Below are 129,585 nucleotides of genomic sequence, written 5' to 3'. Positions count from 1 at the left end.
CATTCAAAACCGCGAGGATAACCCAGCATTATAACATATTGCATCAAATTTCACCGCCGTTGCTCAACTAATTGATAAATCGAGCGTCTCCGTAGATTTTTAAATGGAAAATGTAATTAAATTTCGTGTGCATCAATCCATTACTATAACATCGTCAATAACATTGAAAAAGATTTTCCGACTTTAATATTAATTTTACTGTAGTTATGAATTAAGTCAATGTCTCTATGTATTGATATCAATTAAATTATTGTGTTTTATTAATAATACATTGTATATATAAAATAAACTAGATTAAATCGCTTTATAAATATTCATTTTCGATTTTATGATTTACCAAAAACTACATTTAAAATGGAAACCCAAAAATAATTTGCTTAATTAAGTAGAATCGATAAAGAATTAGGTTATTGAAGTTATAGAAATGAAATTAGCGACTGACTGACTTGAATGGCTTTTGAATTACTTGTTATGTGATCGCGAGAGAAATGATCAAAGAAAATTAAATACATATAATCTATTAACAAACTTTATATTGATAGCACATAAGCTATAGTCTTGTTTCTAATATAGTAGATAGTTTACATAACATTTGTGTCTTATCATACTGCTGATTAATAATAAATATTAATGAATAACCTAAATTAGAATTATTATGACTTTATTCGGATATTCTAAGGGTCTGTTTCACAATGTATGGATAAAGTGCCAAATAGCTATGCAACACATAAATTATTCGAAAGATAAAAGTTCCAAATAAGATACTTCACATTTCATGACGTATAGCGTTATCTGACAGTCGTGAAACGCAAAAATACTATTTATCCTACCAATAAGTAATAAATAGCTTATTTGGAACTTATACGGACAGTTGCTGTGAAACAGGCCCTAAGTGTCGATTATCGAATCTATAGCGCTGTAATTGCTTTATTAAGAATAATGTATTGTTTCAGCTATGTGGAGTTACATAGTAGCCGCGTCACACGGCGACCCATCCGGCGGGTCGCGTCGTCCGTTTGGCGGATCGCCTCGTCTGTCCGTTATACCGTATCGTCGGCCCCGTTTACCGTATCGTCCACCCGTCCGGTTATCTCGTCCGCCCCGCAGATCGCCTCGTCCGCTCGGCCTGTCGTCTTGTCCGCCAGCCGCATCGTCTCGTCCGCTTGCCGCTTTTCCGGGACGTCCGCGTAGGGACTCACCAATGCCAAGAAGTCAACCGGTTTTCAGGTACGTTGAGGGTAGATAACAGTAGAAATTTATTTAAATTAGGTGACTTTTCAAAGGTATAGAACTTTTATGTGTACATTTATTTATTTACACTTTGTTGTAAATGTATACAAAAACAAAAAACAACATACATAAAAATTATATGGGACATCGGGCGGCATTATCTCTAACGAGCTATCTCTTCCAGGCAACACTAGTAAGGAAAGAAAAAAAAATATGATGGGTAAAGTATTAGAAGTGCATAACCAGATAGCTATCTATCAAACTAGTCAATAGTCGGTTGAGAGATTTTTATAGGGCAAAGCAACCCAAGCAGAATTTCAAAGTATTGAGATTGCATGAGATTGCATGATTACACAGCATTGCTAAAGTCAAGAAGAGTGAGACGAGTGAGCTGGGCATGTCACTCTTCTCCACCATCCATCCGTCAGCAGATGTCATCAGGAGCCTTAACTAATGCAGTAGTCGTGCTATGCCCCGGGTGAATTCCAGAATGAAGTTCTTATTCAGAAATCGTATAACGCGCTCTAGAGGTTTAGATGTTAATGGTAGAATATAAAAGTGGTAGAACTCTTCTGATTTCTACCAGTTTTATATAGTTAATAGGATCGAAACCGTTGGGAATATGAATAACTAACATAAACTATTCTTCCAAGAAGTAGAAAATCTACCAGTAGTAACTGAATAATAAGAACAGATAGAAAGATAAGTAAAATCATAGCGAGACTAACTTGGTTACCGAACGCAGCAGAGATTGTTGAGTGTCTTCCTAATAGAAGACTTATTATGCGCAGTAGAAGTGGTGAAATTAGAGACAAGGTTGTTTATATTAATTACAGAAGGAATAATATGAGATGTCTTTTGAGAAATTTAAGATATTTACATTGGATTCTGTCTGTCCATGATTGAGGTATAAAACCATAGTATACGTGCCAGTACTTTGTTATTGCCAATAGCGACCACGATCCTGACATCTATTTAATTGTGATTCGGTTAATTTTTAATTGAATATTATCAATAAAATAATAGTTTGCTTGTAATCACTGAAGCTTCTAGTACGAATTAAAAAACTCCTTGTTTGTATAATTTTTTAATTTATAGCTGTACCCTACCACGCTTCGCTATGGCACATTGTGAGTGAATGGTTGAGAAATAAGAAACAGAACAAAGTAAACATTTTATATAAGTTTAATTTTGCAATAGGTACTTGTGGATATAGAATAATTTTTGAAGTTATACTTCTTTAGGCACGTTATGAAAAATTGATGAGAGTGAAATTTTACGATGCGCGCGCGCCACACGACGCCACGACACAAAATTAACAGAATAAAGTTGCCCACTAAATCCCTCATTAAGTTGAGGAAAAAAATGCTACCAACAAAACAGAAATGGAACCTCTGTTAGTGGCGCATGTTGGTATATTTAATATTGAAAAAAAAAAAAAAAAATACAACTAATAAAACATTAATTGAAAAATTTGTAATAAAAAGTAAAATCGAACATCAAATTTAAATATTAACTTCTAATATTTATTATTAAATTGAATAAATAATATAAAAAAATAATTAATAATTATTATTATTCATATGCCAAAGAAGTATAAGTTCTAACGCGTGTACAAAAGTACACTCACTCTTTTAGTTTTTCCACTATCTGCGTAGATATAAAGACTGTCTAGTTTGCCGACTCGGAAACACGCAACAGATAGTTGTCCAAGTGAAAAGCAATCCGCGTCTAAATCTAAACCACAAGATTGAGCTTTATTGATTGTGATTGCAAATGCCAATCGAATTGGGAATTGCAATCTTTTAAATTGATAAGGTGTATCGGTCGAGGTCAAGGGTTTTCAAGGAATGGAGACATCTTCACCTTTGAAAGGCCCCGTTAAAATCGTTGTTTCCACTAAGTTATTTATTAATTTCTTAACTACAAGTAATTGGAAACTGTTTTCCTCGCTTTTAGCAGATGGCGCGTTGGTACACAGCTGATAAAAAAAAACAGTTTTTTCGCATTCGTAGATATATGACTGATACAAAAAATAGATAAAAACAATCCTTTAGGCGGATTATATATGATGCGAAATTCATCCCGATAGGTGCAGAACTTTTTAAGTTTTTTCAGCATACACAAACCTACATAAAATGTATATATTATATATATTGAGTTTTGTACCACGCGGAACTGCAGTGGCGACATCTGTAGACACTCTTACTGTAGTACTAAAAGTTCCTGTGATTAGCACGTTCAAACTATCATTTGATTTAATATTTATAAAAAAATAAATCTATCCAATCGCATCGTTTTAACCAAAATCAGTCCGTTTTCAAAGTGCAAGTACATTTTTTTAAAAAGTGCGATTCACCCTATGTATTTTTCCACAAATAATAGAAATTTATATAATATTGCTATATCTAGTAAGTTCGACAACGCTAGGCTATCGGGAATATAACATTACAGTACGAAAGTATTGTGCAGCTGTGGTGCCTATCTAAATATAGAAATATTAATATGCACTTTTCAAACAGATATAATGCAGCTTATATCGAGGCCAGACGGGGTCTGAAGTCGCGCCGGGAGCCTACAAATTTTGAGCTGGGAAGATCATCAAGCTTGCCGAGTAGCCCAACCTACCACCGCAGGCCACCAATCGATATACAAATGGTAATAATTATTTTAAGCTAATTACAGTTATCAATATTACTGTGTGATAGTGCTATTGATAGTGTGGTGGATGTGGTGTGTAAATTTAAATAATAAAATATAAGAATAGACTACACAACAACGAAATGAAATAGTGAAAGCTTTAAGCTCCTTTAAACTTCTTTCTACAACTTAAGGTTTTAAGTCTTTCCATCAGTAAGCTAACAAAGAAAATATATAGATATGCAGAAGTTTCGCGACTTATTTAATATAAAATTTCTTTTCCACGAAAAAGTTGTGTAAAGCTGATAACAATGGCACCCTTGAACTTGCGAAATATTAATATAAAGCAAAACAGACATTGTCAATACAGCTTTTACGCTTGAGTGAGTGTGAATTCAACTTGTACCAAATATATAAGATTCATAATCGCCTTTACACTTTCTAAAGAAATTTAGAAATAACAAATTACGTTAGAAAACAATCGTGTTTATGAAAACAATAATATATCAGTTTTTGAAAGCCGAACGCCGTCGCGGCTACCTGAGGTCCTCGCTTCGGATTTGTATCTGTTTTCAAAATAATTTTCCATTCGAGCCTTCGTAGGCTTGATTACATTTTTGTCTATTACTAATGACTAGCTGTCGATGTTTTAGTCTTAGAATAACAACATTTTGAATTAAACAAATTAAAAAATTCGATTGCTAAATCCGACATTTTTTTTAATCGTTGCATCCAACGTTGCTTCTTAGTAAAAAAACTTCAATCAGTTATGGCATCAGTCAAGTCATTACCTCCATTAAAAATTGTAACGGTCGGACACAAATCGTCGATTCTAAATAAAAATCACAGTTACAACGCACTGATCTAGCTTTAATAATAATAATATAAGTTTTTATTCAGACAAGATACAATTTTACTTATTTGTATGTAAGTTTAGTATTGAAAAACTCTTAAATATAATTGAATATTTCCATTCCTTTGACAACCTTGCCTGTTAGCCTTTTGTTGGCAAAGGCCTAGTCCAATTGCCACCATAAATTTCTGACCTGGGCAGTTGGAGTCCACCTGCCACGGCACTTATTTCATCAATTAGGAATGGTCTACCCCTTTTCCTCTTCATATGACCTGTGTACCAAGTCATTGGTATACGCAGCCCACTTCCATTTTAGTTTTTTAATCGTCATATTGACATCTTTTGTTTTTGCGTGATTTTTAATTGTTGAAATATTTAATCTGTCAGAAAGTTTTATCCCCATCATGTCTCAAGCTTTTGTTTATTAATGTCCAAGTTTGACAGACGTAAGTCAATAAAGGCAGAATGCTCGTGTTGTAGAGTTTCCCTTTTGATAACCATACAAATTTATTTATTTTTAAATATTTTCTTTAAACTCCAGAATCTTTTCCATGCATTTCCTATGCGTTTGTTACTAAATCTTTTATTCTGTATATGTCTTGCATCTTAGTCTTCTAATTTACTTATTTTTAACCCCTTGCTTTTAAGTGCTCGCCATAATGCCTATATCCTTATAATCTACAAAGCAGCAATAGGGGATAGTATTATATTCCTTGCTTTTTCATAAATTTGCTTGACTACATAAATGTGATCTAAGGTTGAACAACCATCCCGCAACAATGCCTGTTCCCTTGGTTGGTTTTTATCTAGTATCTTGGTTATACGGCTAAGTAACACTAGCAAAAACATTCTAGATATTTTATATATATTAGACCATTTAAAATTTTGGTTAAACTTTCCAATATGACCCGTCGATTTTTGAGGTTTTTTTGATGGGAGATGGAAGAGGGGATGGAGAAATACCCCCTGTGTCATTCCCAACCTGCGGAAACCCATAGTTACGGAGATATTCATGTTTAAAATTTTAAGGCTAGAATGGTAACAATTTAGAAATGTGTCCCTGAATTTGATAATACTCATTATGTAAGTGTCTCTTTACCTTTAATGGAACACCTCCAAGTTATTTTTTCTGCCGGAGTTCCGTCTAAATATTAATAAAGATTATTTAAACCTGTATAATGTATAGAAATTCGTAAATAAATCGTACATTTGCCATTGCTTATTTTTTTTTATTTTCAATTTATCCCTAATGGGAAAGGCAAAGGACTTTAGCCATACAGATTCCATTAGTTATTAGAGACGTGACATTTTGCATCAAAATCGTTTTTTTAATTTGTCGATAGTTTTTTTAGAATAAAAACTTGAATTTTATTCAAATATAATATAATAATATGATATAAATATTAGGTTTTTTTTTGTTTATTGATGATTTCAGAAACAGTTCTTAGAAAAAAGAAATTCATATACTAACCTAACCTAACCGAACTAGATAATAATTCGGTTTTTGAACGGCTCCGGCGCTACGGAAAACGCAGCCCCTCCACCCTTGCGTACCAAAGCACAGGCATTTCATGCCTGTGCTTTGGTACGGCGGGTGGGGGCTGCTCTTCCTCCGCGCCTCCGATTATTTATATACACTCTAGGGGTAGGGCAGACAAGACCACGTGGATAGTGGGGTGCTCTGATTCGATGTGGGTACTTTTAGGTTATTAAATAAAATGTTATTAAAAAAAAATATTCATATACTAACCTAACCTAACCGAACTAGATAATAATTAAGTTTTTTGATTACAAATAATTAATTTGATCATAAGTTATAAATAATCTATGGTCCATATTGGAAAGTTTAGTAGTATCGATACGTCAAATTTTTCGAACCCTTCACTAATCGATACGTGAAATGGTTGATGTTTGACATCAGTTATTTGTCAAATTCATTGTGTTATGGCGTGTTATGGAATGATATTTGTCCATTTGTATGGAAAGTATAAATAATTATATCTCATGAACCGTAAGTTTCCGCAACTTAATACTTTACAAAACGCTTTCTTATGGTGAGTACTATCTACAAAAAAAATTTGAGCATTCAAATCGACGGGTCATATTGGAAAGTTTATCCTAATTTTTGTGACCTCTAGGTGAATTGATGAGAAAACTTTTTGTTTGCATTTCTTCTTTGTTGGTGTTCATCTAGAGTTAGCATTGTTAGATCTAGCTTCAGTTTATCACAATCATTATGTAGCTAACGTCAATAATAAATGAAAATTTCTACTAATTACTAACACCATATTCTGGATTAGATTTGTTCTGAAAACATTATTATTATGAATATCTAACCAATTTAAGATTTTGCTTAGGGGTGATTTTGTACCTACTTTGTGTATTATAATTATTCCATCATTACTAATTTTTCTGTACCATAATAATGCAATTTGTTTCGGTACAGCAAAATTAAAATGATTATAAAAATAATGATTTGTCTGAGCCTAAAAGAAAATATCGCACTGAGATACGAGTCTGACACATCCCTTATCATACATAGCACTATGTCTAGACTTGAAATTTACAATTTATGTAATTGCTTAACAAGACGAAAACTGAGTTAGGTGTCAACTGTCATTCTTGTTTACCTGCTTTGAAATTTCCATTCCAACAACCAATATTTTCCGTTGACAGTTTGTGTTCAGTGAAGTCTATGAATATGCGTGTAGTTTAAAGCTTCTATTTTGTCAACACATTATAATTTGTGCCGCCATAATGTGCGTCACTAAAACTTAGATCACCGCTTACGGCGGATAATCATAAATAATTAAACGCTTCAATATTATTTTGATGAAGTGCATTCTATAGATCCAATGTTAATCTGATGTTGATGAACTATTAACACTTACACAAAAGACTGGCTGAAGTGTCGAAATAAATAATAGACATCTTTACTGTCACATTGAAAGCTAAATCGATATTACAGCCATAAGTAGATAAGAAGTCTTAACCAAACTACCGTCTTTCGTCGGTCGTTAGTCTTAACCTAACTAGTCGCCTCGAAGGGTAAATTTTGAAAGAAGTAAAATTTATGACAAAATGTGTAATTATTTTCTGTAAGTTACAAGGCTACGTACCCCAAAGATTTGATCTGCCCTCCTATGCCGTTTATAATAGAGCTGTTATAACATATACGTAACGAATCGGGTAAGATATTTTTTTTAATTAGGTATAGATGTTGACGCACCCGTATCGACTATAAAGGAATATTTTCTGTTATTACATTAAAATGATACGAACTGACCAGGTCCGTTACACACAAAAATATAATGATTAAAATCGAAAAAACTGCTTTTTAATTAAATTTTGAGAATTAACATTTTCTTTAGAATTTTGTGCATCTACCTCTTGGGGTTGGGCGATTTGCGTTAAAAAAAACGAAATTTGAGTAGATATTTGCGAATATCGACCAAATCGTTATATATTCTAGGTAATTAAATCATCGACCATAATCTAAAAATAATAAATAAAATACAATTGCATCATCATATCAACTAATAATTATTTTTCATTACAATCTCTAAAATCAATCTCAAATTTCAAACATACAACGTTCTTTCTCACGATCAAACAAAAAATCTACGCGACACCATCCCATGTACAGCGGATATCGTATACGGCAATTCGTCGTGCAAGATTTAATATGTTACATATTATTACAATAAAATCTTAACTAATTACTTACTTGTTATAACTAAAATATGCATATAAAAAACGTAAAATTACATTATATTTAGATTCCCTTTTAAGTTCTATAGCATTTGTAGAATACTAATACTAATGTGTATTTATCTCACTAAGCACTTTTGTCTTTAATATTAGTCTTTTGCGGCAATAAAATTACTTTTAAAGCCATTGTTAGGTTTTTAAGACTTTTTAAGAATGCGCTTCTTTTTTGGAAAAAAATACTAAATATGGAGGTGCGCGGCTGGAAATTATTTCCCACATTTAGTGATTTTACAATCCACTTTCGACATATTGACAGTGTTCGTGTGTATACAGAAACACACGAATACTGTTGAAATGCAGATTTAATTTCGAAATACCTGTTACATGTTGTTACCTGTCTACAAAAGATAAACGCTAGTTACATTTAAGTATTTCCGAACCAATTCGACTATTAGGATTATTAGGGTCCTTCAAGAAAAGAGCGTACAAATTCTTAAAAGGCCGGCAACGCACTCGCGAGCCTTCTAGCATCGAGAGTGTCCATGGGCGGCCGTATCACCTAACATCAGGTGAGCCTCCTGCCTGTTTGCCCCCTGTTCTATTAAAAAAAATACATTCAACGCGATATATTAAGGGTCTGTTTCACAATGTATGGATAAAGTACCAAATAGCTATGCAACACATAAATTATTTGGAAAATAAAAGTTCCGAATAAGAAACTTCGCGTTTCATGACGATTATCGTTATCTGACAGTCGTGAAACGCAACAAACACTAGTTTATCCCACCAATAACTAATAAATATATTATTTGGAACTTATCCGGACATTGTGAAACAGACCCAAAATGTTTGAATGTGCAGTATGAAGCTCTGATATTGTGTCTAAGCTTCAACAAAGTCAATATTAATGGACATAAATGCGTTATACAAAATCTACAGTTACCGCTCCAGCGGTTGTATTTGCTTACTAGAAATATGATGTAATTCAACCTGTTCGAATTTCGAATGCATGAGTATGTAGTTCTGAAATTTGACTATCTTAAATTCCTGTCCCGAGGTTTGTAGTTTGTCGGAACACGGACTATACAGTTGTGCTAGTAATATTATGTATCGATATTGATGTTGTTTTTAGCTGATGATGTAGTTATTACATTCTTGTGTACATCGAATCATGTCATTAATTCAATCTAATTCGTAGATAATAATAATTATTTATTTATTGCAAGAATATGGTAGAAAATGTTAAGATGGTACAAGCATAAATATTTCGCATATTCTGACACACACAAAGGCGAGCAAATTTATATTAATTTTCATTTTACATTATTAGTCAAAGTTAATTCATATATTATCTGTATCGTACATATCATACTTTATTAAATTTGTATCAATTTCAATGTCTCGCAAATAATCATTTATTGAATAGTAATTTTTTTCCAAAAGTAATGCACTAAGTCGTTTTTAAAGACTCTAGTCGGAAGATCTTTTAATTCTTTTGGTAATTTATTGTAAACCTGAATTGCCATACAAAAGGTGTTTTTCCGAAAAAGTTCTAGATTTCTTCCTGGCACAGAAAATTGCTCTCCATGTCTCTTCTTCGACTTCTACATTCGACTTAAAAATATGTATGTTTCTGTGCACGAATAAGGATATTTCTAAAATATGGAAGAGATAAAATTTTCTTTTCTTCTTAATTAAAGGTACGCAACTATCAATACAGTTTCCTCCACAAATTGCCCTAATACATTTCTTTTCATCCTTAAATACCCTATTCACTTCGACTGAATTTCCCCAAATTATAATTCCATATCTTATTATAGATGTAAAAATAGCACATATAATATTATTTATTACACTGTTTTTATAAATTATATATGCACTTATGTAAACCACCACAACCATCGTGAGCCAGAAAAAATACTGATTTCCATGTCATGGTTCCTTTTTCGCAAAGTAACAGGATAAAAATGCAGTGCCCAATATAAAAATGTCTATATCGGAAATTCCAGCAAATCCGTGTTAATAAAATCGATTGCTATCAAATTTTGTTAATACAATATTTCTATTCACTCCAAAAGCAATGTTTATTCTGTGATATATTTTTATCAATTCGCGTTCTTTTGCTCGGAAAGTTAAATATCCAAAGATAATAATAAAATGCAATTGCAAAATTGATTAATTAACTGCAATATTATTAATAAGTTTTTGTATTAATTTGAAGTGTATGCATCCAATTTGAACTTGTTTGTAATGTTTGTCGACTTAGCATTGTAAATCTCAGTTTAAATAAAGTGAATATACTGCTACGAGCATTGTTTGTTTAGTAGCTTGAGAGTGCGTCTGTGATCGTAAGTTTTTGAGGCGGGGAATTGTATGCCAGGTTTATAACCTTGAGGTCGTGCTTTTGAATCACGTCTGTGCACAAATGGTCTTTCGATGTGCACAGTTAATACTCGCTTGCATGTTGAAGACAGCGTGAAGTAATCGAAATGCCTTAGACATCTGTCAGGCACAGAATACAGAATGCAGAGGATTAAAAAACATAATAAGAAAAGTTACAGTTACAGATTTTTATAAATAGCAATTTTATAAATAGCAGATATATTTTATTAGAAATTTAAAGGATTTACGCTATGAAAAGGAAATCCAACCGATACGATTCTAAGAAACATCTTGCTTTGCAAGTACTACGAGAAACTAAATACTTAAAGGAAATGGTTCTTTGATATTAGTTCAGTTACTAAAGCCTTAGCTCCTATCAAGAACCACACAGCAACAAGTATTGTCGAGACCTCCCTACGAGAATTTCATACGAGATACGATATTATGATCCGATATAAAATATACCAAGAATTAATACTTTTATATTTTTACTAACAATATTCCCCCATATTTTGTATGCGTCAGAAATTGCTCGATATTTTCAACACAATTTATACTGATGTAACCGAATGAGTAGATTCTCGGTTGACTAAAAATTTGCAGCTCACTTCCATCAATGTGGTCGTTGGAATTTTGCAAAATAACATTATTTATTTTTGTATACTATATGATTATATGATTTATGTTATTGTTAAAACACTGGCTCACAAATATGACATTAGGTTTAAAACTCAATTTTTACAAAAAAAGGGCCTAGGACATTATCCTATATATAAAACAATATATATAAAGGTACTGTTTTTCTAGTGAAAAAAGTCCGCATATTTTAAGGGATACAGAATATATTTAATCGTTTAAAATCGGTTAATATAAAGTAGATGTAAACAGTAAACCTGTTTTATAATTATCAAATAAATATATAAATTTTTATATTATTAATCATTTTATTATGATTCTATATTTGTTAACAAAGCCCTTATGTAACAAATCAAATCAAAATATATTTATTCATAAAGGTAAACATATGAATGTCAAGAAAAACAAATTAACTTGTAGTGTACGGTCAGAAATCCCGATTTTGTTCCGCTATCGGACAGCGCTACGGATATTTAGAGGACTACAAGCAGAGATCGTAGTTTCCAGTAACTTAAACTAATTACTAACACGCTTGCCACATCATGATACAGCGAGGCTAGATCAATAATTCAATATCTTTTAACTACGTATAATAATTTAAAGAAGCAGTGATAATCATAAAATTTTAACATAGGATATAAAAAATAGAGAGAAACTGATTACAAATACGAAGGGAAGCTTAAAATAAAATAAGTATGAGCTGTTGAGTATCGTATTTGGAAGCAAATAATCAACATACAGAAAACTGGAAAGCAAAGGATTGTCAAATTTGGATCGAAATTGTAATAAACGTCCAGCCAACTTTAATGGTCCTTCACTTTAGCGAAGTCCAAAAACGATTTTGTCCACTTTTACGGCAGTATTAAGAGGCACACGAATGCTACAGGCCCCGGTATTGCATTAGCCTTCTTTACAAAACATACCCAGTTCCGAGTAAGGTTTTATAAACAGGAAAGCTTATAAATTTTTTTTTTAAGTTTTCTTTGAACTATCCAAAGGGCTTCTCTGTAAAACTAGCTGTTGTTATTAATACTGTTCGCATTTTTACTTCGTAATTTTAGTTTTAGTTAGTTTTACTTCAAAATAAGCATAACACGAAAAAGAGGTTTTTTAACACATAACACATACTTTTGTATTGTACATTGCACTATTTTAAAAGAGTGTACAGTTTCACAGTTAAACTAAATAAATACTAATAAGGTATTAAAATCTTATACTTGCTCGGTTTGTGGTTAATTTTGCTAATTAGAACCCAGAGTTAGTATGATGAAGACTGTAATTAATTGTTACGTCGATTTAAAGAGGCAAATGGGAACTATGTTTTAAACATAACCTTATTTACTTTAATACATGAGTTTAAGCCAAGAACAGAACAGAGTTTATTCGTACCAATTCTTAAAAGGCCGGCTACGCACTCGCGAGCCCTCTGGCATTGTGTCCATGGGTGGCGGTTAACATGAGGTGAGCCCGTTTGCCCCCTGTTCTATAAAAAAAAATGACAAGGCCCAGGTTAATTTCAAACCATTCCGGACTGAAAAACAAACAGAATCGGTGTAAAGCTAAACGGTTATATATCTTTAGCCATCATATATTTCGACGTAAAGTTGTCCAAGATTGGAAAAAAATACTTCGTAACTATTACTTTTAGGTCACTTTAGGTCGGTTTTCACAAAAACTTGTAAAAAATTAATCAGCTGAAACGTATCATAATTTATAGGATGTTGATCAATAGTGGTTGGTTTAAGGGGCAATTAGCCATATTGCCCGCCAGTGTTCGTCCAATTCGCGTTTACAACGGAAGGCAGAACGGGCATTACGTGACATGGGGAAGCGATCATAGCCTATTGTTTCATTCAATGCCTTGAACGCGCACCTTACAATTTCGGCATTCGCTCTTTGACCGTCGAAGGAGATGCTCCTTCAACGTCGGCGGTCCCGCAATTAATTAAACACGTTAACTAAATTTCTTTAATTGAAGCTGGTATCGTGCCATCTGACAATTAGATCACTATCGTTTTGCGACAAGTTTACATTTCTTTTGAGTGCTCGTATGTGAACATAAGGATGGTTAATAGAATAACAGTGTAGTTGTGTTTGTGATAATGAGTCCTGTTGTTACTATTCATCAAATTATGGGTAACAACACAGATGCGGTGAGTTTAATAAAAATAATATGAGTTTTGTCCTTTCCTAATATTCGTAGCAAATCTAGGAAATACGAATTCGTAGCGCTGTAGTGGAGCCAACTTGTTGCTTTTAAACTCGGTATCTACACATTGTTTCGTAGTTTCATGCTACAGGTACCATTTAATAAAAATAAACATGATAATCATCTATAATTATTTTTAATCTAAATGCGATCTATAACTTTGCTGAAAATCTATTCGTAAAACTCAATTTAATTTAGATATCGTTGAATAACAAAATATTTAGTCACATTTTTCCGGGTTTGCTAGTTAATTTTGAAACATACTCTTCGTCCAAAATATCTGAGTTTAACTTTTAAAAACATATGCTTAGTAAGTATGCGACGTTGGTTCAGTCAGCGGCAAAAACATAATTCGGGGCACCACAAAAACACTTTAATTTTCCTCGTTAAATTTTGTATATTATAATTTTTTGAAGCATAACTATAAGACAGAACATACTTTGCTGACCTCATGTAATTAATCATAATCAGAATGGCGCGTAGTCTTCGTACAATCAATATCCCAAGTTTCCTCGGGGCTACAACCCTCGCGAGAGGTTAATTATTGTGCCATTTAATGGCTTAACAAATGACTAGTTCGTGCCAAGCATTCATTGGACTGCATTTAAAACGAGGCGACAAGATCTGTGTATCTAAACTATGAAGCTATGGGGCGTTAAGATGGCTAATATAAAAAAAATAGATTATAGAAGATCAAGATATTGTTTGTGTTAGATATATGTATAACATCTCACCATGATTGAATTGACGGAAGCAATGCGCAAAGCAATAGCAAGCAAACACAAAGCTAAAGTTAATAAAATAATAAAGACTAGTTTACTTAATAAATAAATATTATTTATCGTATACTTCATAATTTAAAATTTCTAACACCAAGCGGTTCCTATAATTATAAATTCTTAGAAATTCTATCGAATGAAATCTGAAACAAGTTAAGCGCAGTTATTCACTTAGCGCTCTACAAAATTCTCCATGTTTAATCTGGTCCCTACCATCGTTTCTCACAACAATGTATATCATTAGAATCAGTTTTTTTTTTAATCTCAAAATTCAATTATATTAAGACGTTCATACAAAGATGTGGAAGATTCAACCCCCTTCAATTCGCTCATTAATTATGTATATATATTGAACGAATTATGAGGAAATTGACATGTCCTAGACCGAACAGAAAGCGACTTCTGCATGCCTAAAAAGTACAGTAGGAATTTAAAAATTATCACAATATTTCAAATAAAAAGAATTAGAGAACGTAATCAGTCGCTTTATTAATATTTTATTAATGCCTTTGCATAAAAAGTAGCGTTCTGTCGTCCTTTTATTTACCAAATCGAGGCCCGCTATCTCGAAACTTTTGAAATCACTAATGAAACTGTGGTAGAGGTGTAATAATACCACTCATAGGACTCACTCAATCCAAGCGATTCCAAACGTACGTACTAATTAACAACAAGGAATGGTTCGTTTCACTAATGAGACATTTCTAAACATAAAGCGTACTTTTGTCGTTAAATACATTGTCATAACTAATAAAAATGTCGATGCTTGAGCCTCTGATGTCATTAGAGTGTGTGTTTGAATTTTTATTACTTGTTTATAGACACAGTGACAAAAATGAACTAGTGTGTGAAAAGAGACTTGTGGTGCTAAAGATTTTTAGGTCTTGACCTCAGATTTATGAATGCGTATGGTATTCGTGTTCTGTTTTGTAAACTCCAACTTCAAAAGCAATGTGGAGGCACAATCAGAAATATATTTCGATGAAATGAAAACAGAAATGGTAAATAAACAACCTATTCCAGCAAAATACCGAGAAAGAAGAACCTCTGATCGAACAACAATATGAAAATAAAATTAGAAAACCCGGCGAAAAATATTGAACATTTGTTTAAAGGGATACTAATACATTTTGAATTGTTTTAAATACTACAAAAAAAATTATCAAAGCTGATTTGGGAATCGCACTGAAGTCCATTGATACTCTGATAATCCACCGCATAAGTTTTAATACAAAAATAAGATACTGGACCTTTGTCTGTCATGATTAAAACAAAAATAAGTATATATATTTTGTAATTTTTATTTAGTCGAATGGCGTACACATTTGTGCCTAGTAAATAACTGTGCACTGCACTGCACTGCACTATTATAACAGGTAGTTTTTAATTTTGACAAATGAGGAACATTTGGCACGCCTAATTAAAACATTAAAAATCATTATATTTAACTAACCCATAAAGTTAAATATCCAATGAAAGTATGCAAGCACAGAGCCTTCTAAACAGCAAGGTTACACACGTGGTTGTCAAAACGAATCGAAATTTTATTAATTCAAATAGGTAGCAAACATTTCGGAACGACAAAAAAATTGATGATATAAAATTTACTTTTGTAATCAGTTTCTAAATCAAGGGCGTATGTGTTAACCTTGATTTTTTAAATTTCTTCTCGAATTACCCTTTAAAAACAAGTAATAATTATAATTACCTTTGAATATCATATGCCTGATTTTATATATTAATATGAGCATAGGAAGGCCACAATAAAGAAAATATCGGACGGCTAATCTTAAATCAGACGCAAAACTGAAGTCCCATATTTTTTTTTTTTTTATAATGGAGCTGCGAACCCACCCCTGACTTTTGCTTATCAGGGTCTGAAGGTCTGAAGTCCCATATTGGAGTTACCAGCTCTGTATGAACACCGTATTCGCAACAAGTTAAGAGAAATTAATTGTTCACTCCGACTGGGAAAAGAACCCCAAATGGCACCGTTGCTTTACACGTTTACCACTATTATTTCTTTACGTATTGAAGTTAATAAAGATATAAGTAAATTAGTAACACGTTTAAGACCAATTTTGAAACAATATTTCAATATTTTTGAGAAACCATAATTTTCTAATAATTACGTCGTTATCATTTTTTCTATACTAGCACAGTGCTTCGTGCATTGAATAATGTTTAGCAAAGATAAGACAAAAATTACTAAAGTTTAATTAATTGTTGACAAATTTTAACGGTACTAAACCTTGTGTAGGATAAGGTGATTCGACCTTGTCTTCTAAATTTCATCGACAATCTTATTGTTATTCATAGCTCATAATCACGTAATATGGCACATACACGCTGTATACACTCCAATGCTATTCGATAACAATGGAAATCTCTTTCGAAATATCAAGGAAAATAATATAGCAAGGAACTATTTTTAAATTTGAACGCGGTCTGAATTTTTATGGAGTTTGAGCTTTGAATTCGATTAAATAAGGGTACGGATTTCTTTAACATTTTTAATGCTCTTATATTAATTTTATAAATATATTAATCATTAAATACGATTTTTTATCTTAATAGTATATAACAAGATAGCTCATAGTTCTAGTCTACAGAGTACAAGAGTTTTAGGAATATTTCATAATGAACTAAAAATAAAATTCAGCTCCTTGTATCGCCACAATTTTAAATAGACTACTTAATCAAAATTTATTATAGAATATGTTCTAATGTTATTGCATATAAATAAACTTTAACGAAATGATATGAGTTTAATATAAATCTTAACTCATTTATCTAATATCTTGAAATATATTATTTAAAAAATATTCTTAACATATTCATCCCTGTTACAATTTTTCTCGTTAGTTACCTACTGCGTTATGCAAATGCAAATCATGAAATTGGATTCCAACATGAATGCAACAAGTCTGTCCAATGAAATGTCAGATTTTATTTAATATTAAATAATGCAATATTTATTTGAACTTGAATAACTCAACAACAAAAGTGTACGCCTATTTGCATTACGGCAATTCTATTATTGAAAACATTGCAATTCGACTTAGGGTCCTTCTAGAAAAGAGCGTACCAATTCTTAAAAGCCCGGCAACGCACTCGCGAGCCTTCTGGCATTGAGAGTGTCCATGGGCGGCGGTATCACTTAACATCCTGTGTGTGAGCCTCCTGCCCGTTTGCCCCTGTTCTATAAAAAAATGCGAATGTTTTGTTTCTGGATGATTATACTTCAAGATTTTCCTGGATGATACACGAAAGATAGATATTAATTAGGTTTATAAACGTCACCATTTGTCCAAATCTCAAGAAAAAAAAATCGGTGTTGCTGTGATATAATTATCCAAATAATTTCATAATTTGAATTCGTTTTAAGTGATTTGAATAAGCAGTGGTTTATAATTCAATGTATTATTTCCAAAAAGCCTTATTAATAGGATAGGACTTGGTCGCAATAATAATACATCATTATACAATACAGCACACATACATACTTATTAATACAATATTAGTAATTTTTCAAGGGTTTTAAAGAATAGTCTAATTCAACAAGATTAATCTCTCTGTTTCCCCCATCAACATTTAGTTTAAAAAATCCTGTTTCTAGAATAGTCCTTTTTGTCAATCCGTTTTGGTATCCAAGTTTTAAGCATTCTCAATTGAGAATATAATTATTTTTTGTATTATTATGTACGGTATACAGAAGTTCCAGGTTTCTACGTACTGACAAAGGTTCTATATGTTGCAAGAAGTCAATCCTTTTTCCTGTTGTTATCTGAGTACTATACATCGTTGAGTTAGAGTTTTATTTATTTATTTAATTTATTAACACTTCGTTACATTACAATATAAAAATTTAACATAATTAAATGAAAAGGAGGGCAACCGGCGGTCTTATCGCTTTCCAGCGATTTCTTCCAGGCAACCACTAGTTGTGTAAGATTAACACTGAATTTTTCATGTTGCGATAAAACATTTTTTAAGATTTGAAAATAGAATAAGACCAATTTATAACCATTCCCGAAAATAATATGAACGATAGAAACATGCACTCATATGGTGGATGATATTTTCATTGCTGGATGATTAAATGGCAGCGCAATAGCAGTCGTAAACGTCGACAAACGGCTCGAACGCTCGAGTTTATGTCGGTCATGCTAACACAATACAACCTATATTGTTTTTCTAACCTCGTATCATTTTATTTTCGAACTATCCTATGAGTTTACCTATTAGTGATGATATGTTTCAGTGCAGAGAATGGTCAAATTTTCGAGCGCAAACTAGACTTTTTTCCGCCACTATTTGTACTGGCGTATTATTATCTTTATTAAGAATATTCATAGCGCAAAATCACCTACATCATGAGCACACCCCACATACACACCATCACGTACATACCCACACTTTTACATCATCACACAACACAACTAATTTAGGCTTATTAAATAAATTAAATCACAATTAATTAAATGTATTAAATACTTTTTGTTGTTTGTTCCCTTTTCTAAATCTTTTTCTAGTAAAATATATCATGTATTCCATCTTTGGCTATATTTTCAGTGTATTTCTTTGTAATTAAATATAATTTATGTTAGCTGTAGGATTACTAAATAAATAATCTTCATTTATTGGTTATATTCGTGAGAATCCTATATAAACCTGGATTCGTATTCTAGCAAGTGCGAAGGAAGTTGGAGCCCCAAACAAGCTGCTGGCGTCGCATCCGAAACAGAATCTGCGGGGCTCTTGGTCTGCCAATCAAGCGTGGGCCAACTAAGCCAACGGATTGGTTCTTGGATAAATTTTCCGGTGAAGAGATCTTCGATATTGACGAGTCGGAGGAGCAGAGCGGCGGTAGCTGGCTGTGCTGCTGCAAGCGTTCAGTGGATCCTACTCATTCGGTCCACTATCATGTAAGTAATACTTAAGTTGTATTTAGCGGGCGCTTCATATTGCACTTTGAAAATTTAAAATTAATTCAACTATAGGGAAACATCATTTGTACAGTATTTAACACGCAAAAGCCTGTAAAAAGTAGCTTTCATGTGAATAGATCATCAATGTGTTGAGTACCTTCTATTTACGAGTTACTTTATAGCAACCTTTAATTAGTTTTTGTCTAAGATCTTTTTAAACGTTTGTGGGGTACATGAATCTATGACCTCGAAAGATCTACAAGCGATAATTGCTCACTTATATACAGAACGATTTTATTGTGAAGTGAAAAATTTATTGAAGGGCAAAATAGATTGAAATTTCAAAACAAAATAAAAAGCTACGGTTTTTTACTTAAGACATATTCTGGTATTTAAACGTATATTTTTGTAATATAGTTAAGGTGTTTGAAAAGAAGTGTATATTTTACTTACGTTGGTTATTTAGCAGCTTTATAATTAAACTTTACTACGACGATTGCGATTGCCAGTGTACATTGGATTTTTCTTTGTTTAAGACGCAGAGAAAAATCCACCTCACCTTAAACTTTCACTTATTGTTAAATTTACTGTGTTTAATACAATTAAGCAGGTTGAGAAATCACTTTAGTGTCTCTAGGGGCTCGCTACTTCGTTATTTAGTGAATAAATATGAGTAAAATGAATCTACTTTTCCGGCTGTCAGATAATTAATTAACGTACGATCTACATAATATGTTCTACGCTATGTCAATGAGTAATCACTTAAGGGTTTTTAATTCTAACATAAAGGCATGTTAGAATTAAATAGCATGGTAAGCGAACCCCTATAAGAATTTAGCAAGGGACAATTTTTTCTATGCAGAAGAATAAAGAAGAGCCTGAGCGTCCTTGGTGGAAATTAAGGCGCAGCTCCTCCATAATTGTACTGTAGGTACGTATACTGGTGCGGCCAAATTATCGCCTGATGTATAAAATTACATAGGGGAACATACGGGCAGTCTTTGTATATTGGTAAGCTTGAAAAGATTTGAGTCCTAGGTGAATTATATAAAACATTAATGTTCTGATTCTATATAAAATATACTTCAGACATCATCGCAAATTAAATGCATATGAAGCCGGTGGTTGCTAGGCTAGGCTCTTTGGACAACCAGCTTATGGTTGTCCAATCTAAACTGATTAGTTCTGCAGTTCACGTTTTTAAACTTGAACTTAATAAGAGTGAGATGATCGTTATTATGGTTATATCTATCAATTAAGTCTAGCTGCAGCGTAACACCTAACCATAAATCTAAAATGACAAGGTAATAGAAAACGTCATTTAAATGTGATGTGAAACTAAGGCTGTGTTCTATGCCTAACTCAATATATTGCACCTAAAATTAGTTTATTTTTTGTACAGTAAAACACACAAAAAACACTTATTCTAAAATTAAGTGGGGACCATACTTGGGGGACCAATTTAAATATAGTAAAAAAATGGATATGTATACTTTTGTGTTAAAAAATCATATTATAAAAGCTTATGAAGTGATAACAGCCCTAATTTGTTTAGATCAGAATCCCGAGTGGTATTTAAATATGGAACACTTTTTGAAATAGGGATTACTTTTTGCAATATTAATACTATTTGCAAGTCTGCGCCTTAACGTGACTAACACGTCGCGGTATTCACTCTGATATGTTTCTAAGTTTTAAATACTATAAGAAACAACAAAGGCAGCCCGTACCATACATATGGGTACGTACCATCTCTTGGGCGATAATAGGGTTGCAGTTTAAATTAATACTGGTTTATACTTAATATCTGTATGTTTGATATCTCATAGTCAATGTTTTCAATTGTTTGAATTACTTTACTACTATTAGATTTCCTTTCGTATACCTCATACTATCTTTTTATCATATCATCGTATGGTATAATTTTTAATGATTGGCATGTTATTGCACAATTGACCTCAGTTTTTAATTTAAAATTGTTCATCGTAACTTTTAATGTGTCCTCATATTTGTGAGTCATTAGTTAGAATGTCCATTTGTGTTTGTTAAGCATCTGTTTCTCCTACGTGTACTTTTACATTCAATTAGGACAACAACAACTCCATAAAAATAGACCCGATTGCTTTTGTTGTTGCTATTTTTATGTTTATAAATAATAATATAGGTGATTAGTCTTCTTGGTACATTTTTGGCTTACATACTAGTATGTATTAAGTGTCAGGGACAATCTATAATAAACCCAAAGCTGGGATTTGACCGCACGATTTTAGCTTTATGAATCAAAATCCTTTGTGACAATAATTATATTATGTATAAATTATACAGTATACGAAAAAATCTGTTTTAAAGTTTTTTGAACGTTGATTTTTCCAGTTGATAAAAGTATATACCGGCCATGTGAAGACTTCTAACGAAAAATATACCGGTGAAGGAAATGAGTTCATAAAAATGAATCACAGATGCGGCCTATGAAACAAGATAAAGTTACTGGATAGTATAATTGGTGCAGTTTCAAGAAGCAAACATTCCTACTATAAATCCAATCTACGGAAATTGACGACAAAAAACAAATAAAACTTAATCAGTAATAATAATGCCTACAAAAAAAAACTAAATAAAATTACAGTATTAAAACAAAAAAACTCACTTAGCTATTAAAATACTTAATAGTTTTAACATATCATCATTATCTTTTATTGATTCTAATTGATCTGATTCTTTAAAATTGCAAATTCCTAAAAACATCATAAAAATAACATTAAGGAAGAATTAGAATAAGAAAAAAGTACAAAACTAAAATCCAACTTAAAACCTTTTTATTTCTCTAAAAATCACTACAATTAGTTGTCATTTCGTAGTTTCTATCAATTTGTGAAATTGTGTTTACAACTGTCTTTTGTTTTTATGTTATCTTTTGAAAACGAGGCTATATGATATGAGGTACTAAAGGCCCTGAAAAATTATAATATTCTAAGTTTTTCATACAGTGGCTTGCCGTGGTGTCCCTTGCCGTTCTCTATAATATGGTTTTCGTGATTGGTCGAGCCGTGTTCTGGGAGCTTGATAAGACTTCCACTTCCTGGTTCGCGCTTGATTACCTCTGTGACGCTATTTATTTGATTGACACCGCTATTCACATGCACGAAGGTGAGTAATTGTTTTTATTATGACAGACAAAATCATTTTGATTTAAAACAACATGCTGGAAATTGTTTAACTACGTTTCTCATGCCAGTAATTATTTATTTTACCACAATTATACTTTTATTGACGATATTCTACTTTGACAATTAATTTTCATTTTATTATGTATTATCATAGTGACGTTAATCTAAGTTGTTCAAAGCTTGCGTTTGACTTTTTAAATTCTAATAAAGCAGGCGTCGAGCCTCTAGAAACGTGTAAACTTAGAAGATAAGCGATGCACTCGGCTAATATGCGAATTAATACAATATAAGGACAATTAAGATGAAACATTTTAACAGTTTTATCTGTGTATTTTTCGACATGTTTATTATATGTTAAAATGACATACTGATTGCGAAAATTTTACTTAAATATAAGTAGAATTTCGTAATGAATGTATGTCATTTGCCTGTTTTCGGTTTTTAAACGCGTGGGATTTGTCGAAATAATTACAGTTGAGTCGAATATTTGAAGCGCATTTTACACACATCAGATTATAAACAGACAAGACCATAAATCAATGAATGGTTTTTGTATATACGGCAACATGTAATTCAAGATTTAGTGTTTGTAAATGTTTAATAACACAAAATTTAAACTGAACCTTCGACAGTATAGGCCGGAGTATTTTCTTCTCAGTTTTAACTAACATTTGATCTTAGAAAAGATTTTGAGTGAATTTCAAGAGTCTTCTCTACAAATATTTACCAACACACGAAACTGAAAAACACTAAGGATTTTAAGTAATAATATTTTTCCGTTAACAATATATTTTAAACATCACTGCTAAATTAAGATTGCCGACTGAAGACAATGAAAATTATTCCAAAAGTTACAATACTAGATTACCACCACTTTCCCGCATTCCACATTTCCCCATTATGCCTCAGTGTATCACAAATCAACAATTTGGCACCTATACGCGTCGTTCGCTGGGCGCGCCTTACGTCATCAAATTTAGCTAACGTGTAGGCAAACATTTCACCCAGACTGCTTTTTCTGCGTAAATATTGCACTCGTCGCACAAGAGTACGGAGCTGTGAAGAGGGTATATACTTGGAGTTTGGAACTTAATTATTAGGAAAGTTATTTTTTGAAGCATCACTTAGCTTTACTGCTTGGCGAGAATTACCTAGAGGTTGGAGACGTTTTCAGAACTTGCTATTGATGTGACTTATGTTGTACGTAGTTCGATTACAATTAATTTAATTTGTATATGTTATGGTGTAAATTGTGTTTGCTTGCGGTTTTTATTTAGATTAGTTTAGCTGGCGATGTATTATATGTGATTTCGACCTACATGTTAAAGTATTAATAAGACATTTTACTAATTTCAGGTTATTTGGAACAAGGGATTATGGTAAAGGACGCCAGGATGCTACGGCAGAATTACATGAAGTCCGATTGGTGGCCATATGATTTAATTTCATTAATTCCTACTGATATCGCATATTATTGGTGGCCGCCGGGAAATTGTGACTTTGTTAGTATTTTTTTAATGATCATTAATGACGAAGGTCTTAAGTTCTTTCAATACACTACAAATATCCATATCACGTAGAGTAACATTCCAACCAAATACATTCTTCACCTTAGTTATTACTATGTCAATATTGGTTTCAGGACAGTTTGCCGTGCCCCGTTATTGTCCGACTCAATCGTTTGTTTCGACTGCCCCGCATGTGGGAGTGGTTCGATCGTACCGAGACCGCTACAAGCTATCCGAATGCCTTCAGAATTTGCAAAGTATGTTTTTCAATTCATTATATATTAAACTAATAATATTATACATTTATTATATCTATGAATGACATGACAAATGGTGAATGTAACCTTTTTTTTATTACAGGTCGTCATGGCTATATTGGTACTTATTCATTGGAATGCATGTCTCTTTTTTGCTATCAGCTATGCTATTGGGTTCGGAACAGATAATTGGGTATACAATATAACGGGATCGCGCAATGAAACTTTGGCTCATCAATATATTTATAGTTTTTATTGGTCAACTTTGACCCTCACTACTATTGGTGAAACTCCCCAACCCGAAATTGATGTCGAATACATATTTGTCGTCTTAGACTTCTTGGCGGGAGTGTTGATTTTCGCAACAATCGTTGGTAATATTGGGTCAATGATTTCAAATATGAACGTTGCTAGAGTAGAATTTCAAAACAAAATGGATGGAGTAAAACAATATATGGCATTTAGAAAGGTCAGCGGTGAATTAGAGGCGAGAGTGATCCGATGGTTTGCTTACACATGGGCCGAAAGTGGGGCATTGGACGAGGAGCACGTTTTAGCGTCCCTGCCCGATAAACTGAAGGCCGAAATAGCGATTCGTGTACATCTGGATACATTACGAGAAGTTGAGATTTTCAAAGATTGCGAACCGGGATTGTTGGAGGCACTTGTTCTAAAGCTGAAACTTCAAGTGTTTAGTCCAGGTGATTACATCTGCAGGAAGGGTGACGTTGGCAAAGAAATGTATATCGTAAAGCGTGGACGATTGCAAGTTGTAGCAGATGATGGAACCACAGTGCTGGCGACTCTAGGTGCGGGTTCTGTATTTGGAGAAGTTAGTGTTCTGGATATTGCTGGAAATAGAACTGGGAATAGGCGAACAGCAAACGTGCGTGCACTGGGATACTCCGATCTATTTTGTCTTGCTAAACGCGATTTATGGGAAGCTCTAGCAGATTACCCAGAAGCCAGAGCAACTTTGACTAAGAGAGGTTGTCAGTTACTGCGAAAGGTTGGTATTCCTTTTCATAGACGTTTCTGTACACTCACAAGTTGCAAATATCTGCGGCACCTAAATCTGGCACTGCGTCACGATTTAAACGACACGCTATTTATCGCTAATAACCTCTAAATGATATAAAGTATAAGCCAATATAACGCATACATTTATAATGCTATTATGCTTAATACTGATGCTATTAATTATAGGATGGCTTGTTAGATGAAACTGTGTTTGAAAGTGCAAAAAGAACACAGTTCAGCTTAGAAGAAAATGTACGTAAATTGGAATCAACTGTTGATCTTTTGAATAATCGCTTACAAGGACTATTAGCTGATGTAGGACAAGAACAAGCTAAGCTAAAACAACGAATTAGCAAAATAGAGTGCAGGTATTTATGGGAAATATTTATAATTTATGTAGCACGCAAATTATTGCTTAGCGAATGTTTTTGCTATTTGTGAATAACTATAAGCAAATGTACACATACAATTTAATAAATGTTGTGTGAACAAATATTTACTATTTTTACGTCAAAAGCTTTTAAGGGTTTATTTCATTACAGATTCGATTCGGATGAAGAATTTGATTCGGACGACACATCGCCCGAGTTACACAATGAAATGAGAGCTACCAGCTGCATGGAATCACCGTCCTGTTCAACACAGTATGGATCAACAGTTGACGCCAGTCATCCGGTCCGAGAAAGAGGATATTCGCTCTGCGTGGACAGGTCACCGGGCCTCCTAGAAATTACACCAGAACCACGAAGTAAATCATTGAGATTAAAACGAAAGGAAATTCCAAATTGAAAATATTTCGACATCATTGTTGGAGTTTAAAAGTGTCAAGTATTGAGAAAGTAGTATTCATTTGATAATAATCAATACGGACTAGCTGTTTTAATCAACGTTTATGGACGCATATATCAATGTCCTTTTTAATATATTAAAAGCGTAATAACGCATATATTCAAATGTAGTTTAATATTCTATGTGTCAAGTAGTAGTTTTATATGTACATCGGGTGAATTTCCTAATTCAATTAAAGTTTCATTGACAAAATATTTCGTTTGCTTTGCTATCATATAATTGAATCAGGAATATTACTCGCTTTGTTGTGAAGTACGAGGCAATGATACAAGGTATAAATTTGTGATGTTATGGTTGGACATAATATATTTTGTTAGAATATATATTATGATGTTGCAGTAATTGTAGGTCAAAGATCTATGGACAGTGATTGAAGTGTCTTTTAAGGGTATGTATGTCAATACCTTATATTATTGTATCGGTGTAACAATCTTCATTCTGTATATTAATATAGATTGGCGTTTAAAACTCTTATGTCATATTCGATATACTCTATTTAATAGAATATTTACCGATATAGAAGACTAAACTTCTAAATACTTATCTTAAACAACTTATATTTTTATTTGTGAATAGATATTATCTGAGATTACAGGAAGATATATATATATATATATATAGTGAATATTTGATTTATTTTATATTCAATTAACATTTTTAAAAATTAATAACTTTTTAAGTTTTTATAGCGATTGGATTTTCGGTCAATTGGTATTTATTATATCATAATAATATTATGTCATTTGATAAAATAGAAAATAATGTTAAGAGTTACATAAATATTTTGAATACTGCATTTTGTATGTTAGAGTGATTGTGGGAATCTTCAATATTTTTCTAATCAAGGGAATATAGCAACAGAATTTTATAATATTTTTCTAAAACAAAAAATAATCACAAAAATCGTTTTATACATTTGGGAAGAAACGAATAGTAAGGAAATATTTTGGAAAATATACAAAACATACAAAATTATAAATGTTTAATACTTTTGTAAATTTTATATAATGACCAAGCGGTCTCCCTATTTTATTTAAACAAACTAAGCCAATTCATGTTGATTTTAAATAGTGTTTAAGTTAATAAATTAGTTAATTTTGTCGCTTAAATATATATGTATAAATTATCATAAGCTTCTTAAAATATATATGTATGCATGCTAATATGAAATCTTTAAGCTTGAAGCATTTTTATTTTTTTGTTATTTAGCGTTTTTTGGTTATTTAGCGAAAACTTAAATGTTTGGTACAAGTTGTATTCAGTTAGTAAAATAATTTATTATGGCTTTAACTTCGAGATTGTATGAACGTATGGAATTTCAACTCTTTTTCTTGAGACAATCGTACAGTAATGTATTCAAGAAATATATATTATAAGTCTATTGCTTAGATAATATTTAGCAAATTTCATATAATATGACATTAGTTAACTGTCACTATGTGTGTTAATGTTTCTGCTATATTTAAAAAAAAGCATGTTAGCAAATCCATAAATGTTTTAATGTCGAAATAAATAAATGAAAACAATTTTAACCTTTTATGATTTTTAGTCATATATTTATCAGATTTCCTAAAATAATATTTATTTTTTAAAACATCATCATATCATATACCTATCATCATATCTGTCGACTACTTAAGTACATATGATACTACGTAGCGAGAAGATTTAGTAAAAAGAGACGACTAAGTAATTTTGAGCAAATCAAATCGTAACAACAACAACATAGTAACACATAGGTACATTATGTACACTCATGAACATAAAAAAAAGAAATATACATTAAATGCTTCTAATTTTACATTTACTGCCAGTTCTCAAATCAGTTAAAGTAATATTGAATAATAAAATAAATTAAAAACAAAGATTTGTGTATCAAACTCAAACTCAAAAATATGTTTATTCATATAGGTAAACATGTACACTTATGAACGTCAAAAAACAAATTAAATTTATTGTAAATTTACATTTACTACCAGTTTGCAAGTCAAGGGCGTATCAGCAGGAGGCATGGTGAAATTGGAGCACGCGTTTACATACTCGTGAGAACAACACGCAGATACGTAGTAGAAACAACTAATATCACCGCATACACGAATTCAAGTACGACCAGTCACCACAAGTACCACCCGTTCACGAGTATGACGCATGGCCAGCCATCGGTCCCCTCGTCAAATTTTAGGGAGAGAGACAACCCGACGCATTGACGCCGCCAGAAGCAATAACATTTAAGTGAGTGACTGAAATAATTTGATATCACATGAATCACGGTTTGTTCCCACTTTACATTTTAAAAAGTCGTAGATGTCGACGATCGCCCCATAGTCTGAAAATGCAGCCCAGAGATTCAGCCTTTTTATATGTTAGTATGTTTTAATAGGGCCAAAGTAACCCGGTAAAAAATTGACAATCTCTCCTTGGCCTCTTTGGCAGAAACGTGATGGCCAGCCGAATAACAAAAGAAAGGGAGATGGAATGGTTCGTCAAAGCCTTATATCATATTAGCGATATTGTATTAGCCAAGTATTCCGCCTCGACTAAATAGCTCCATTTTGGTGAGGGGGCGGTATAGTTTACACCCCCAACCAATTTCAAGTACCAGAAACCGTTATTTAAATAAAAAAATTAAAACTAACCAAAACCATATCACCAAACATTAACCGGGCCCATCGTCAAAGTCATCCACATAAGCCGGTCTTTTACCAGTCATAGTTTACCAAGTTTCAAAAAAATGGTAGTAAAATAACGCATATTCACGAAAAATAAAAGAAATGTAAAAAAAACGGTTTTTAACCTTTAATCCGCACTGTATCACAGACTGTTCTGGCAAAATCCACATTCGAAATGGCGGTTTACGTTTATAAAATTAATAGAGATGTGAAATAATAATAGATTTTTTAAAAGTGTAAATCAATTTTTGAGCGCGATCTTAATATTAAAAATCATTGCAAATCCACCTTGCCACCTTCCGACCTGACATCTAATATTATGCGTGGTCTTTTATAACCCAGGCCTCGAACTGTTAAGATTTTTTGTTATACATCGATATTTACAATGCAATAAATCATACATACATCGAATAAATCCGATGCTTTGAAGAGGTATTGAAGTAACAGTAATTTAAAAAAATATTAATATACTAACCTAACCTAACCCAACAATATTCATTATAGGGTTTTTGAACAACTCCGGCGCTGCGGGAATGCAGCCCAGCGATTTTTTATATACACTCTAGGAGTAGGGCAGACAAGATCACGTGGGTAGTGAAGTGCTCTGATTCGGTTTTGGGTACTTTTTGAATATAACATTTTGGAAATAAAGCAAGTAAACACTTTATTGTAGTAAGAATTAGCTAATACATAAAAGAAAAATAAAATAAACGCAGAAGCAAGGAGTAAACTTACGTGAAATGACAAATTCACACACTGTTCTGGCAAAATCTACATTTGAAATGGCGGTTGGCGTTTACATATTTAATAGAGATTTCTCCTAAAATCTATCAACACGAAATTAAGTTTATTTCAATGTTGATTATTCTATGAGTTTAACATTAAAAAATGAGGAAATAATAGGTAAATAAATAAAAAAATAATTATTTTATTATCATCGAATTTCCATACTAAAAACAATCGATTAATTAAAAAACTGAATTTTTATGCAGAATGTCACATCTCTAGTAACCAATAAAAAAGTTGAAAATGGGCGGATTGTTTAGAAATTTCAATACATTACACGAAATATCTTCTTAGATGCAACTCCGGTAGCATAAATTACTCCAAATCACACGGAGGATTTTCCAATCAAAGTCCCCCGAAACTCCTACATACTCAGTATCATCGAATTCGGTTTGATTTATAAATCCAACCCAACATCAAGTCTCTGCTAACCGCCATTGGGTTCATCAGATCATTGTGTTATCCGGAGTACTGTGCTTTCTACGCGCCTTTCACGGGTTTTCGGGTTGTCGCCGTATTTGGCACTACTAGTCAGCAGATTAGAACGGGATGGGGTGTTTCTTTGCATCCTACCCTTGGAGGCCTAAGTACTTTTCTTCGGTAGTGTCCGTCGCTGCCGCAGTCACCTCCTGCAGACCTCTTTATTTCATTTTCTGCGCACCGATCGGTGGTAAGTCTAAGCCCTGGTCTAAAACACGCTGGCCCACACTGCGAAGGAGAACGCCAACCTTTTGGCCTTTGGCAGTTGTCGATGAGTACCGGAAGAAAAATCTTGTATCTAAAGTCGAAAGTCTACTATTTGGAGTCTCAGATTGGGGCAGACTAAACCTAGTCCAATTTAACCCCAAGAAGACACAAGTTGGCGCATTTTCCGCTAAAAAAATACCCTTTATCGCTACTCCCCTTTTTGAAAACACTCTTCTTAAAGCCACAGCTAACATTGAAAAAAATGGCGTTGACTTATCGAAGGACGTTTAGTTTCGCGGTCACTTGGAGGGAAAGGTTAAATAAGCACCCAAAAAGCTTGATTTGCTCAGCAAGGAGCGACGGTACTTCACTCCGGGCTATCATTTGCAACTATATAAAGCGCAAATTCGGCCCCACGTGGAGTCCTGTTCTCACCTCTGGACGGGAGCTCCCCAGTACAAGCTCCTTCCACTTGAACGTATTCAACTTTCGAATCGTCGACGACCAATCCCTATCTGAGCGACTTTATCCTTTGGCATTGCGTATAGATCACTCTGCATCTTCTTCATTTACCATGCAGAGTATTTAGAGGTTTGCTCAGATCTGCAGCTGAGTTCCACTGTCGGACGGCGAGTCAGAAATTCCACATGTATCTTTGACGTCCGCCGTTCCACAAATGCGCGTTATTCAAGGCAGTTTTTGCCGCGCATCACCATTTTGTGTTGAACCAGCTGCCCACTGAAGTATTTCCAAACCAATTCGACTAAGATTCCTTGAATAAAACAGCGTACCAATTCTTAAAATTATCTGGCATTCAAAGTGTCCAAGAGCGGCGGTAACACTTAACTTCAAGTGAGACTGTTGCACGTTTGCCCCCTGTTCTAAAAAAAACAGTCTGCAATTCAGCAGCAAGTATACATACTCTGAGCCTAGCGAGGCATTGCACGACGGGCATATGACGACGGTATTAATTTTCTCGCCTAGACTCGTCTCGTCTTGCCTTGCTAGTTATTTCTTTCTAGTTCTGGGCTACGGGTTTTATGTCTCAGACATGCGATTACACTTGGGTAAATTCTCCATTGTATATAAATTGTTAATTATTGTTATGCTTGGGGACACAATAAGGTTTTCATTCGTAATCATCTGCAAACCAATGGCGACTGAACATAGGTACTCAGCGAGGCATTGCTGGATGGGCATAGAGCGAGTGCCTAAATATTCTCGCCTACACCCGTCTCGTCTTGTCTAGCTAGTTCTTGGCTGCGGGTTTGTGTGTAAATAATGCGTTTTTACTTTGATACATTCTGTTTTGTACTGTCATTGTTAATTGTTGTAAAACACATATGACGATCTTTAGACTTCAAATATTACCTGCGATTCAAGGGCCGATGAAGATATTAACTCAGCGAGGCATTATTGGACGAGCATAGAGCGAGTGCCTTAATATTCTCGCTTATACCCGTCTTGTGAAGCCTAGCTAGTTCTTGGCTTCGGCTTTAGTGTCTAAGACATACAATTTCACGTGGCGTAATCCTCTATTGAATTGTAAATGTTGATTATTGTAATGTTTGAATACACAATATGGCGATCTGTAAACTTCAAACATTATCTGCAATTCAAAGGCGGCTGAACATATTAACTCAGCGAGGCATTACTGGACGAGCATAGAGCGAGTGCCTGAATATTTTCGCCTACACCCGTCTCGTCTTGTCTAGCTAGTTCTTGGCTCCGAGTTTTGTGTCTATGACATGCGATTCCACTCGACTAAATAATGATTTGTAATGTAAAAATTATTTATTGTAATGCTAGGACACAATAAGGCGAGCTGTGGACTATCGTCATCATCTGTAATTCAACGGCGGCTGAACATAGGTACTTAGCAAGGCTTTGCAGGACTGGCTTAGAGCGTTAATATTCACGCCTGGTCCAGTCTTGTTGAGCCTTGCTAGGTCTTAGCTGCGGGTTTTGTGACTAAGAAATGCAATTTCACTTGGCTACCACTTTTTCTACTGATAATGTTAATTATTGTTATGTTTGAAGGCACAATAAAGGCGAGCTGTAGATGTCCGTCACTATCTGCAATTCAACGGCGGCTAAACATTGTTACTCAGCGAGAGCGAGTGCCTGAATATTCTCGCCTACACCCGTCTCGTCTTGTCTAGCTAGTTCTTGGCTCCAAGTTTTGTGTCTATGACATCCGATTCCACTTGACTAAATAATTATTTGTAATGTAAAAAATATTTATTGTAATGCTTGGGGACACAATAAGGCGAGCTGTGGACTATCGTCATCATCTGCAATTCAACGGCGGCTGAACATAGGTACTTAGCAAGGCTTTGCAGGACTGGCTTAGAGCGTTAATATTCACGCCTGGTCCAGTCTTGTTGAGCCTTGCTAGGTCTTAGCTGCGGGTTTTGTGACTAAGAAATGCAATTTCACTTGGCTACCACTTTTTCTACTGATAATGTTAATTATTGTTATGTTTGAAGGCACAATAAAGGCGAGCTGTAGATGTCCGTCACTATCTGCAATTCAACGGCGGCTAAACATTGTTACTCAGCGAGAGCGAGTGCCTGAATATTCTCGCCTACACCCGTCTCGTCTTGTCTAGCTAGTTCTTGGCTCCAAGTTTTGTGTCTATGACATCCGATTCCACTTGACTAAATAATTATTTGTAATGTAAAAAATATTTATTGTAATGCTTGGGGACACAATAAGGCGAGCTGTGGACTATCGTCATCATCTGCAATTCAACGGCGGCTGAACATAGGTACTTAGCAAGGCTTTGCAGGACTGGCCTAGAGCGTTAATATTCACGCCTGGTCCAGTCTTGTTGAGCCTTGCTAGTACTTAGCTGCGGGTTTTGTGACTAAGAAATGCAATTTCACTTGGCTACCACTTTTTTCTACTGATAATGTTAATTATTGTTATGTTTGAAGGCACAATAAAGGCGAGCTATAGATGTCCGTCACTATCTGCAATTCAACGGCGGCTAAACATTGTTACTCAGCGAGAGCGAGTGCCTGAATATTCTCGCCTACACCCGTCTCGTCTTGTCTAGCTAGTTCTTGGCTCCAAGTTTTGTGTCTATGACATCCGATTCCACTTGACTAAATAATTATTTGTAATGTAAAAAATATTTATTGACACAATAAGGCGAGCTGTGGACTATCGTCATCATCTGCAATTCAACGGCGGCTGAACATAGGTACTTAGCAAGGCTTTGCAGGACTGGCCTAGAGCGTTAATATTCACGCCTGGTCCAGTCTTGTTCAGCCTTGCTAGGTCTTAGCTGCGGGTTTTGTGACTAAGAAATGCAATTTCACTTGGCTACCACTTTTTTCTACTGATAAAGTTAATTATTGTTATGTTTTAAGGCACAATAAAGGCGAGCTATAGATGTCCGTCACTATCTGCAATTCAACGGCGGCTAAACATTGTTACTCAGCGAGAGCGAGTGCCTGAATATTCTCGCCTACACCCGTCTCGTCTTGTCTAGCTAGTTCTTGGCTCCAAGTTTTGTGTCTATGACATCCGATTCCACTTGACTAAATAATTATTTGTAATGTAAAAAATATTTATTGTAATGCTTGGGGACACAATAAGGCGAGCTGTGGACTATCGTCATCATCTGCAATTCAACGGCGGCTGAACATAGGTACTTAGCAAGGCTTTGCAGGACTGGCCTAGAGCGTTAATATTCACGCCTGGTCCAGTCTTGTTGAGCCTTGCTAGGTCTTAGCTGCGGGTTTTGTGACTAAGAAATGCAATTTCACTTGGCTACCACTTTTTTCTACTGATAAAGTTAATTATTGTTATGTTTGAAGGCACAATAAAGGCGAGCTATAGATGTCCGTCACTATCTGCAATTCAACGGCGGCTAAACATTGTTACTCAGCGAGAGCGAGTGCCTGAATATTCTCGCCTACACCCGTCTCGTCTTGTCTAGCTAGTTCTTGGCACCAAGTTTTGTGTCTATGACATCCGATTCCACTTGACTAAATAATTATTTGTAATGTAAAAAATATTTATTGTAATGCTTGGGGACACAATAAGGCGAGCTGTGGACTATCGTCATCATCTGCAATTCAACGGCGGCTGAACATAGGTACTTAGCAAGACTTTGCAGGACTGGCCTAGAGCGTTAATATTCACGCTTAGTCAGTCTTGTACAGTGTTGCTAGTACTTAGCTGCGGGTTTTGTGACTAAGAAATGCAATTTACTTGGCTACCACTTTTTTCTACTGATAATGTTAATTATTGTTATGTTTGAAGGCACAATAAAGGCGAGCTATAGATGTCCGTCACTATCTGCAATTCAACGTCAGCTAAACATTGTTACTCAGCGAGGCATCACCTGACGGGCATAGAGCGAGTGCCTGAATATTCTCGCCTACACCCGTCTCGTCTTGTCTAGCTAGTTCTTGGCTCCAAGTTTTGTGTCTATGACATCCGATTCCACTTGACTAAAATAATGATTTGTAATGTAAAAGTTATTTATTGTAATGCTTGGGGACACAATAAAGCGAGCTGTGGACTATCGTCATCATCTGCAATTCAACGGCGGCTGAACATAGGTACTTAGCAAGACTTTGCAGGACTGGCCTAGAGCGTTAATATTCACGCTTGGTCAGTCTTGTAAAGTGTTGCTAGTACTTAGCTGCGGGTTTTGTGACTAAGAAATGCAATTTCACTTGGCTACCACTTTTTTCTACTGATAATGTTAATTATTGTTATGTTTGAAGGCACAATAAAGGCGAGCTATAGATGTCCGTCACTATCTGCAATTCAACGGCGGCTAAACATTGTTACTCAGCGAGAGCGAGTGCCTGAATATTCTCGCCTACACCCGTCTCGTCTTGTCTAGCTAGTTCTTGGCTCCGAGTTTTGTGTCTATGACATGCGATTCCACTCGACTAAATAATGATTTGTAATGTAAAAATTATTTATTGTAATGCTAGGACACAATAAGGCGAGCTGTGGACTATCGTCATCATCTGTAATTCAACGGCGGCTGAACATAGGTACTTAGCAAGGCTTTGCAGGACTGGCTTAGAGCGTTAATATTCACGCCTGGTCCAGTCTTGTTGAGCCTTGCTAGGTCTTAGCTGCGGGTTTTGTGACTAAGAAATGCAATTTCACTTGGCTACCACTTTTTCTACTGATAATGTTAATTATTGTTATGTTTGAAGGCACAATAAAGGCGAGCTGTAGATGTCCGTCACTATCTGCAATTCAACGGCGGCTAAACATTGTTACTCAGCGAGAGCGAGTGCCTGAATATTCTCGCCTACACCCGTCTCGTCTTGTCTAGCTAGTTCTTGGCTCCAAGTTTTGTGTCTATGACATCCGATTCCACTTGACTAAATAATTATTTGTAATGTAAAAAATATTTATTGTAATGCTTGGGGACACAATAAGGCGAGCTGTGGACTATCGTCATCATCTGCAATTCAACGGCGGCTGAACATAGGTACTTAGCAAGGCTTTGCAGGACTGGCTTAGAGCGTTAATATTCACGCCTGGTCCAGTCTTGTTGAGCCTTGCTAGGTCTTAGCTGCGGGTTTTGTGACTAAGAAATGCAATTTCACTTGGCTACCACTTTTTCTACTGATAATGTTAATTATTGTTATGTTTGAAGGCACAATAAAGGCGAGCTGTAGATGTCCGTCACTATCTGCAATTCAACGGCGGCTAAACATTGTTACTCAGCGAGAGCGAGTGCCTGAATATTCTCGCCTACACCCGTCTCGTCTTGTCTAGCTAGTTCTTGGCTCCAAGTTTTGTGTCTATGACATCCGATTCCACTTGACTAAATAATTATTTGTAATGTAAAAAATATTTATTGTAATGCTTGGGGACACAATAAGGCGAGCTGTGGACTATCGTCATCATCTGCAATTCAACGGCGGCTGAACATAGGTACTTAGCAAGGCTTTGCAGGACTGGCCTAGAGCGTTAATATTCACGACTGGTCCAGTCTTGTTGAGCCTTGCTAGTACTTAGCTGCGGGTTTTGTGACTAAGAAATGCAATTTCACTTGGCTACCACTTTTTTCTACTGATAATGTTAATTATTGTTATGTTTGAAGGCACAATAAAGGCGAGCTATAGATGTCCGTCACTATCTGCAATTCAACGGCGGCTAAACATTGTTACTCAGCGAGAGCGAGTGCCTGAATATTCTCGCCTACACCCGTCTCGTCTTGTCTAGCTAGTTCTTGGCTCCAAGTTTTGTGTCTATGACATCCGATTCCACTTGACTAAATAATTATTTGTAATGTAAAAAATATTTATTGTAATGCTTGGGGACACAATAAGGCGAGCTGTGGACTATCGTCATCATCTGCAATTCAACGGCGGCTGAACATAGGTACTTAGCAAGGCTTTGCAGGACTGGCCTAGAGCGTTAATATTCACGCCTGGTCCAGTCTTGTTCAGCCTTGCTAGGTCTTAGCTGCGGGTTTTGTGACTAAGAAATGCAATTTCACTTGGCTACCACTTTTTTCTACTGATAAAGTTAATTATTGAACTTATGTTTTAAGGCACAATAAAGGCGAGCTATAGATGTCCGTCACTATCTGCAATTCAACGGCGGCTAAACATTGTTACTCAGCGAGAGCGAGTGCCTGAATATTCTCGCCTACACCCGTCTCGTCTTGTCTAGCTAGTTCTTGGCTCCAAGTTTTGTGTCTATGACATCCGATTCCACTTGACTAAATAATTATTTGTAATGTAAAAAATATTTATTGTAATGCTTGGGGACACAATAAGGCGAGCTGTGGACTATCGTCATCATCTGCAATTCAACGGCGGCTGAACATAGGTACTTAGCAAGGCTTTGCAGGACTGGCCTAGAGCGTTAATATTCACGCCTGGTCCAGTCTTGTTGAGCCTTGCTAGGTCTTAGCTGCGGGTTTTGTGACTAAGAAATGCAATTTCACTTGGCTACCACTTTTTTCTACTGATAAAGTTAATTATTGTTATGTTTGAAGGCACAATAAAGGCGAGCTATAGATGTCCGTCACTATCTGCAATTCAACGGCGGCTAAACATTGTTACTCAGCGAGAGCGAGTGCCTGAATATTCTCGCCTACACCCGTCTCGTCTTGTCTAGCTAGTTCTTGGCACCAAGTTTTGTGTCTATGACATCCGATTCCACTTGACTAAATAATTATTTGTAATGTAAAAAATATTTATTGTAATGCTTGGGGACACAATAAGGCGAGCTGTGGACTATCGTCATCATCTGCAATTCAACGGCGGCTGAACATAGGTACTTAGCAAGACTTTGCAGGACTGGCCTAGAGCGTTAATATTCACGCTTAGTCAGTCTTGTACAGTGTTGCTAGTACTTAGCTGCGGGTTTTGTGACTAAGAAATGCAATTTACTTGGCTACCACTTTTTTCTACTGATAATGTTAATTATTGTTATGTTTGAAGGCACAATAAAGGCGAGCTATAGATGTCCGTCACTATCTGCAATTCAACGTCAGCTAAACATTGTTACTCAGCGAGGCATCACCTGACGGGCATAGAGCGAGTGCCTGAATATTCTCGCCTACACCCGTCTCGTCTTGTCTAGCTAGTTCTTGGCTCCAAGTTTTGTGTCTATGACATCCGATTCCACTTGACTAAAATAATGATTTGTAATGTAAAAGTTATTTATTGTAATGCTTGGGGACACAATAAAGCGAGCTGTGGACTATCGTCATCATCTGCAATTCAACGGCGGCTGAACATAGGTACTTAGCAAGACTTTGCAGGACTGGCCTAGAGCGTTAATATTCACGCTTGGTCAGTCTTGTAAAGTGTTGCTAGTACTTAGCTGCGGGTTTTGTGACTAAGAAATGCAATTTCACTTGGCTACCACTTTTTTCTACTGATAATGTTAATTATTGTTATGTTTGAAGGCACAATAAAGGCGAGCTATAGATGTCCGTCACTATCTGCAATTCAACGGCGGCTAAACATTGTTACTCAGCGAGAGCGAGTGCCTGAATATTCTCGCCTACACCCGTCTCGTCTTGTCTAGCTAGTTCTTGGCTCCGAGTTTTGTGTCTATGACATGCGATTCCACTCGACTAAATAATGATTTGTAATGTAAAAATTATTTATTGTAATGCTAGGACACAATAAGGCGAGCTGTGGACTATCGTCATCATCTGTAATTCAACGGCGGCTGAACATAGGTACTTAGCAAGGCTTTGCAGGACTGGCTTAGAGCGTTAATATTCACGCCTGGTCCAGTCTTGTTGAGCCTTGCTAGGTCTTAGCTGCGGGTTTTGTGACTAAGAAATGCAATTTCACTTGGCTACCACTTTTTCTACTGATAATGTTAATTATTGTTATGTTTGAAGGCACAATAAAGGCGAGCTGTAGATGTCCGTCACTATCTGCAATTCAACGGCGGCTAAACATTGTTACTCAGCGAGAGCGAGTGCCTGAATATTCTCGCCTACACCCGTCTCGTCTTGTCTAGCTAGTTCTTGGCTCCAAGTTTTGTGTCTATGACATGCGATTCCACTTGACTAAAATAATGATTTGTAATGTAAAAGTTATTTATTGTAATGCTTGGGGACACAATAAAGCGAGCTGTGGACTATCATCATCATCTGCAATTCAACGGCGGCTGAACATAGGTACTTAGCAAGGCTTTGCAGGACTGGCCTAGAGCGTTAATATTCACGCCTGGTCCAGTCTTGTTGAGCCTTGCTAGGTCTTAGCTGCGGGTTTTGTGACTAAGAAATGCAATTTCACTTGGCTACCACTTTTTTCTACTGATAATGTTAATTATTGTTATGTTTGAAGGCACAATAAAGGCGAGCTGTAGATGTCCGTCACTATCTGCTATTCAACGTCAGCTAAACATTGTCACTCAGCGAGAGCGATTGCCTGAATATTCTCGCCTACACCCGTCTCGTCTTGTATAGCTAGTTCTTGGCTCCAAGTTTTGTGTCTATGACATGCGATTCCACTTGACTAAAATAATGATTTGTAATGTAAAAGTTATTTATTGTAATGCTTGGGGACACAATAAAGCGAGCTGTGGACTATCATCATCATCTGCAATTCAACGGCGGCTGAACATAGGTACTTAGCAAGGCTTTGCAGGACTGGCCTAGAGCGTTAATATTCACGCCTGGTCCAGTCTTGTTGAGCCTTGCTAGTACTTAGCTGCGGGTTTTGTGACTAACAAATGCAATTTCACTTGGCTACCACTTTTTCTACTGATAATGTTAATTATTGTTATGTTTGAAGGCACAATAAAGGCGAGCTGTAGATGTCCGTCACTATCTGCTATTCAACGTCAGCTAAACATTGTTACTCAGCGAGAGCGAGTGCCTGAATATTCTCGCCTACACCCGTCTCGTCTTGTCTAGCTAGTTCTTGGCTCCAAGTTTTGTGTCTATGACATGCGATTCCACTTGACTAAAATAATGATTTGTAATGTAAAAGTTATTTATTGTAATGCTTGGGGACACAATAAAGCGAGCTGTGGACTATCATCATCATCTGCAATTCAACGGCGGCTGAACATAGGTACTTAGCAAGGCTTTGCAGGACTGGCCTAGAGCGTTAATATTCACGCCTGGTCCAGTCTTGTTGAGCCTTGCTAGTACTTAGCTGCGGGTTTTGTGACTAAGAAATGCAATTTCACTTGGCTACCACTTTTTCTACTGATAATGTTAATAATTGTTATGTTTGAAGGCACAATAAAGGCGAGCTGTAGATGTCCGTCACTATCTGCTATTCAACGTCAGCTAAACATTGTCACTCAGCGAGAGCGATTGCCTGAATATTCTCGCCTACACCCGTCTCGTCTTGTCTAGCTAGTTCTTGGCTCCAAGTTTTGTGTCTATGACATGCGATTCCACTTGACTAAAATAATGATTTGTAATGTAAAAGTTATTTATTGTAATGCTTGGGGACACAATAAAGCGAGCTGTGGACTATCATCATCATCTGCAATTCAACGGCGGCTGAACATAGGTACTTAGCAAGGCTTTGCAGGACTGGCCTAGAGCGTTAATATTCACGCCTGGTCCAGTCTTGTTGAGCCTTGCTAGTACTTAGCTGCGGGTTTTGTGACTAAGAAATGCAATTTCACTTGGCTACCACTTTTTCTACTGATAATGTTAATTATTGTTATGTTTGAAGGCACAATAAAGGCGAGCTGTAGATGTCCGTCACTATCTGCTATTCAACGTCAGCTAAACATTGTTACTCAGCGAGAGCGAGTGCCTGAATATTCTCGCCTACACCCGTCTCGTCTTGTCTAGCTAGTTCTTGGCTCCAAGTTTTGTGTCTATGACATGCGATTCCACTTGACTAAATAATGATTTGTAATGTAAAAGTTATTTATTGTAATGCTTGGGGACACAATAAAGCGAGCTGTGGACTATCATCATCATCTGCAATTCAACGGCGGCTGAACATAGGTACTTAGCAAGGCTTTGCAGGACTGGCCTAGAGCGTTAATATTCACGCCTGGTCCAGTCTTGTTGAGCCTTGCTAGTACTTAGCTGCGGGTTTTGTGACTAAGAAATGCAATTTCATTTGGCTACCACTTTTTTCTACTGATAATGTTAATTATTGTTATGTTTGAAGGCACAATAAAGGCGAGCTATAGATGTCCGTCACTATCTGCAATTCAACGTCAGCTAAACATTGTTACTCAGCGAGGCATCACCTGACGGGCATAGAGCGAGTGCCTGAATATTCTCGCCTACACCCGTCTCGTCTTGTCTAGCTAGTTCTTGGCTCCAAGTTTTGTGTCTATGACATCCGATTCCACTTGACTAAATAATTATTTGTAATGTAAAAAATATTTATTGTAATGCTTGGGGACACAATAAGGCGAGCTGTGGACTATCGTCATCATCTGCAATTCAACGGCGGCTGAACATAGGTACTTAGCAAGGCTTTGCAGGACTGGCCTAGAGCGTTAATATTCACGCCTGGTCCAGTCTTGTTGAGCCTTGCTAGGTCTTAGCTGCGGGTTTTGTGACTAAGAAATGCAATTTCACTTGGCTACCACTTTTTTCTACTGATAAAGTTAATTATTGTTATGTTTGAAGGCACAATAAAGGCGAGCTATAGATGTCCGTCACTATCTGCAATTCAACGGCGGCTAAACATTGTTACTCAGCGAGAGCGAGTGCCTGAATATTCTCGCCTACACCCGTCTCGTCTTGTCTAGCTAGTTCTTGGCACCAAGTTTTGTGTCTATGACATCCGATTCCACTTGACTAAATAATTATTTGTAATGTAAAAAATATTTATTGTAATGCTTGGGGACACAATAAGGCGAGCTGTGGACTATCGTCATCATCTGCAATTCAACGGCGGCTGAACATAGGTACTTAGCAAGACTTTGCAGGACTGGCCTAGAGCGTTAATATTCACGCTTGGTCAGTCTTGTAAAGTGTTGCTAGTACTTAGCTGCGGGTTTTGTGACTAAGAAATGCAATTTCACTTGGCTACCACTTTTTTCTACTGATAATGTTAATTATTGTTATGTTTGAAGGCACAATAAAGGCGAGCTATAGATGTCCGTCACTATCTGCAATTCAACGGCGGCTAAACATTGTTACTCAGCGAGAGCGAGTGCCTGAATATTCTCGCCTACACCCGTCTCGTCTTGTCTAGCTAGTTCTTGGCTCCAAGTTTTGTGTCTATGACATCCGATTCCACTTGACTAAATAATGATTTGTAATGTAAAAGTTATTTATTGTAATGCTTGGGGACACAATAAGGCGAGCTGTGGACTATCGTCATCATCTGCAATTCAACGGCGGCTGAACATAGGTACTTAGCAAGGCTTTGCAGGACTGGCCTAGAGCGTTAATATTCACGCCTGGTCCAGTCTTGTTGAGCCTTGCTAGGTCTTAGCTGCGGGTTTTGTGACTAAGAAATGCAATTTCACTTGGCTACCACTTTTTTCTACTGATAATGTTAATTATTGTTATGTTTGAAGGCACAATAAAGGCGAGCTATAGATGTCCGTCACTATCTGCAATTCAACGGCGGCTAAACATTGTTACTCAGCGAGAGCGAGTGCCTGAATATTCTCGCCTACACCCGTCTCGTCTTGTCTAGCTAGTTCTTGGCACCAAGTTTTGTGTCTATGACATGCGATTCCACTTGACTAAAATAATTATTTGTAATGTAAAAGTTATTTATTGTAATGCTTGGGGACACAATAAAGCGAGCTGTGGACTATCATCATCATCTGCAATTCAACGGCGGCTGAACATAGGTACTTAGCAAGGCTTTGCAGGACTGGCCTAGAGCGTTAATATTCACGCCTGGTCCAGTCTTGTTGAGCCTTGCTAGTACTTAGCTGCGGGTTTTGTGACTAAGAAATGCAATTTCACTTGGCTACCACTTTTTTCTACTGATAATGTTAATGATTGTTATGTTTGAAGGCACAATAAAGGCGAGCTATAGATGTCCGTCACTATCTGCAATTCAACGTCAGCTATACATTGTTACTCAGCGAGGCATCACCTGACGGGCATAGAGCGAGTGCCTGAATATTCTCGCCTACACCCGTCTCGTCTTGTCTAGCTAGTTCTTGGCTCCGAGTTTTGTGTCTATGACATGCGATTCCACTCGACTAAATAATGATTTGTAATGTAAAAGTTATTTATTGTAATGCTTGGGGACACAATAAGGCGAGCTGTGGACTATCGTCATCATCTGCAATTCAACGGCGGCTGAACATAGGTACTTAGCAAGGCTTTGCAGGACTGGCCTAGAGCGTTAATATTCACGCCTGGTCAGTCTTGTACAGCCTTGCTAGTTCTTAGCTGCGGGTTTTGTGACTAAGAAATGCAATTTCACTTGGCTACCACTTTTTTCTACTGATAAAGTTAATTATTGTTATGTTTAAAGGCACAATAAAGGCGAGATATAAATGCCCGTCACTATCTGCAATTCAACGGCGGCTAAACATTGTTACTCAGCGAGAGCGAGTGCCTGAATATTCTCGCCTACACCCGTCTCGTCTTGTCTAGCTAGTTCTTGGCTCCAAGTTTTGTTTTTAGCGGATGATACGGCTTTAATGCACCGACTTGAGGTTTTCGCTTACGCTCAATCTGGCCTAGATACTGTGACTGATTGGTTTAGCTACAATGTCTTGGCGCTCATTTCAGTCAAAACAAAATACATGGAGGGAGGAGGAGAGAGGATGCCACCCACAACATCAGTGGACAATCATGACTCATTGCTGCCCTCGTCCGCAACGCTCGAATGGTTCATGCGACTGTCCTCGGATTCAAAATGTTAGCACAATAACCTCTGCGTACTTATACGGACAAACCCAATAATGAATGCACAATCTCAGATTGAAGATGCAATCTGAGATCAGACAGTGACAGTGGATCGATCTCCTCAACAATCCATTTTTGGCGAAGGATAAAATGCAATCTCTTTGCTCTTTACACTCATATTTGATAATCAATATAAACTAAACGGCGTAACTAAAACCGTACTTATAATATTAAAATATACATTTCTATGTTTTAAAACATATTATTTTATAAACTGGTGTAAGTTAGAATCTTAAGATAGGTTAATGGCACAGTTGGACTGTCATTTTCATACAAAGGTACACATACACCGATTTGACCTACCATGGATAGCTTGTATCGACAGATGGCTATTACAATCCGTTCCTTGGTTATTGGCACACTTTTATCAATATTTGTATTAATATAAAATTTATATCTCACATGGTCAAAAATGGATTGAAATAAGTTATTGGGTTTGGGCGATAGACCACAATCTTAGCTTTAATGGTCACATTGAATTGCTTTTGGGACGTATTCGCAAGGTAATGTATGTATTCAGAAGCCTGCGTGGGGTAGCTGACTCCACTACAATAAGAATGATATACGAGTCGCTTTGACAATCACTGCTAATTTACCGTGTACCTGGGGAGGCACCAATAAAACCTTCCCTTTCGTTTCCCTACTGCTGAACTTTATAAAACTTGTTCTGTACTTACAGTTCGTCAGCTGTTTATCTTATACGCTATTCTTAAGCAACATTCGCTGTTATACCTCGATACCGTTATATTGGACAAATGTCGCAATTATAGCGTTTGTATAACCCTATCATTTTCTATTTTTTCTCAGCGATCGTTCTCTGTTCTGGACTGTTACTTAAAGACCATACTTAATAAAACTCTGAATATATCCAAACGAAACGTGATAAGCAACTAACAACTAAAAAATGTGATAAGCAATTATTCATAAATTTTTACTTACTTTGAACTATGACCAAACGGAAAATCTGCTAGACGTATTAAAATAATTTTCACATGTGCCTGTCACATACCCACACACACCCTTCTAACACTCACTCATCCACGCGTACATACCCACTCCCACTATGACACACAGTTACACACACCCTACAATGTAGGGCCTACATACATCAATACAGCTTTATTTCTACTAACTCCTAACTGCTTTCTTCTTGCTCCGCCCATGCTCACTCATATGTGTATGTACTTTTTGTTACCACTCAGTATGACTTTGCTGTGGAATGGAAGCTTGGTTATCCATATCACAGGTTCTTACCAAGTTTGGAAACCAGTCACCCAAAACCTTCTGAACTGTAATCTTATTTATTGTTTTATATGTTATATGGGAGATAAGTAAATTATTATTATTATTTTAACACCTTAAATTTAGCCACGAAATAAAAAACAAATTCATTTACTATTATTTATTTGAATATTTTAATCTGTTCAACAGATTAACAATAAAATATCTATAAATAAAAACAAATTAACATAAATGCTATCGATAAAACAGTTCCACAAGTTAAGGATATCCAACATACACTTATATCTATGGTTCATAAAATCTGAAATAAGGAGGAACGTCAATATTCGTAATTTACTTGCACAACACCTAACTTAGAACTCTAGAAACACTGGTAAACACCCAATGAACTTAACACTAAAGACATCTAAATAAATAAAAATGTCAATAGAAATGTTTTTACCTAATAATAATCTAGCGTGATTTCAAAGTATCACGCAAGACTTTTAATAATGCCGTGATTCCCGGGATTTTCTAGTTAAGTATTCCAAAGTTAAATAGCATTGAAGATCAATGCTTCATAATAGTACAATTAATGTATAGTACACGACACGACAGATGCATTACACACGTTTGACACAACATTTAACTATTCGAGGGAGATGGCGCCACAACCACGTAACGTTGAAGTTTTTTACTATAGGTAATGCAAAATATGTACTAAAACATTACCAGTATGGTGAATATTTTCTTTAAATGTATACCTCAGAGTAAGATTCAGAATAAAGACACTAGTGAACTATCACTATTTCATAGCCAATTCAAGGCGAATCTGGCGCCATCTAACGGGAACACACATAATTAAAAACATTAAATATTAAATTATATATTGTAAAAAACTATTACGGCTCTGAATTAAGTTACTCTGTATTAAATGAATTGATAGTAAAATGAATTTTGATAGTATATATATAGTTATAAATTTAATATTTATTTTATACCCTGAACGTTACAGAAAATTTCCAAAAATACTTTCTTTTTTTTCAGTCGGTGATAGAAGATAGACGGATTTTTGTGTAGAAAAAAATCATTTATCTATCAGTTATCTTGATAAATTAGGTACAATAGTAGAACTATCAGATAATTGAAGATAATGTATGTCTTAATCATACACAGCGTAATATTAATAGTTTTAAAATATTTTAACACATTTATACATTTATTAATAGATCAAATATAAATTATAGAGAGTATACAAAAGCACAGTAAAGATAAAAGATGGCGCTGATAATCAGTTTGGCCTTTTAAAATTATGTACAACGAGTTATAGATAAAAAACCCCTAATTCATAAAATTATAGCATTTTAACTAAAGAATTCTCAGACGAAAGGTTACTTAGTTAAAAGTCTGCAATTAGATTATTTTTTTAAGAGTACACACTTCAACGATAAATAAAAATCGTTGTTTAGAAAAGTCGAATTCCTACAATACGCGGTATAGTATAGAGAATGATATATTATTTAGCAATATTAAAAAAGCGTTAGAACCGTAAAAAAGCAGGCTCTTAAAAAAATAAAACACGAATGTTCCAACTTCCATAATTTGTTTCGTCAATAAATGCATTAAAAAATTGTCGCTTACGAATACACATCACATAAAAAAGCTTGGAATTCATTACTAATTTGATTTTATAGATAATTCGTTTTGGTTTTCGTTTAGGTCTAGTATTTGTAATCGAATAATAAACGCAGTAGTATTAGCAAAAATTCATTATAATTATATTAATTAACTATTGTATTTAAGTGGTATTAAATCGTAATACCAAGAATTCAAAGTTTAAATGTATGAAAATAGTTCATAAAAAAACATTGAATTGAATACCTTTAACTAGAAGTCGGTTAATATCATATAAGCATATAAATTTGCATTTTAAATGCTACATGGCGATTTTCGCACAATTTGAAAAGGGACGAAAGAGAGGGTACTTTAGTTATAAGTACTGATTTCAATTGTTTTTTATAAACCTGAATTCTTTAAACACAAAGTCCTTTTTTATGAGTTTTATACAGTTCTAGTCTCTTAGCACTAATCACAATAAGAGAATGAGCCCATTGGCTAAATTGTATGATAGTTATTAGGAGTTGTTAAAATAAGTGTTTTTACATATAAAGCAGTCGTTATAACACATCAACTACATTTTTTAATCATTTGGAAATTAGCTATTTATATTAAGCATGCCCCATGATCTCAATAATTAGACAACGGTATTGACGGACAAAATTCTAAAGAATTTTCATTCGATAATGACATCTATGAAATATTAATATATCCTGTTGACGGTGGGCCTTTAATAAATCGCTTTAATTCCCTCTTAGTCCTTTAAATTAGGTCTCACCAGTAGGGAACGTTAAAGAATCATCCTTTCCCACTGTAAAAAAAATTGTATCATTTTAAAGGGTTTAGAAACGAGCTTAGTCTGACTCCCGTACGACAAAAATATATTGAATTTATACATAGAAATCTTAGTTCGCGCTGTCTCGTTTTGGAATCCCACCCTAAGACTTTTGTTTATAACATTTTCATTATAGCGACATCTACATTGTGTTACTAGAAACACTACGATGACATCTTTAATCGAAATATTTCCCTGCCCATCATGCCAACAGCGACAAAAAATGGTCACTGAATAGGACTACAGGTATTCGTGATCGCAATTAAATAAAAGTAAATCGCATATAAAAATTTAAGTACCATCAGACCATAGCAGATATCTGGCAGCCGATTCGGCCATGTCAATGCCTTCATCATGCGAGGCAGGACGCACCGTGCTCGGATGCTCATATGTCCTAGGATGACTGGCGTTGGAATCTGGAATATAAAAATCACAATATATATTTTTCAATTGAACGATAAATAAACAAACGAACAAAACCCAATTCATACATTTATCAGGCGTTTATCATCTAAATATAAAACATAGTCGTGTTAGTTACACCACTAATAACTCAAGATCGGCTGGACCGATGTTAGTTATCTTTCTTTTAGTGGTTTCATCTTCGTTCCGAATAGCAGAATAAATAATAAAATATCGAATAACAATAAATACATTAACAACTTTTACGAATGCCGCAGCAGCTTGTGAAAATGCTTTTTCTTGACAAAACTACAAATCATTTTACACCGAATTCAGGAAGATCGAACACATGTGTAACCACATCAAATGTTGAAAGTGCTTTAAAATACAGTATCGCAATATTAGCGCTAGACGCATGAGCCCTAATATGTAAGGCGGCCATACTTCTTTCGCAATGGCAAGCAAAAAATATTTCTGTATAAATTGAAAAAAATTGTACAAATGTTACCATCATGAAATCCTTAATTAACTTTACTTAAAGTGAACACGCAATTATTAAACTGTTAGCCGGGACGGCTAGTTTAGAATATAATTGTTTTATTAATTTGTTTTATTAAAAACAAATTTTTAAATCATAAATAAATTGTAATTTAGCATCTATTTCGGCGATATAGCCATTTAAAGACTTTCTTTCCTTTTTGTAACAGTAGAAATTTAAAATAATAAAACATTTCCGTCTTTATTTATAATTGAACCCTTTATCACAGCATAGCACCAATTAGACCGAAAAGTAGGAAAGAGTGGAGTAAAACTGAATATTTTTTTATTAAAAAAGGGTTAGTTCACATGTATGGTAATAGTAATATAAGTAATCGTTTAGCAATGATTATATGATGTAGATAATAATAATAAAAGTGAAAATTGTACAAAATTATATTATATACAGAAACAATATAATTTTGTTGAATCTGAAAATTTTTGAATTTTCCATTTAGTTAGATTATTAAATGGTTTTACCTGTCACCCAGTAATGAGCAGGGCCATCACCGCCGCTAACATCGTGATGAGACATTGGATGATTGTCACCCGTCGTATACGATGGAGCGGAATTTGGTGATGAATCTGAAAATGATAATTCAAAGTAAGTACTGTTTGGAAATATTTAAAAGAATATTTCAGTTTATTTATTAGTGTCTATAGAATTTTTTGTTCATATAATTATAGAGTTAGTACTGTTAAGTGTGGGATTTACAACCCCCCGAAACGCTTCTCTAGGCAAAATAGCGTTTTATTAATTTACGACCAGCAGCCTTCCGACAAAATTAAAATACAAGACAGTATTATATAACTTCGGTTGCGGTTTGTAAACGGATATGATTTTTTTATTTAATAATACTCTACTCCTCTGCCATTGTGTCCTGGGACTTTTTCTTACTCCCACACTCTTTTAAAGGGACAATATATTAATTACAACAAAGTCGACCATGTCACATGTTAATATATATATATATTAACTGTCATGCTACGTCATCGTTGATTCGACCTATCGGTGGTCGTTTTGTGTCACGTGACTGACGTATAAAAATTAATATATATTAATCTATTTTGATTATAATATGATTGTAATAAATCAAATGTAGATATAAAAGTGAATAATATATAACTCTTCCTAAGTACTTTAATCATATAGACCACTATAGTCACACGGCTCTAGCCTTGTGACTTGACCGTGATTTTTTTTTTTATAGAACAGGGGGCAAACGGGCAGGAGGCTCACCTGATGTTAAGTGATACCGCCGCCCATGGACACCCTCAATGCCAGAGGGCTGGCGAGTGCATTGCCGGCCTTTTAAGAATTGGTACGCTAAAATTACGTAATTAATAATTAAATTGACGCTTGATTAGTGCGTCTGCGAAAACTGTGCGATTTTATACGCGCAACCAGCGGAAGACAAATCATCGCAAGTCCATCCAGGCTTGGTCATTATATTAATTATGAATAACGGTTAAGCGATCACTTAACGAATAAATGAAGAAATGTAATTTATAAAAACTTACCAAAACTCGGAAAACTCATTGAATACGGCGTATTCATAGATATTGGAATGGGTTGTAGCGGACTCTGCAACTGTAATATAAATAGTATGTTGTTACATACACAATAATAATACACAGTAATAAGTGTTACTAAATTTCAAATAAATATAATTAAAACTTATTACGGACACAATTTCCATAAGCGTCTCTATATGCTATTGCGTTTTTATGTAATAGAAGGCAAACATGCAGGAGACTCACCTGAAGTTAAGTGATACCATCGCCCATTAACAAAAAATACTTGAGAGGTGTCAAAGAACGAAGTTCCTTTCGATTAATTAGTGAAGGAACTGTGATATTTTTTTTAATAATAATATTTTTTATTATTCACAAATATAGTGTACTTTAATACGTATAAGTGTACGTTAATATTTAGTGGTAAACAGTGAAAACAAGAGCAGAGTGTCTTCCCTTTACTAGAGATTAAATTAGTGTTATTGGTCATTTCCTTAAGATCAGGGGCGTAGCTACCGCCGTATTTGCCGTATCAATTATACGGGGCCCCCGGGCCACGGAGGCCCCCAAAGTGTGTAAGGAAAAAGAATAAAAACTTTATAATTTATTTTATTTTACAAATGACAAAATTCTATAAAGCAATTCCTTTTTTTGCCGCCTTAAGCGTGCGTTTCTAAAGTTGGCTCATTCTCTTATAATAATTGGTTGTAAGGAAATACCATCGATACTCTATTGAAAAGTGAAATCGATAGTAAAATTACATTCTGGAGAGATGTACTGCATCGTATAATTAATGTTATAATTACTTTAGTATCTTGTAATCTACCTTTGAGGGGGCATGATTCTGATTCTGGCAATTTTATGGCAATTTCACGTCTGCTATCTAACTATGATGCAACTTTAAAAGAACTTTTTCTACAACCGAAAGGTGAAATAAATTATTTAAGCCCTACGATTCAAAACGAAATTATTAGTTTGCTTGGTACTAACGTTAGGAACTATTTAGGTCTGCTAAATACAGTAAAAACATCTCACTTAATCTTTGTGACCAATTAAAGGCTCTAAAAACATGCTTAAATTCTAAAATTAAAAAAAATTATTCCATTAAAGAACTCATTGAATTATTGCTAGTAAAATTCAATAGTCTTGCATCCAGTTTTCCCGAGGTAATCACAGCATGCTTTTTATTCTTGGCCCTTCCAGTTACAACCGCAACGGCAGAAAGAAGTTTTTCAAAATTAAAACTAGTAAAAAATTACTTAAGAACTTCGATGGGACAAGAACGGCTGTCAGACATCTCACTATTGTCCATAGAGGCAGAAACTTTAGAAGAACTAAAATCATCATCAGCCATAAATGATTTAATAAATCAGTTTGCCGATAAAAAGGCAAGGAGAATGGGTAAATTATGTGATAAATAAATATTACTTCACACAATATTTGTTTTCTTTTGTGAAAAATCTTTACCTCCATATACCTAAGGGCCTCCAAAAAAAATTTTATACGGGGCCCCGACAAGGCACGCTACACCACTGCTTAAGATAAAAATTCTTTTTAGTAAATTAAGTTAGACTTGAATTATTTAGTCTTAAGTTAGGCTAGATCGTTATATTCCATGATGAGTGAGTGAGTGAGTGAAGACACATATATATAAAAAAAACAAATATAATGTAATATAAACTTAATCAGTAGGCTCAATTTTAGTAATAACAGTGCCTAAAATGAATTTTTTTTCGAAACAATTCCGTTCAGAGATGTCGCTAGCTTCGTCGTTATAACTTTTCGTCTAAATTTTGTCTATGGGGGCTAGCCCATTTTACAATGCACGGTAAGGAACTTCGTTCCAATAACATTGACACGAGTCCGTTTCCGGCCTTTCAAGATTTGGTACGCTCTGTTCTTGAAGGACCCTTAGTCGAATTGCTGTCTTAGTATAATTAAATTTGAATAATTGGCGTTTTGTATGGAAAAAACTAAAGTAGATATTTTAGTAGTATCTATAATCCATCTACATTATCTATTATCTGTCCATGATAATAAATTACCTAACCTTAAAAAATCAATATGGAATATCAAGTCTCTGAGGTCATTGATTCAAAGTAGGGCCTACATTGACATTTCATTCTATATGAACAATTAGCACTTGCTCTTACGGTAAGGGTAAACATCGTGACGTCATCCAAAAATTAAAAAAAAACGTAGTTGTCTATAAGAAATAAAAATAATCAGACTCAATATAGGGTTGCAGTGGGATTATTATTATCATATATCATTTTATATATTAATTCACTTAAAGTTTAGATATAACGTTATTAAATCATTAAATTTAGCTTACGATATATTGCCTAATAATACAAATACTGTTTAGTAGAGATCGCTTACACTCTTATACATCAAATGTCTTAAGATTATAAATACTTGGTTCAGTCAGTCATTCAATGGAAACCATTGAAAAGGAGACAATGTTAATTTAAAATTATTATTACTCATTATGATGTTTTACTGACTACCAGTCATTTGGTTTCATGTATTCTGTATTTGTAATCTGTGTTATTTTGGCAATAACGAAGACAAAGTCATAGAAAAACCGAATTTAGTTTAATGTTTTTGACGTTCATAAGTGTACTTCTTTACGTACCTATATGAATATCAAATCAAATCAAATCAAAATTTATTTATTCAGTTTAGATGCGACCTAAGGCATGCTTATGAATGTTCAAAACGTTTACAAAATTCGCGAAAGAGCAAAACTACGCCATCCGTTCGCAAGACTACCAGGAGGTCTTGTTCTGAGAAGAACGGGCAAGAAACTCAGCAAGTTTTATCTTCCCTTTATATACAATAATTCAAAAGAAAATGTCGTAAACTAAAAAATATAATAAGATATTTTATTTTTGATTTTGTTAATTTCTGATGTGCCTATAAATGGTAATTTTATTTTTAATTTATAATGGTAATTTATTTTATAATGAATATATCCAGACTAATGCCAATTGCCTATTACTATAGAACAATACTAGCTAAACTTTATGCACGTGTCGAATAAAATATTCTCTCTTTTCCTTACATCGTATTAACCGTCAAGAAAATATTTCTGTTTCCGATGAAGTTGAGATTTTATTATACAAAAATTTATTCCCATTGATATATACACACAAACAAGATTAAATTACACGTAGGTGGTTCTAGAAACTCTGAGCCAGCTAGGACCACCACGGATACATCAATTTGCAAGTAAGGAGTTTTATTGGTTATTGCAACGGTTGTAAAATTTTAATCTGTAATGAAACAGTGCTAGCACGCTATTAAACTTCTTTAGAGCATAACTTAATATTTACACCCTATATTTGCTGATTCTGATAATGTAACATGAAATCGTAACAGTTATATCTCAAGAGTATAAGATTCGTGGTGTAACAAAATATCGCGTCATATACTTATATATTGGAGCATCGTTTCTCAACCATTTTTATGTGTAACCACGAAAAAGCCAGACACTCAAAAAACACAACTATAATTATTCATCCCTTTAATAAACGAATCATCTGTACCCATTTGCAGTTTGTATTTATTATTTTTTAACACCCCGTGATCCCCCTTTAAAACATAATCGACCCCTTTTAATGGTCGCGAACCCCGCTTGATAAACGATGCATAGTTAGCCTAGTAGCTTCACCGTGCGATTGCTGCGGTCGTAAATTCGATCCCCGGCTGTACCAATAGACTGTCTATGTGCACATTTAACACTCGCTGTACTGTGAAGGAATGTATCGTGAATAAATCGACTTGTCTCAAATCACAAAGGCTGATCACGTACTTGTCTTTGAAATAAAAATCATCCAAGAAACGGAATCGCTGGGTTGTAGAGCCTCTTTATAACTTTAATCAACTTAACAGATGGGGAATTGTATCGAATTCAAAGTTGACTCTGTACTTAAATGATAAATTTAACGGTGGGGTTTCAGATGCAATACTAATTCCTGGATATCCAATTATTTTAGTTAAGTTAAGTTAAAACTAACAGTCCAGAGACGAATGTATTTGCTAATCTAATTTCTTAAGTTAAACTGGGATTTCATCAGAACTATTAGTGATATTGTATAATAGGGGGTGACCGAACATTAGGCTCACATGTGATAATGCCTTTGAACACTTATGAGTACAAAAGGCTCGCGAGTGTCTTTCGAATTATTGTGTCTTCACTATTGTTATTTAAAAATATGTGCAATAAGATAAAATATTCAAATCTTAAAGGGGAATAATGTGTTGAATGAAATCAGTACAGAAAACATTAATAACTAAAATTAATTACTGGCTAAAAATATTTAATATATATAGATACAATGCAAAGGTTACGAAGACAATTAAGCATAATTAAAGGCTTCTATGTTCCAAGAAATTGCTGAAAAATTATTCAGGACCGATTCAATTCGAAGTTGTTTTTGTGTTTAATAAGGAGCAATGTTATTTTCTGTATTACATCTCTCTCTTTAATCGGCAGCTCATTGTCGTGGTCAGCAACGAAGCATCTAGAGTGGACCGTTTCCACCTGTTTGTTCCAGTTGTTCCAGCGCCTCTCGGTCCATCTGGTTGGTGAACAGCTACGTGATTGTTTGCCTTCTGTATTAAATACGTGCTCACTAATAGCGAAACGAAAAGATGAAGAAGTGACAGTGACTCTACAAGAACTGACCTTCGATCTTCTTCTGTCTTATTGTTTTATACTGAAATTGTAACTTACTTGTACTAAAATAAAACTTACCTGTTCTTGTAATTGCTGAGTGATATACGATCCGAATGGCGACGCCTGGTGTTGAATGTTGGAGTGTGGCGAGCAAGTACTTCCGTAACCCAAGCTAGACGTCGGTTGACTAAGCCAACTCCTGAAAGAAACATTTACTGTTGTGTAAAAATGGTTTTTTTAATACTTACTTATGATAATACACTGACTTCGATAAAATTAATAAATTATAGTTAAAAGGGTTTTTTTTAAATTTTAAATGGAGTTATAGTATTATATTTATATTTTGTATTCTTAATTCAAAAAGCAATAAAGAAACATATTTTTATGGTAAGTAATGTGTTTTTTCCTTCAAAGTTTCCTGCGTAGGCGTGGTTCATGAAAGATCACAGATAAGCAAATATCGCGGAAAATTACTAGAATGGTATTAACTATATAACTCAAACGTACGCAAAATGTCGCGCTATGTGCTGATATCAAGGTGAAAAAACTACGTTTATTGCAACAATCTTTATTTTTCTTTTGTTTAGATTTGGAACAGGAAGTGTTTTAGAATGTTAGTTGTAAGAAAATATTAAGACATTGGATTCGAAATTCGAATCAAAATTAATTATCTTCATATAGCTACTACTACCCCCAACTTTAAGTATAAATTGCAATTTAATTTATACATATGTTTCAAAGAAAGTATGTTCACTTAATAAACTTTGCTTAAAAAGGAAATCACGTGTCTTTACCATTTGAAACCTAACTAATTATATATTTGTAAGTACTATTTTTCTACTAAAATTATTTATTCTTCAGTCATATCTTTCACACGTGTAACTTATTGTAATTGTGTTCCACTTTTGTAACTTCCTGCAAAATCTTAAATATGATAAGCGTAAGTACCAAGACCGATCAAAGATATAATATGTTAAACTTAAAAAATAATTAACGAATTTCTCTCTGAATTATTTAGTATCTTACGTCTTGTGTTTACAAAATACTGAAAAGAGATAACAGGTACTTCTGTTAAGATGCTTATAATTATAGTATTAATATAATTCTTATGAGTACGGAAAGTTAGCATATTTTTGGCATCTAATAAGGAAGCGATAATATATAAATAGGATTTTCTAATCGGTTTAATTTTATACACTTTTCCGTAATGCAATTGAGTTAATACTTTTTATTCACTGTAAAATTAATTGTTTTTTATCGGATTTCGTTTTTAATTCTTGACATGATCATCGTGATCCGAATAAATGATACGTATTCAAAAAATGGACGAAAAAGCGGATTGGTAACGGAATTCGTTAATTTTTTAATTTTTTGTTTTAATTCTCATCGTTCCTGCAGATATGACTACTATTGACAGACATGGAGACAATATATTGGTGCACAACATTTGTTCGAACTATAGATGTAGATCGTACAATATTTTATATAAAATAATACAAATGTTCTAGTAGGACAATAGGTCTAATATCGCAAGGATAAATTCCTCTAAAATAAAGATAAATTGAAAAATATTTAAATAACACCTTGTAATAAACCACTTAATATGACATGCTATAAAATTGTCATTTTGCAATCATAATATATAATCGGTTACCGGGCCACCTCTTGACATTATTTATCACAACTACAAAAATAAGAAAAACAATGGCGGGCGAAGATACTCATAAATATGTTTTTGATACGACACGTGTCAATATAAAAATACAAAGATCAAAATTCAAATTCAAAAGCTTAAAGCCCAGTTTTAAAGCTTATTTCGCATCTCCTTGCTCTCCGTAATGAAATGTTGATCCATTAGTTCAAATGATTTCGGCTTTTGGCTACATATATAGAAAATACTAAGTACGCAGAGTTTTAATTAAAGAACAGGGGTTCATCTAAAATTCAGTGGTCAAATGAACAATGAATATTAGTTCGAAATATTAATTCAATTGGAAATGTGTATTTTACTACAACGACAATTTCCTCTTTAATAATTTATTACTGAAATGCAAACGCAATTTTTTATACTAAACGCGGTAGCCGTTCGACGTTTATCAAATTCCACCAACAAAGGATGTTTATTACGTACTAATTCAAAATAAACAGAATTGACTTCTGGCTTAGTATTGCTCATGAAGAGCTTCAGATCTTTAATCATACAATAAACTTTTACTAGAAATTTCCAACGGATTAAATTTCTCGGTAAACAATAAATTTCCATACTTTCATATTCATTTTTCATAGTGATATATATTTAATCATTTGGACCTCATATTTCATTAGTACGTAATCATTTATTTTTCTAAGAGGCAAGTAGATTAACAGCCTTCGATGCCTTTGTGCACATCGACTTAACGAGTATAAAGCGTACCGCTTTTCTTTCGATGATTTGCTACAACGTACGAGCGAGTGTTAAATGCGCATTGGAGTGTCCATTGGTGAAGCCGGGATCGAACTCACGACCTCGGGCATGAGATTCCCATGTTCAAGCTATAAGGCCAATTAGTATTTATCATAATTATACATGGTTTTAAAGGATTCACTAATATTTTTATAACTGTTTACTAGTCAGGAATAACAATAAAAATTATAGTAAAATTAATATTTATTAAGCCCGAAAGTATATATTTTTTTATAATAGGAAAAATACATTAAAATCTGTTTAACTTTTAACTACAATATTTTTGGTATAACAGCCATTGCTAACTTACAAAACTTTGCGGTTAAAGTCTTTGTAAGGTAGAAACTTGCCTTTAACTCCTAAAAGAAATATGAATAGTTTATAAGATGCTATAATATTCAAGCATTTGTTTTGTAAACTTGTTAATGCGAAACGTAAATATTTATTATAATTAATTAATTTGTTTTATTGTTTGTCACAGGCGGGTTACTGTAACATTTATGGGTCGATGTTACGTAATGTTAGCAAAGGTTAGTTATTGTTTATTAAACGTCATTAATTTCTTGTAACAATTATTACAATACTTAAAATCGTAAAAAAAGAGTGTGTGTACTTATGTACACGCGATAGAAGTTATACTTCTTTGGCGTTTGGATAAAAATAGCTAAAATGCAGTATTGATTAAATATTAAAATTAATCAAAAAGTTTGTATTTAAATAAATAAATTATTAGTAAAAACAATCACAGTCGTATATGAAATTGATTAAAAAACACCAAAATAATATTTATTTATTCACACTGTTTAATTGTACTGTTACGAAATACGTGTTCCAATTATAAAAATACTAGAATACAACTTGAACATAGGTATCGATTTTCACGCCACCTAGACCTAACTTTACAATGTCGAATTTAGATGTTGGTGTGCGCGTGCATCGTAAAAAAAAATATTTTTTTCCATCGCGCCAAAAGAAGTATAACTTCAAAAAATAACTAATTTTATTTTATTATTTTTAAGCTAAATTTCTAAATAATATATGAATCTTATCTTCATATAAACTCGGGAAAAACACCATTTGATAATAAATTTAATGGTTACGGGCGATATGTTTTTTTGTTGTTCTAAAAACGGGAAAAACTCGAATAACGCTGTCAGAACAGCCACGGACAATACCCAGTAACTGCTCCTTGACCTAGTGGTAAAGTGATAACTCTTTAGAGGTCAGATGTCGAATCCTATTGATAACATGATTTAAGTAAAAAGAAATTCTACATAATATTTCAACAAACACATAATACGCTACACATTGCACAATATAAGTAATATTGATTTCATAAGTATGGCGTGGTGTCATCGATTCTCATATTGAACATTTTACAATTATTTTAAAGCTTAGGGCCTGTTTCACAATGTCCGGATAAGTTCTACATAAGCTATTTATTACTCATTGATAGGATAAACGGGAGGATAGCGTTTTTTGCGTTTCACGACTGTCAGATAGCGCTATTCGTGTTGAAACGCAAAGTGTCTTATTTGGAACTTTTATATTTCAAATAATGTATGTGTTGCATTTGGTACTTTATCCATGCATTGTGAAACAGGCCCTTAGTGATGTTGGGCTAAAAATAAAATAATCTTAGAGGGTCTGTTTCACAATGTACGGATAAGTTCTACATAAGTGCCAAATAAGCTATTTATTACTATTCTAGTACTAGTCAGATACGCTATTCGTCACATAAAGTCCATCATAAGTCATAAGTGGTAAATAGCAATTTATCTAAAACATAAGTGTATAATCTAACTTGATTTGTGTTTGACTGATGTCAAACAGGAAAACGTTGAAAAATATGATTGTGTTGTCTTTTATTAACTACTTTAACACAAATTATGTAAAATAATTATAAGCATCAATCCGTCAAAAAAAGGATTGCCTTAAATATGATTGTGAAACGCGAAGTTTCTTATACGGAACTTTTTCTTCCAAATAATTTATGTGGTACAATTTGGTACTTTATCCATACATTGTGAAACAGACTCTTAGACTTTTGATTTTCCACAAATAATAAAACATCCTTCACACTGATTACAAAGTTAAAATTAAGTACTATTGATTTCGCATTATAAGAAAAATAAAGGTTAAAGTTCGTTACCCTTAGAAACTTAAAATTCTTCGATTCACGTTTTACTATTGTGTTTTTATATTCATCATCGTCGTGGCATATTCAAGTCGCATTTGTTTAATACTTACGAGTCAAATGGTGGATAAGATGATGAGTAGGTGCCAGGCCCGAAGTAATTCGCGGATATGGAAAGGGACTGCACGTGTGGTTGGCCCATTGGCCCCGTGTGGTAAGCCTCACCATACAGTCCTTTGCCATAAGGAGTTCCACGAAAGGGTCTCTTCATACGGCGGCGCCGTCGGAAATTTCCATTTTCAAACATATCACCGCATTGTGGATCTAAAACAATGCTTCAATCACAACATAGAATATTTTTATACCAAAGGAACGCAAGCCAGTCGCATCAGCATTTCGCAATACCGCATTTCTTATCTACAGGAAGTACTTCCGGGGAAAACAATGGTAATTTTTTTTAATTTACCCCTGTTATATATATGCCCAAAACTACCATTGTTTTAGTTAAATAAGCTTTCTTACCGAGAGTCCAGTAGTTGCCTTTGCGTTCGCCACCGCCTTCTCTTGGTACTTTGACGAAGCATTCGTTCAGACTCAAGTTGTGTCGAATGGAATTCTGCCAGCCTTTCTTGTTCTTTTGAAAGTATGGAAACTCCTTTGTAATATATGCGTAGATTTCGCTGAGAGTCGCCTTTTTCGTTTCGCTATTTTGTATAGCCATTGTTATCAGAGCAACGTAGGAATATGGCGGCTTCGTTGCTTCTGAATTTGTGGTGGATTTTTCGGAATTTCCCGAGCTGGAACTTGATGTGGCGTCTACTTTCGGTTCGGAATGACTATAAATTCGTTAAAGTTATTAAAAAAAAACTATTATTTTTTTTAACTATTATATTTAAACTATTAATAGAATTGCAATTAACTACCTAATTAAGGGATTATCTGAAAGGATGGCATATTGAAAGTTTTATTTAACCGCCCACACGCCTTCTGCCTCGAGGCAATGCTATGATATTCTTGGAAGTAAAGAGCTTTATGTTTACAATGAGATTAAAAGCGAAAACAAAAAAGGCACAGCTTTTTCTTGTAGTATTGATATCTCGACTTCAATATAAAAAAAAACAGAAAAGTTAACGAGATAGAGATCTTTTAAAAAACTAGCAGTAATTATCCGCTTTGTAAATAGTAAACTAAATTCTGCACTGTATTATTCTTTGTATTTTTTAAAATAAATAAATCAATGGCGCTACAATCTCTTTAGGTCTTGGCCTGAGATTTCTGAATCTGTTTCATGATCCTTTTTTTAAACCTAATAGGCAAGTAAGTGATCAGCCCCACTGCCTGACACACGTCGTCTGCTTTTTGGGTCTAAGACATGTCGGTTTCCTCACGATGTTTTCCTTCACCGTTCGAGCAAATGTTAAATACGCACATAGAAAGAAATTCCATTGGTGCACAGCCGCACGCTGAAGGCACTAGGCCAACACTGCTCATATTTTATTTTTACTTAATAATAAAATATTAAAAATGTATATTAATGAAACCAAATATTACCTTATAGCATCAGACAATGTGGTAGACACGGCTGGTATGGCCTTCATTCTAGAGATGAGCGGAGAGTTCCCTCTTTCATAGTGATTGCAGGCTCTCTCTAGCCTTTTATCTATAATACAAAATACATAATCAACATATGTTTAAACCATAAACAACTATCAACTATCATTTCTGACGATTAACAATACAAGAGACTGTACAAAACTCGACCACTATCACAGACGTAAGACGTAAACGGTTTAAAATATTTTCACTTGTGTGTTTTAGTTTTGTTGAAAGTTTGATAAATAAATAATACAAAATTCTAAAAAGTAATTAAAATTTTAATAATTTAATTGGCAGGGACAATTTGTATTATCGTTCTATATGAAAGCAAAATCTTCTTTCTATAGTTTTAGATATACCTACACTTATAGAGGTGTTTGGTATAAATCTAGGCATAAGTCTTAGTCATCTCAACCAAACTCGGTCTACGTGTGATTTATTTATCTATGACTTATTGTTTATACAAAAAAACGGCTGCCAAATGATGTTTCTATCTTCTAAAATCTTCAACTTAACTTAAGCGGTAGTAGGCCTCATAATTAAGATATAAAGCCTTCATTTACTTTTATATTAACTAATAATACAAAACAATCATTCTTTCGTATTCTGTATCCTCATAAAATAACGGCTCTTTCGATGAGCTTTAAAAAGCTCAACGAAACGCACATAGACGCTATGTTTCCCATTAATAAGAACACATATCGTTGTGATAGTACAAATCACAGTTGACTGTTATTGGGTCTTCAACCCAACAATCTCATACACAGATGTTTTGATTATTCCTCTATTAAGTATCCATTGGATCGAATGACACGTAGCCACTAGGCCAACACAGCTGAATTAAAATTAAAGGCTGATTAATTTTAGCAGCAAGCAATACAATATAGGTTGTTTGGAAGGCGGGCGGTATCGAACGTGCTTCCCGATACGGTTTTCTTAGAATCATTTGTTTCGTTATGTTTGAATAATGAAAACAATTTCGCTCGTGCTCACTCAAATATTTAAAATTATATCAATTTCACACTGAATTTATTTATATACAATGTTATTGTCCTTGTAAGATCCGTTGGAAAACAATTATAAAGCGTGCATTAATACCGCTCCCGTAATGATTTCAGGTTTGGGTTAATTTTAAATGTATTTACAAATAATGAAACTACCTTACCATTGTACCTCGGGGTAGCTGGGGGCGATATGGGTCTTTCACTACAGGTGCTACATACAATCATATCTATATTAATATAAGGTAATTTTCAACATTCTTACTTAGAATTTAAAAAGTCTATTGATCTTAAAATTGTTCCATTACTTATTTAAAAAAGTATGTAAAATACTATAACAAGTTTAACAGATAAATGTTTATTTAAATAAATCTTTAATTTTTAATTAAAATAATGAATTGTATTTCTTTATTTATTTCCAGTATTCCCCATGTTATATTAGATAAAAGCCAGCATGGAATACACATTTAAACATGTGTATGTAGCACAGTTAATAAATGTTAACTAAAAAGACAATAATTGCAAAGAAACACTTCTTTATCGATCCTTAAGATAGTTATCGAAATGATTTATGTATCCCCTAGGTATAGAGAATAATTTAACCAATTGCTCAGTTTCTTTATGAATCCACATACTATAACGTTAGCTGACACTAAGAGCGCTGTCACACGATGCGGTAACAGTGCGGTGCTGCGTCGGAGCGGTGCCGCACGTCATCCTACATACAAATTACTATACCATGTCACACAACCTTGTGACCTGCAAGACGAGGCGGAGAGGCCTATAGATCGAAAAAATTGCGGTGCGGCGTCGCACCGAACCTTTACCACATCGTGTGGCCGCGCTCTAAGTCGAAGTCCCGAACTCTAAAGTACGGTATAGGCATGCCTTATTAGATATTAATAATAAAAGATACCTAGCCCAAATAAAGTTCAATGAACACAATGAAACGCCACCTATGTTTAGCAGCTAACATATATCGGCATAATCTATTATGTGTATCCAATTCAAAGCATAGCTTATTGCTTATTATTAATTATTGATTAAATATTAAAACCATAATATTTCGTCGGAATTATCAAAAATTAATTCAATGCCAATAATTCTATGCGTACAAAAAAAAAATCAATTTTCTTTGCTTCATTGGTAATTAATAAGATTTTGCGTATCACGCGTGCTAAGTGATGGAATGCGTCAGTCGACAAGTCGGTATCGTGTTCGAAGCTGCGAACAGCACTGTGCATTGTGTCGCATATAGAACAATGCATCGTATTTATAAAACATTTAAGACCGTATCGTTCGTGAAATTAATAACAAATAACAATTGTGAAGCGTTAGGTAGCGCGGTGCGAATTACCCGAGTCGTTGAGTAACGTAGATTTTTTTTTTTGATTACGCGTATGTTCTTACGTACATTGATAACATTGAAGTAATTTTGATTTTTATCGACTCGCGTTGTGCAATTAGCATAGAAAATTATTTCATGAATTTTATTCACCAAACTGAAATAGAGAGTCATTGCAGAGTATACTTGAAACAGTGTAATGAGACTAATATGTTTTTATAATATACAAATAAAATAATACATATGATAATTTTAGACTCATAATTGGGAATTGTAAGAAGTACTCACTTCAATATTTTTATACAAACAAAACGAATAAAATTCTCCTGAAATTGTTGTTCATATTAAATTGGTTCCAGTTAATGCGGTACTTATAAAAAATACTTGTATTATTTATATTATTTTTCTTTGGAAACTTCATTTATTAAACAAACATACACTTATATCAGATTGACATAAAATTTACTCGCATTAATTACGTGGCACGACTGATATAAAGTTACTTTAATTTCTGTGCTTTATAAAATAACTATTTAGCATTGGAGCCGTATTAGAGCTTATATTAAGAATTTTTGGGATTCCTCAACTCAATATGCCTATAAATGATATATTCCAAACTTATAAACAGTCGCACATGTATTCAAATGTTTTGACTACATAACACAAATCGTATAATAATAAATCATTTATTTTCAAGAGAGTGGTACATAACTATTAATTATTATATGTAAAACAAAAAATCACCTAATTAAACTCGACTCATGCCGTAGGCTAATACGACCTCTTTTCTATTAATTACAGTTAAGCACAGTCAAAGTTTAATGTTACGATGATTAAATCTTTTATTTCGTGTAACGATAATGAAAACGGGCAAGATCTAGCCTTGAGCAGAGTAATACAATCTTTTCCGCTCAATTAACGTACATTAACTTAATATTACCCCGAGCTATTATGAAACGACTGACTTGCCATTGCCATTTTTAACAGTACGGAAAGGGGTTAGCTCTCATCATGCCATGCTAAAATAAATGAGTGACGCTTCAACATTTTTAGATGTGGTCCTTAGATTGCTGAATATGTACGATCATTTGTCAATCTAATAAGCAAGTAGATGATGATTCCTCACGATGTTTTTGTCATCGTTCGAGCGAACGTTAAATGCATTCATAGAAATAAAGTCCATTGATGCAAAGCATGGAATCGAAACTACGACCTCAGGGGTAAGAGAACTTGGCTTCACCACGCCAACACTGCTGTCTGTGTATAACAGAAACTTAAAAAATATCTCTGTTAAATAAATAATTAAAAAACACAATCGGTTAATAAAAACCAATAAAAAAAGATTTAGTTCTTATCCCATCCATAACACTATTCGACTTTTGTTTGTTGACAGTTGTTTACAGAAAACTTTATGGGACAAATAAAAATAACGTAATAATATTGTATTAAATGTAGTTTATTCATTGAAAACCCTATATATTTTTCACTAATGAAAATAATCTATAATTGTGTTAATTTATGTAAATAACTAATAATTGCAAGTAAACATTGCGAATGGCGTCCCCGAGGCTTTAGATAGTAAAAATGTGTAAAGTAATTTATATACGTATACAGTAGATAATTGTAATAACGATAGGCTACATAAAATATTTTATTGGTAGTAGAAGCAAACAAGCTTTAATGTTAGTAGAGAATTTAACACAACGATATTTCTTATGTATCTTCGTACCATTTGTTCAAGGATACTCTAATACTTCTTGTAGGATCTGAACACCTGATTCACAACCTTTCACCAGTATAATACGCGAAATAGAACTAATTTGAGTGTACGATCAACCAGGCTCCAGAAGATAAACCACTTGGAAATTACACCATATGGAAATTGTATTTGTTTTTAAAACTAACTCCCACGCGAAATTATCGCTAATAGAATTATCACTTAATAACGCTCTCTCTAACTCTACGCCCTTGATTTGCGAACTGGTAGTAAAGTAAATTTATAATTTATTTATTTTTTTTGACTTTTATAAGTTTACTTGTTTACTCATATGAATAAAGAAATTTTGATTGATTGATTAATTGATTCCCTCTTCTATTGTACCTTTGCGCTTACTTCATTTCCGTTGACCCGGATTTTTTTTCGACAATAATTTTGGTTGGGACCAGCCTTGTACCCGTAACTACGACTTGTAAATTCATGCAGACGAAACTAAACGCTGTGTGAATAAAACCGTATTGACCTAAAATATATATTAATATATACTGTCGATGACGGAGAAGAGTAGAAGAAAGAGGCGTCACTAACAAGACCATAATAGCGTGACTGAATAAGAAGAAAGAAGATCATAAAATAACATAGGAAAACAGACAAGGGAGGCCCTCACCTAGTATCTGTTTATGTTTATCTGTATTATGTTTATTAATAATTATTGTCTGTAAATATCAGTCTTCTTTGACATTCCCGTAAACAAAATTTGAGATACGGCCTTAAACTAAATTTCAATATTGCATAATGAACCTTTATTCTTTTGATTAGGTCAATTAACAGGTTTTGAAATGACAAATTAACGTTGCACAAATTTATACATGAATTTTACATTCTAAAAAGTTCTATAATTTTGGCAATACTTTCGAAAACATATAATATATATTAACTATTAATAGAGACAATTTTGTATCTCAGAGCTTTCTTTGGGTTAACGGGTCAGGTTAAAAATAGATCGCGCCCACAAAATACACGCAATTGAATGCGGAGAGTGATCCATTAATAAATTATATGAGGTGGACCTCAATAACTTAATAACAATTATAAATAATGATAGGACAAATAGCTTGTAAGCGATAATGTCGTCAATCATTTGTATCACGTGAGTGGTACATAATCGAGAAATTATAAATTACTTTAAAGCATCATGTAAATATAGCAACAATTTCTTCAAAATCAAAGTTTCAAATGTCAAGTGAAAACAAAGAGTTATTAAGATTAAATAATCACTACTTAACTTTCAGAATTTGATACTGATAGTCTCGATACGTCACTAATACAAAAGGTAATTGTTCTTTTCAACGTTAACACGCATGAGTAGGCTGTTAGATAATACATTGTAGCTCGTATAATGAAAAATGAACTCAATTACGTGTGTACTTACGTACAAATTTGCTTAAAATAACGTTTTTTCTCAAGCCAAACGCGTGACTGACTATTACCTAACCGGCTGAGAAAAGGGTAGAATAGGCGGAACCTTTACTATGAACAGCCAATAGAATTTCGGTATACATTGTTTTTAATACCGTATATTTAAATTCGGTATCTTTATTTAAATACATTTGTACTCACACATATACGGCACAAAATGCCAAAGGCTGAAGCATGATACAGGGTTGCGATACAAGCAATGCAATGATAGAAACAAGAAATATAATACAATTAAAAAAAAGGTATACTATACGTTTTTTTACATACGAAAATCATATTCAGAGTAGAATTTTGGCTAAGTTCGGCTTATATGATCTTAACACCTTCCTTATATATTTCATCGTACGATCGAGGCTTCGTTGGCACAGTCTGTGTTCAATATTATCAAAATGCAAGCTTAACCTGCTACTGTAAAAAGCATAACCTATTAAAACAATATAATTCGTCTGTGAAATGAACAGTTTAATTTTTAGATTCAAACATTGATGTTTCAAAAACATTTATTCACTAAACTTCAAAACATTTTCAATTCGAACCATACGAATTATATAATTATAAACAATGTCAAATGCACGTAAACAGCACGTAAACAAATTTGAAGCGAGTCGAAACAAAACAACATTTTTCCGCATATTACCGTAAAACATACGCGATAAATGCAAAAGTCGTGTAGGTCCCTTACTATGCCTAATCGATTATGCTGTAAATGCTCTAAATCGATAAACAATTTTCTATTTGTATTCGATTCGATTCGGGGATTAAAACGTTCACTCTTTTTAATTACCCTGATAAAACAATATTTAATACACAAACTACATCTAGAGATGAGTCCTGATAAAACCGGAAAATTTTTGAAGCACTTTCAACCAATTCAGCCATAATAGGTTTGCGAATCAACGGCACATATAGAGCTGTCAATCTATTTCAACGTTGCGTTACATATCTCATTTATATTTGTAATATAATTGTTAATGCGTTTAACTAGTAAAGGAAAGACAGAAATATTAGTAAGACTTTTCTAATTTAAAGTCATAAAAGGTATCATGTAACAGACTACTGATATAGAATGCTTTAAAAGGCGCCCTAAATGTAAACAATCGCCATGTACTCGCAAATGGAATATATATTTGTGAATTTACTCAGTTTTCTTAGAAATATATCATCACTAGCTAGCTTTGAGGACAGATGATTTTACAGAATAATGTATTAGCGTGATTACTCTTAACTCACATAATTTACCGGGGCAGAAATTCAGTGATAGGTGTATAAACCCGAACCAAGTTAATTGAAATAATTATATATTTTATAGGAAATTGGAGAAATAATTAAAGGTACTATTATTTAAAAAATACACATGATACTTTTAAAATGTTAAAAAAAAATTTTACGATCTGATAAGAACTGGGCAGAAAACTGCCTAGTTTCCTCGAACGATATAAAGGTAGATAAATTAAACAGCGAAGATTAACTAAAATTTTAGACAGAATTACTAAGGTGAAGATTTATTCATTTAATGAGCACACGATTATGTTATTGTATAATCTTTAAATATAATTAAACTACAGTCAAAACCATTTACGACATCGTTTAGAACAACATACAGGTTATATTGACCAATATCAAAGGGCCCGGCTGAATTCTATTGTCTTAGGTACTTAATAACAACGTCATTGGCTGTTACGACTATCGGTTTTATCGACCAAATATTACTAGTCCCTTCGATGTCGTTATAACAGATTTTGACTGTACAATGAAAGTAATTTTCAGTTAAAAGCGATTCAAGCAAATACGGGTTCTCGTCTAAGAAAGAAAGTTTTTGAATTTATTTTTTATAGAACAGGGGCTAACGAGCAGGAGGCTCACCTGATGCTAAGTGATACCGCCGCCCATGGACACGCTCAATGCCAGAGGGCTCGCGAGTGCGATGCCGGTTTTTTAAGAAGTGGTACGCTCTTTTCTTGAAGGACCCTAAGTCGAATTGGTTCGGAAATACTTCAGTGGCAGCTGGTTCCACGAAGAAAAATTGATATAATAAAAAAATAAACTAACAATAAATCTAAACATCGTGAAGCAAACGGGGTCTTAGCTCTAAAGTGGATATCTGACAGATGAGTCTATAAAGAAAACTTGATTTTTTATTTTTAATATAGAAAAGCGTCATGTCTGCCATAATGTAAAAAAAAATAAATGTGAAACCCAGTCCCGAGTTTTGAAAACACGAAATTATAGTAAGCGATGTGTGGGGTAGCGATTACTTGAAATATGATAAACAACACGATTGAATTGCTGAGTTATAATAACTCGAATAAAGTTTTATTAATGGTACATTTTATTCTTACATTATTTAAATATGAATACAATTCTCTAAGCACATGTTAAATGCGCATATAGAAAGAAACTCCACACAGTCGGGGATCGAATCTACGACCTCAGGTATGAGAGTCGCACGCTGAACCCACTAGGCCAACACTGCTCATGTAGAACTTATCGCTATAATATAATATATTATATTATGGTGCGCTACGATTGTTTTACTAAATTTCAAGCACGAAATTTACTCTACGATTAATTCTCTAAAGTAAAAATCAAATCTCAATTTAATAATTATCGTGTTAGTTATGTAAAAGTTTTCGATGTTCCTAATAAATCTTAAGGTTATAGGATCTGCGAAACAACAAGCGTATGACGTACGAAGTTATGGGCTCAGAATAGTTTTTAGTGCATAAGACCGGACGGCATTAACTTCGTAATTCAGTACTCGAATCAAAATTATTTCCAGGGCGATTAAATCTATCAATGAGTTTCCGGCAGCTTGACACTTAATATCGAACTGAATCGAAACCGTTCAACGAACAATGGGGGTTAGGTCATAAACTAAATGCGCCCTACGTTACGAGGTAGGGCTGCCAAAAATGCATGAAAAAGCAAAATCGCGTTAAGCTATACCACATTAAAATCAACATTTAAACAGAGTCTAGTCGAACGACCGATGTTTGATTTACGAGTAACACAGATCTGAAGTTCAATTTAAAACAAAAGTATCCGAACCAATATGCAATAAGAATGGGATTCGTGGCTTGTGGCAACCCTACTCCTATTAATACGCAAAGGCATTGTTTTAAAATACGAAACATATTTGTATGTTTGCTTGTTCCTGACCGAATACCGATGTATGTATATGTAATAGTGGCAATATATTGTTTATATGTATTCGAATTAGGCTGTTAATATTATGAAGTTTCTCTATGGGCCCATTTTAATAAGTGCGTTGCTGGCTGGCTGGTGCGTTGTTTATCTCAGGCTCGGCTCTCAGTGCATCCTAGGCCGAGATAGGAAGCCGAACAAGCTTACGGGACAGGCATGGACACCTTCTGTGGATGAGTTTCTAGGTTTTTTTAGTGTTCCACAGAATCAAGTCGTGATGTACTGCTTACGTTACCTAAGCTTTCACTTATATGAGCTTTTTATTTCTTGTAAGAACGTGTGATATATTGAATATAACTGCTTTTTGGAGAGTAATGTATGTGAATTTCGGAAATCTAATAGATTAATAGGTTGGTTTAACTGTGTCAAGATTATTCCAGTTCTAGACTAAATAAGCAGTATAAGCCCAGTGACTAACACTACCTTAGACGCAAAAGTTCAAGGGCATGTGCCGATTAGAAAAAATAAAAGATCATGACACAGATCTCCACGCCCCACCACTGGGTCATTATAATTGTAATTACAAAGAGTACTACTCGTATAAACATGCATAACAATTGTATAGTATCTCTACCGCTCATACCAGCAACTGTTCACCGACTATAAGCTATTTTAGTAAGTCGGCTTCACACTCTTATGTGTAATTAAACAGAGAAATCATAATATCAATAAAATGTATTCTCAAAATGGATTGATAAAATATACTTTGTAATCTTAACAACAGTGCTTTTAAATGGCAATTTTACCAGTCGCCATAGTAGAATCAATTAATCACCCTAATTGTAACTGAATCCCACCATACAGATTACATCTTCGGGGCTATAAGGGATACAGAAATAATTCCACTGATTTCATTTCCGTGAAAACATCCTTATTTTTAATATAGACTGCTACAATTACATCCGGCTTCAATAACAAAATTATAAGTTTGACTTGTGTATCATTCTAGTAGGTATATAGCTTTTCTAAATTCAACGGTCAAGAAATTCGGTCTGTTGTTTTTGAGCTTTCAATATCATGTATTTCTGACACGTATATTTATTACGTCCCTAAGAATAAATTAATTTTGAAACAGGAATATTATCAACATTTTTGTAAAAATTATCAACTGCCTTAATCGTCTATGGATACGACTGTCCAATGTATGGATACGAAAGGTTTAACAACGAGCAAGCTATGGGCAAAAAAGCAACGGAGACGAATTTAAAGGAAGAATAATGTTCAACATCAAATTAAGAGGCATCTTTTTTGGATTTGCTGTAAAGGTCATACAAAAAGTAGTTAAAAAAAATAGGTAGTAGTGTTTTATTATCCGAGTTACCAATTCCATTTATGTGAGCTATTTAAGACCTCTGACGACTACAAAGTCGGGGAATTATCTAGAAAATATTTCTAGATAATTCCCCTTGTGCCTAAAATTGTTTTCATTAAAAATACAAAATCGGCACTCATTATTGTGCGTGATATGTCGGCTTTTAACTGCTGTGGACATTCGTCCTATAGCATGGACAGAGAGCACATATGCCTATATGGTTATCCACCATGGTCTTAAGAGCATTGTTTGTTTTATAATCCCATGATTATAATAGAAACATTGCTTGTGACAATTTAATGCTTTCTAACAGAGCTTTAAGTTAAGTTAAACTTGGATTTTTCTTTTCTTGAAGCTTCTTGAAATGTCAAAATTCTGATGTACTAAAATAAACTTAACATTGAATAGAGGTTTTTAAATTTTTCGTATACTTAACCGTAAAGGATCATTGGCCTGAATCACTGGCTGGCCTTAAATACCCAGCCGTCGCCCCCCCCCCCTGTTTTTACCTTAATCTAATGTAACTTTGGGCTTTCAATATATTGGTTCGGTTACTGATACTGTATATTAACGCAGCCAAATAGCTTAATTAGCCGTCATTCGATTAACACCCTAGCCGTTTAACTAAACGGTGTCATTTAATTAGCGTCCTGAAAGATGTTCAGCCAGTTGATTAAACAGATAGGCAAATCACTTAGATGAATGGAACGTCATCGACGTTCTATTCCTTGTCTAGCCTGTTGACTGTTAATTTAAATTTAATTCCACTTTCTGCCACTCTCCCACTCGAAACGAATCTCTTCAAACTGTCAATAATATGGTGAATACAAACCACAACTTTGATTGTGTTTTCCAAAGTTTCATAAAAAACAACAAGTACAATGGAAGACTGTAGTGACAATAATAATGTGAATTTAACTCAAGCATTTATCTTTAAATGAAATATTTTTCATGCCATATGTTTATCCTTTTTATTTGCCAAAAAATGACTCCATCGTACGAATGACCTAAGCCAGCCAGTTTATTAAATGTGTAACTAACGGCTACGGCTGAATATCTTTCAGACCGCTGTTTAAACAACGCCATTAAGACTAGGCTGTTAATAAACCGGCTACTTAAGCTAGTTAGCTGCGACATACTTGATTGGAAAGATTTCGCTAGCAACGTAGGTCTAGATGGATTGTTACCGCTTATCGTAGATGTTGATTTGTCCTACAACACTGAAACACCTACACATTTGTTCGTAGCTTTGTACTTGGGCTTATATTAAAAATATAAAAATTACATACTTGTATGAGACAGGTTAACGGTGCAATGATCTGATGAGGCCAGACTATATGGAGGTTCCTCCTTGGGCTTCAGCAGGTCGTGGGTAGGAACGGCGTGGATCGACAGCTCCTGTTGAAATTACATAATACATATTGCTTATATAAAAATGAATATTTAACCAGCAATATATATGCTTTTATACAAATATTATGAATATAACCAGCGGACCCGACAGACGTTGTACTGCATGATATTTCGAGCTTTTTTTATAGAACAGGGAGCAAACGGGCAGGAGGCTCATCTGATGTTAAGTGACACCGCAGCCCATGGACACTCTCGATGCTACAGGGCTCGCGAGTGCGTTGCCGGCCTTTTAAGAATTTGTACGCTCTTTTCTTGAAGGACCCTAAGTCGAATTGGTTCGAAAATACTTTAGTGGGCAGCTGGTCCCACAAGGTGGTGGTGGTTGATTTATATAACTATTAGTATATAAATCAACCATTTCATGGATTCATTATCATATAATATATAGATAGATAATACATTTTACCTTGTATATTATTACAAAAAATATATATAATACTAGCGGATCCGACAGACGTTGTCCTGTCTACACGTCTTTAATTTCAAAATTTCAATTTTTAATAAGCCATTTTGACGAAAATTATTATTCAAATGTTATGACAATATCTAACGATCCAGCACATGGTCACACACGATATAACACAATGATAACAAAACTTTTTTTAAATTTCGGGACAGACTAAAATTAAAATTCGAATATTATTTAAAATTTGACACTGCGGTGGTAGCGCCGTCTGTTGGATCCAATGTAAAACATTCCAAAATCAACAACAACTAATAAATTGAAAATTAATTAAAAAAACATTGTCCAGCGGACACAATTGTGAATCTAAACCATTCCCAGATCCCCTTGAACACACACAAAAAATTTCGTCTAAATCGGTCCAGTCGTTTAGGAGGAGTTCAGTCACATACACACGCACACAAGAAATATATATATTAAAGATTTATGTACCACACAAATACTTAAAACGTTGAATGTCATCCTTATACTAGAGCGTATATACGGTTGATTAATTTATATTACTATTTAATCTCACGCGTATTAACAACTCTTTGCTCAAAACGTTGTGTCATTAACGCTAAGACCCAACTAAAGAAATTAGCGGCAATCAAATAAACACGTGCCTACGATATTTTTCCTTCGTTGATATAATATCGAATCTAAAAAGATTTGTAATAAATACTCAACAATATCTATTTTTACATACTTGGGACGCTTTCTCCAATCTTGAATGAACGTCTACCCTCCCCGAGTACTGTTCCGTCTAAAGCATAAGCGTTAGCGACAAGCTCCAAAAAAGTATTGCTAAAGATATTTTTCTGTGTCTTAATTAACGGAGGTAAGGAAAGGTATTTAGAATATTCTGATATATACATATCGTAATCATACAGATTTTTTTAATTAGTAGATATTGATGTTTTAAAAAAAACTAAACATTTACACTTCTTTTTAAAACTCGTGAAATATATGCTATTAATATATTAATAAATTTTAACAAAGCAATTTATAAATAAGTTATTAGACACAATATAACAATCTTAATATATATATTTCTTGTGTGCGTGTGTATGTGACTGAACTCCTCCTAAACGACTGGACCGATTTAGACGAAATTTTTTGTGTGTGTTCAAGGGGATCTGGGAATGGTTTAGATTCACAATTTTGTCCGCTGGACAATGTTTTTTTAATTAATTTTCAATTTATTAGTTGTTGTTGATTTTGGAATGTTTTACATTGGATCCGACAGACGGCGCTACCATCGCAGTGTCAAATTTTAAATAATATTCGAATTTTAATTTTAGTCTGTCCCGAAATTTAAAAAAAGTTTTGTTATCATTGTGTTATATCGTGTGTGACCATGTGCTGGATCGTTAGATATTGTCATAACATTTGAATAATAATTTTCATCAAAATGGCTTATTAAAAATTGAAATTTTGAAATTAAAGACGTGTAGACAGGACAACGTCTGTCGGATCCGCTAGTGACAATATATATTATTAATTTGCTGAAATCAAACCAAAACTTTAATCGCTCCAACGCGTAGATTACACCGTTCTGTTCGCTTTTTGACAGTGGCATTTATATCCGATCTGATTTGTTCGCAACAGCTGCATGAACGCACCTATTAACCGCTGATACATGTTTGTCAGCCGGCTATTAGGGAGAAAGAGAGAAAATCTGAATAGCACCGAGATGAGCGGGATCGATACACTTCTTCGATTCAAGACCAATTTATATGCTGCATCGTGACACTCGAAAAATTCCCGTCTTGAAAATTTTTGAATCGGCGTATTAACGCGGCATGTGGCAGGTCATTTCTCTTGTTTCTATATAAAGAAAATATTGGTCAAGAACGTTAATTCGTTTTGAGAAATTCAAAACTCCATGTTGTTTCAAGCCTAACCTAACTAAGGACTACCTTTTGGCTCTCTGGCCGAGTTTTAAAGTCTTTGGAAAGGATTGGGGAAAGTCGATGACCGCTTTTCTACAAATTATTTATTGTAAAAATGTTTACAGAACATAAAATCATAAATAAATTATATTTTTACGAAAATCACAAACATTTTACGAGTACTATTGTAATGTATACACAAATAATTTACAATATACAAGGAAAATACTTCGAAATTTTTAGTATTCACTGTCTCGATGAAAGTTTATAAACAAATCGTGGATGGTTGATAAACAGACCAGAATAATTGTAGATGTCAAATGATTTATAAGTTAGCTAAGAGTAAATTTTCACACATTTTTCGTTCATTTCAGCCACATCTAAAAAACACTAATGTTTGATTGACAGACATTAGGTATATTTGAAGATTACACTTTCAGAATGTGAATTTTTAACCTGTATACTGATTTATATCTTTACGTACGTATCAGATTTATCGTTGTGGTTTTAATAATAATTGTTACATTAATAAAATCTTAAATACTAGCTTTATTCTTAAACTAACTATAATAATGACCATGCGTAAAGAAGAACTGTATAAGAAGCTTGAAGATTTTCATAAATATCGGAAAATATACCAAAAAATAAATGAAAAGATATCGGCAACTCCGTATTCCTAAGTCAATGCATGTTATAATCTATCGAGATTATTTTTTAATTATCATTAATAATTTTATGAGACTTACAGTTATAACGAAACAAAATCATGTATTAAGTCTAAGTAGAACCAAAGGCACAGCTTTGTAGTAGGACATTGGCGTTCATGAGCAAAACAAAATATATTCTTTCGAGCTATTTTTAATAGTAAACACACAATTAAAAAGTCGTTGGAACGCATACAATAGTGTAACATGTCTTTTTCCGAATTTTATTGCCGTAATGATACTTAATTAGCGGCCATTCATTAGGCCGAGCGATAAATGCCAAAAATGATTTAATTTTCACGTAATCCTACAATGGATTTACTAATTATTTTAGTGCAAAGCTTCAACTCTAATAGCTTATAATTTATTTACGACCCGATATTAAACCTCGTAATACTTTACAATTTCAACAAACACTTGTTGGTAATCTATTAAAGTATTCAAAAAAATTTCTTAAAGTTTCAAAGTCTATTATATTTTTTATTCAAATAATATTTTGTTTGACCTCTACATCTTGTTTAGTTCTTTAAGTATCGTCTTAAAAACTCAATTATATTTAGAATGTATGAAAAATATTCGCTCTGAGACGATCTCGGGGTAGGATTTAACGAAAATAGAAATGTAATTAATGGGTCGGTGTCCACGCGCCGAAATGAAGTCTTCCAGCACTTCGTCTTTCTTACATACTTTGATTCAGTTACTCTTAGTACATACATCATATTAAAAACGTTAATAAACTGAGATAATCAATCTAATCCTACAAACATAACAACTACTAAAATTAGTACAAACTTAAAGTTCTTCCAAATTTGCTGATCATATACCAGTGGAACCAGCTGCTCACTGAAGTATTTCCGAGCCAATTTGATTAACGGTCCTTGCACTTGCCAGCCTTCTGGCAATGTTATTGTTTTATTACATAAATAAAAAAAGTGCGTGCGTTCAAAGAACACATGTGAGAAATGAAAAATCTTTGTAAAGTAATGATTACTAAGGTAAACCCCAATTGATAATCATGGACCACATTATATAATCTATACTATTCCTAGTCCTAGTCCTAATGATAGTATAAATAAATAAAAATCTGCGTTTACTGCACAAGAAGTTATGCGACAGAATTTCCATCTGAACTTCTAACGTATGTAACAACGTGTATTTTTTTATGATTTCTCACTCTCTCTTTCAATCGGTCTCAATCGCTCTCTCCCTTTTCTTCGACAAAAACACTGCACATCTTCGTGACGTAAAAAAATACGACTCGTGCTCCTAAAGACGTTTCACGTAAAAAATATAAATAACTAATGCAATACATTCCAATTTATGTATCAATCAAATCTATTGTTACAAAATAGTGATATGCAACAAAGTGTACCCTCTCATGAAGCAAGCCCATTGTGTAAGTGAAACGAACCAAATAGGAGAGGTAGCAAAAGAACACACATACATTTTGCCACCTTATAGGATCGAGTTTCCAATGAAATGTTAGAATAAAACTTGCAGACTCGCACGTATTTAAAAATGTCGGCCACCCACGAACAAGCGACGCTTTTCTTATGAACACTACATCAATAGTTGCAAGTCAGCATTTTGCATTGATATTTTGAAATATTAAATGGAAAATACTTTTCATTGATATAAATGTTTATTATATTATACGACTCAATAATAACAGGTATTGTTTATAGTAATGGGATAATATCATCTGATGATTTGACGATACAAAGTTTTACCAGGTGTGAAGTATCGCAAATGCGACCTTTGGGTGTCGCCTGGATGACTAAGGAGACGATATCTATCTGTTACATTTACTTAAGCAAATGTAGCACAAACTAACCGCGAATGTAAAAAATTTTTTTTGCCTAATATTGCTTTATTCTTACCTTAACTCTTTCTTTTATAGAAAAATAGGTAAAGATACCTACCGTAGATTTTCGAGGGAGAATTAATATAAATTCCAGCGCTTCGTGTCCACTAAACTTTAATTGTTTACATTGGTGACTGATATCCCGTCAGATGGACAATGAATTTATAATATAAAGGCTTTTGATTAAATATTTATTTTACTATTAATAATTATTAAATATAAGTATTGAAATATAGCGGTTATATTTTTAAACATATTAAAACCTGTGTTCATAAATAGCATCTGAAATGTTAAACGCTGTTACAAAGGACGCGCAACCTCTTCATGTTTATTATTATTAGCGCCCAAACGCTTTATTATTAGTTTCTGTACAAAACTCTACTTCAGAACTTATAATGTGTTAGTAATACTGGTAGACTAAACTGTTTGTAATGTGTGATCTAATTATATATTATAAATAACCCATTAACATATACATATACAGTTTGAAGGTAAAGTAATGTCGCAGGATTATTTATAGGATTTTAAATGGGAGTACCAGAAAAACAACGTTTACGGAAATTGTGTAGATAATCTTATGAACGCAGTAGTCTTAGTTTATAAAGACATAAGATATATGAAACCAAGTTCCATATTTAACAATATATTGTTTACATGTATACAATTATGTGAATTTTACTGAGTACTTTTTGTTTATAGAAAGAATTTCAACAGCGACACCTGTTCGCTCTTACATCAATAATTGCTTAATTTACAGGGAACCGTCTTGTGTGGTAATAAACACAAGCAGTACTTTAGGATCTCTGACAAATCAGTTTACCGTGAGAAAACTCGTTCTTATAAAAACAACCATCTATGCAGAAAAATATACCATTCGTAGTTTTGATATAGATTTTAAAAAAGCCACACTGGCTTCCAAAAATCAGGGTGTTTTGCTAAGCAGTATTTCACTGAGGCAACGTATGCACCTCTACAAGAAACGAGTACGACCTCATATGGAATACTGCTCACATCTCTGGGCTGGTGCTCACAAATACCAGCTTCTTCAAATCTTGAATTGTCAACCAATGTCTAACTGATCGGCTTGATTCTCTCTCTCTCTCTACGCAGATACATTGCGTATCTCATTTTCTATAAAGTGTACTGCGGTGAGTGTACTGAAGAATTGTTTGGGGTGATTCCTCGTGCTTCGTTTCAGCACCCAAATACCAGCTTCTTCAAATCTTGAATTGTCAATGTCTAATGTCTAACTGATCGGCTTGATTCTCTCTCTCTCTCTACGCAGATACATTGCGTATCTCATTTTCTATAAAGTGTACTGCGGTGAGTGTACTGAAGAATTGTTTGGGGTGATTCCTCGTGCTTCGTTTCAGCACCGAACGAGCCGTATGAATTCTAAATCATCAACATCACCTTGATGGCTGGAAATCTTCCACAGTCCGTTCCAAAGGCATTTTCTTTTGCCAAATAGCGAACTGTGAAAGCCACTCCCGGTGGGGATCTTCCCTGAGAGATACGTCCAAAAGTTAAAAATTCGAGCGTACTCCTCCCTCAAAGGCCGGCAACGCACCCACTAAAAATGGGTGTCTATGGGCTGCGATGTCTGCCCTTTTTGGTCGTCCCGCAGCTTCGTTTGCTCCCCTATTATATATAAATAAAGATTATAGTTTTAAACGGTCGTAGATAAAACCAAAATACAAGGTTTTTTTTCATTATTCAGATCTTAATGGAAAACTATGAACGTCAGACGTTTTGGACTACAAAATAGCAACTTTTATTTCAGTCTTTATTCACTTGGCTTAAGGTCTATTTTACGACGAAAAAACACACTTTTTTTTTCAAATAGATGATTGTGATGTTGGCTTTAAAAATTTATCGAACCTGTCCTATTTCTTTCAATTTATTCTCTTATTACACTTAACACTCACGGCAGCCGAAATTTTAATTACGTCCCGTCATTTATGCTGTTCGATTTAACCTGAATTTATTCTGCGAATTCGCAAATCCTGTAAATTATCGTACAACATTTTATAAATAATTTAAATTCATGAAACATTTATTAATGTTAAAATGTTCTTAAACAGACTTTTTTAATAATACTAACGGAGTCATGAAAACCAATTTAAAGCTTTTTTAATTAAAATGTCTTGTAACCCCGTAAAGTTAAATCAAAGATAGCATTACAGTTAAATGTTTAAAACCATTTGCACGTCATATCTTCAAATAATTATTTTTTAATTCATTAATAACTTACATACCTATTAACGAACAAATGAAATGAAAAGTCTGAAGAATAAGGAGGTTATCCTTATTCTTCAGACTTTTCATTTCTGAAGATCGCGTGCACAGCTTCCTCCACCATACTCTATCTTCGGTAAGACTCTGCGTCTGGGTGTGGTTAAGACCCGTAATAGCCTTTACTTGATCAGTCCAGGTCTGGCACCCTCCTCTCTGCCAATCACGATGTCCAAATGTTCAATAAAAGTCACAATCCGACAAAGTCCATATTTTTAACCATCTTAGTACGGACTCCTTTGTTTCCTCATGTGTCCAGGAAAATAGCACTTTACCAGAGCTTTCATTTTCCAATCCATCAAGGAAAATCAGAGTTTCAACCAATTTCGTCTTTGTTTTTAGGAATCCAGGTCTTCCATAAACGTAGTAATTTTGTCATTGTTAATTATTCTGCTTACAATTTCTCCCAGCTCAGGGAACCACAGTATGTAAACTCGCCTACTATATCTACCTATAGATCTGTCACTTAGAGCGTGTTAATTTTCCTGACCTATCGATTTATCAATTTTGTTTGGAATTTGTTTATGCGTTGTTCAAACTTCTCAACAATTAAATCCTACAACTTCATTTTCGTTTTTGAAATATTGATTTTCCTGATAGTTGTATTTCCACGGCATTTTCTTCGGCTTCTTAAACATCCAATATCGTTCTTTAGTAATTGAATTGAAATAGAATAAAATTGAAAACTGGATAGCACATGGAAAATTGTTTTAACTGTCACTTATAAGACAGAAATTCATTAAAATTCGGATCTCGTTAATCTATAAAGGTAACATAATATAGCACTCTGTGTACGTTGTCACTATATATTTAAACTAAAGGCTCAAACAGACATTGTCCAAGAATGAAAAAGAAACATAATAATGTTAGTACCTCTTGACTCCACTTGAAGACAAAAAAAAACCTTCAAAATCTGTGCATCCGTTTGGAGTTTAATTACGAATATAATTACATTCACAGCAGTTTTATATACATACCAACTGTTTATTTTCTATAAAGATAACCTAGATACCGACTACAGCGCCATCTGCCGGGCTGATTTATGAATCTAAACCATCCAGACGAATAGAAAAAAATTCCTTCAAATCAGTCCAGCCGTTTAAGAGGAGTTCAGTAACATACACACGTACAATAATTATATAACTCTTGTACATTACAGATATAGCTTAAAAATAAAACTTCCCGCAGATAATAAATATTCAAATAAAATCTTAGGTTTTCTGTCCTTTTAAGCCTGTTATTAGGTCGATCGGAAAGTCGGTCGGAAAATTTACAATTTTATGTGACATAGATAAAGTTCCTTGTTGCGTATTGACATAATTTCAGCGAAGGGTGAAACATTTTAAGCATTCAGATAAAAAAAATATTAATTGTTGAGGGTTTAATCTTGCTTTTTCAATACCATTTCCACATACATTTTATTCCAAATTCAAAATTCAAGGTCTTGACCATAAGTGACCTCAATAAAATGGTATAGATTACAAATTGAAGTGAAATTATATGGTTTGCAATTGTACAATAAGAGAACCGGGCAAGGCGTACTAAAAATGCAATGCTTTTCGCATTTGTCACAGGCGGACGGCTCGAATTACAAGAGGCCATTTGAGTCGTGAGCGCCGATGGACTGTACTAGGGCTGACACTTTAGACCATACAGTTTCACCGGATTAAAACATTTTTTTTTAAATTCCAACGTAAATTAAACCGCAGTGTTTCAGTATGTCTACTTACTTTTTGATTGAAACGTGAATTTTATTTTAAACGTGTGCCACGGCACGTAATGCAAGGTGTAAGGAAAAACCCTAAAACGAGTGCTCTGCATGATTCCGTGTGTTGAGTATTATTCGCAAATAAAACACAATATTCGGTGCTAATTATTTTTTAATTGTCATAATTGAGATAGCAGTCATTGTTTAACTACATCCACGAAGAAATAAAGTTTAGTTCTTGGTAAAATTCCTTTCATAAAATGTATAAATTTACGAATGGAAGCATAATTAATTTTGCTTACATTACAGAAGTGTATTTTTAGCACGAAAGCATTTTTTTATAGAAATATTTATGTTGCATAAATCTAATACTACTATAATACTAATATAGTTACTGGTAACAAGAAACCTATCAAATATCATAGACAATTACACATTTTTAGTTAATTTTCAATATTACATTTCACAATTTTGCATTATAACTGCATACCATATTCGTACAACACATATTTGTTTAAGCCAACAAAGAAAAATTATTACTTGAGACACACGTTCTGCTGACCCTACATATTTCTCAATAAAATGTTTCATATTTTTTATTTCCCCGACTTTTAAAGTATGACTTGCACCAACTTTATTGATAATTCATCAAATCGACACTTTGGTAAAACAAAGAATTCTTTCAACCAACTTTAGCGACTACGATTTGCTTGTTGTTTTCTTTATCCAGGTTTATTAACATTTGGTAACTTTTAGTGTTTGTACAATAAAGCCCTTGAAGTGCTAACTAGTTGATATGACAGTCTCACACAAAGTCATAACAAAACTTCCTAAACCATTATGTATTTATATTGTTTATGTGACAGCTTAACCTGTAACCCAGTTAGCCGACAATATACGCCCAAACCCAATAACCTATCTCAATCAATTTTTGACCATCTGAGATAGACATCTTAATCCAAATATTGATACCAATCGACGGATTGTAATAGCCACCTGTCGATAAAAGCTATCCATGGTAGGTCGGATCAGTGTATGTGGGTAGACATTTGTATGAAAATGACAGATCTACTGTGCCAATTAATTTTAACTTACACCAGGTTTTAAAATTATTAAAAAGCTTTTGGATATGTTTTAAACATAGACAATAGACATATTGTATATTTTAATATTATTAGTACGGTTTTATTTACTTTATATTAATTAACAAATATGAGAATGTAAAGAGCGAAAAGATTGCATTCTATCCGTCGCCAAAAATGGATTATCTTCGTAGGGTTCGGTTATTGGGATGTAGATAGGAGATCGATTGACTGTCACGGTCTGATCTCAGATTGGTTTAAATCTAAGATTGTGTAGCCTAGCAATTGTATCGTAGTTTTGTTATAAACGATAGTTCATCTTTATGGGAAGCTAATATGCGCGTAAACTTTGCTGCAACTCGATTGGTGCACCCTTATAAATAAAGAGAAATAACGTTATACTTCCAATTCCTGATGTTTATTATAAAGCCCTTTAATCAGAAGTGTTGGACTGGTGGCTTGAGCGCAAATCTCTCAACCGGTCGTGAATTCGATGTCTGTAAAACAATTAATTTTCTTTTGTATGTGAGCAATTATTACTCACTCGCATGGTGTAGAATCACGCAAGTGAAAAATAATTGAAATTAGCTACAATAGTTACGAAAAAAATTTATTTATAAATTTAATCTTTTAAATTTTCTCATGTCCATTTTTACTTTGGGTATATGTAGACGCGAGTTTAGGCGTATTTCATCATCATTTTTAATCTCATGTGATTTGTTATTGACTATATCTAGTTAGTTACAATCTGAACTTATGTCATGGTCGCTTGATAATATACTCATGTATTATTTTTACGACTGATTTTTTACCAGAAAATGTACATAGATTTCAACTCGCTCGCTTCCACCTAGACTCACTTATAAACAATTACCGCATGTACCAAGAGATTTCCTATTTTAAATAAAAAAAACTACCTCCGTTATATATGAGGATACAAAAAAATAAAACATTTTTCATTATTTGTGTTAAAATAAATTTTATTAAATTTTCAAACTGAATGGATTGATAAGTTCTGATATGAAATCCAATATCCCACTTTATTTAACCATATTTGGAAAATCGAGTTGTGATTAAATTATCAAATAAGGATTCATGTATTAAATTTAAATATATTATTCCCGTTAATGTATCTTGCACTTATAGAAAATGCTTTAAAAAAAAACAGGGAAATATAAAACAATCCTTTTAAGTATTCAAGTTTTAATCAACTTGATTTTTGTGTCAAATTCAAACTTTTAATTTGGATTTAAGAACATGAATTATATTTATATATTTTGTAAAACTAGTTTAGTTTAATGGCGACGTGTATCTCGCTCGTATCGTAATGTAAATAAAACATTTTTTTGTAATAAAAAATAAAGTTCTTTAAACATTAGTATGCCCTTATATTGTAAAAACCTTAAAAAATAATGAGTATCTTATCACTGAGAACATTTCTTAACAAATTCAGGCTTATTACTTCTTATGTAGTGAAAAAAACAACTCGCAAAGTCCTATAGAAAGTCAAGTGTAATTGATAACCATATATTTTGTTTTAATTAGTTTCTCAAAACACAGGAAAATGTGCGATAACAAATCTTAGTGCTTTATTTATTGTAATCGATCGCATAACTGTTAACGTAATACACTTATTTAATACTTGATGCCATTATAATTTCAGAGAGAAATACAGGAATTTTAGGAAAGGAAGTAATATGTAAATCATACTATTTGAAAAACAATGTTCTACAAGCCTTGGTTATGGTCTCAGATTTCTCTGTCTGTTACATTTGCTTCTTTTCTTAGTAGCCTTCGTCAAACTTGGCTCGATAGTCGTACGCACAGTAGTCATAGTTCGAACCATGAAGCGACTATTAATACCAAACGATGTTTATTTTAATTAAGCTCATTATAATTGAACCATACAAATGTACATAAATTGAATATTAAGTAAACAAAAATGTGATAATAGCTAAATACAAAATCAAATCACATTTTAAAAAATGTTAGCTATCAGATAGTTTTTAATAAATAAATAAAACTTCGTCCAACTTTTATAATAATATTCAATATTAAACAAACACAAGTATTATTGTGTAAGTTTAATTCTGTTTTTGCATTCGTTTATTTTAATACATTAAATTAAAAACGCGATAAATAAGTTTCGACGATATTTTGCAAGAAAAGTCAAACAAACAAGGTCGGTGATGTAACTATCAGTGACGAAGAGGAGATAACAAGAGTTCATATTGATAACTTCATAATAAGAAAACGTCACATATTATTATTACAAATCCAATGCTGTTCGGAAAGTCACTGGTGATAAACAATTAATTTTATACGCACTTGTATCTATGGTAAAATATTATATACCACTTCGAATGTTCAGTACCAGATTTAGGACGGCAAAAAGCACCTACAACCAAGCATTGAATGCAAGAGAGATAAGTTAGAATGTATGAAAAGGAGGGGCGATTAATTGTCAATGAGCTCGTTTGTAAACCCACTTCACACAGCGATTAGCTAAACACTCGTAGTCGACCCTTCTCTGCGTTGAGGGAGTGAGTTCTCCTATAAACTCGTGTGAGAGAAAACTTGGCTGGCCTCAACTTTTGGTTGAAGTTCATGAATTACCTTATCGTATTTATAGACAACTAGCGGACCCGACAAACGTTTTGTTATGTATATATTTTAAGGAAACATTTTTAGTTCAATATAAATAACTATCTACTGAAATAAAAACAGGGATTGATCATATAGGGATGACAATTAGGAGTCATATATATTTTTGTATGCTGTACAATAAAATGCAGAAATAATAAAAATTTTGCCTAAAAAAATATAAAAATTTTTATTGGTGTGGACACCCCTTATCACTTAGGGGTTTGAAAAATAATAGATGTTTCCCAGACTTATTGATTATGCATAAAAAAATTCATAAGAATAGGTCGAGCCGTTTCGGAGGAGTATGGGAACGAACATTGTGACACGAGAATTTTATATATACAGAGATAAATAACTTCTACCTAAGAAGACAAGGGATTTTATCAGTATTTGTTATGATTCGTCGGCATGACTTGTAGTGTCAATTACAATCACATGTTGTAGTTTAGTCACTGCGGCTTTTTATTGGTGAAAAATATTCAAGAGCGATTCTAATAAACTTCATTAGGTGTTAAAGATCGCATTGTTCGTTAGATATAAACGTAGAATAAGGTTGGCTAAGTATGGCTTTAAAATGTGAAACAAATGATTGTTAAACTAAACGCAAACTGAGCTAAACTCGGCTTCCAGCTATTTTTTGACATAGCATATATTTTAAATAGCCATCACCACGAATACATACTGTATTTTATTTTGCCGATTTGTATTACGCCGTTGTCGCGATAAGCAGGTGAAAGCTGGGATGAAATTTTTTTTACGATTGAAGAACTAAGCAAAATGACAAAGTGTACGCTCGCAGTTCTAAAGAACTTGTCATTAGTGGTTCGGTGGGGCATGTCTTATCAAGGAGTCACAAAGCTACATTTTTATGAAAAAGGAGTGAAAACTTCACCCAAAGTGCATCAACACAACCTTGGATCACGTTGTGAATTCTCTCAACAATAACTTCCAGCAGGAATCTGATCTGATCCAGCACGAACTACCCAAGCATGCCTTGAAACCAACGTTCCGGAATTCATAAGAGCTAAAGTCTGGCACTCTTCCAGCCCAGACCTCAACTCTTTAGACTTCAAACTATGGTCAATACAGAAGACATGGCCGGCTTTAAACAACACGGTGAAATTGAGTCTCTTAAAAAATCTTGCAAGAAGGAAACAAGCAGTGCAGCAAGTCTACATTTCTGTCATTCTTAGTGACATTGGAAACAGTACGTAAATCTATAGATTCGAGGCCAAATAGATTAAAGGATGTATATAGGCCCAATAGTGGCCATTTCGAATTGATTTTTTTTTGTTGAGAATTTATAAATAACAAAATAATGTATAGGTATACATTTTAATAATATTATATTACTTCATTAAAAAATGTATTTCATATGTGGCACTTATCTGCTATAGCTGGACTGGTACGAAAACATTCTACATAACTTTGTATTGTGTTAATCTTATTGGAAGATTGGTACTAACGAGTACTTGTTTATTATGTAGTATAGCCATTGTTGTTTAAAACTGTGGTACGATGTCAAAAAATTCCTTAGACTCATACAAACGTAATAACAGCATAGAACATCAGCAAATTGTTTTATATGTATATTGGCGTTTTACCTGCGAACATAATCCCCTTGACCCCACCCCATACGTTTACGAAATTGAAATATTTTTTCATTTCAGTAATTCCTCTCCAAATTCTTTTTATTTGATTCTTATAAGCAATTAGTGATTGAAATAATAAGTGTTACCGCTCAACATATATATATACTGTTACGCGAATTTTATACCTATTCGGAAACATAAGCTTGAATAATAAATTGTTTTTGATAGCCACAATTTATATACAAATATAAATTTATTTATTACAGTAATAAACCAATAAAAAATATAATTGTAGTTATTTCTAATATACCTAATAAAAAATATATTACCTTAAAATGTAATAATTAAAATATATTAATAAAAGGAGTCCCTTTAGGCAAGGTTCCGAAGATACTGGCAGCGTTTCCCTCTTTGAATAGCTAGACTAATTCTTTGTGCGAGGTAGCTGCCAGCTCTTCGGTCTCTTGTGATGTCGACTAACCTTTTTCATATTTCCCTAAAAAGCCTTATAGCGCTGGGACCCCACGGACCCAGGGGCTCGAGGAATGGAATTCGAGCTAGAGAAACAGTAAGAATACTGCCCAAAACAGCTATCACAATTGTCATGGTGACCTCAATAGGACCTTTGATAGGTTTGCATTGGCAAAAGGGGGAAGCACAGTACAAGATACTCAATTAAGGGACGTTGTGGGAAATATGGACTGGGAAACTGGAATAACAGCTTGAACTCTCGTTTCTCAAACCATCCAAGAAGATTTTATACGCGAATAATGCCCGGTGATCGATCGTGATCATTGATTACATTGTCATAGGGAAAACTTGGAGATCCTGTAGAACGAAAAGGAAAAATCTGCCTGGACCAGATTGTGGAAGCGACGACTATCCTCATAGGCAATATAAAATAATAAAACTCTAGCACCAGAAGAGCTAGAACGATTCAGGGATGCATTCGAATTCAAAGGCATATCGCTCTGAAAATAGATACAAGCGATGTAATAAATATATTATTCCAATACAAAATGAACGTATTTAAATCAAATCATAGATCCGATATATTCATAAAAAGTAATGTCATTAATTTAAAAAAGACATAATATATTGTCACATATTATATATATATATATACATAAGGGAACATCATAATCCGACATTGATTGTCTGTCAGGCGGTACGAAGTCAGCTCGGTCAACATTATCCAAATATTTTTAATCTTTTAAATTGTTACAAATATTTTATGAATGCGAAAAACTATTTAAAAATTGTCCGTGAACAACGGTAAATGTAACATGAAGTAAATATCACTCGATTGTTAATAGTTCCATTGAAATATGTACAAAGGCACTTATAGTGTCATATCGCAGAGTTCTGAAACATGCCCGTTACCGTCGGCTTACAGATACTCAGAATTTAATAAAAACGTTTTTCGGTAGTAATGTGTGACGTAGAATATTACATATTATGTAAACTAGTACAGTGAGGGCGAAAATTGTAGTCCATAAAAATGGAATTCTCAAGAAATTGGAATCGCGGCAAAAAGTCCTGATGTCAACCCAGGTGTTATAAAGAGAGTTCAGTGCGATCTGCTACACAAAACAACAGGGTGCTATAAAGTGAGGTGAAGTTTCGTAATTAGGTTTTTACATTTGTAACCTTATTTAATCAAAATACATTAAAAAAATCTTCTTGTTTATTGTCGATTTGTTAATGTTTGGCCGTATACACGTTATTTTTTAAGAATTCAAAAAGTAATAATATAAAAATGCCCAGATGCTTCACTTGAAATTATTTACACGGTTATTACCCCGTAGTAATTAGTAGGGGACCCCTAGCGAGGATTCTGTACAGCATGGCAGATTAATATACAGGAGGATACCTAGTACCCGGTTAAGTACCTCTACCAAATATGAGCCTCATATATGTGGCCCGTCAAGGATAAAGGATCAAATTAGTAAAAAAATAATCATGAAAAATCTCGAGCGCGTGAGATTAAGGTAGGGTATATTTCACTAATCTCCCAATTTGCAATTGACGTAAAGAGAGGGGAGGGCTGCAAAGTTAGCAAGTGACGCTGCGTGATGCCTATATTAGTTTAAAATTATTAACAATGAGTAATGTATATTAAAATAACGTGTGTATTTTCTGGTGAAACTACTTTGCAAAAATCAGTAAAATTTACATTAGAAAAATGTATTAATTTTTTATACAATAAATACTTATAGTAAATATAACACTTAATAATAAATAATAAGTTATATTTGACAACATACACTTTTTGCCATTTCCTGAGCGTATCAATCAATTAAGTTAAATGAATTAAAAAAATATTTTTTTATAAATTGTTAGATTTTTTGCATATTCTATGAATGACTGCGAGTTTGCGTCACACCCTAATCATCAGTATATAAGATAAGAGCTTAGCTTACTTAGCTTTTAGGTTTAACTTTAGCTTTTTAGGTTCACCTTAAATCCACTTTTTTACCACCTTTACGTGCGACCACCCAACATGTAAACAATCATATTAAAATACATACATTATTAAAATGCGTAGGACATTAATGCTATTAATATCTGACGCGCTCGTGTATGTCCTTGGCACAGTTTATTTTTACATTTTTAAAATGTATAGTGGAGGGAGCCAGCAATGTAAAAAAAATTAAACATTTTTTTTTATTATTATCGAAACTTAGTAAATCAATCGGTCTCTATGACGCTCGAGTAAATCCCCAATTAGCATCGTGGGCTTCCCTACTACGTATTATAAGGCAAGACAATTAATTTTAGTTGAATCGAAAAATATTTTCGTCTTAACGGTTTGTTAGCAATTATCACGAGTAATGAACACTGTATATTTATTTAACGCGTAAAAATAATCATCCAAACGAATTATAATACGAAAATAATAGAGATCGATATATACTTACTCTAATTCTTATATCTAAAGGGCACACAGATGCACCAGAATTAGATTAAAATGAAAATTTGTTTAAATGTATATAAAATATATAATGTAAAATGTATCTGAATAAAGGCTATTATTATTATTATTATTATTATATACTTACTCTATGACTGACATGAGGGTGCGAATATAGTTGCATTCTGCGTGCCTCGGCAGCATAGGAGCTGGCTGAAATATCGTTCATCATAGCGTCGGAAGCAACGTGAAAGGCCGCGGTAGTCAGCGGACATGCGTCGGCGCATTGAATGCGCGCGCCATCTGATCCTTGGCTCACTGAAAACAGAACATTTTTTAGCTCATTTAAGTTCTTTTAATTGCATGAAATATACAACGACAATTCAATATTATTAATATAGACATAATTTTAATTTGTCAAAAAGGAGAAAACGGGCCAGAGGCTCATGTAATATATATATATGTCATAACGCCGCCGATGGATGGCTCGACGTTCGAAAAAGAATTGAACAATAAATAATTTCTTTTACATAATAGAGAAGTGTGTTTTGCACTCTTGATTTTTTATTAACAAAAGTTAATATCAAAAATTCGTGTATTAAATTATTATACGAGGTTTTCGGTTAATTACAGAGCAAAATCAATCAATATTTGTTCATAATTAAGTTTATCTAATACTGCACACAAAGCATATTTTAATTACACATTAATTATTACAAATAGCAATGGAAGTTCAATAGAATTGATACGTTGAAAATTAGTGAATTATAGGTATTGAAATGTCAGGAATATGCCGCATTATTCACACAGGGTGGATTTGATTGATATATCGTAGCCGGATCGTGGAATATATGAAATTGACTGTGTCGTATCGTTCTATGTTAGGTTCCATATACCGGGGTGTGGCTACTATATATATATATATATATTAATACATAGGCCAATTAATTTCATGCATGAGGTTTTAAAGTGTTTATGACCAAACTCCTATTAGGTTGACAGGTATTTTTTTAAATAGCACTATGTCTAAAAATAGATAGTAAACTATTTTTTGCAACCCCTAAGTATGTGCAGCCGAAACATGTATTTTTTGGACAATTTTATGATTCAATGGCAATTGAAACAAACAAACAAAATATCTTTATTCATCTAGGTAAACAAGTACACTTATGAACGTCTAAAAAACTAAATTAATTGTAAATTTACATTTACTAACAGTTCGCAAGTCAAGGGCGTAGAGCGGGCAAGAAGAATTTACATACCAACGTTTACCGGATGATCAGCTTTTAACAATAAATTGTACATACGAGTAATGTTTATATAAACATGCTTTATGCAAGAACAAATGCATAAGTTTAAAAAAGACATTTAAAATATTCGACCAAATTATTTAAAAAAGTGTGGTTCATGAAGTTTTTTTAACATTTAATGCATGTGTTTAATCAGGTGCTTTATTAAGTTTAAATATTGTATGATAAGTAAAAGAACAGAATTGAAAAGAGAAAGACATGGAAAAGCATATGTAAAGAAATGAATGCTACTTTATGTGTCTCAATACGAAATTTCAATTATTTTGTAAAATACGGTATTACAGTGTAAAAATAATTCGTTAACAAAATTCTCAAAGAGTAAGTGGGCTTAATGATTTATCGCCAAGGCCTTTTCAGGCCGAAATATTATACTTAAATTAGGAAAAAATATCCTAACCGTGGTAACGAACTAAATATATTGGGTCATAGTCTAATAGGGATGTGATGAGCAAAATATCTACGATTTGGAGATGTGGCAGACTTTTTTAATAGCGATAATTATATTATAAGGAACATTTCGATCTGCGACTCGTGATTATTATCGTTATGAATTTTCAAAGATCTTTTTATGATTAAAAAAATATTTATGAAATTCACTTGATTCATTCATTTGATTTTTTTAAATGTTATTTTTTCCTTTTTCATAATTTTTTTCGGAACGGATTCATATTATGTTCGCAGGCCAATGGATAATGGAAATAAGTAAAATCTCTGCCAAAGTTATCTATACCATCAAACTATAACACAAATTACCTGCAAATAGATATATAATGTACAAAAAAAAATATATTTTTTAAAAATATTATAAAATAACTCTGGTATCTTTTATTAACGATGGCTTTGTTATTTATCCTTTTTCTTAATTTATATTTAATAAAAAGGATTGATTAGCGACTTGGAATTTAATATAAATATACTTTTTTTTAATTTGTCAGTTTAAAAATTGTTAACTGTGCTTTATGTTCGATCGTGTATCCTGCTTTTGGTTTTTGTGTATAATGTAATCTTAATATTGTTTAATGAGTATCTGTAGGAATACTGACGAGAAAATAAATACATGTTTTTTGAATTCAAGTGGTTTTAATATAAGGAATGCACTCACTAAGAAGATGATTAAGTACCGTTTTTTTACATTTTTACATCTACCTCCTGTGGTGATTCAGAGACCTGTATGTCTGCCCAAAGATCTAACATTATCTAAATAGTATTATCCATTTACCTTAGAGGCAGACACGAGATAATGAATTAGTTTCAATGTTTACAGATTTAAACCTCTGTAACTCAAAAACGCAGCAAAGTGCGACATTAATTAACTAAGAAAACTCTGTCGAATTTATCCGAACTTGATTCCTGCCAATGCTCGCTAGTTCCCTGTAATAGTAATTCAGACTCTAAGGGTCTGTTTCACACTGTACGGATAAGTTCCAATTAAGCTATTTATCACTTATCGGTAGGATAAATACTATTGTTCCGTTTCACGACTGTCGGATAGTGCTATTCGTCATGAAACGGGTGTTTCTTATTTTATCTTCCGAATAATTTATGTGTTGCATAGCTATTTGGTACTTAAACCATACATTGTGAAACAGACCCTCAATATAACTAAAACTGTCTACTGTTTAAAAAAATGTTTGGGATTTTGACAATTGACTGCGCTTAGTCTCATTCATGAATATCCCCTAGTACTTATTGATAGTGATTTAGTACGTAAGGAAGGTAATTGTTATTTTATTGAAAAATAGAATTTTTTTTATAGAACACGGGGCAAACGGGTAGTAGGCTCACCTGATGTTAAGTGATACCGCTGTCCATAGACCTCGCAAGTGCGTTGCCGGCCTTTAAAAAATTGGTGCGCTCTTTTCTTGAAGGACCCTAAGTCGAATTGGTTCGGAAATACTTCAGTGGGCAGCTGGTTCCACAAAGTGGTGGTGCGCGGCAAAGCTGCTTTGAAATACGCGCAGTTGTGGAAAGGCGGACTTAACGAATTTTGTCTAGAGCCCTTCTAGAATCTAAAGCTCTAACAATACATTTACAACTTGACCACTACGTACCCTTAACTCATTATAATTAACATAGAGTTGACAAATTAAATCGTATACATTATGCATCCGCCCTAACTTACATTAATACACATATCATTTAATTATAATCTACTGTCAAGCACCAAGAGCGAATTTGATTTAAAATAACAAAAACATTCCAAACAAATTGTTGTATATTACTATTAAACATTATTGAATGTGTTTCGGAAATATCCTAAACATTAGTGTGCGTACATCGTAATATTGACCTATATTTCTTGTTTTGAGGTATTCGAACCTATGCAATAATGCCATATTGACCGCATTGGAGCTTGTAGATAACAATGTTTTACAGCGTGACTATAGCCAACTGAATTTCTATGCAAATAGTGACATGACCAACGTTAAAATTGTCACGTGAATACATAATAAACGAATAGTTTACATCAAAATGTGAACCAAATCAAAGGTGTTTGTGTCAGTTTAAAAACAATAATATGTCATTGCGCGCAACTATCAATGTGTTAGTACAATATGTACTAACTAACAATTATAATAATTCTTGTATACAATAACAAGACTACATAAGCGATGGTTGTCAAGATTTACTTATTTTTATTTTGGTTTTGTATATTGTCCAAGTGTTTTTTTTAATATGTATGTTAGATTACTAATAAATAAACTATGACATGGTTATTAATATAACTCTCTGTCTCTGATTGTACGGGTTTTATAGAGATTGTATAAATCTCAATTAACTACTTTCTCTGTTAATAAACGATTCAATTTAATTATTAAAAGAATGGATTTCTAATTAGTTTCATCTTTAAACTAGATTCTAATACCGTCAATGCTAGGTACAATAGACAGTAGAAGAAGGAAGACCTAATCAATATTATTCAATATTATATTTATAATTCATTTTGAATTACTTAAAACCTGGCTCTGCCCCAATGGACTGTAACTGACACTCACTGGACAATTGCTTGCTGGAAATATAATATATAAACCGAGGTCATGTCTTCATTTAAAAAATAAATCAGTGGCGCTACAACCTCTTTTAGGTCTTAGCCTCAGATTTCTGAATCTGTTTCATGATCATTTTTAAATTTAATAGGCAAGAACGAAACACGTCGTCGACTTTTTGGGTCTAAGACATTTCGGTTTCCTCACGATGTTTTCATTCACCGTTCGAGCAAATGTTAAATGCGCACATAGAAAGAAACTCCATTGGTGCACAGCCGGAGTTCGAACCTACGACCTCAGGTATGAGAGTCGCACGCTTAAGCCACTAGGCCAACGCTGCTATGTCTTCATTTACCCAACCCAAAATCGAATAGCTAACGTAATAGAAATTAAACTAAATAGTATCTTTCTAGAAACGCAGCGTGGGCATATTTGGAACTAAATGGAAACACGTACATTGATCTAATAGATCTATTTGATGCAAATGTATGACGTAAGGTGAGTTTCTAAGACTCCAGTAAGTTTCCAGATGCACTTTCGACCTACGGACGCTAAATCTCGTTTCAGAATCTTACTCTTCGACTCGAAGTTTCAGTTTTAGATTTAGTTCTATGGCATACGTAGGACTGTGACGCTCTCGGTTTGGATTAGATCTTAAGTGTATGCAGTTTTGCACAAAGGTCAAGACGTGACGAGTGCATCATGCGCTTATTAAGGCAACTTGTAACTTGAGCCGAATTTGACTAAAGTCCAATATGACTTATATACAGTAAATTCTTCAAACAAATATTAATTTATTTATTACTGATTTACTAATTATAATGGTATTATCCTATTTCTTAAAATGCCGTCCAGAACCATCCTGGTACTCTGAAACTCCCTATAGCGACAGTAATTGCGATCCCCACTTCTATGTTGAGATTTTCGGCTTTGTCCCATTTGGGCCACCAAAACAGCGTTGAGCTTAAAAGATCCTCAAGGCTTATTGTACTGCGGATTAGGTCTAGGGACATTGTGAATATATTGCAATTGCATAAAAAGGAACGGAATCAAATCAAAAAAAAAATAATTAAGGACTTGAGTTAAAAATCACGAGGTGGCAATATAAAATTATGTGTCTAAATAAAACGTTCGATCGACGGTCTTTGGTATATGTAAAATATAAATATTCTTCATACTGAATGAGCCACATAGTAAGCGTAGGTAACTTTAATTAAATCCTGAACTCTTTTAATTACATTATAATATTTATGGAGTTTATCAAGGGAAAAATGATAACATATTGGTATTTGTTATATTTTTTTATTTTTGCATTTATAAGATATTTTACGTAATTAAATATAAAGGTAACTGGTAAATTTGTAGACTGCAGTTATAATAAGGACCTGTTATCTTTTCAATTCTTCGGGCAATAAATAAGGACAGTAATTAATAATAATTGGTAATTGAATAATCAGTCAGTCTTACAATTGATACAGATATCTTTTGTAGACCGAGATTTTTTCATGAAATTCATATTTTTATGGAAACTAACAAAACCAAAAACGAAAGTTCATGGCCGACAGATCAAATTATGCGTATGCAACAATTATTAAAAATTCCAATTCATGTTTGCTATGTTTGCAATTCCGGCTAAACTTCAGAGCAAGCACATATTTATACTCATTGTAGGCGTTTTAATTATGATGTTAAAATAAATAATTTCCGGCATATTGCACAAGAATTTGTATTATTTTACAATTACGCATTAGCCTATTTTACATGTATAAATAATTTAAGTAAATATTTTATTTTTTGCATTTGGCATTTTTTTCACTTAGGTTCTATTTATAACCTTGCGTTATTAACAACATTCGCTATCATATTAAGAGTTTTCTTATATTATTTTAATTAAAATATTTTGGAAATAGATTAATATTTTTTAATTTTAATTAAAACAAATCTTTTTTGAAATACTTAAAAAGTCTTACCCAGTTTGAAAAATTATTTATCAACTGTGCCGAAATCCGTACTCACTACGAAAATGTATAAATTACAGTTTTAAAATACACTTAGTCTAAATAAGTCACAAAACACAATAAAAGCACAAATAATCTCCTAATTAATAAGTTTTCACTTGAGCGCGGCGAAACTTTATGCAATGGTCAGTTACAGGGCGGGCGGACGTGTGTTTGCCTCGAGTTCCGAGCGAGAAAAGCGTTAGTTCGTACGACTCTACGACTGAAGCGCAGCGCAGTCAAATCACACTAAAGTTACTATATAGGCGTAAGCTGCGTTTGGAAAAACTTTATACGACCATTAAAATATTAAAACTTATACATTATAACCACTTTGTAATTAATAATCAGAGTTAATACACTGGGTTTTTTTTTGTTTCAAGTAGTTTCTAATCTTAGTAATTTGTGGTCGAGTGGGGAAGGCGGTGGCCGTATTGGTTGAGCTGGGCCGCGTAAGGCCAATCGCGACGAAAGGAGGAGTCGAGTCGGAATAGCACGAAATTTGGCGAAATAACACCTCTTGTCAACAGCCTATAACGTTACTTAATTTGATGAAGTTCATTAAGAAGCATCGACTGTAAGTGGGTCAGGTAAATGGTAAACTGTTATTTCAATCAGTTGTAAAATTCACCATACCATTACGTTACATTTAAAGGTCGATTTGCTTGACCTGAATTTGCCAATCCAACTTGTGCTAAAACAAATTATAACTAAGACACCAACTTTATTACCGAGTCGTTTGGCCTTGGATTGTATGTATTAGATATGTATTTACATACGAATAATGTAAGTGTGTGTCTTATTCTAGCCCTGAATAAAAAATAATAGTGATACAATTTTACAACTTCACTAATTCATTATTCAGTTTTTGGCTTTGTGTGCCTTCCAAGAATTGTTTTGCTTGCAACAGAAGAGATCAAAATTTTGCCTTTTTATTCTTGGCGTTATTATAATAAACATGGTAACTCGCAATATACTAGTGACATAAGATATGGTCCGGTGATATTAATCGCGTTTGTGATGGCCGATAGGTCGTAGTTCTTGAAACGGCCTGAAGGCGCGTTGATTTATTCTTCTTTTTGCAGCAATCTTGAGTAATATGCGCAAATAGTATCGTTATACCGCTCTTTTCGACTACTAAACAAGGCCCGTCAAGGCATCCTAAATTTTAAATTGCTTTGCCGGCTGACCTAGGTTACTGCAACAAGTGGATTGCAGTCATCGGTGGATTGGTCTTTGTGTCTCAAGTGCTTGCAAAAAAGCTTGACTATGTTAGTAAAAAAATACTTAGTTCAACAGCATTTCGTAGTAAGGACACAATATGATTGATTAGATTTTACCTAACCAATATATAGTTGAGCTTCACAATCATTCAGTGTTGAAAGCATTTTCTTTTAATTTCTATACAACCACTTATTCGTCAAAAAATTAAAACCTTCCCAATTATTTTACTAAAGCAAAACGTCGTCTATAAATGGCGCCAAAACACTACGCCTGCGCAATTGCGGGCACAGATTATTTTGAATGACATAAAGACGGCGCACTTTTTACAAGTCAATATCAATATCATCAATGAAATTTTATTTGAACGCAACTTCTTGGGCGTACCTACTGATAAAAAGGTTTCTAATAAAAATAAAAGAGAATATAAAACTTCATTTGATTTCGATTTTATATATTTTTATTATGAATTCATTCATCTAATTCTATGATACGAATACGATGTTTAGTACAAATAATATAATACATATATGTATATATAATTAACTCCGCGCCTATTCCTGGTCTTAAAAGGATTACTTATCTTATAAGGTACTAATAATAAAAAAAATACAATATATCTCAAACATAATTTATTCACATAATAAAATTTCTCATCTTAAATAACAAACACGTCCAACCAACAAAACCCCACTTATAAAAATATATATTACTATTAAGTACTGCAAGAACATAAAAAAATTATGCCATACCCTTTCTAGCCCGTAAATAACGTTACTGAGAAAACGGGGATAACTTGGTTCTATTATCTATTACTAATATCACCGTGGTATACAAATTTCTGGCAGCTGTCATTGTGGTAGGTCAAATAACATAACTTATAAAATCATCGATGTCAATTGTCACATTTTGCGCCGTCAGTTCGGAGCCGATTATAGTTCGAAACTCGAAGTATATTCGGCTCCGTTTGTATATTAAAACATTCGAACATTTGTAAAGTACACACAGATAATTATACACAGATATAATATAAAAATTTCATTGTTATGGCCGTAAAAAAAGGCAAACTTTCTACCAAGTAGCAAATACAATTTTGTATATAAAGTGGCATCCGCCACATATTAAAAGAAATTTAAGTAACTGGCCACTATTTTAAAAATACAAAGTACTTCTTTTAGATGTTACACAGATAAAATATTGATTGGATACCTTAAATATCTGTAAAATAGCAAATATAGGAACTAGGGTTGTCAGTCTTCGAACGTTGAATATCTATAAGCTTTACAAAACGGTTTTAAATAAAACGTTAAAAAACGAGTAAGAAATTACAATAAGTGCATTGCTCCTCTACAGTATTGTAGTTACAAATCTAAAGTGTTCATGGTTTTTATATTAAGTACTTGGTAAATTTAATACGAACAAATATAACGACAGTGGCGACGCTATCAACAATAAAGTTCAATATAAATTGTGGAGTTTACATTATATCCGGGTCGTCGTCCAATATATTCACTGCATCGTTTGTATGCCCATAGTGAATCACAGACGAATAACCTGAAAAAAAAATCGCTAGAATTAAACATTATATACACAACCAATTTACAAAATTTTATATAACATCACAATCAGTTTACATTAAAATAAATAATAATGCTTAAGACAGGTAACACTTTACCGGTCATAGTTAATGAGTTGCCAATGGACTTTGTGTCCGGCCAATAAAGAAATTAAAAAAAAACATAGTTAATGAAACGTGACGTCTAAAAATAACTCAGATATTTTAGTTTGTTTGAACAACGGAACGTCATCACAAATCCAATATTGAAATCCAACATACACGACCACTATTAGCAAAATTTTAATTACTTCGAATTCCTACGAACTACAATATCGTCTTTGTTACATTTCACTAACGTGTATTTTACAATGCACCAAATTCGTCTCAGTCCTTAACGATTGTGGCAGCAACTTATTTATGAAGTGAAAACTTCATTAGTGTCGTTGTGATTTGAAAGTCGATGAAACGAAAAAGCGACAATAAAAAGAGACAGACACTTAAATTCAAAAAAGCACTGATTATATTCAAAGTTCGACTATAAACGCTGTATTAATTTACATTAAATAAGCGAACCATTACCAAACATATAAACAACATGTACATAAACATATACTATATAAGCATAGACTAACGCCTTACAAATTAAATCAGTCTTAACTAGTTTTACTTTCTGGTTTAAACGATTTAAAATAAGAGTTTATGTAATCTTTCGTCCCTTTCTGGTTGCACTGAGTTAAAAAGAGACAATCGAGTACTTTAAAATGGTCCAACTACACTGATTAGTTAGGGTAATTCTCTTCATAGCAATATGTTAAATTATCGTAAACTGGATTATAGATAAATGCATCATTGACTTTTACTCACACATCATTTTCAGCATTTTAAAATTATTTTAGAATATTTTTACTATTTTAATAACTGGCGATCCAATCACCACTAATTTTATTTTTGTGTAATAAATTCTAAAGTACGACACGCCTTACAGAGAAACCAAATTAGACAACTAAGTAAGCTAAAAAAATGCACGCGGCCGTTGTAGCCGGTACGCGTTGAGGGAGACGGACTATATAGGCGTGTTAGTCGAAGTCTGATAGAGTAGTAGAGTAAAAGATTGAATAAATGTAAAAAAAACCGCAAATAATTGCATAAGTTGATAAAAAATGCTATGCACTAGCATTACCACATTGGTAACATTTCATATACGACGGTGATAGTTTTTACTAATAATTTATTTATTTAAATAAAATATTTTTGATTAATTTTAATATTTATCGTTAAGTACTACTACATTTTGATTTTTTTTCCATACGCCAAAAAACCATAATTTCTAACGCGTGTACATAAGTACACACACTTTTTTTATTCATATGTAAGATTGTAATTACACAAATCTCACTTATATAGTCAACATTTTAATTTGAAATCTATATATAAATTCACGTTAATTTGCATATTAAGTAATGATATTCTAGGTAACATAAATTGCTAAAAAACTTCGAATATGGTTTTTACAAAGCATTCTTCTTATTTACGCTTCAGCCATTTCTTTACCTTGATCAAGATGCGGTTTATCTTTAAGCAAGTACTGTGCTATGACGTGAAGAACACCGACATTAACTGCCCCAAATCCGAACCAGCGGAATGTGTTCCAACCCTTATACGTTTGGTACAAGTAACCGCCAATCAAACTCCCAAGTGACGTACCAACACCACCAAATATGGCGCCGACAAAGCCCTGAAATTAAACAAAACTTGTGTCTCTTTAAAAGTGTTACGCGACATTTACTGTAATCAATATCTGATATAAGAAATTTCTGTACGAAATTATTAAAACAATAAATTTTTAATCATTAGTCTTAGAAGATCATGGAATTGATATTATTTTTTGGTTTTGGTTTAAAATATGGTCACGTGACCAATCGCTAATTCCCATACAAATTCATTTCATCTAAATAGCCCCTGATACTATTACCCTTCTGATAGTATTTACGAATGGAATTATAATTACTTGGACGGTATTCTCGGTTCCCGGTGGTGATATAAGACTGGCGTACGACGTCATTGTAGGATAGAACATTCCGAACGTGACACCTTGGAATACTTCAATGGGCAACACCCACCAGGCGTTGGTGAGAAACGAGTATAGTATGAAACGCACGCCAAAAGCAATGAGTACAATGCTCATAGTGTTCACGTGGCCAATTTTTTTAATAATATAACCTGAAAAACACAAATTATAACCAAAATTTAAAAGTGTTAATACAGTATTTCTCTTCTGTGAACGTATAATACTAAATTTAATTTTTTTACAAATACATTTACCAGATAAAAACATGAAGGGTATCTCGCCACCAAATGTCTGTATAGCACTGACAAGCCCTTGTAATGTCTTCACATAATCCGCCCCGTCACATGTCAATTTGGCCACATCCTCAATATGCCAGAACAAAAATTGCCAGAGCAAACCCGTACATAACCCGACAGATATTGTCCACAAAATGAAGACACAATTGTGTGCAGATTTGAATAAAGTTCCAACGTCGGATAATATGTTTAAAGAGAATGCCAAAGATTCTACCTAAAACAAATTATTGTTATACACATTTTTCACAACAATCAAAGGCGAAATTATTTGATATAATTTTGGTTCTCGTTCATACAATGATTTCCATAATAATAAACAGTAGCCCTAGAACCTTCTGGATAATAGACAACTAGACGAACAGCCATCTGTGCCTGACACACGCGGAGTTTTTTGGGCCAAAACTTAACAAAATTAACAATTTGCATAGGTACTATAAATAATAACGGTTTTTTAAATCTTGTCCATTTCACTATTAACTGAGTTATTTAAACATTAATACGTAAAAAATCTGACTTGCATTTGCATAGTACGTTGGTACGGCGCCATCATGCGCAACGTTTTCGGAGGTTTTTGAAATTACAAATCTTTAAAGATTTTTCAAGGCAATAACAGAATTCCCAATAAAATTTGACATAGGTTCTAAATAAATAAATACCCATTCGCAAAAAAAATCTATTCATGAACAGTCGTCAATCAAACACATTATAATTCAATTAAATAAATAGTTTCACTTACCTTCAAAAAACACGTTACTAAAACATCACCGCACATAAAAACAAACATCAGAACAAATGCTACAGTGTAGTCTTTGTATGCGCCAGCGCTGAATAAATCTATGAGACTCCCACTTATAAGCGATAGTAGTCCAAAGCCAACAGATCCCCATAACCGTTGCTTTCCATACGAACTTTTTTTACTACCTAAAATTATATATAATTATACATAGACACCATTGTGAAAAATATACATATGGCATATATATTTATGGCAATTACTAATCTGTTAATCATTCTGATCTCGAATTTCTTTCTTTCATTATTTTATTTCATAAACAAAAAGACTACAAGACAAGAGGACAGAAGAACACAGAAGACTGATCACCTAGATGAGCCCTCTGTTTAAAACATGTCAAAATCTTTGGGCTTTGGGAGTCTTTTGGTTGAATTTTAAATGCGCATCTGTGTTCTGTATATCATTAGTAATTTTGTCTTGCTTGTCACATGTAATATTGTCCTTGTCACAACTCCAAAATCAAATGCAAATCCAAAAGATGTGTCAGAAGACTGATCTTCTTGTCTATTAAGAGATCAAAAACGTCCCCGATCTTAGGTTTATATAGCGTTGCAGCGATACTGGATTACTATTAGCATATTTATGTTATATACTTACCAAGTAGATTGAAACATATAGCATCAGCAAATGCAACAACAACTCCACCCGCAATCCAGTTCAAAATCATGAAAACGAAAAACATCCAAAACTGTTTGGTATACTGATAGGTCTCTTCGCTTGTACTGTCTTTTGCCGATTGGAGAAGCTCGTTTACCTATTAATTGAATTTAAAAAAAAATAACTTTACCAATTATCTCAATTATTTTATTTGTTAGACTATACTGTTCTCACTAGCCAGGAAGATTTTTTTTCATACATCCAGCTAAAATATTTTTTCTTTGTAAAACGGCTATTGTAGAATTAGTAACTAAATACATATTAATTTATCAATTCAGCAATATAACATTTATCCATAGAGGACTATTAAATAAATTAATATACACCGCCCATGGACAGTTATATAGCCAGAATGCTCGCAAGAGCATGCCTGTCTTTCATGAAATCGTACGCTATTTTCTTGAAGGAACCTAAGTCGAATTGGTTCAAAAATACTTCAGTTTCACATAGTGGTGGTAAATACTGCCTTAAAAACCGCTCAGTTATGGAATACAGATGGGATTTTTATTCCGGCTTCACACATTTAAAAATTTAAATAAATCTAGTGCTTAGATGATGGTTCCACGAAGAAATCGTATATCGACTATACTAAGACGTTTCATTGAAGTAATCTTTACCACTTTGTCCTAATGTGTATTTAACAATGTACTACATAATATAAATATACTTAATTGTAAAACTTACCTGCGCATGATCACAGTCAATCTCACACAGTGGATGGAATAGGTTCATCTCTATTTCATATTGAGCCTTAGATATGCAATTCGGATAGTGAACTGTTCCTGTAAAACATTAATTATTGAAGTGAATCTTCTTTAGGCGCATGAGGGTAAAATTTTTACAGAACGTCACGAAGATATGCAGCGTTTTTGTCGAAGAAAAGGGCGAGAGTAATTGAGAAAGGGAGATCGATAAAAAATACACTCTATTGGTTGATGTATTCGTTTCGTCACATATTAGAACTTTAGAAGAAAATTTAAACAGTGTGAATAAAGATATACAAATACATGAAGTGATCATATACTGGTGCATGATCATCTACTGAGGCTTTTACTTAAGTAATAATTAATTTACAAAGTTTCACTTTTGACATGTGTCCCATGTATCCACGCACTTTTTTATTAATCAAACACAAAAATCAAAACGATCACTTGTCTATTCAATTCGTGAATCTCCGTACCTAAGAATTAAGACTGATCGCTGACTGTCGCAAAAAAAATTGACATTTAAGAGTCACAATTCTTGCAAAGCGTCACGATCGAACGCATCGTCTTTGGTTAAATTTCTTACACTGTTCTAATGATCGAAAAAATTAATATAAACTGAGTTTGTGCACAAATATAACATGCAAATGCAAAATATAACGTATAAAGCAGATGCCATGTTAATGCAATTTTTTTTAATTAAATGATTACTAGATAACTCGACAAGAAGGCCATTCCCTTAAACTGTACCGTCAATCATACTTTTTTAAATATTATACAAGTAACTGCGCAGTAGGTTTCTAGCATTAATGATAAGCGTAACAGAAGCAAGGCACACTTTACATCACATAATATTCTCACCATACTGAAGTTATCCCAAATTCATATAAACCAAAGTTGTTTTTCGCATTTTTGCTGGCAACAAAGAAAACGTTAAAAAAATCTGAATTAAAAATTTTTACACCAAAAATATCGCATTACTATCACATCTTTAAAACAAACAAAAAAATAACCGAAAAACAGACAAAATTTTAAACAAAATTGTTCTAGGCGTTTAATTACAAACAGGCGCACAGAATACTATAAATTGATTACAGAATTCCTCTTAATAGGAAAAACCAATGCATATTAAGCTATTTAAATAATTAAATTTCACGTCAGAGTTATTACTAATTATAGAACCAAACTCCAATGATTAGATATTTTAATGACCCATTTGTTAATTGATGATGCAAATTATGAACACGCCCTATGCAGTGTTAGAGCTGCTTCTGAGACCTAGTACGTATTTACACACTTTATTCATTCACTCACTCACTCACTCACACATTTACACCCAAACAAATAAAATAAGGTAAAATAATGTAATTATTTTAAGGAATTAAGTTTGTTTATGGAAGAGCTGGGAACACTGACACATGTATGTTTTACTTAAAAGGGTTTCTAGATCTTGCACCTAGGAATGAAAATGTACTTAAAATGAAAAAACATATTTTATTTTTATTTTATTATTATTGAAATAACTGACTTTTCATTTTATCGAACGGAGACTGAAATGATCGGATCTATGTTAAACTTATTTATACGATTGCATAATGTATAAATAAGTATGCAAACCCGGCGTTTATATATTAATATGAATCTTAAATTAAATAAACCAACTTACCATCAGGCATAACAATATCCGTAAGTCTTATAAATACACAGCTGTGTTCTGTGACAATCGACGACAAGCGAATGTTGCCAGTAAATGAGAGGGTTTTGGGCAAATGCTCACCCGCCGGTGTCTTTGGTTTACAAACATCGGTGATGTCAGCTCCCCAGCCCAAACAAATCTCCATCAATTTCCACGGTGCTGAAGTATCAAGCTCACAATTAGCCTGAAACATATAAATATTAATTAGAGTCTCAGGCATTTTAAATTTGGGTTTGCATGCTGTATATGCACACAATGTGAGAAAATATGGTAAGAAAAACTTGACTGAAACTAGAGAATGTCACTTAAATGAGATTTAACATAGATGCAGGCATTTAAATACAAATTGACAAGAAGTAGTGTTATGACGTTATCGAAACATTTTGCGGCATAACTATTCATACATTTAATCAATGTTTAAGATTTGGTAGCCTAAAGACAGTCATAGTAATTCACTAAATAAAAATAATATTATGGGGTGCTAAATTACATTAAATTTGTACGGTATTTATTTATTAAAATGTGAAAATAATAAACAATATCTTCAAGTAATTCAAAGTGAAATTTATGTAACAGCATTTTTATTCTAATATTATAATAAACCATAGTACAGGATTGTCCATTTGTCGGGCGCCATTACAGATTCTTTTAAAGTCACGTATGACATCCGTTTGTCAAAAACGTATTGGACTTGACAGACGCTAAGTCACGGCCTACCGTTAGACAGACTAAACTATAAATGTCAAAATCCATTCATACCTGACATTTATCCAATTGACTACCAAATACCATGTTCCCGACATCTTTATTGCATAAACGATAATTTAATGTGTTATTTACACATGTCATATTCGCCTTATTTTCCCCAATAATGTTTGAGAGTTGCTTATTCACACAGTCAAGGGTACACGGTTCGTTGACATCGACAAATCCACCGCCAATGCGACAGCTCGGTTTAAATGTGTACCCTGAAATAATAATATTTTAATTGAAAACCATATTTTTAAGTAAGTCTCAGAGTAGACTCTCTTACGTCAAAAGGACATTGGACTCAACTCTGAATATATATTGTATAAAAACGTAATTTAATTGTTATCAAACGGAATATCTATAATATATACTCTGATTTTTCATTCTGTAGAATCCTGACATTTCATAATCGTTGCTACTAAAAAGTTCTCAACCGAAAAAGGACAAATTTGTCCCATTAGAACTAAACATAAAAACTAAAATACGACGTATATTTTATGTTTCACCTACAACAAATAGGTCTAAATATTTACTTAGTGGACAGACCTACAACAAAATTAAAAATATTTCAATATCCAATTAACTTTAATTACTGTATTTTATTCTTTAGCTGGTATCACTGTCTCCTGTTTTTGAATAACTGTGAAGAAAAGGTAATTATCAGTCGCCGTTAAACACTTTTAACGTGGAGCATCACACTTAACAAATAGCTATATTCACTATTAAATACAATGTATGTATAGACTCTGTTCAATCGTATTGAAATTGAAAAATGAGCTTGGTCAAAAAGACTTGCCCTCTCTGACATGTCAAAAACTGATATCTGTCAGATTTTATGGAATTAAAAATTATATAGAGTATAGAGATATTTTCTTACCTTCCAGTGTCACATTGTCTGTTGATATGTAAGCACACTTATCCTCTTTCAAACCAATATTACTAATGAAAGATGTATAATTAATATTATTTGTATGACTGTAACAATATTTTGGTATATGCCAATGCTCACACACCGTTTGCCACATTTTTGGCGATGTCATATCACAGCTCATCTATAAATAGGAAAAAATAAAGAATGAAGTCGCCATTAAAAATAAATTGAAGTGAAAAATAATGGACTAAAGTACTAAGTAAAAATCTTTGACTCTATTTTTTAATAATGCATTAATAGATGAGAATTGTATGCATTTGGTCTTTAAAAACTGGTCTGATGTAGCAAAAAATGTAACTACAAGATGTGTCAACTTAAATTAAGATACACAGTTGAATAGATAAATTATTTCCCAAATCATTTTAGACATAGATATACTTGTTAGTACATAAATCTTTCACATTTGAATACATACCTTGCATTGTGTAGTTGAGTTTTGACTACCCAAAGACATGACACTGCATTGGTCAATCTCGCTAGCACTTTTATAACAACTTTTTAGTACTGTAGCACCATCACCACAATCAAGCTCTACCGTCAGGTTTAATCCACTTTGAGGTATTAAATATATACTGGCAAAACTTAGTATTATAACTATTTGAAAGAATATGAATATGGATTTTTGTATTCTAAACCTGAAATATTACAATTCTTATATAACACACAGAAAAATTTGATTGCTCAAAATAGTTCTTGTCTATCATGAAATGAGAATCTTTCCAATAAGATTTTCAAGCTACTACAATTTTTGTTTCTCTGAGTGTGAATCCAGGACTAGTGAAATGTATCAATAAATAAACCACTAATAAACAAAGGCAATTTGATCAAAAGTATGTATGCAGTTATATATGCATGGCCTTGTGGTATCAGTTATGAAGAACATACATATTATATGATAATAAACGATATATATGCCACCTGCTGCCATATCAAATTCTATGGATAATTTCTGTTGCATTTTTTAATAATGTATACACAATACTGTATTTTATATATATATTGTATATAAATGCCTATTTGATTTATCAGTGTATCTTGTATGAAATATATAATTAAGGTCAACCTTAATTTTATGTATTTGATGGGCTTTGTTATTGTAGTATTTTGATGTTTCACAAGTATTATAACTAGTTTGGCCATGAATACTGTTAAGTACATAAAAACATAGTTTTTTTTTAACTTTTAAATTATTTTTAATTTGGAATATGTATATTTTATATACTTCTTTTGATTTTGCGACATATAACAAATTTTTTTGTCTTAATCATCAAATTACAGTATAGGGCCATCGGTTATATTCCTACCACTTTAAAAGGCTTTGTGATTGTATGTCATATCATCAATGAATTTAAGATTCCCGCTGGGACTGTCACATATTATATACAAGACCTTAAGCTGAGTGTTCGTCAGTATACAGAACATGCCTTAAATTAATCTTTACAATTAAAGAGAGTGCATCTATCAAAATTCAGCCAAAGTTTATCAAGATACATTAGTATTACATCATGTAGTGAAACCTTTAGCAATATTTAAGTGTTAAAAATATACTGTGGACCTTCCACCAGGATTCTGCACCTGGCCACATTTTTCACACGTCACACTTTGGTATCACACCCAAAATAAATATTTATTGCTCCACAAATGAATGCATTATAGCCATAATTGTAATGTTAAAATTTGATGTGCAAAATAGTCAGTGATAACATACCTATCTGCTAAGAAACCAAAAATTGGTGTTGCTAAAAGACTAAAAATTGGTAGTATTGTGTAGATTAGGCCAACAGTGGTCGAAGAAAATCCCAATTGTCTTGCATATGTAGACAAATAGGGTATAAGTGGAGCTGTACCTAAAAATAAAGTTTAAATAGTTAGTTTGATACAAAAAAAACCTCATATCCATTGACCTATTTGATAATGCTTTGATATGACTGATAACTGTTAATCATGATAAAATGTTGTGAAGAAAGTACATAAAACAAATAATTGTTTTATGGTGGTCTAATTAAAGTTATTTAAAAAAACTAAGATGTTTTAATAATAAGAAAAGAGTAGCAACATTATAAGTAACACAGTACTGTTATCACTACATACAACAAATGATCCATTTAATTATTAAGTATAATTATAAATTAAAGTTCCCTAGAAGGGCAAGGTTACTCCGCTAAGGTCTGTCAATGATTAGTCTCTTTCTACAACTCTATACTATTGAGAATCGTTATGATTTTTTGATGATATTCAATCATTTTCGCAAGTACTTTTTAAACTTACCAGCATTATAAAGCATAAAATGACCCTTAATTGGCAGAAGTTTCTTGTCTATTTTCATATTTAATGGAAGCATGAGTCCGAATTATGCCAAACATTGACCCTGAAACAAAAGAAAAGATTAGAGCATAAAAAAATGTATCGGAAAACAATTTACAACTAAAATATTGTGAGTTATAAGGTAAATAATAGAAGCTTCTATTTTCTAGAAATAAATTAAAAGCAATAAATACCGTATATTCGAGGCCACAGATTAGCTTAAAAATACTTTAAAAAGTTATTATACAAAGCTAGTTTATTTACAGTTCAAGCTTTGAAGTTCTTGACTATTTATTTAACATTGATAAACAAATATGGTAGTGTCATTGGCCATTGGACCGATTTTTTTTTAATATGGCTTTTATTTGTGCCAACTGGACACAAGGTACTTCGCCAGTGTCCTGTAGATGGAGAAGGTACGAAGGAGATTGATCGGTGTAAATAATAATTATGCACCTAAAAAAATAGTTGAAATTTGATTGTTTTTGTTATTGTTTTGTTCTTATGCTGTGATGGAATAATTTCATATTTTAAGGAAAACATTAATGCCCAATTAATGTCGTTCTTTAAAGGTAGTGGGATTCAGCTATGAATATTAATTTCAAATAAGTTAACGATTTAGCAAAGACAACACAAATGTGAGTAATAACATGATTAAATACAATTTCTGATTTATGAATAATTTATATATATGTACACACTTACACTTTAATGTTATTACTTTCTGTATATTTACATAAAAATCTACAATATGGACTAAACACAAACATTAACAAACATTTAACACTTAAAGGACGGGGGACTTTAGGAGGAAGAACGTCATATAGAGGATAGGTTACTTTGGGACAGCTAATTAGTATATGAGCTACTGTGCCTTTGTCCAAGCCATAGATAGATAAAAGGATAGGTTAGCTGGACAAATATGTATGTACCTACTTGGAAAATAGTACATACATAGTAAAATAAAAAATTGTTTTAATATTGTAAAATATATACTTAAGCCTAAAGTGTTACTTTTACTTAAAATTATATTATGTACTACATATTTATTACTTTATATTCGGGCAATTGACAACAACAGAAAAAATCATTCATTAGTGATTTTAGGACGTAGTTTCTTAACTTTCCAAATACAAAATAAATTTTACAATGATTTACATATTTAACTTAATTAGTCTGAAATTTTGGAAATATTATTATATATTATAAGTAATTAAAAACTTTTGTGTATGTAATTATAATTTCAATCACATAACTAACTTTAACAAATATGTTCTCAATTATTATATTATAATTGAAATGCTTCTTTTATTTAATTATAAGTAGCCCTTTTTTATTGCTTGGATTTCTCGATGCTACACTTTGAATAAGAATAATATTACTCTTATTATAGATATTGATTACTCGTTTGTGTTACTACTTCTTGGTTTTGAGCATGTTGTTTATAATCTGTATTGATGACTCCATGATGTCCACAGAACACTGATACAAACTCATGTACATTGTAATTTGTAGTAAAACGCAGTCTGCACTCTGCAGTTCTGAGTTCTGACTTTGTAAGAGCTTTAGAAGTGATTTGAAGTTTATTCGTTTGATGGCCCTCTTCCAGTTTCCGTTTTCGACCAGGAAGTGATCATATGCTCTTTGGTTTCCACTGATTAACCGCCTACCTTCGTGCTTAAATTTATTGAAAATTCGATTTAAAGATACAATTAGGATTTAAATCGTAGCTACCAATCTCCTCCACTTGGGAACGATGCCGTCACAGCAACATTAAGCCTCAGAAGAACGGTGCAGCTGAGGGAGTTTGTAGAAGAATATCTCCAGCAGCAGCATGGGTACACGGATCAAGTGAGTACCAATTTAATTTAATCTGTCAGCCTACATTTATAAGTTAACTGGTGATTCCAATTAAAATCTTTAATACTGTTGCCTTGCTGCTGCTGTACCTTGTTAGAAATGCCACATAAACCTTTTTTTGTTGATATCTTAAATTTAATCCTGTATTCAAATGTACATATTTAATGATAGACATATTTTTATGGAATAAGAGATTAGAGACCATTGTTCTTCAATGATGAACAATAAGATCAGTATCTAATATATAAAGAAAGCATTTATAGTTATACTTTAGTATTGCAATCTGATGCTTCATTATATTAGATACTAATTGACTATATATGTTATGTATATTTTATGTTATTGTAATGCATACAGTTACATACCTATTGATCAAAATACATTGTTTTTATTTTATGAAATTTGATGAGGGTCATGACCATGATCCCAAATATTTTTACTCTGCCGATCTGCACATTTTTGTTTAATGTTTGTTCAGATTTATTGGGTAATGTTAGATGCATTTTTATATAGACTGTTTATTGATTTCTTGTTAATAGTTATGTCCTCCATTTAGACTTTTATAGTCAGTGTTTAGTCTCGTTTATGAACTATTATTGTAAGGCAAGGTACAGCATCAGTCTAACCTCTCTTTGTTCCCAAACTAACCATATAATGTGGTTGTCTCGCAGTCAATCTAAGTTGGAATATCTTATAAAATATCCTAAAGCATTAATTTTGTTGAGTTTTGTCAATCCATATTATTGTGCTTCATATTGATTTCAGAGGATCTGTGCACCATCTTTATGAATTATTTTGTGAAGTGTCACCAGTTAAGGAACTTTCAATAATACAAAAATATCCTGAAACTTATGACAAAGAAGAAAACTTGAAACACATCCCAAAATTTGCTTTTCCCTGCCCCCTTGACAAGTAAGATATACACTATTTTTTTGCTTGCACCCTATATTAAAAAATGGTCATGAAATTTTGACATTTGTGATAATGACTTTATCTGTGTTTAGATTCCATTATTATTTTATATATATTTTTATCTTAAACATATTGTTACAGATCTTATGTCCAACACTATTCTTTTGTTCTGACCTCAGTAGATTCTAAGTACACATTTGGATTCTGCCGATATGATCCGAAGGCTAACACAACTCTGCTATTGTTATCCCACATCCCTTGGCATGATATTTTTTATAAGTGAGTATGAAATAAGTTTATACTGATAGACATTTCTACATATAAGTTAATATATTTTCATAACCACCACTTGGTGATTAAATAAATTTTCTACATTTTACTGTTACTTAAAATATTACTTGTAACAAGTTTACTAGCTTATTTTGGTTTTTATCTTACTAAAGAACTAATGGAGAAAAATCTGGTTTTTCCTGCATTTTATATAATATTATTTATTGGTAAAAAACTGTTACCAGCTGTCTATTCTGTTCTAAGATTCTTAAAAGTGTATATTGTAATTGCTTGTGGTTACCCAAATGCTTGCGACTTGTAATAGATACTTTATGACTGAGAGTACCCTAATTTTTACCCAAGATTTGTGTCTATTTACACTATAAACTAGGATTTGGTCTTATAAAATTTAATATTGTATTGTGACCTAAATAAATTAATAACACAATTCTATACATTGCAATGATGCTATGCGATTTATGGAAAATAACTTTGTATTAATATAATTTATTTGTATAGATCCCAGTCAAATTGTTCACAAAAATTAAATTTTTGTGAACAATCAAAAAATTTTAATATTTTTTTTATAAGTCATCACACGTCTAGACATGACATTCGTCCTAGGATTACTTTAATTAAGTAATGGTGTGATCAGCTTTTTCTACTTTTCAATCTAAAGAATTATATTTGCTTTGTAATGAAACTGAAATTCCTATCCAGCTTTATATTTGTACAACATAGCATGCCAAGCGCTGCCCCAGCAATTTATTATTTCATATGCATTTCTATACTGAGCTTATGCAAAATGTTTGTTTTTGTTATTAAGAATGTGTTTAAAGTACATAACCATACACACAATTGCAATATATTGTTTACATTAACATTACAGAGACACAATTGTTACATATTTTTTCAGATTATTAAACTGCATAGCAAATTTACTGAACAGTCCTGAGCGTAGTGAATTGAAATCATTTTTGGAAGCATGCAGAATTCGGCCACCAATGCCTGGAGACACCTTAAAAGTGACATATAATGCGAGTCACAGTGTATTTTCATGCCAGTGTCCAGATGAAACATTGCCGAGTATTCCTGAGAATGTAAGTTTGAAATTTATTTCAAATGTGTTAAATACGATTGCTTACCCAGGTATAGTGCTAAAACAAATTTTTTAACTTTTTTTAAATTTAATAAATATGTATATGAAAGTAGTGTCACTATATTTTTACAGTGTAACCTCACGGAATTCTTCAGTGCCTTAGACGCAGATTGCATGATTGGTTTATGGGCGGCATTATTAAATGAGCGTCGGATAGCATTAGTTGCTTCGAAACCATCGCGTCTATCTGCATGTGTGCAAGCCGCAAATGCATTGTTATTTCCTATGTCCTGGCAACACATATACATTCCAATAGTTCCCAAATTTTTGGTGGATTACCTGCTAGCTCCAATGCCATTTCTTATCGGAGTTCCAAGAAGTGTTTTTGAGGTATGTTATTCATATTCGTAATTGCCAAGCATGAAAGTGATGAACTTATACTATTTGGTTAGTAATTAAATAGGAATACAGGGACTGATTTATTATTCGATCGAATACAGCAGAGTTTGCTTCCATATTTTATAATCATTAAAATTTAAAAAGATTTGGTGGATTTTTGGGTCCAACAACCAGAGCCTATACTCCTTAAAGGCCAGCTTGGAAGCCCTCTATTGGTTTGTGGACTCAGTGTCCAAGTAGACTCTCAATGGGTCCCTTGTGCCCATACGGGAGCGCTCTAGAATTGTGTGTTCATAGAGTATCACTTGAGCTTTGGGCCCTATTTGCATCCTGTTTATATAAGCTCATAAAGTATGAAAATAAATTTCTTATAATCATGCTTTCCTAGTACTATAATGATAATAGACAATTATATATATATATATATATTTATAAAAATGTTGTTTATATAAAAAACTTCACCTTCACGTGGCGTTTAAAATGTACCTTGTATATTTTCATTTCAGACTGTGAGAATGTCTGATCTAGGCGAAATTGTGATAATAGATATAGATAAAAACGAATTAAGATCTCCATTTAACGACTCTGAAAGTCTTCCGCACATGTTGGTAAGTAAAATATTGTGAATTGTCCAAGTTGTGTCAGTCTAAATAAGATATTATTTTACTTGTAATATTCTTGAAAAAATTTAACACATCAAAGTTAGTTTTTATTCGTGTTTGATTTGAAATAATAAACGTACTAATAATTACTTATAATGTTCTTAATGCTAAATTATTTTCAGGTAGCAAATTTAAAAAAATCTCTAGGCGATAAAAATGCCTTAGGTGACGCTGTATCAAGAGCATTTCTTCGTGCGTTAGTTTGTTTAATTGGTGGATACAGAGACGCAATTTGGTAATAAAATTTACATACATATTTCTTTATTTGAGCATGTATATTTGTTCCCTATTTTATTATTTTCCTGCTACCTAGAGTTTCAACTATAATTGCATACAAATACAAGTGTTTTATTTAAAATTATATTGTTAATTTTCACGAATTTTCTAAATGTACCATATACCTTCACTTACAATGGAATTAAATTCTAGACCTTTGTACTATGTGCTACAAGATACGATGTAACCTATAGTTAATTTAATTGGACTTCTTAATATGATATGATGAATATATTATTTTCTTAAAAAAATAGAATATTTATTTACTAATTAAATTTCAGCATTGAGAATGAACAATTTGAATTCAGTTCGGAATTATTTCTAAAGACACGAAAAAATATGCAACAATTCCTTAGTAAAATTATGGAGTCCCAAATATTTCAGCAAGTAAGTACTAGTTTCTACTTTTAACACTAATGAACTTAATATTGTGTTATGTTCAGTAATTTACGCGATAATTTACCGGCTTTAAAAATAATAATATCATCTATATATGTCGTGTTCGGCTAAATGTTAGCGTTTCTATGTTCCTCAAAATTCAAGTTAAAGTCATGTCGAGATGATTTTAAGATATGTTGATTATTATTTTTGTATTCACAAACTCTTATAAAATTTCTAGTTTATAGAAGAGAGGCTGGCCCTCATTAACTCCGGGAAAGGATTTCACGATGAATTCGAAATTGAATGCAACTTCTATTATGACAAAAGTAGTTCCAGTAGCGGTCACAAGCTAAAACAACAATACAAGGACTGGGCCAAAAATGTTAAGAAAGAAGGTGGAGCCTTTTTCAAGAATGTTAAAGATAAGGTATTAATTTGCTGTTCAATTAACATGGGTCAGGTAAGTATGTGCATGGTGTACCTGGGAGTTTGTTGCTTTAAAATGTGAATATTTACAGGCGAATCCAGCGATGCAATCGGCGGTGAAGACGGTGAGTTAATTTGTGTATTTGTTATCTGCTTCGTGTAATGTGTGTGTTATAAAATGTTTAAATATTAAGCCGCTAGCATGCTTAACAATTCTTAACAGCTTTGCAAAATTATATACGTATCAATAAATTGGCTATCAGAAGACATTTTGAAAGGTTTATATTTTATGAATAAAATGTGACAATGAGATGGAAACAATTATCTTTTGTTAAATGTTATTTTATACCTATGTATAATTTTACTATAATTTAAAATATCTTTCTGATTCTTTAAAATGCCCTCACTTCTGCGTCTTCGAAGTTTCTTTAACAGCAGTAATAGGTAGGAATCATTGATTCCGGTAAAGTAGGGTCCGATTCCGGTGATGTAGATGTATCGCCTCATACCCAGATGGTTGTTACTTTCTAATCTTGATTTACCAGCCTCATACAATCTCAAGCGGAGAAATTGTCTTACTGTGCGATAAAATTTTATACACGTTCCGAAACGATGAAAATAAATGACCTATATTTTTAAGCAAAAGAGAATTTTCCAGGAATACCTTATTTTTACTTTTTACCAAATTCGCTTGTATCGTGAAGGAAAACATCGTGAGGAAATTGGTATTCATTAGAGGAAAACTGGTGCGTGATTGCATGAATATAGCAGATTTATTTATTATATATATATATATATATATGACTGAATACTACTATAAAAAAGTACGAAGCTGTAGGTCACAGCTTACGAGAATTTAATGTACGGCCTTGGGCTAGGCATATATAAATATATATTACTTCACAAATGCAATATCTACTGATGCTTCCGCTCGCATGAATATTAAGCCTATATTTATTAAGTATAAAACAATACAGCAATTTAGATTGTATATTGTATAAAGACTATTTTTCTCAAAAGGTACGGCAAGGAGGCAAAAACGTAAAGTCGGCTGTAAAAGGATTGAAGATTAAAATGCCTAAATCGCGGTCTCGCCCTTCTTCCGTTACTACTACAGATGGTAGCAGGTAATATGTCATTATTATTTACCATATACATCGTGAAACTATGTATGATCTCATTAGATTGAAATTTTGATTTTTGTCTTGCATAGAAGGATTAGCTATATATTTTAAAGGTAACTTTTTTTAAAGATGCCATTAAGTAGAAAATTTCACTAAGCCAGCGCAAATTTTTTTTAAAGAACAGGGGGCAAACGATGGGATACGGCTGCCCATGGACACTCTCGAGGCTAGAGGGCTCGCGAGCGCGTTGCCGGCCTTTTAAGAATTTGGCCTCTGATTTTTTTACGTGAATATTAATTCCTGTGCAGATTATCCTGCGGCTCAGTAACGCCAGCGTCGACATCATCTGACTCATCCCCGACGAATGTACGCTCTCACGAACCGCCGTCCACAGCATCCCTCGATCTCTTAACTGAGATGGAGTTCCTTCTCAATAGAAACGACAATTTCCCTAGCGCCGTGCACAGATCCGAAATTAGCTTGCCCGACAAACCTGTGAGTTAACATTTGCACTTTACACCCGAAAATGTCTGACATATACCATACTTTTTCTAAAACCCTCATAGTTAATTAGCTTTATTACGACTGGTAGTTGTTGTTATATGTAATAAACGAATTTTTGATATTGGTTGACACATTGCACATGCGTACTAATTTACGTATTCTAACTCGTCACTCGAGCTTTCCAACATGTCTGATTGGCAGACATTTTCGGTAAACTTTGCTGTTTTATTTCATCATATATTCTTTTTTCACGATATTCTTATAGCTTTTGATACGTTCTAATTGTACTATCAGGTCATGTTATTGGATCTTGCTCAGAAGCATGAAACGTGTCAAGAGTTATAAATGTTTTGATGTTTGAATTAGTCGAATAGTTCAGCTTTCTATGTGCTACGTGGGCATGATTAGAGGCAACATTCACAGGGATGTTTAATTGGCATATCAAAAATGTTAACCTTTTTTAAAGATCATTTGTAAACATCCATGTAGGAAGCACGTGCCACAATCCGATTGCATTGTATGTACCTGTAACTGTTCTGCTTAACTATGTCGTTCGAATTCGAAATAAGGCAACTACTTCAACAGAAAGCCGATTAACACAATATCGTAGTACTAAAAGACTGATTATCTCGTATCTACTTTATGACAAAGAATTTGTGTCATACTATTATAATTGTACATTTACGCAATAATTTATGGGTTTACGCAAATATAGCTTCATTTAATGAGACACGCAGTAATATGAGACTTAAAAATAAAATAAATCATTAATTTAAGTTAGGCAAATTGATTTCTGTACCGTCGAAAAAGTATGCGTGTCGCCATGAATTATGTCATTTCTATTAAATTCAATGTTATTTAGCTCTTCTATAAACTCAATTGGCTTTCTGTTTTAATTACGCATTTAATACTAAATGCGTATAAATTAAAGTTGCCTTATCCTCGAATAGGACGATTCGTGCTTTACTTTTGTTTTGCAGAAAACCATGTTACCACAAATCCCACCTCGTTTACCGGCACGTCCCCAAACCCGTCACCGTTATCCAATTGTGTCAACAAAGAAATTAATAGATTTTTCTGAAGCCCCGATGCCTCCACCGCGGTCCTTACAGCCCCCTAAGGCGAGTTTCGTAAGCAATATAACAAGAAATGAGCCAAAGCTGGCCGAATTCCGTACGAGCACAATCAGCTTCGCAGAAGGAACTAATAAGCCAAAATTGCAATTAACCGTGAAGCAAACACGACAAAATTGCAATGGGAGTGCACAAACCAGTGCTGTGCAAGTAAAGCGGCCGGAAACACTGAGAACGGGATGCGTAGAGGTAATTTTGTATTGCGTAGTTGTTTCCGTAATTACGCTAATATGTAAATTAATAATTGACTTCATATATAACTGAGGATATCGCACTCACCATGTATTAATCAAAGCTGTATTTTCTGACGCAGGGATTCGAATTAATGGACTAAAACTTTCCATGTAAATTAGTTGATTTCAGTGATTGTTTCTTACAATTTGAAAAGTTTCTAAAACCTATCTTATAAATTAATTTTGGCGGGGTTCTATTCTAGTCCAGTTGGCTTCTTATGCTTTTTTTGTTATGCATGCTTTTCATGTAGAAATACTATTTATACTCATGTTTTTCATGCTCCACTATATTAATATACTGCTTCATTACATAGTTATTTATTTATATAAAAAAAAAATATTTTTTGAAACTTTTCTATATCGTGTTTTGACGACTGACTATAATATCTTAAGTTTATTAAAAATAAATAAGATTGAAATTATTTTCGTTTTCTAGGGATTTAATGTGATACTAATTATTAAAATCATGTGACCAAGACAGTTGTGATTATATGAATAAGATAGCGTAATTTTATAAACTTAATATAAAAACGAATGAATAATTATTGTTATTGAGTCAAATTATATTGAAAAAAAAGCATTTTTTAAAGTTCTTTGCTGTACTAAGCTTTGATGAAACAATGTATGAAAGCGATTTGTACTTTTTCATTTATGTTAAAAATAATAAAAAAATGTATGCAGTGCTCAATGTAATAATAAGCTTAATTTGAAAATAAATATATAACTCAATGAAAGACTTTTTTATTTTCATTATCCTCCAAGTATAAAGGACTTTTAAAAATGCAATCAATATTTTTGACTTCTAACGACTTAAATGATAATCGGGTTAAGCTTTTGGAATGAAATTGAAAGCCTCTGCCCGCCCGTCAAGTGTAACGGTTTTAAAACTAATTGATTTTGAAGATTCGCCCTTTCGTATGTAATCTTGTAACTTAAAACGTCGGTTCGAATATTTTATATTTACGCTTGCTTACGAGCAGTTTTTTTCTAATCGAGAGACCCATACTACCATCTGCTGTCCTCACCGTTCTTGCTGCATGTCTGCACTATGTATGACGCTTTGCATCTAGAAATATAGGATTCATATAAATGTATTATATATACGCGTTGTTTGTGTACATATTATACATACAATAGTACTTTTTAGTGCAATTCTGACCTGGAAATCAAACCAACCTGAATCTGGTGTTCTGTTCCTGGGGGACAACTTTGATAACTTGCCACGGTTTAACATACATAAAAAGTAATAAATTTCGCACAATTTTGCTTGATTTATATCCATACATAACACTATATAAGTAATGTTAAATGCATCGTAGGCTAAAAAATAATGCTAATTAATAAAAAAGTTATATAGGAAAGAAATATGTGTTTTGCAAATAATTTAAGTACATTTTCCAATCGATGTCTACTACATTGAAGAAAATTGTAACTAAACAAATAGCCATAAATTTAAAGTTTGATTAATGAATAAAGGGCGAAAGATTTTTTAAATAATTCTTTTTCAGATTAAAAAACCGACTATCCTTGTATTATGGAAGTTTGAAAACGAAATTATTTAAGATTAACAGTCAAAATTTTATAATATTTATTCAATGGTAAGTTCTTATTGTATGAGTTTTGTACATGTCCTCATAGGTATTTCGTTGTCAGTGCTCGTTATTTCAAATTTCGATTTCGCCTGTTTGGTTGGTTCCGGTCAGTGTTGCAAGGTTGGTAGTGGTCTTCCTGTTCTATCGCCTAGTGTTAAATGTGTGTTCTTTTCAGTCGTGTGACTCAGATGTGGATCTTATTAAACTGGACGTTTCATCGCCAGCTCTTGAAGACTTTGATCCGCTCAGGTACAGAGATAAAAACGACAAAATCGAAAAACTTAACTCCACTACCGACAGTGCGCTTTTACACGAGTACGGCTTAGACTTCAGCCAATTTAGTTTGAACTTTACGAGTAGTTCTAGTGACCAAGAGTCTAGTTCTGTGTCTAAGGGCTGGACGACATTTAACTAGCGGTAAATATTTCACGCTGAAATTATAGACTGCATAATAAAATAGAATGTACTTGATTTTCATACTCATTTGTTACATTGTGATTCTATAATTAATAATGTAAATATTAGATAGATTGGTAAACTAATAATGATATGTAATTTAGTTAAGAAGTAGGTATTTAAGAAATTATTTATGTCATTTAGTATAGAATTTTTTACATATCAAGGTTTGCAATTGTAAAGATTTTGTATATATTGTAATTAATATCGTTATGCCGTTCAAGTGTACGGTTAGATTGAATACGTTACAGATTATTTTTGCCAAAATATTTAATATAGCTTATGTAAAGAAAGTATTAATTACATATATAAAGAATCTATTTCAAATCATAATTTTGTTAAATTAATTTAAATTCATTCCTTAATATCGTACATTAAAAGCCGATAAGTACATATATTTAACTTTGATAATTATATTCAGAAAATTGTGGCATATTCACAGGGGCAGATCTACGGATAAAAATCTACTTCATAACTGTAAAATCTCTAAACAAATCAGTATTTCTTTTCTAAAAGCATACCAAAAGACATCTATGTTTCTGAATACAATGATGTAAACTCGTGCTAACTGCATGACAAAAACTTAAGTGACATACAGATCGTAGTTAGCCCGATTCTGAAGTTCACCCTTACAGGTATCGCAGCATTTTTGTTTTATTATTACCATTAAAAATATCTAAATTTCGCACAAATCTTGTGATATTTTGTTTCATAGATATTTCATATTTATAGTTGTATTATCTCGAACTGGTAATATTTTTGAATGAATTTAAACACAATTTTACCGTCCGTGCGTCACCTAGCTCACTTGTTTTTTTTTTTAATTTTATTATTGTTTCTGATATAGAATTTATTTAAAGTTTGATTGTTAAATTTATTTGAAAACGTTAATTATATAATTTATATCAGTGTGAAAAGTCTAATAGCATAAATGTTGTAAAATAAAAGTACAATAATTAGATTATGTTTTATCAATTATAGACCAATGTAGTTGAGTTAATTTTTAATTATAACATGTATAAACGAAGTAAAAAGTAAACAATGAAATATACCATTACCACCATAATAAATGTGTTTAATTCTGTCTAACTAGGTTTGCTTTGAAAATTCCTAGAGGTTCCAAGACCCTTGACAACGAAGGTAACTTTGTGTCATTTTCAAATTTCTAACATGCATTAGAGCTTATTTTAAAACAAACATGAATCACATTACAGCCTGCTAAAAGTTATAGTAAAACCGAGAAACATTGTATTCTTCGTAACAGTATGTACATGTCTCCGCCAACGAGCAATTAGTTAGCCGTTCAATTAACGGCCTGAAAGATATTTGACAGTTGATCTAGGCAAATGACTCGAATCGATGATTGTTGCATTACTTGCCTTGCCTGTTCACTGTTAGTTTAAATGTAATTCCACTTTCCACCACTCTCAAACTCATAGTCATAGTCATAATATCTTTATTCATTTAGGTAAACATGTACACTTATGAACGTCAAGGTCACGTCAAACTCGAAACCATATTCTTTAAACAGCGACCTATACATATGGGAGTTACTTAGCCCTAAGCCTCAACTCTGAATCATACCCTTATAGACATCGTGATACCCGAATATAACTTATATAATCCTGTATACTATGTAAAAATAGTGTTCGCCTGACTGAGCCTAATTGATTGATCTTTTGTTTTAATTAACCATGAGATCTGGATGCGACAGTTTTAACATAAAAGAAAAATCGTTTATTAAATATTTAATAATAATTTGATAAAGATAAAGCATAGAAAGTTAAGAAAGCCATAGAGGTAATACAGGTAAAATTTCGTACGTTACTTCGACCTCCGATCCCATATTTGCAGATATAACTCCACCGACCTACTGTCATACTAATCTGCGGATAGAACTTTATTGAGTGCATGTAAAATCATTTGCATCATGTGAACGTTATGTTTACAGGCACGCCCAAGTTTGCGGATTGGTCTGAGATACCAGGGTTCACCAGGGTTAGATTTTTATCGATCTTGCTTACAATTAATACATTGTGTAAAAGGATGTGGTGCAACTCATTTACAAGCACTACTATTGTTAAATACAATGTCACTGATATTGATGATGTGACAGCGCCAAGACTACATTGTAATACAACAATGTAGCCTTTGCAAGCAGATTTTGCATAAGATTTAAATTTATTGAAAGCGCTTATATTTCTTAAGGGAATTTACTGTAAAGTCGTATAGAATATTTCTGAGAAGAATTAAGAATCATATGCTCCCTTGAACTTATGTAAAACATACTTATACATCTTTGGTATAAGTTTAATTATTATCTACTCGATAACGTATACTTGTTGCTAATATAACTTTCCAAATCATATAACATGCATTCATATCTCATATCCAAGTTTATCATCCGGTCTAACCAATTGCAACAAATTAAATTTAATTCTACCTTCATTTAGTTCAATAAACAATAAAAATCAATAAACGTCTAATGGCAAACAGTTTAAGCAATTTCTTAATGGCACTGGAAGGAACTAGCGTTTAAGATATAGGCTAGTACTCATAGACTTATATTATGTATCTATAAGGTTAAACAAAATAAATAGTATATCACAACGATTCGTTGCCTATTGTATGCTTACAACCTCTAGAATGTAAGTACAAAATGTAATTGTTTTTACGTCAAATAAAGTGATTTTTATTATTCATTTATATAATTGAAATACTAAAATCACCCTAGGGCTCACTTCGAGGGTGAAGTAAAATAGATTTTAACTTGTTCTTTTAACTGTATTTTATATTTGTATGTGTATGTATTATATATGTTTTGTATTTACATATTTTAACTGTATAATGACGAGGTAATTGCTGCGATTCCTGTTTACAGTACATTGGTCAGAAACTTATACTTAGCACCACACGCTATTTCTGGCCACCCAACTGCACACGTGGGGGAGTGTATGTGTGTCCCCCAAAAAGAAAAATTATATATCAATGCCATTTTTATCACAAGACCAGTTTCTTTTTAACGAAATAAATAAAATGCATTTACTGAATATTATAAAAGTATTTATTTATAAATTTAAACAAAAAAATAGACATTTCTAGTGTCAAACAAAACAAGTTACAAAAACTACTCAAAATTTTAAGAGGTAACTTTAGGAAGAAATTGTGACTTAAAATTAGGGACAAAAAATAAATCGAGTCTTTTTATGTAGTTACTCTTATCTTATTAATTACAAAACAAGCATTTAAATCTTTGAAAATACTCAAACGTCTAAAATCACAAGAGGAATGCACATAGTACCTAGCAAATATCAAAAATCAGTCAAGTTGAGGAACATTATTTCAGTCTCCATATTTTCTATCAAAATAATAATTATAGCCTAATTAATTGGCTCCCCCATCGACTCGTACCTCTTAAACTAAGAACAGTAGCCAGGTGCGCGTCAACTCCCCGCGAGACCTTGGGCGGCACTGAGAATACCCAAAAACTCAAGCGCATCGGGTTTAAAGTACTTAAAATATTTTATGAACCCATATAAATCATTTAAATGTATTTACCTAAAATATCTAAATAGAACAATAAACTAAAAATATATATATAATATAATATAGTATAGCATAATATAATACATATAATATAATGTATAAGTATGATATATAAATATATATATAATATAATATAATAAATAATGTATAAATATAAAAAGTAATTAATATAAACCTGTTATATCAGGCTATGCCATCAATGCCACATCTAGTAATAAGTCCAATCCTAAACCTATGTTTTTGCTTGGTTGACCGTTTCGAGTCTGTTGTGTCTACCTGCATTTTTGTTACTGTATTTGTTTTGTGAATTTTTGTATAGGTACCTTCTTTTTTTTCTCAGTAAGCGAATTTTTTAATTCATATGAGAAATAAAGTTATTCTAACCGTAACCGTAGTATTTGGGAAATTCTTCTAATATAACAAACTTTACCCATCTGGAATGTCCATTGGATGTTGTATCATTACCACTCGTCGGCCAAATAAATTAACGTGAAACATTAATACACAAATTTAGGATTATACTCTATGTATGAATACGACTGTAATTTCCAAAGGCTTAACAAGAATAAATCACGGTTAAAATTAAATTTGTGCATTGAATTATTTTGAAGGTATTTAGTTAAAGACGAATTGAAAGGGACATTTCATATTGACGCCGAAGAAACAGACTTGATTTGTTTAATTTATTGAATATTTATTAAAAAAAGTAACCAAAAATAAATGAAAAGAGAATACGTATTTTTGGCGTACTAACTTTACACTGTACCGTGAAAATCTCTGTAAAAACTGATGCACAGGGATCTAAAATATAATTAATTATTCTGTAACTAAAACGCAAACAAAAATCTTATCTTGTTTACCTGTGTTCCGCCATCGAGCAGTGCTTGCCAGGTTGCTGGGATTGAATCGTTGTCAGTCTTATCCTGTATAGAAAAAAAATGCAAACATGAATTTGAGGCCAAAAGCACGTTTTAATGTAACTTAAAATGTTTTTGTGTTTGATCAAATTCACCGTTCCACGTATTTGGCGTTTATAACCCAATATCAGTTTAAATGAAATCGTAAAATCACTATTGAGATCATTTAAACGGATTCACTGAAATTCAACGGGCAATTGCTCGAATAGGATGGTTTTGGCAGTAATAGCTCTACATGAAGGTAAAATTACTCGGGTCTCCCAAGTTAAAGCGTAGTTATATCAAACAAACGATTTAGAGTTTAAATCCTTTGACTAATAAAGAGTTGGTACTTGATAAAACTGTGCCGTTTTCTATTTTGAAAAGTTGGAGATGTTTTGCAAATACATTACATTCATTCTTGGGGTAAGGTCGAAGAGTAATACTCTTCACAAACCCTTCTGCACTGGAAAATTAAAATGAAAATATAAATTAATTCCAAAGCTTGAAAAAAAACAGCTTACATCACTTCTACCCATATATTTCAACAATAGTACTGACCTACTTTCTGCCTTATATTTAAAAAGAGAACGTCAAGTATACCAATGCCGATACTTGTGCAGGTTCATTATGAGAATCTTTAATTAAATAATTTTGTTCATAAATCTACTTACTGCATAATCCATTGTTATATCCATAATAAATCACATATGATTGTCTTAATCACTGTTGGGTTTTTCTCTGTAAACAGTTAGTTAAACAAGCAATTTGGTGCTTATGGATGTATGGATGGCAAGGGGTCAAAATTATACAGTTGTGTATAATGGTAAATCTGGTAAATCACAGAACAGATTTTTCTACTTATGCAACTTTAATGACGTTGTGGTTTATTACATTTTCCTTTGAATACTTTTAATGTAAATTGCTTGCTGAGTTTCTTGTTCGTTCTTCTCAGAACAAGGCGTCCCGGTAATCTTGTAATTTGTAATCTTCTTGACATTCAAAAGAATGCCCTAAGATGTTTTAACTAAATAAACGCATTTTGATTTGATTTTGACTATACTAATTATTATAACGATGAAACATTTGTGTTTTATTATGTATGTTTGTAATGTTTTCACACAAAAACTACTCGTTCGATTTGAAAAATTCTTCGCCATTAGAAGGCTGCACTTCACTGACTGACATAGGCTATATTACATTTTAAAAAAATGGGGGCTCCAATAAAAGTGCAATAATATAACCCATGTCTTAAAAAAATCTATCATCGCGTGGGCTGTGGAAACTATTGATGATAGAACAAAACATTGTTGTACAGTACTATAGAACGTATCAATATATACAAAAATGTTGCGTAGGGAATTGTATGTTGGCCTATAACAAGTCCGAACTCCAAAATATGAAATTATTTTGCTGCTAAAAAACAAAACTACATCAAATGAAGTGTAATATCATAGAAGAAAGTTTTGCCATTTGAATCTTTGTTTTTATTTTTAACAATTTATAAGAATTAAGCTAAAAATTCTTGAACTGATTAAATAAGTTTCTTTCATTTTTTATATTTTACATTTCATTAACCTTATAGAATTTTTCAATACGTATTTCTAAAATTATAAATCTGGGACATTTTACTAATGTATTAGATATATACCTATTCGTTGTAAATTAAAACCTGTAGTTTTATTAGATGATGAATATAAATGTATGTCTAATCATGTGAAAGGAAGTAATTACAAACGAAGAAAACTAAGCAAAATAACGATATAAAAAATATATCTATAGTCTGCCTTAGTAGACTTTTCACTACTACAATATCGGTATCTACGCGAGTGAAACCGCGGGGCATAGCTAGTATCTATATATTCTGATTCTTTATGTGAACGATGATGATGATGAATCAATCATAATTATTATATAATATCATCATATCATCACCATCGTTATTATATAATAAATTCTAATTCAGCAATGCGACCTTTATGAGTGCTGTAAAATTATATTCAACTCTTCGTTTAAGCAGACTAAGTCTTTGTGGTTTAAGATTTGTGTGATTTGTTTTAGAAATATGTTATTTTAAATAATAATTTATATTTATAAATGTCGGGTCAAACGCTTAATTCTATAGGTATTACCGCTGGATGAAAAGCTGATAGATAATATATAAATGGTTTTAACGACAAATAGCAATAAAGTTTGTCCATAAAAAATATGTATAGGTGTGTCTCATTTATATAGAAAACTAATTGTAATATATAGTTGCAGTAACATATCAGTTTACGTACGGAAAATTACACTGTCAAGATGTTTTCCATCACATTGAATGGTCTTTTCAAAGCGGACTAGTGAATTAGCAGTGTCATAGCCTTCAACAAAATGCTTAATCAGGGTAAACTCCTCCTTTCACAGAACCATAAAAAAATCAGCTGTGGTTAAGTCGGGAGATCTGGGTGGCCGCAATATGTCTCCAAAGCAGGTTATGATTTTTCCCGGAAACAACGCTTTTAGTATATCCATGGAGACCCTAGCTCTGTGTGCTGTTGACCCATCATACTAACCATACACCTGGCTTGACAATATCCTCGTCTTGCAGCTGCGGTATAAAAAAATATAAATCATGTCAATATATTGCTCGTTCGTCACTGTAACCGTCGCCGATATTGCACACTATACATTAACTTTGGGGCGGTGTAATACTTTCTGAAGTTCCTTTTTTGGAGTTTCGGGAATTTTGACGATTGACGTACGTACCATTCGAGGTAAAATTGCGACTAAAATATAAATCCCATTTTACTCTAAATAAATCTTTAGCATCTGGCTGGAATTTTATCGTTGCTTATAGTCTGCTGGTTTTGGATTATTTGGATCTTATAAGGATGATATTTTCTTAAGTATAAGGCCGAAATTCGTTAAAGACTTGAACGATGTAGGTTCAAAGAGTAAGCACGTTTTCTAAATTATGCGACAAAGTGATCCATCCATAACCTACCAAACGCTACCACTCCCACTTCCACTCCTGCTAGGCTTACCAAGAAAGTAGTGTTTATAGTTTTAAATCAGCGCTGAGACACTTTATAATAACTAGCTTTAGCTCGTTTCGGATGAGATGATCCGAAATTATAATTGAGGTTAACCCTCAATTTTAAACTAAAAAGGTTCTTTCCGATGAATCAAACGCACGCAACAACCTGATCACTATGAGTTTATAGTTTTCTTATTTTAATAATTCTTTATATGTATTATAGAGAAGTAGTAGAGAGATCTGTGCCTGGTGCTGGGTTCAGAAGACCGACGGGCAAGAGAAGGCTCAAAAAAAACAAAATTACTTGTAGGTACTTTTAATATCTAAAATAAATCTAATAGTTCGGCATTCTTCGTCCATACAGACTGTTGTAAGAGTATTTCTTCTCGTCTTCCTGATATTTTGCAAGTAACATCGGCCAACTTTTGTCACTATCTGGTATGTTGGGATTAGCTTCCATCCTTTGGCGTATCTTTGCGGCTTTAGCAATTACTTCGGCGTTTAACATGTTCTCTAAATACCGGAGCTTATGTGGTAGAACTATTTTGGAAATCTATAAAATAAAATATATGTATAAAAATAATTAAATCTTAATTCAAAAAGTTATATGTGAATAATTAAATGTATAGGTAAATTTATGGTGTCTAAATTCGCATGTTTGAATCTATTTAATAAAAACTCAATGTAATTTTACTTATAACATACAATATTATATTACAGGGGTCTAGGCTCTGAATATGATTTTGTCCCATTCGGTGTCGAGACCCTTGGTCCGTGGGGTCCTAGCGCATTAAAGCTTTTTAGGGAATTATCAAAAAGGTTAGTCGACATCACAGGAGAACGAAGAGCTGGCAGCTACCTCGCACAAAGAATTAGTCTAGCTATTCAAAGAGGGAACGCTGCTAGTATCTTCGGAACCTTGCCTAAAGGGACTCCTTTTAATAATATTTTTTAATAATTAAATTTTAAGGTTAGTTATTAGATATATTTTTAGTTTGTAATTGTATATTAATATAATTAAATGTATTAAATATTATATGTCCTATGAAGTATATACATATAATTGTTGAAAATTAACGACAATGTTGGCCTAGTGGTTTCATTGTGCGACTCCCATCCCTGGGTTCATAGGTTCGATCCCTGATTCGTGCAGAATAGACTTTCAATCTATGTGTTAACACTCACTCGTACGGTGAAGGAAAACATCGGCAGGAAACCGTCTTACCTTAGACCCAAAAAGTCGACGGTGTGTGTCAGGCACAGACAGTTGATCACCTACTGTTAGAAATGATCTTGGAACAGATATAGAATTAGCCATTGGTATAATTATACCTGAGTTGGTAATTTTAACCATAAAACCACTTCACTGAGGATAGTTCCTATTTAATCTCGTTTTCATTTTGATCAAAAAAACGTTTTTCCTCATTTAAAACTGTCATTACATTTACAAATATCATATAAACTGATGCTAAAACAAATTGGCTGTCGTGGTGCAAGCCAAACAATAAATCGGGCTGTTTTAACGTTTTATACAAAATCCGGCGAATCTAGTTCAGCTATTCACTTTCACAGAAATCGATGTCTATCGGATAGCAGTCGGAAATGCGACTTAAATTGCCAATGATCGATTAATTGGTTGTCGAAATAAAAGTGCAGAGCAAAATATTGCAGAGTTTCAGATGGCACGTTCTAATACTTGTTGCTCTGTCGTACAATTACTTGTGAATGCTACCGTGCCTTGTATGAGTACTTCTATAATAGGTTACTGTTAGCTTTGTTCCGTTCTAGAGCATTGTTGGCTTATTCAAAAAGCATATTCGTAACATAAAAGCTATAATAAAAATATCTTTATACTAGACCTGTACATTGCTTTTAATATTATATTTTCTTGGAAGTAATTTGTGTTTTATTTGTTGGAACATTACATATATTTTTCTGATCCTTCAATGACCTTACAAAACATTTATTATTAAAACAGAAAATTTGGGTTGTCAATATTGTGACTAACCTAAATTCGACACAAAATAAAGCTATCAAGATGTTCATAAAGCGAGTCGTTTCGTCAGAAAACTGTCTTGATCCGCGAAACTTAATGGGAAGATTAACAGTTGGCGCAGCCATTACAGAGAATTGTGGTAGTTGCCTCAACTTAATTAAAGTAGTTAAAATTATCTCGTACTTATTACTTGTAGCAGGTGAATCAACACTTATAATTTTACCCTCATGCATAAAGTGCCATCAATGGATACACCGTCTATATAAAGCGTTGAGCTTC

The 129,585-nt window shown here is 33.2% G+C and overlaps 4 protein-coding genes across 9 annotated transcripts; 2 read left to right on the top strand and 2 right to left on the bottom strand.

Moving 5' to 3' along the window:
• The first annotated feature begins 13,339 nt into the window (after positions 1-13,339).
• LOC110999048 (cyclic nucleotide-gated cation channel subunit A) lies at positions 13,340-26,765 on the top strand. 2 transcript variants are annotated; one of them, XM_022267931.2, is made up of 8 exons: positions 13,340-13,605; positions 19,132-19,368; positions 22,359-22,518; positions 23,895-24,040; positions 24,181-24,303; positions 24,407-25,312; positions 25,510-25,691; positions 25,866-26,765. In XM_022267931.2, exons 1-8 carry the CDS (start codon positions 13,555-13,557, stop codon positions 26,110-26,112), a joined length of 2,052 nt encoding a protein of 683 aa, XP_022123623.2. In that variant the 5' UTR covers positions 13,340-13,554; the 3' UTR covers positions 26,113-26,765. The 2 variants fall into 2 exon arrangements, with proteins under 2 accessions (XP_022123623.2, XP_022123624.1); XM_022267932.2 differs by lacking the exons at positions 13,340-13,605; positions 19,132-19,368 and adding an exon at positions 19,921-20,302.
• Positions 26,766-45,046: 18,281 nt separating this feature from the next.
• Positions 45,047-95,881, bottom strand: LOC110993984 (forkhead box protein L1). The gene is made up of 11 exons (XM_022260437.2): positions 95,518-95,881; positions 89,399-89,568; positions 71,985-72,093; positions 60,593-60,701; positions 59,564-59,877; positions 59,155-59,365; positions 54,540-54,660; positions 49,784-49,853; positions 48,743-48,847; positions 47,623-47,739; positions 45,047-47,299 (listed from the first exon to the last, which is right to left on the bottom strand). The coding sequence occupies exons 2-11, from the start codon at positions 89,480-89,482 to the stop codon at positions 47,256-47,258; spliced, it is 1,284 nt and encodes a 427-aa protein (XP_022116129.1). The 5' UTR covers positions 89,483-89,568; positions 95,518-95,881; the 3' UTR covers positions 45,047-47,255.
• A 1,501-nt stretch (positions 95,882-97,382) lies between these two features.
• On the bottom strand, positions 97,383-108,851 carry LOC110993969 (major facilitator superfamily domain-containing protein 6-A). The gene is made up of 14 exons (XM_022260409.2): positions 108,717-108,851; positions 108,487-108,586; positions 107,927-108,065; positions 106,634-106,853; positions 106,165-106,339; positions 105,297-105,505; positions 104,508-104,721; positions 102,822-102,919; positions 102,078-102,234; positions 101,424-101,608; positions 100,646-100,901; positions 100,332-100,543; positions 99,875-100,058; positions 97,383-98,319 (listed from the first exon to the last, which is right to left on the bottom strand). The coding sequence occupies exons 2-14, from the start codon at positions 108,557-108,559 to the stop codon at positions 98,243-98,245; spliced, it is 2,199 nt and encodes a 732-aa protein (XP_022116101.2). The 5' UTR covers positions 108,560-108,586; positions 108,717-108,851; the 3' UTR covers positions 97,383-98,242.
• Positions 108,852-110,052: 1,201 nt separating this feature from the next.
• On the top strand, positions 110,053-120,880 carry LOC110993974 (DENN domain-containing protein 1A). Of its 5 annotated transcripts, XM_022260423.2 has the most exons (15): positions 110,053-110,373; positions 111,148-111,294; positions 111,436-111,573; positions 112,481-112,664; positions 112,796-113,053; positions 113,569-113,670; positions 113,847-113,959; positions 114,282-114,387; positions 114,620-114,808; positions 114,900-114,932; positions 115,828-115,934; positions 116,240-116,426; positions 117,416-117,757; positions 119,310-119,399; positions 119,569-119,698. In XM_022260423.2, the coding sequence occupies exons 1-14, from the start codon at positions 110,357-110,359 to the stop codon at positions 119,361-119,363; spliced, it is 1,977 nt and encodes a 658-aa protein (XP_022116115.2). In that variant the 5' UTR covers positions 110,053-110,356; the 3' UTR covers positions 119,364-119,399; positions 119,569-119,698. The 5 variants fall into 5 exon arrangements, with proteins under 5 accessions (XP_022116115.2, XP_022116113.2, XP_022116116.2 ...); XM_022260421.2 differs by lacking the exon at positions 119,310-119,399 and having other exon boundaries at positions 119,569-120,876; XM_022260424.2 differs by lacking the exons at positions 117,416-117,757; positions 119,310-119,399 and having other exon boundaries at positions 119,569-120,880.
• The last annotated feature ends 8,705 nt before the right edge of the window (positions 120,881-129,585 follow it).

This window comes from Pieris rapae, chromosome Z (genome assembly GCF_905147795.1).
Source record: "Pieris rapae chromosome Z, ilPieRapa1.1, whole genome shotgun sequence".
NCBI lineage: Eukaryota > Metazoa > Arthropoda > Insecta > Lepidoptera > Pieridae > Pieris > Pieris rapae.
The sequence above is the reverse complement of the archived record's forward strand: the minus strand, read 5'-3'. Positions and strand labels throughout refer to the sequence as shown.

Excerpts from the sequence above, each read along its gene's own strand:
- LOC110993984 (XM_022260437.2), bottom strand. The coding sequence starts at position 89,482 with ATGATGAACGATATTTCAGCCAGCTCCTATGCTGCCGAGGCACGCAGA. Across the intron at positions 72,094-89,398 it reads ACCCTCATGTCAGTCATAGA|GAGCTGTCGATCCACGCCGT; the intron begins GTAAGTATATAA and ends TAATTTCAACAG. Across the intron at positions 60,702-71,984 it reads CGTTAACCTGTCTCATACAA|ATAAAAGGCTAGAGAGAGCC; the intron begins GTATGTAATTTT and ends TTTGTATTATAG.
- LOC110993969 (XM_022260409.2), bottom strand. The coding sequence starts at position 108,559 with ATGCTTCCATTAAATATGAAAATAGACAAGAAACTTCTGCCAATTAAG. Across the intron at positions 101,609-102,077 it reads TATATGTTTCAATCTACTTG|GTAGTAAAAAAAGTTCGTAT; the intron begins GTAAGTATATAA and ends ATATAATTTTAG. Across the intron at positions 100,059-100,331 it reads GAACCGAGAATACCGTCCAA|GGCTTTGTCGGCGCCATATT; the intron begins GTAATTATAATT and ends GTTTAATTTCAG.
- LOC110993974 (XM_022260421.2), top strand. Across the intron at positions 112,665-112,795 it reads TGCCGAGTATTCCTGAGAAT|TGTAACCTCACGGAATTCTT; the intron begins GTAAGTTTGAAA and ends ATATTTTTACAG. Across the intron at positions 113,960-114,281 it reads GGATACAGAGACGCAATTTG|CATTGAGAATGAACAATTTG; the intron begins GTAATAAAATTT and ends ATTAAATTTCAG.
- LOC110999048 (XM_022267931.2), top strand. The coding sequence starts at position 13,555 with ATGAGTCCTGTTGTTACTATTCATCAAATTATGGGTAACAACACAGAT. Across the intron at positions 13,606-19,131 it reads TGGGTAACAACACAGATGCG|CAAGTGCGAAGGAAGTTGGA; the intron begins GTGAGTTTAATA and ends TTCGTATTCTAG. Across the intron at positions 25,692-25,865 it reads ATTAGCAAAATAGAGTGCAG|ATTCGATTCGGATGAAGAAT; the intron begins GTATTTATGGGA and ends ATTTCATTACAG.